At 39.2% G+C, this 128,874-nt stretch overlaps 2 protein-coding genes across 8 annotated transcripts; both read left to right on the forward strand.

The window, feature by feature from the left end:
• The first annotated feature begins 8,358 nt into the window (after window positions 1-8,358).
• dgkb (diacylglycerol kinase, beta) lies at window positions 8,359-96,835 on the forward strand. The gene is made up of 25 exons (XM_085423754.1): window positions 8,359-8,625; window positions 11,028-11,167; window positions 19,658-19,734; window positions 20,127-20,147; window positions 20,643-20,790; window positions 25,157-25,294; window positions 34,216-34,265; window positions 36,237-36,311; window positions 36,443-36,562; window positions 38,154-38,271; window positions 38,708-38,796; window positions 39,169-39,285; window positions 39,567-39,665; window positions 41,452-41,553; window positions 44,110-44,183; window positions 44,803-44,877; window positions 47,085-47,170; window positions 47,858-47,947; window positions 59,123-59,283; window positions 66,456-66,520; window positions 81,813-81,903; window positions 83,194-83,389; window positions 89,572-89,692; window positions 89,909-89,969; window positions 93,842-96,835. Exons 2-25 carry the CDS (start codon window positions 11,098-11,100, stop codon window positions 93,947-93,949), a joined length of 2,352 nt encoding a protein of 783 aa, XP_085279880.1. The 5' UTR covers window positions 8,359-8,625; window positions 11,028-11,097; the 3' UTR covers window positions 93,950-96,835.
• A 5,110-nt stretch (window positions 96,836-101,945) lies between these two features.
• etv1 (ETS variant transcription factor 1) lies at window positions 101,946-125,121 on the forward strand. 7 transcript variants are annotated; one of them, XM_085423755.1, is made up of 13 exons: window positions 101,946-102,083; window positions 102,343-102,452; window positions 102,974-103,061; window positions 103,371-103,418; window positions 107,770-107,823; window positions 113,286-113,415; window positions 114,210-114,398; window positions 115,297-115,544; window positions 118,230-118,301; window positions 118,402-118,470; window positions 118,564-118,733; window positions 120,205-120,306; window positions 123,347-125,121. In XM_085423755.1, exons 2-13 carry the CDS (start codon window positions 102,408-102,410, stop codon window positions 123,566-123,568), a joined length of 1,437 nt encoding a protein of 478 aa, XP_085279881.1. In that variant the 5' UTR covers window positions 101,946-102,083; window positions 102,343-102,407; the 3' UTR covers window positions 123,569-125,121. The 7 variants fall into 7 exon arrangements, with proteins under 7 accessions (XP_085279881.1, XP_085279883.1, XP_085279882.1 ...); XM_085423757.1 differs by having other exon boundaries at window positions 118,233-118,301; XM_085423756.1 differs by having other exon boundaries at window positions 101,946-102,079.
• Window positions 125,122-128,874: the final 3,753 nt, after the last annotated feature.

Here is a 128,874-nt window from a genome sequence, read left to right on the forward strand (position 1 = left end):
GTCATCAAGCCAGGAGGAGAAACATTGTTTGTGAGACCCATTACAGAAATAGTACTTCTTCTGGCTTCAGATGTCTAGGTGTTGAACTGTCATTGACAAAGTGTGGTGGCGTTAATCACGCCAGGCGGGGAGTGTTCTGATATCAAAAGTTTTTAAGGTAGACTGTTTTCTTGGATTTGGTAAATGTTTAAATATGCAATTGTAACTCTCTGGTGCCACCTTAAAACCTGTAGTCTGTAATAGGACATGATGTCATTGGTAAACAGGAAGTAAGTCTGTGAATTAAGGAGAAGGCATGTGCAGCATGGTGGCCTTAGCCAGATAAATCCAGTGGCATCCACATACATCCTATGCCTTTGGTAGCATTGTGGGTATGTATAGACTTGTTTTATATTTTATGTGCATGTATAGACCACTTTCTTTCAAGTAAGTTCATTTTTCTGTAAGTTTAATGATAAAACCAATCTTATGCAGTTTAAGCTAGCAATCGCTTATGGAGCTAGTTAAAGGGGAATGACAAACGTATTGGATGCATTCATTATAGCAAGACTTGTTAAAATCATAATTTGATGTTTGTATTTGACTTAAAAAGGGAAGTAATTCATATGAACATTGCATGTTGACATATTAAAAAACTGGGTTAATATATTTTCATCGTTATATATGTACATGGTGAATAAGTACAGTGATTATGCCTTGTACTGTTTGTTACAGTTTCACCTTTCCCTGTGTCAATAAACCTGTGAACCGGGAATCGTGTCGTCAGAGTCTTGATGTGGGGAAGGAGTTTAGCTGACTGCCCAACCATAGCAGAGGCAGTACAGGGGCCGATGGCGCTTCTGTCAGTCTGCCCCAGGGCAGCTGTTGCTTCCACCAGCGCTATATAAATGCAGTCCATTATTATTATAGGAACATATATTTATAATTAATGAGGCCTAGAGGCTGATGTCAGTATTCTCACTTTTATTTCACAACTTTTAACCTGCAGAATGTATATTTCCCCAGCCATGTACAATAAGCATACCCAAACCCTTTGATCTATGATCTATGAATTGTAGAGCAATGAAAAACACTGCAGTATTAGTCCCTATTAATTTTATGACATTAAATAGACGTTTTAAAGAAAATTCAATTCTCTTTAACGAAAAACGTTTATTTAGTATTGCACACATGTTGTTTGTTTTATATAAATGCTGTATAAATAAATCGATGTCATTCATCAGTTACAATTTTATTTGTCTGTGTGGTTCCCTGTTTTTTCTCCTTTTCCCTCATTACATGGCAGATGGGAAGAGTGAACAAATGTGATTTGCTCCCTCTGAGCCAAGAATGTTCCAGTGACTCATCCTAAGTTAATACTCTATAGTTCAGTGCTCTCCATGGGGACAGATAGAGATCCTACTACACAAACACTGGCATGAATTTGTAATTGTGGGCACATGTAAACACCCCTTAAATTCATACATGTACAGAGGCTCCAACATTTCATGGCTATGCTGTATTTCTGTATTTTCGCGGCGTGTAGTGGATTGCCGTGCCCTGCAGTCACTACTGTCTGAGCCACAGGAAGATGTGGATGATGGGCACAAAAACCACAAATTTCTTAGATTTGTGTCATCTGATACATGAAGAATCTTTTTGTTTGTTTTACTGGTGCTTTAAACCTATAAACTTTGTTCACCCACAAATATTTTTCCACTGAAAAGATTTGCAAATTACACAAGCATAGTTTGTCACAGCTGAACATCTGAAAGATGCTTTTAGCAAACACTGGTGCAAATACCATGACAACAGAGACAAAGATACAACTATGAAACAATGTGTCAGTGGTTATACAGTCTGTGTCCTACTATATTATTATCACTATCACTAATATTATCAGTATTTTAAAAATACATTTGCATAAGACATTTTAAAATGGCTAGTATTTGAAGCTTGATATTCCTAACTTATTTTTATATGTTTTCTACATTATGCTTAAATCTTCTGGATATATTTTAATTCCCATTCACCAAAGATCATCAAAAGATCATTGCTCACATATATAAATATGGTAAATAGACTGATTCTTACATAGTGCTGTTCTACTCTCTGAGTACTCAAATCACTTTTTATACAGCGTGCCTTATTCACCCATTCACACAAGCACTTTCTCCTGTTCTAAAAATAAAATCCATCCATCTTCAAAGAACTGATCAAGCATTTGTTAAGAAAGATAAAATAACCAGCGAGGAAGACAAAATTGTGGCATGTTTACATTTAAATTTGCCACATTGGTTTGATGAAAAGTATCATATGTAAATATCAGATTGTATTAAGATTTTATCTCATATAAATGGTTGGAAGATCTTCAGCTGGAGTCATTTGCTGAACATTAAATCTGAAGAAATATTGCACTACAAGGTAGAGATTTTTTAGATTGAAAACTTAATGGATCTATTTGGACATCTTTAATTTCGTTATGCTTCTAAGTATTGGGAAGTCTAATTGTTATAACAGAGGAGTTACATCTTCTCCAACATGTTCAAAACTGAAATTAGTTGTGCATTTTAGTCTCCCTTCCATAACTTCCTGTACACACGGACACACTTCCTCAAAATGACTGCTGCCTAGTGTTTACACATGAATGTTGCTCTACCTCGTAAAGCTCTTTGGCTTCTGCCTGGGGATGGATACATGGCAAATAAGCCCCAGCTGTCTGTGACCTAGCCAGCATCAATCTGACCAACTCCTCTGGGAAGAAAGACCAAGGGTCAGCCTGTGTAGATGCTCACGACTTATATAATGGTCCCTTTATGATTCTGTCTATCTTCCACATCCAGGCTGTTATTTATAGCACAAAGGAAGAGTGAAGTAGAACTGATATGGGCTTTGGACATTTGTTTGAGAAAGAGGTTTGAGTCATAGAACCTAAAATTGCTTTCATTGCAGTATTGTGTAGAACAAAGGGTGTTTATAGTACTACTTTCTTCATCATTCAGTTAAATTTGGCTTTATAAAAACAAAAAAAATTAATGACTAAATGAATTAAACGTAACCAAAGAGATTTTTTTCCACCCCAGACCAGCTCCGATCCTGTCACTCAGGACAAAACGAAACTAACAGAAAGCTGAGTGTACTGTGTGTGTTTTTGTCTGTGTTTCACTCTATTTTTGGAGACAGAAGGGTGTCATTGAGGCAGAGAGGCTAATTCAACCTGCCTCCATTGTGTCTGCCCCACATGTATATAATGATCTCATAATGATGCAGGTCTGTTGCTCCTGGAGCTTAGTGACATCTGAGGGCTATCTTTTGTGTCATCAGGATCCAGAATGTTCTAAAAAAAAATTTCACAAATAATTCATTTTTTATAAAGAACTGAATTTGACTCGAGCTAAATTGGTGCCACTCTTTAAAATATTTAGGCTCTAAAAATAAAGTGGCTGTGCTGAAAAATCTATATTTGGCATAATGCCAGTAGGCTACAGCTCTACTTGAATTATTTATATTATAAATATTTATTTTTTTACTGTTGCTAAAACAATATTATGCACATCTAAACATTTACTGGAATAACAGTTGCAGTCTGTCACGTCCCTCCACTTTCTTGATGATACAAATATAATTCTGACAAGTCTGCACACATTCAACAAACCTGCCTACTTCCCTGCCTGGTCTATATAATCTAAACATTATTAATCCAGTAGGTCTTATTTAAAGCACATATACATTCATACAGTGTATTAAATACAATATTTTTTCTCTCTCACACACAAGACCTTCAGTCTGTGTTACATATTTATTTATTTTAAAAAATATATTTTAGTTTGAACTACTTTGTAAAATATTTTACTTGGTTAGCCCAACTGGTAATGTTAGGGTAAACGAAACCACCTTTGTAGAGCAGGCCTCACTTGTATTTGTGTGTATTTGTGTTTGGATTCATTAATATTTTGCAGAATCAGTATGACTGGTTTGAGAACAGGCCTTTGTTCATAGATTTTTTTTCTTTTTAATGTTCTGTTTTGGTTCGGTCTGACACGTCCCACTCCCTATAGTCTAATTTGAAACTACACTAAAAATTCTTTGATGAACCTGCCAAGCACCGCAGCAAACTTAGTAATCAGCTAGCTGGTAAACACAGCGGAACGTTTAGCATCTAAATGGCCAGACATTTCACTGAGGAGTTGTTGGATACCAAGCCGGAGGCAGTAAGTACTGACATTTAAAAGCTTGTGTTTGCCTGATATGCAAAGAGGAAGCAGACGCAGCAATGTTGGCCAACATGTTCATCATTACAGCTTTACAAGCTGATAAGAGCAGTGTCTCCTTACAGCTCGCTGCTTAAAGTTTACTTTGTGTAAATAAACTTTAATAGTGACACTTATGTAATTATGTTTTTCCTATAATAGATTTCTTTGTTTTAGAATGAACTTAATTATACTCAAATTATACAGTAAAATCGGCCAGATCCTGGCTGCACATCACTCTGAGAAGCAGATGTCTTGTAGTTAGTCATTGCTAGTCACATGTGAAGGACATGTCAATATTTCAACTGGCTCTGCCACTCTGACACAAATGTAAACGCCCACATGACCTACCCAGATAGCCTGGAGGCGCCACTGCCACACTGCCAATATCTGGGTCATTGTTCAGCAACCTTTTATGAAACTCAATTCATGCTGAGGCTTGTGGGTCGGATTAAATGCTGCTTCCAGTAGGTGGGAGGTTACATTAAAAGGTTTCAATGTACAGGTTATCTAAAGGTGGGCTGGTAACTGAATAGGATATATTAGGTTTGTTCCAAGAAGTGAAATGCTTATTACTCTCAAGTCTTTTTCTCTGCACAACATTGAGTGAAAAGCAGAACTGCAGGGCAAGAACTGTTGCTGAGTCACCTTCATGTCTACTGCAGAAGTGTTTTGTTGTGAACATAGCACAAAACAATTCTGCTGCACACTTAAACACCTGTGTTTATGCGTTTGGCACTTATCTTTTAATCCAGGCCCCAAAATCAAAGTTGGAAGACACCCTTCATCATCTGAAATATCATAAAAAGGAGCAACGTCAAATCTTTATAACTACCACAATTTAAGCTATAGTGAAAAGCCAGCTGTCAGTTGAGCTCAGACTACAAAAGCACTTAGTGTGGCTGAAAGGGTTAAATGTGACTCATTCTTACGATAGACATTTCCTGCATCAAACCAACACTGAAACTTGATTTCGGTTAAATTTGTGCCAATTTGTGTCATTCTGTGCCACTGGGGAGATTTCTTACATTTCATATGTTAGTGGTGTGGCTTTAACCCTCTGACTTCATTACTATTGATTGCTTCAACTGAGGCCAAATTGAGCTAATTTGTATGTGAGCACTCAGCATGCATCTCTTTGAATAGGAGTATCAGCTCAAATGTCTAAAATGTCAATGACTGTGTTTTGAATATTAATGAAGGATGAACACCCATCACCTAAGGAAGCTGTCCCTCTTTTTTAAATACAGCCACAAAAGGAAGCATTATTTTAATCTTAGAAATATGACTGTTTGAAAGCCAAAGCAGTTTATTCCCAGTGAGGCGAAACCTTTATTTTTCTCAGGATAGTTTATCGCTCTCAGGAAAATTCTCCTGTGTGCTGTTATAAGTTGGTATGCCATCCTGTGATGCATCCAGTACACTATGTAGAAAAGTGGTAAAAAATAGCTCACCAAATAGTTCCTAAGTGGCCAGGCAGGCAGGACTGATTAACCATGCAAGATTTCTGTGAATCTTCAAGATAGAAACTGCACCAGTGCTAATGGCACATCCACACATGTGCAATAACACTAAGTGCAATAATCTTTTCTGGCATCGTTGTATTTTTACTCAGTTGTATATAGCATTTGTATTCTATTTTTATCTTATTGTATATTTTATTCTATTTTATTCTACTGTATATAGTATTTTATTTTATTCTATTCTGTACAGTTGTGTACTGTATTTATTCTTATTGTATTCTAATTTTTGCTTCATAACTTTTGCACTGTCCACTTCCTGCTGTGACAAAACAAATTTCCCACGTGTGGGACTAATAAAGGTTATCTTATCTTATCTTAAAACATCTACAGCTCCTCAAATGGCCACTTGACACTCCAAAAGCAAGTCAGACTCCCATGTTAAAGCATCTAGCTTGAGTAAAAATGAAGTTAAAATTTTTGTACAACTAGAAACAAAAGTATGTGGAGCCAATAGCCATTGGCTGTCAAGGCTTGAGTTACTGAACTGGACCTTCTAACTGTGTGGTGGCGTGTTGGTGACTTTTGGAGAATTTCTTATATAACTGTTTCTGGATTGCATCACTTTAAAAAAAAAAAAAAGGTGATGTAATCCAGAAATCGAGAATTCGTGAATTTAAGGTAAAAATTTGCATTGCACTTTTTTAAGCTTTATTACCGCTTGGCAAGTAGTAAGTGAGTGTTTGCAGACATGTCAGTTTTTTTCAATGCAAACTACAGGCAACTGTGACAGTCTGCTCGTGACCAAAGCAAATACAAGGAGGTTTTTGATACAGCAACGTCTTTGCAGACAATTTCAGCAACCCGCAGGAAATACTTGGCAATCGGTCAGGGATTACAGATTTTTCCCTAGCAACTAGTGATTATATCACATCCTGTTTGGCAGACAACTCTTGGGTTATTTGTTTATGACATCACATGAGAAACTTTTATAGGACCATCAGTCTTTTTGTAAGTGCTTTCACCACCAGTTAAGCCTTCAGATAGATTGCTTTTTCTGAATACATTTTCAGACACAGACGTTGTTTACTGTTTATAGCCAGAAACCAGAAGCCGATGTCATGGTGGTTACGACTTTTATACATATATGCAGCTTATACTGGTAACCCACCTATCTACCTTCTTTTAATGTTTAGCAGGGAGAGGTTCTTGCAGTCTGTGATTTCTTTGTTTCATCGATGCTCAGTAACAAATTGAGCTTTTACACCATCCTGGTTTAATCTCTGTAGGCTTTCTAATTCATGTTTAAAGTTAGTCCCAGTGCTATTGTGACATATTCAGTTTTAATGATTGTTTTGTGTTCAGGCTGTGTGGGGAGAAGTGGGCTGCATTTGTACGTAGATGTTCCAGTAAATCTGACTGTGGTGGTGGTAAGACAGGAAATCCTTGATTCACACAAATAGGAAGTTATTGAAACCTATCAGCTAATGCAGAGCTTTAGTCAATACAAAGCATCCTCACATACTATGCCCTCTTCTGTTTAAGATAGGTCAGTGTGACATGGAGAGCCATGGTGATGGCATTCTCTCTGGATCTATAAGCTTTGTAGGCTTACGCTACACAGGGGTAGAGGAAGGGTGGATATGTTCTTTAATGCCAAGCACTTTGACATGATGGGTTTCTGAGCCACTAGTCAGTTAGACATCTGATGCTCATAATATACCTCATCTCATGTTGTTTTTGGTATTGTTGTTAATATTGTTGCTGTGCTTATTGTTGCATATCAACATAACCTATACTGTTTTTTTCTATACATATATTAAAATTACACTGTGGTTGAAGCATCTCGTAACTGTTTTGTGTGTCTATAGCTTCAAATTAATAACTACAAATGGATTTATAACCACCAGTGTTAGGTCCATATATTTATAGATCAGCTACATTTAACAAGCTATTCTAAAAATCACAAATATTCTCATTATTGACTATACTCTTTTGATGGGTACTGAAAATGAGCTTTCATATCTGTTTGATGTTATGTTTGTGTGTCCTCTGTGCAAAAATGGGAGAAGAGAATGGAAAAAATTGCTCACAAAAAGCGTGCCCTCCTCCTCCACCACCTCCTCCACCTCCTGTGCATCATCTCTGTCATTTTCTATTTCCACTCTATTTGTCACCCTTTTTCGTCTTTCATTCTCAACTTGTGCTTCACCCTTCACCCTCTCTCACATCTCTGTCTTCATCTTTCTAGTTTTCCCACCTTTTTTCAGCCCTCTGGAGAGAACATCCTACAGGTTGCTGCACTTACTGCCTGCCGTTTGGAATGCTAATGTGGTCGGCTGATGTGTGACACAGTGACCAGAGTGAAGATAGCTTGAAAGGAGGAGAGAATTGGGGAGTAGTAGGGAGGGAAATGAGAAAGCCAGAGGGAAAGCGAGAGAGCATAGGACCTCCGGGTTTTCAGGGGAGGGAGGGGAAGGTGAATAACAGAGCAGTAGAGGGGAGGGATGGAGGGATGTGACGTGAGCGAGCGGGAGTATGGAAACTGATCATTGCAGGCAGAGCAGCGCTGGATGATTTTACTCTCCCTCATCCTCTCTCTCTCTCGCTCTCTCTCTCTCACCACCCCACATCCCCTGTGATGCTGCTCTGACCAGACTCTGCCTCAGAGAAAAACAAACACTAACCCATCCACATACTCATACACTGACAGGAAGCAGAGAGGGCTGCTGCTGCTCCTTCCTTCCTCTTTTTCTTACACAGATACACACTCTTCCACTCCATCTAATTGCACAACACCCACCTTGCCTTGCAGCTAAGAGAAGATCAAGAGGAGGGCACGGCAGGAATGTGAGTGAGGAGCTGCATCTGAAAACGCCTGCCCAAAAGGACTCCTCCCTCATCTGTCTTGGTGATTAACTCCAGATCTGCAGCAGGTGAGCGAGGCATGTTGAATTCTCATCTGATTCCCTGTGTTGCATGTCGCAGTGGCCACTACCTACTGATTCTCTGTGTCAAAGCATTAGTGGTGTCTGAGCTAAGATCTTCTCCAAGTCGTGTGTAACACATGGTTCTACATGTTATCTCCTCACTGCACTACTAACTGATAATGAAGCTTATCTGATAACATTTGCAGAGCTGGGTTTTGTTCAGAGGATGCCAGCTGAGTGTTTTTGTGGGGATGCACTGCAGTCAGGCAACGCCGAAAAGGAGGATGATTACAGTGCAGTGCGAAGCAGGAACGTACTGCACACACCAGTACTATATTTGAGATTGTATCTCTGTGCTGGAATTACACTCAGTGGAGATCTGATATAAACAACAAGATTTCCCATCAGCTCCTTTTCTTTTTTTTGCTGCCTGTGCAAAACATTAAGAAAGACAGTGCAGAGCGTTTCTAGTTTAAGCTCCAGAGGCAGATCAAAGTTTATGTGAGGGAGGCTGATTCCCACGCACGCAGTGTGTTAAGGCAGCAGCACCGGTGGCTTCATATTGTGTTGCTTTATCTTGGCTATATAGTGCATATAATAATAAAGACACTCAATTAAGTATATAGGCTTGATTTAGCCTATCACCTCTTCAGAGTAACTGTGGCACAAGCTTTCTGAACATTCATTCACATGCGTATTTACACACACACACACACACACACACACACACACACACACACACGCACGCACACACACACACACACACACACACACACACACACACACACGATCTTAGATATGATTTCAAACTAAAGTACACAAATTCATACCTCATACCAAGCACATTATTGTATATTAAATATACACAAGCGTACAAACACACACACACAGTTATTCTCCACATGAATGAACACTTGTTGATCCAGATTTTCAGTTCCCAGTTATTGGGTCAAATGCTTCACAGGCAATGTGAAACACACGCGCACATACACACACCCACACAGATGCCTGAGTGACACCTACAGAAACATCCAACTGCATCCACATTCGTTCCACAAAAATAAAAGGGAAAGCAAGGTCATGTGGATCTGAACAGCAGAGCTGTGATTTTGGCTGAATGTGTTTGCATTGCGTGGCAATTCAGTATTTACTTTAATTAAAGGGCAAAAATCAGCGAGGCATGTTATCCATTCTCTGATACGATATCTAATCCTTAATACTCTCCTGTCAAACCTGAAATTAATGTTTGAACACCTTTGTTTTACATGTGATTGATGTTCTGTGTTTTGCCTTTGCTAAGTGGAGCACAATGCTTTACATCAGCCACAGAGTCTGACACGTTTTGTTTGACATCATGCTTTAAAAGCTGTTATAATGCAGACAAAAGTACTGGTGAAGCACAAACATTGACGCTACTTAATTTACCTCCAGTGAAACCCTGGATGTTGGACTCTGCTCAAAAATGGAAGTACCTGCCTACAAAAACCCATTTAGCCTGAACTTGATCACGTTGTCTTCATAGCAACCGCTCAGGATGATGTTTTGAAGCAGCACCAAGGTGGATCTCTAATCTTTTAATGTCCAAATTAGGATTTTTTTTTTAAATACAAGGATCCCTCCACTTGTTGCAGACATTTCGTGATGTAACCATTTAAGCAAAACAGATGAGCTGACTTTAGATTCAGGGCTTATTTTCTTTCCTGCAGCGCTGCACATACATCACACCCATGGTCGAATTATGTATTTTTATAACTGGCTTTATTTTTTGTAATCTCTTTATTGAAATGCATATTCCAAGTACAAGGACCAAAACCACCAAAGCAACGATAGGCAGGAATATACTGCAATATTTGAGTTGTGACATTATGTATAACACAAATATTACACTTCCTGGGTTGATAGTTTTTAATTTTCATAAATTGAATTGTGAATACATGGGACTAGATATCACTTGTTTGTTTTTTAGTGTTGGGACTTGTTTCTATGTATAAAAAGATCAAATTTTTTAATGATAGTGTATTTTGTACCAACATGTCTTAAACTTTAAATTATTCATCCTGCTCTGGCTAACAAACACGAATCTCAATGCTTGAAACACCAAGATCTAGCAGAGGAAGAGGGACATTTTAGTTGAGATGGCAGCTGCAGAAGGAGGAACAGGCAGGAAGAAAAAATGTGCTCTGATTATCAGAGGAAAAATAATGTATCTATTTCTTTATTGCTTTAAAATGTGCCAGCAAATGTTTGCTTTCTCCAGCTAATTGGAGAATATATGTAATCCTGTTGTGTCTTATTCAGCAACAAAGCTGTTGCGTCTTACCAGCTTTGCTTTTTGTACTGACATTATGTAAAGAAAAGATGTCTGTGGGGGTGAATCGGGCTGATTTTGATGTCTTGTTGTGTTCCAGTGTGAGACTCCCTGCTGTGTGTTGCTGCACGGGGAATGCACGGTGGATATAGAGACGTGGCCTGAACACAATGAGCAGCCAGGACAAATGGGTCACACTGACCCCAGCTGAATTCGCCTTGCTACAGGAATACACTCAGTGTGAGTAGAGGAGGTACTCTCAGTTTGCATCTGACTGTGTTAAGGAAGCTGTGCTTTTTCTTCAGGGACAATAAGAGGTGACATTACACAGTCTGGTTGATATCTGTGTCCTTAAACTGCAGCCTAAAATGTATATTGTATACAAAAGTTGGACTTGCAACTGGTGTCTTCTAGTCTTACTGACCATTCAAAGTACTTTCACAGCGCAAACCACTTTATCTGCCTTACATAAGTGTCCAATTTAGAGTCACCAATCAATCTAACATGCATGTATTTAGAATACCAGGAACAGGGAGAAGTCAAAACTGCACACAGGATTGACCACAGCACAGGAATACAGCTTCAAGGTCTGAAAAGACAAACCAGTGCCTTAAACCTGGAATCTTTCTAATGGCCAGCAGGAAGATGACTCCTCTAGTTCCAAAAAAGAAGCTTGGTCATATGGAAGTCTATAGGACAATGACTGTTTGTCATCCTCGATGCCTCAGTAATTCTGAGCTCAGTCATTAGTTGCATGTGTTAATAAATACAACATGAATTTTGTAAATCCCAGTTAGAGCCAAAAAGGAAGAAAAACATGCAGAGCCCCTCTGTTTGTCAGTCAGATCAACCTTTTACTCATCACATCCAATTTCAACAGCAAAAATGCTCAGCCTTAATGTGTCACGACATGACAGTCTATGACCAGACTTCAGAACCATGGTAACCTCAGAAAATTTGCTTAGATTCTTCTGAAAGGATGAATTTTGTTTCATTATTTTTTTTTCTTTTCATAATCACAGTCAGGTAGCTTGAGAGTCAATTATTACAAAGTATTTGTGATGATTTAACCTAACAGTAGGAGACTGGAACTTCAGTCTCTTGATCAAATGTTGGTAACTTGATATCTACTGTGTACTTTTTCCATGTTTTGTAGTAGAAATACACCAATATGCTTTCTTGGGAATGCTTAAAGCCAGATTCATTGTCTGGTTTGTGTCTGGTTTATTTAGTTCTTTGTCTAACCAGAGAGGGTTATGAGAATTAAACTAAGGGATAGGCAAAGGAGATGGACTTATGTGCAGTCTCACAAACACCGTGTCACCAAACAGTCATTATTATTCCCTCTCACCTTTTCTTCTGTTTTTCTTTAGCAAGCAGATTTGTTTACATCATACTACTCCTTATTAATTTTTTGTCCTGAAAGTATAAAGTTTTGTCTACATTCTGAGTGCAGGATTTAAGGTGAAAATCTATTTGGTGACATCTTAATAAACTGTAGATCACCTACAGGTTTAAGTTATATACACAGATCCATCTTTTAAACTAGTTTGTGTAAACTGTGTTTTCAGCCTACATTCGGACAGAAGTTAAATCAACAAGTTTCTTGATGTTCTGATCCAAACGATAAATAGTTGAAATGTTGAAGTCATGCACGGTGACTCCTCTGTGTGATACTGAGATCTAGAGTTGCCATTAAAACACTTCTCTGTTCAGGTCAGCATGAAACATGCTTCTCTGTAGATACGTCATGTATAATCAGAGGAGGATAGGAATATGAAAATGTTTCATTGCTTTGATTGAAGCTTAATGCTGACCTTGGTCTTTGAGCAGATGAGTGAAAACATTTATTGTGAAGAAGCAGAAAACTGCAATTGACTTTTCATCAGCAGATTTTTTTAAATAAAAGAGATACTTGGGATTAGATAACTGAGCCGGTAAGTATACACGGACATTTCCTGTAATTTCTCATCCCAGCATTCTGGAGAATATTGTTCTCTTACTGGGATCTATACAATAAGACTGGGCCTCATTCTGCACTTTATGCTTAGAAATGTTTTTCCTTACAGACAAAATGGATATGCATGCAAAATTACAGTTTCATGAAATGCATGCACCTCCCAGTTTTGTTTTTACCACCATGTTTGTCTTAGTGAACCAGAATCGTTTTAAATTGAAAAGCCTGCACTCTATATTTGGAATCAGCATGCTGTTACTGCCACATTTCGTTTACCTCAGGGTGTATCACAGGGAGAGCACTGAAACTGAGAAAAGCCCGATCACTCACTAGGCCAGTTTTAGTTATGGACAGAGTTGAGCTAATCCCACCCAAACCATCTTCCTGCACAGCCAATTGAAAAAAAGCACAGAAAACACTTCTGATTGGAAAGACAGATTACAGCCCACCTCCAAAGTCTCCTATTGCACAGCCTTTAAATGCAATCAGTTAACACACAGAGGTGCTCTTCTCCCTTAGTTAACCCACGCACTTTAACATAAGGGTAGATCATCACATCATGTTTTTTTTTCTGCAGTTTGGAAAATGAGTATTTTGCTTCTGCTAAGTCCATAGGAGACTTTTCCATTAGTGCTTCTTTTCTCACAGGCTGCATGGCACTGAGACAGAGCCTACGACTGTGTGACTGCATTTACTTTTCCAGTAGATGTGTGTTGCGCATTTTATTCTTTTTATAAAAGGATATTTTTACTTGTGTACTACCCTGGCAGTGAATGAGCATCATAACAACAAGAAAATAAAAAAATAAATAAAAAAAATAAATAAAACAATCCTGAGAGAGGAGAACCCACCAATTGAACAAGGACTCAAATCAGCATCTACAGGTTACATGTCAGCTGTTATAACATCAGGTCTTTGTGTTGCCCTCCTATTATTTATGACATGGCAGGCTGGAATTGAAAGCAAAGCTTAGTCTGCAATAACTAAGGCAATGAATGTTTTGTTCCCTGAGTGGTTGAGGCCTATAAAGATTAAAAAAAAAAAAAAGAGAAGGAAACCTGCTCTTGAGGAATATCACTTTTGTTGTTTAGAAATAAGGTTCTAATAGTAATTTACTCTACATGCCTTTCATATTCAAGTAAATGTGTTTTGTAATGAATTTAAGTCACTCTTAGTTAGGTTCTAATTGGCAACAGGTCGACATAGTTTTCCTTATATAAAAAAGACGAGAATTTAACCTCTGCAACAACAAAAAAATGGCTATCCTGTTTGCTAACAGGCTGAAACATTAAAGCTGTTAGGATAAACATATCCTAGACTGATCCCTCCACAAAAAAGGAAATAGATGACGTATTCTGCTCGAACTCTCTGCTACAAAAGCAAAACAAATATGTTTAAGTATCTCCTCATTAACTCGTGTCACTGCTTTGTTTATTTAATTTTCTCCAATTCACACGTGAGTTTTGAGTTGAGGCAAGTTTTCACTTCGTCACTGGAAGTTCTTGGAAAGCTGGCAGGATTTCAGCATCATGCCTTCCGTAATCCTCCTCATAAATGGAAGCAAAACCCAGACGTTCCCGTGCACTACGCACAAACACATATTCTCTCCAGTAGCATCAAACCACCACGGTAACAACAACAGTGTGTCTGTTAATGTAAACTGCAGTGCAGTTAGAGTCGCTGTGGTTAACATCAGTTGTTCTAATTATATAATCTTGACGTTGTAATTGCCTGCTCTAACTTGTCTTGCTGATGTAGAAAACTGAAGCTGCTGAAGCGTTTAATCTTTGTGGCGAGCTATGATTGATTCATTTGCAGCCCAACAGTTGGCTTCCCTGCTCACCAGGCTGCGCTCTGGATTCCTGGAGTTTATGTTACGCTCCAACATGTTGACACATTTCATCATTTGAAATGGTACCAGGAATGGAAAATATGATGATACCTGGCATGCTGCAGGACGACGTGCACCACCCACGCATAGTTTTGGACAGACGCTGGAGATACGAACACCAGTCACAGTAAATCGTTTAAAGTGAGACAAATTATGGAACTAGCTGTGGAGAAGAATAGTTGTTACGTATTCAGTGTTTCTACAACCTAAGTGGTGTTTTTGTAGTGTCCTTGTGTAACGTCACAGTAGATGTTTCATATGTCAGTTATTTTCAGTCCCAAACAAGACATCTTTTAGTCATTTGAAACAATTTTTTTTTCATTTGCTCTTAGTTTGAATCTTAATAATTAATGCTTTCCATCTCTTTAGCTCTTGTACCAGCTTCTCACTTGGTTTAAAACAACATTGTTCTTCATTCTGTGAAACGCTCCTCTTCTTTTTGGCACATAGTGCATTATGGTGGGGTTTTTACGTGTTTTGCAAATATTTTGGGTTTGAATCATTCAAAATAGAAGAAAGGGGAGAAGGGAAGAAGTATAATAAAAAAAGAGACACATAGTGGTCATAATGGGCAATTATCTACACATGTGTGGAGGCACATGCACGTGGATGTGTGTGTGTGGAAGACAATTTCTGGATAATTATGTTTCAATGAGCTTGGGGCGATTCTTTGTGCCCTCTGCAGCTACAGGTTATTAAAATATCCCTTTATCTGAGCTATAACAATGGACATCACATCCCCTCGCCTTCCTTTTTAATCTCTACTTTTATCTCCCTTGTACTGCATCTCACCCTTCATTCTCATTAAAGTGAGGAGTTCACACTTTCATAACGATTTAATGGCCGTGTGCTGAGGCAGGCACCTAAGATCTGGCTCACAACAATTAAGAGCTTCTATCCATATAATAGATTTACTAATGCAAGTTATGTGGCAGTGAGCTGTTTAACAGAAGGGCAATTATTTACCAAAGAAGGTAAAAAAAAAATCCTCAGAGTGTTTATGAGCCTCAAAAACATTACATTTCTGTTCTGTTGTTCCTCATTATTGTGTGGCACAGAATGGTTAAATCATTATCCTGATAGAGAAAACACACTGTAATTCAGCTGTGCCTGCTGAATGTAACAGGCAGTGGATACATAATCACTCTGCTCGGTAATGGTTTTGCGTAGTTGGTGTGCTCATAAAGATGGTCAATAATGATGACACACAGTCAGTTCAGTGTGGGTTGTTTATTTCTAGTCTGTATTGGTAAAATGCGTCCTGAGAAAATCAAAGATCCAAAGCTATTAGTGCAGGAGGTGACAAATTGCTGTCGAGAGGGGAAGAGAGCTCAAATGCAAATGCAAATAGAGACAGAATACCTGCTATTATTAGCAATAACACATAGATTTTTGGACATGTCTTTTCTTCAGAATCTGCAGTGTGGTAAATAAGGTCCAAGCTCTTGTATAGTAACTGGTGGCTCTATAGCAGACTACATCTATTTAAGGTCTGATTCTCTGAAATACGTTTTTTTTCTATCAAATTCTTTTTATACAGGTTTATTCTTATTTGCTTTATTTCCCTTCCTTAACTGCAAGGCTAACCTCTCAACAGATCAGATGATTATAAATCTGGGGCATGCTGTTCGGTTTCATAAACAGCAGCATAACCTCAGCTTCCCGGGCTGCTGGATTTACCTCATAGCAGGTTGGGATTTTAGTTCTAGAAACATTTATTCAGCTCAAACACACAAGCAGACAAACATATGTTCACTGGACACTTCAGTTATGCCCTGTTGGAACTGGATTGGAGCCCATTTTACCTTGAGAACTGTTCTAATTATTCATGGTACAGATTCAACAAGGTGCTGGAAACATTCCTCAGACATTGGTGCATATCGGCATGATAACACCACACTATTGCTGCAAATCCTTGATGTAAATCTCCTGTTTCAGCACACCCTGAGCTGCTCTAGTAGATTAAGATCTGCTGACAATGTAGTGAACTCACCGTCAGGTTCCAGAAACCAGATTTTCACTTTGCAACATAGAAATGGTCAGCGCCAATACTCAGGTGGCCTGTGGTGTTTGTTGATGCTCCACTAGTACTAAGGGGCACAACGTGTTTTTACATTATTATTACACAACCACATTATTACATCACTACCACCAGTAACCACTGGTACCATTCATGCTGTCTTATTGTTTGCACCCAATTGTAACCCTACCATTCCAGTGCTGCAACAGAAATCAAGACAAAAAGTGAATTATGTGAATTATAACCGCAGCTTCATGTTTTTAAGCTAACAGAAGTGGCACTCAGTGTGGTCCTCTGCTGCTGTGACCTGCTTCAGTTTTTTTGATATGTTGTGCATCTAGAGATGGTCTTCTGCATTCCTTGGTTGTAACAAGTGGTTTTTTGAGTAAGGATTGCCTTGCTCGAAGCATGTCTGCTGATTCTCCTCTGACTTCTGACATCAACAAACCATTTTTGCACAGAGGGCTGCTATTTACTGGATAATTTCTTCTTTTTGGGCTCTTTATTGTAAACCGTAGGGATGGTTGTGTTGAAAACTCCCAGCAGATCAGCAGTTTCTAAAACACTCAGATCCACCACCTGATGCCAACAATCATGCTGTGCACAAAGTCCCTTAAATCATCTCTAGTCACCATTCTGATACTCAGTTTGAATTTCAGTAGGCCATCTTGACCAATGGCCAGTGCATATTTATCTGTTGGTGACGATGAAAAACAGTAATTAAACAGTAATTACTTATCAACATAAAAAATATCCCTCACAGGCCTTTTTCATTTGTATAAAGAGAGCAGAAAGATACCATACGTGAAGCACAAACTTAAACAAGCTTCTTAATGTAATTTGTAATGTGCACACACCAACTTGTGCTTAGAGAGAAATGTGAGAAAATTAACTTCACTAACATTAGAACCTGGTATCTGTGGTGCAGCAAATTGATTCAGCAGTAGGGCTCATAAACTCTCTGTAGCATGCAGTAATTATCACAGCAAATCTCTGCCTGATGAAGTTATTTTTGTCCAGTGCTGAGTGCTTAAACAGAGAGTGAAAATAATGAGCCACTGTGGTGATTTCAGTCTGTTTTTTAGTCACAGCAGTCTTTGGCATTTTGTCTCTTTCAGGGAAATGACAATAGTTATATCATTTTTGTGTGGTTCAATTCAGATTTTTAACTTTACATAATGTTTACATTTAATATTTACCCATATCGAGTTGTATTATCATGTAATATATGCTACACGCGACTGTGACCACAGTTAAAGTGGGCACACCTTCAGCTGTGTGTGTACGACTGCTTTTAGAGAGATAAATAGAGCAGATATACTGTATTCATATTCACATTTACTACATTCACCCACCTTGTCCCCCAACTGCCTATGCTGAGTCTGACTGTCACACATTAGTCTGCACTGGATGTAACAATACCTGCATGCAGTAGCAGTGGCACATCTGTCACAGAAATGCTGCAGGTTGAATTGGTAGTGGAATTAAAATTATCCAGCAGAAAAAGAGCAGCAGAAGGATGAAATCACAGCTGCAGCTGAGGTCCGAGCAACAACCACACCGAGGCACCGCCTCAATCATCAATGCTAGACAAACATCTGCATCTCAGCCAGTGGGTGTATAGAGATTGGTTATTAATAAGTAATGAGCAGTAAATATTTGCTTAGTTTTCCCTTAACTTGAAAGATACAGTAATTTGGCTATACAAATACACCAGCTGTTCATATGGACTAGAAGGAATACAAAGGTTTTGGTATATTTAAATCCTGTACACTCTACCTCTAACAATAAAATTAGATCATACTGTATATAAAATATTCACACTTGTAGTTTTCTAGCTGTTAATTTGCTACAACTATAAACTGAGTGTTCAGGATTTATTTTTCCATGTCACGACAAAATATAGCGCTTACATCATAAATGAGAAGTATTTTTTTAAAAATGCTAAAGATGTATCTACCAAAAATAAAAAATAAAAATGAAAATTATTCAGGGCTATTTTATTCTTCTGTCTGCCTTAGAAGTAGTACCTTATACAAGTTAAGTGTATTATGTTTGTGTATTATTTTATTTCAAGTGAATACTTTTTCCCAGAACTTGTAATTTACCACATTTTTTACATCTTAGGGGAATTAACCTGATGCATTTTCCTTTATCTAAGTACTAATTCACTTTGCAAGCAGCCTGCATATTTCATTAATGGTCCATCTCTTCCCTGCTGAAAATAGTTATTTGGTATTGTATTTGTTTTAGTATGTTATTGTGACCTTTACATGTGTTCACAATTCTGTTTTATCTAGTTGTTATCCCCGGTTGGTGTTTTCAACTCCTGCCCTGTATTTGAACTTGAGGTACTTTTACAAATGTCTGCCATGCCTGTTTACGTGTCCTGTTAAAGGCCATGGCTGGTTTGTAGTTGTACTAAATGTGGATGATATATTTAATGAAGCCCTGAATAATGGTTAATATAAAAAATGATCTAAAAGATATTAAGTCAGGTTTCATTCATGGTCTGACCTTTACAGTTGGTAGAGCAGAATACATCTTCACAGGTCTGACTCACATATGGAGGTGTGTCTCCCTGTAGGCATCAAAATGCTGCATCCAAGTTAAATCAGCAATACTGAGTGCATGACGTGCATGCCTCTATAGCACTTACAGGTGCATCCACACCTGCATGGGTACAGAAAAAAATGACACCTACTGCAGATAGGGTAACTCCATGAACCCACATTTGTTTTTATAAATTAAAAACCAGAAAATGCAAAGTACTTTGAACTATATAATATAACTGAATTATGTAGATATCAATCATATATAAAACATAACACAAATAAAGCATGTCTGAATGTTTTCTCATAGACTCAACCAAGAAGCTGAAGGATGTGCTGCAGGAGTTCCATGGAGATGGTGTGTTGGCTAAATACAATCCAGAAGAGGTATGTTCAGTTTATACTGGATTATATAACACATAGTTTATAGTCTATTGACTCAGGAAATGCCAACAGCAAGCATATATCACACTTCAGCATTTCTTTCCGAAAACATGAGTAAGTGATTTAGAGAGATTTTAAACATGCATACATTTTAAAGATAAAACAATAATCAAGAACGCAACTAAAAAAAAAAAAATACTCAACTACTAATTGCTGCATCATAACAGTTCACAAATCTCTAATTCAATAACAGATAATCACAACTACATAACTGCATTTTCAAAATGTGTGTAAATATGTGATGTGCTTATTTTGTGCATTTTAAATGACATAACCATGTGATACTTCCATGAATATGTCGCGATTCTTTCTTTCTTCAATGCTGCGGAGTGTAGAAGCAGGAAATTCTCAGCCAGGTATCTGCTGTCTCTTCCTCTTGATTTATTTTTCATTTATTGTCTGTGTTTTTCTAGTTTCTCTAATCACTAAATAATTGAACTCTCTTAAGGATTGTAGAAACTTCTAGAGGCAATGCAACCTATTGCAGGAAAATATTAAACCCTTAAAGTGTTTACCACAATCTGGCAATAACCATGTGCGTGAGCAAAATGACATTAAAAAAATAGGCTCACTGTTGTATCTGTCTGAACACAACTTGCAAATTGATACAGCTAGCAAAACACAACAAAACAAAAACAGTTGTCATCAAAGCTGCATAAAAAGGCATCTGTATGTAGGCCACACATAGTGCAGTAAATAAAAGAAGCTAAAACCCAAAACAATTCAGACATAGCCAAGTACAAAAATGTGCAACATTTTGCAAAATATTGAAAACATGATACTGAAAATCCTCGGCATTTCACTCAAACCTGAATTCAACAACTAGCGCTCTTATTTTTATTTTGTTTTAGGAGATTGACTTCCAGGGCTTTAAGGTCTTTATGCAAACATTCCTGGAGAGTGAACTCCCTGAAGAGTTCTGTCAACACCTTTACATGTCGTTTAGCAACAAAGGACCCAAACCCAGTCCCTCATCTTCTGACAAACCTCGAGTCTCTGGTAAGTGTAGAAAAGAAATTCTTTCCCTAACATGCCCTCAGTTCATAAACACAGCATGTTGGTGTTTTATAGTCAGTGATGTGTATAAGAAAACATCCCCACTTGTGTTGCTAAGGTTCAGCCAATATGTCAGTTATTCTCGTCCTTCACTGCGCTTCTTTTGGGGATTGTTATTGTCATCGTAGAGAATGAATCACTTTACTCTTCCTTTGCTGTGTGAAAAAAAATGGCGCCGTCACTGTTTCTGTTTTGTGCCATTGGACAATTTATTCAATTTAATGCCAAGTCCAGCCCGATGGCACTCAGTGTAAATTGTAGTGTAGAAGCTGCCAATTGACTTGGCAATAGTTTTGTTTGTTTATAGCAATATACTAATGTCTCATTTGTGTGTGGTAATGACTAACTGATATTAAAATAATACTTAACACTTCAGATCAGTCCTCGTTCAGACAGCATCTCCTGCACTGCCACTTGGCTTTGACACCTCCTTGACTGCCTACCAGCTCAGATAATTAATAATAAAGTCTGTCTCGTGTCACTGAGTGCTAAAAAGCAACATGTGTTTTATCTTCAAGTGACCAGGCTCTCTAGCTCTCATTAGATAAGGTTTTTATGAAGTTTCATTGTCCACAGAGGAAGGAGGTTGGGGTGGATGATTTGAATTTTTGAGACAATAAACTCAGAGTAAGTTGGGCAAAACTGTCTTGGTATTGTTTTTATTACACTTCTAATATTGGCGGCCTTTAATAAATCCTCAATAAAAATGTCAAAATACAAAATGTAATCTTAATTTATGGTTTTCATAAACTGAACAATAAACTTGTATAACCATAATGTTCAGTTTATTGTGGTATATTTCTCCAGTGTGATATCATGACACACAAGGTGACTAAGCAGTGAGAACAGTGTGTATGTGAACTAGCTATTGACTATACTGCCAGAGCTTGAGTTGGCTAATCTCCTGGTTCAGCTTTACTTCATGTATAATAGGTCCAAAAGGAAAACTTAAGCAGATCACTCAAGGTTTAAAAATAAATAAAAGAAAATGAGGGAAAAATATTTTCTCTTCCCATAATAAATAAAAAAGGTGTTTAAACATCTGTTTGTCTGCCTTATAAGAACAAATACATGAAACATATATAAACTTAATAGCAATGTTAACAACAATATTAATAATGAACTTTCGTGTGTGTGTGTGTGTGTGTGTGTGTGTGTGTGTGTGTGTGTGTGTGTGTGTGTGTGTGTGTGTGTGTGTGTGTGTGTGTGTGTGAGAATGAATAGATAAATAAATAAAAATAAATACAATAAAATAGATAAAGCCCAAACCCAAGCCCAAATACATTCAACCATTTTTAAGATATAGCTTCTTTTCTTTTTACATGCAGTGAACAAATCTGTCATAAGCACTCTGTTTTTGGAGGATACCTTTTCTGGCATAATGCATAGATGGAAAATCATATCTAAGACATTAGTTGTAAGTGTATATTGTTATTTAAGTGGAGAACTTTTTGGAATAATGGGTTGTCTAACAAAAACATCAGCTTTGTTTCATGAAACAAGACAGCTGCACCATCTGTGTGAAATGTCAGCTTCAGATAAAGTACAACCGGACCTCATTCTAAGTGTCCTAACAATAATTACAAAACAAACTCAGAATTGTCATGACTCCCAGCTTTGGGAAAGATAACCTTGTAGTAGAGCTATTCACAAATTTCTGTTAAAACTATGTAAATAATGTGTAGCAAATGTTTGTGTAGGCTTGATTAAATGTAAAATTTTCATAACTAGGTTTCCTCCAAAAACATTGTATTGTTCCTAATTACTGTGAACTTAAATAACAATAACTAAAAATGATGTGTGATGATGTGTGTGGGCTTTAGTTGTTACATTTGATTTGAAGCACAGTTAAAATAATGGAATTGCCTCCCAGATTTAGACATGTTTCTGCCATTGAACCACAGGAAAAAATGAGTTTATTATAGAAAGGTTATATAAAAAATGTTCTCCAGTTACTAGTCTTATTCTGTGACTGGAAATTGAAAACTTTCCTTGTGGAGATTGAGGAGTACTGGAGTACATTTACAGCAAAACAATGAGGTTTCTATAACTGCCATTCTATAAATTCATTTGTAGCCTTACATAGAGGCATTATTTTTTTCTTGAAAGTAATACTTGGTTAGCTGGTAGTGCATTAGTAAGTAAATTAATAATCATAAAGAGTGAACATAATATCCTAATATAGTTTGAATACACAGCCTGGTAATTGGTTTGATTCAAAGGTTTAAAGAATCTTAACAGGTTACTGTATTTACTCATGTATTAAATGTAAGTTTAACTCAATCAGGACAAAAGCTGTCCACAGAATAAAAAAACTTAGAAAAATAACAAGAAATATAGTTTACCTAAGGCCATTAACTTAGATTATTCATATCATGATCTTTTGCACATGCAGCATTTGATCACATTGTTTGCCCCAATTACGAGGCTGTGTGAAACTGGATCAGTGCAGCCTGTGCGAGTGTTTCAATTCGCCCTTATTGATCCAGCATGCTAGCTATAAGCCCTCCCATCACCCTTTGTGTCCATCTAATGACACAGAATGAAGCAAGTGATATGTTTTAAAGAAGAAACTCAGACATTAATGAGAAACCAAACCCAAATTCCTGTTTTCAGGTCCAGTAAATTTAAAGCTTAGTCTTCACAGTTCATTTGGTAGACGGTTGCCCTAATTTGTGTCATTAATAGCGGACCTTTTCTTGCACTTATAAAGGACATATTTTTCTAATGTATCCGTTTTCTCTTAAACAACAGAACTTCTCTATTTATGGTCACTTAAAAAACCCAGTATTCTCTTCAGTTCATTGTGTGTCATGACCTATGACATTTATCCACCCATGGGATGAATGTGAGGTCGTTATGGAATCATTATTGTTAAAGTTACCCAATCTCGCTACTGCTACTGCCGTCTGAGGAATTTTGCTAAGTATTAACTTTTAATGGCACTCATTTGTCATGATTGATTTTCCCTCTCAGTTAGGCCATTGTAACACTATTTAAACTGGTATCAATCAGAAATCAGTCAGTAAATTAAAAATGCAATAGAAAGACCCCTAAAAATTTGTTTTCAAAGTGACATTAAGATTTTGTTATTACTTTAAAGGCCCTTCATGGCCTGGGAGACAGTAGAATTCATGTCTCAGCACAATCTGACATTTTGTCATTTTACTTCTTTAACTATTACATTTAGTTTAGGTTATTAGGTTATTATTTTGTGCTGTTTTGACTTTGCATTTGAGTCTTGCATGTCTTTATTGATGTGAAAATGGTTTCTAAGATTTAATCTTAGTGTTTAAATGTTTTAGTTTTTTAATCTTTGATTTGATGTTGTGTGTTTTAATTTTGTAAAGCTGGTTTTTCTACATACTCCTACAGAGTAGGAGTACAGATGTTACTCACTCCTGTAGGCTTTATTTTGAGCTTTAGTTTTCCCATAACAAGAGAAACATTATCTATTTATGTTTTCTGTTTGCTTTATTTTATTTTATGTGAGCACAGTGAATTGATAATGTAGCTAACACTACTAAGTGTTTGCCTCTGCCCTACCCTCTCTGCTCACACTGCATTTTAACACTGACAAATTTCGAGTAAATCTGTTCTCATTTGCATATTTTTCTCTTTTTGTTGTCACACTGTGGTACAAACACGGAATATTGAATGAAACACAACCCATTAAGACTAATGTAAAACAGCTGCCCCTTTCAAAACATTTATAACCTGCTTCTCTGCACAGCTAAAATCCCAGTGTTACAGCTTAAAAACAACAAGAAACAAACAAACAAAAGACAAACAAACAAAACAGCTGATTGGGTTTTTCTACATGTTGTACTTGACTGTAATGTACGTGTTATGTACTATATTGTGACGTTTACAGCATTTTCACTGAGCAGCTTAGTTCTCCAATACTCACAAATGAGAGGCTGTCACAGTGGCATTAACCTTTATGTATATAACCACTATAGTCTCATCTTCAGTGGACCAGCTGACCTTTCAAAGGAGAGTGGGACCTTAAAAGGACAAGAGCTAAAGCAGAGTAAACAGCAGAGTTGCAGCAATGTAGAGCATGAAAATATGTGTCAATTTGTTCATTTTATGCCAAATTATGAGGCTGTAAATAATAAGTATATTGATTTGGACCATTAAACACAATGTGATAGGGCTGAAGTATTGTCATCCCTAGACACCATACACATGCAGATTGTTCTGACTATATATGACTGATATCAGACATCCAAACCCAGTAGCTTATTGGGCTAACATTAGAGGTGGCATAAAGGATGTTTTAACCTTTCATGTGTTGGTCCTGCAGGACTAAAGCTGATCAAAGGCAACTCCACCCCTCTGAAGACCCCTACTCTGCCCAGGCCCCTAGATACAGTGCAGCTTAAGGACATTGTGTGTTACCTCTCCTTGCTAGAGGGTGGGCGTCCTGAGGACAAGCTTGAATGTGAGTATCATCCTATGTCACATGTCTGGGGCCTATGTTAATATGCAGTAAACATCAGCAGTAATGTGCAGATAGTGATTGTACTTCTCCTAACACTATGCAATATGCAAAAAACACTGGGAACCTTGAATATACAAATAAAAAGATAAAATGCAGATGCCAAACAACTGAGGTACCAGTAGGCAGAAGAAATGTCACTGGTTGTTAGAGCTCAGTGGGTGAAAAGCAGTTTTTCAGGCCAAATAAGGTCAAACTGAAGCCCAGTGAAAAAGACAAGAGAGTGAGAGGGAGCAAGGCAGTGACTCCTGGCAAAGCGATATCTCTTTGTCTGTGGATGCATGCTCTAGTGTGTGCTTATTAGCAAAATAATAATAAACCACACATGCCTCATATGTACCAACCTTTCTGTTAAGAAACTGTGACTCTTTGGTCAAAAAAATAACTCATGGTCAAAAAATAACCAGTGTTAAAACACATCTCTGTGAACTGAATGAGATCTAGAAAAAGACTCGTAACAGTGTGAAGTGGTTCCTTCTGAATGTGCTTTTTTAAGTGTGGGGACAACCTTAAAAAGAACCTTCAGTAAAGGTTTGAAAAATGTTGACCTTTGTTCTCAAGCTGTGATTGTGCTCTGAAAAGCTCTCGGTCCTTGACTTGCCTATGGATGTTTAGCTCAGCCAGTTTTTCACATTTTCTTTTTCTGTTTGGGCTTTGATGAAAGATTTGTGGAATTCTTAAATCTAAAAATATTTCAGTGGTAGACTTTTTTTAACGAATACCCAAAGAAGATTTTTTTTAATGTAATATATTTCCTGTTGCAATAGTAAATGTTCATATAGACCCATTCATGTTTTGGTGAGGATTCAGTGCAGCTTTATTTTTTTAATTTTTTTGTATCCAGTAGGAGTTTGTCTGTATATAGTCCAATTTCTTTTAAACTACTTTGAAGTATAATTTGAGTGATAAAAACTTTGCTTCATGAGGTAGTCAATTGAAATGGTTTTCCAACAAGATCTCAAATTTGGACTCATCAGACCAAAGCACAGATTTCCACTGGTCGAATGTCCATTCCTTGGGTTTCTTGGCCCAAACAAATCTCTTCAGTTTGTTGCTTTTTCTTAGCAGTAGTTTAATAGCAGCTATTTGACAAAAACGGCCTGATTCACGCAGTCTCCTTTGAACAATTGATGTAGAAACATGCCTGCTACGGGAACTCTGTCTTGCATTTACAATGGCTTGCAAAAGTATTCAGCCCCCTTGAATTTTTCCACATTTTGTCACCTTACAGCCACAAACATGAATCAATTTTATTGGAATTCCCCGTGAAGGACCAACACAAAGTGGTGCACACGTGAGAAGTGGAACGAAAATCATTCATGATTCCAAACATTTTTTACAAATAAATAACTGAAAAGTGGGGTGTGTGCAATTATTCTGCCCCCTGAGGCAATACTTTGTAGAACCACCTTTTGCTGCAGTTACAGCTGCCAGTCTTTTAGGGTACGTCTCTACCAGCTTTGCACACCTACAGACTGAAATTCTTGCCCATTCTTCTTTGCAAAACAGCTCCAGCTCAGTCAGATTAGATGGACAGCGTTTGTGAACAGCAGTTTTCAGATCTTGCCACAGATTCTCGATTGGATTTAGATCTGGACTTTGACTGGGCCATTCTAACACATGGATATGTTTTGTTTTAAGCCATTCCATTGTTGCCCTGGCTTTATGTTTAGGGTCGTTGTCCTGCTGGAAGGTGAACCTCCGCCCCAGTCTCAAGTCTTTTGCAGACTGCAAGAGGTTTTCTTCCAAGGTTGCCCTGTATTTGGCTCCATCCATCTTCCCATCAACTCTGACCAGCTTCCCTGTCCCTGCTGAAGAGAAGCACCCCCAGAGCATGATGCTGCCACCACCATATTTGACAGTGGGGATGGTGTGTTCAGAGTGATGTGCAGTGTTAGTTTTCCTCCACACACAGCGTTTTGCATTTTGGCCAAAAAGTTCCATTTTGGTCTCATCTGACCAGAGCACCTTCTTCCACATGTTTGCTGTGTCCCCACATGGCTTGTGGCAAACTGCAAACGGGACTTCTTATGGGTTTCTGTTAACAATGGCTTTCTTCTTGCCACTCTTCCATAAAGGCCAACTTTGTGCAGTGCACGACTAATAGTTGTCCTATGGACAGATTCCCCCACCTGAGCTGTAGATCTCTGCAGCTCGTCCAGAGTCACCATGGGCCTCTTGGCTGCATTTCTGATCAGCGCTCTCCTTGTTCGGCCTGTGAGTTTACAGTGGGGCAAAAAAGTATTTAGTCAGCCACCGATTGTGCAAGTTCCCCCACTTAAAATGATGACAGAGGTCAGTAATTTGCACCAGAGGTACACTTCAACTGTGAGAGACAGAATGTGAAAAAAAAATCCATGAATTCACATGGTAGGATTTGTAAAGAATTTATTCGTAAATTAGGGTGGAAAATAAGTATTTGGTCACCTCAAACAAGGAAAATCTCTGGCTCTCACAGACCTGTAACGTCTTCTGTAAGAAGCTTTTCTGTTCCCCACTCGTTACCTATATGAATGGCACCTGTTTGAACTCATCATCTGTATAAAAGACACCTGTCCACAGCCTCAAACAGTCAGACTCCAAACTCCACCATGGCCAAGACCAAAGAGCTTTCGAAGGACACCAGGAAAAGTATTGTAGACCTGCACCAGACTGGGAAGAGTGAATCTACAATAGGCAAGCAGCTTGGTGTGAAAAAAATCAACTGTGGGAGCAATCATCAGAAAATGGAAGACATACAAGACCACTGATAATCTCCCTCGATCTGGGGCTCCACACAAGATCTCATCCCGTGGGGTCAAAATGATCATGAGAACGGTGAGCAAAGATCCCAGAACCACACGGGGGGACCTGGTGAATGACCTGCAGAGAGCTGGGACCAAAGTAACAAAGGTCACCATCAGTAACACACTACAACGGCAGGGAATCAAATCCCACAGTGCCAGACGTGTACCGCTGCTGAAGCCAGTGCAGGTCCAGGCCCGTCTGAAGTTTGCCAGAGAGCACATGGATGATACAGCAGAGGATTGGGAGAATGTCATGTGGTCAGATGAAATCAAAGTAGAACTTTTTGGTATAAACTCAACTCGTCGTGTTTGGAGGAAGACGAATACTGAGTTGCATCCCAAGAACACCATACCTACTGTGAAGCATGGGGGTGGAAACATCATGCTATGGGGCTGTTTTTCTGCCAAGGGGACAGGACGACTGATCCGTGTTAAGGACAGAATGAATGGGGCCATGTATCGTGAGATTTTGAGCCAAAACCTCCTTCCATCAGTGAGAACTTTGAAGATGAAACGAGGCTGGGTCTTCCAACATGACAATGATCCAAAACACACCGCCCGGGCAACAAAGGAGTGGCTCCGTAAGAAGCATTTGAAAGTCCTGGAGTGGCCTAGCCAGTCTCCAGACCTCAACCCCATAGAAAATCTGTGGCAGGAGTTGAAAGTCCGTGTTGCTCGGCGACAGCCCCAAAACATCACTGCTCTCGAGAAGATCTGCATGGAGGAATGGGCCAAAATACCAGCTACTGTGTGTGCAAACCTGGTAAAGACCTATAGTAAACGTTTGACCTCTGTTATTGCCAACAAAGGTTATGTTACAAAGTATTGAGTTGTATTTTTGTTATTGACCAAATACTTATTTTCCACCCTGATTTACGAATAAATTCTTTACAAATCCTACCATGTGGATTCATGGATTTTTTTTTTTTCACATTCTGTCTCTCACAGTTGAAGTGTACCTCTGGTGCAAATTACTGACCTCTGTCATCATTTTAGGTGGAGGAATTTGCACAATCGGTGGCTGACTAAATACTTTTTTGCCCCACTGTAGGCTGACGGCCTTGTCTTGGTAGGTTTACAGTTGTGCCATACTCCTTCCATTTCTGAATGATTGCTTGAACAGTGCTCCGTGGGATGTTCAAGGCTTGGGAAATCTTTTTGTAGCCTAAGCCTGCTTTAAATTTCTCAATAATTTTATCCCTGACCTGTCTGGTGTGTTCTTTGGACTTCATGGTGTTGTTGCTCCCAATATTCTCTTAGACAACCTCTGAGGCCGTCACAGAGCAGCTGTATTTGTACTGACATTAGATTACACACAGGTGCACTCTATCTAGTCATTAGCACTCATCAGGCAATGTCTATGGGCAACTGACTGCACTCAGACCAAAGGGGGCTGAATAATTACGCACACCCCACTTTTCAGTTATTTATTTGTAAAAAATGTTTGGAATCATGTATGATTTTCGTTCCACTTCTCACGTGTACACCACTTTGTGTTGGTCTTTCACGGGGAATTCCAATAAAATTGATTCATGTTTGTAGCTGTAATGTGACAAAATGTGGGAAAGTTCAAGGGGGCCGAATACTTTTGCAAGCCACTGTATCTGTGCTCTAATCTGAGGTGCTGTTAACTTGCAATTTCTGGGGATGGTGACTCGGATGAATTTATCCTCTGCAGCAGAGATGATTCTTGATCTTCCTTTCTGGGGGTGGTCCTCATGTGAGCCAGTTTCGTCTTAGCGCTTGATGGTTTTTACGACTCCACTTGGAGACACATTCAAATTTTTAGCAATTTTCCAGACTGACTGACCTTCAGTTCTTAAAGTAATGATGGACTGTCGTTTCTCTTTACTTAGCTGATTGGTTCTTGCCATAATATGAATTCTATCAGTTGTCAAATAGGGCTCTCAGCTGTGTACTAACCTGACTTCTGTACAACACAACTGATGTCAACAAAGCAAAGGGAGACTACTTTGAGGAATCCAAAATATAAAACATATTTAGAGTTATTTATAAAATTTTTCTTGACATAATTTCTTGACATTTTTCTTTACATAATTCCATATAAATTGCTTCATATATCTGATGTCTTCAGTATGTGTCTACAATGTATAAAGTAGTAAAAATAAAGAAAAAACATTAAATGAGAAGCTGTTTCTAAACTTTTTACTCTAATGTATATATAATCTACTAACAGAAACCCACCTGCTGTTCAAACTTTTTGTTTGGTTGGCCGATGACAAGAAAGTTGGGTCGGAAGAAGGAAGAAAGAAGCTAAAACTGGTTCTGTAAGAAATTGGATGGATCGAATCATCCAAAACTCCTTGATTAGAGTCCAAGAATAAAATTATGGAATTGGAAATTAGCAGTTAGTTCCCTTTATTATAAATGATGCTCAACAATTAGTAAAATACTCAACTCAAACTGTCTTGTTGCAGTCAAAATATTTCCTTAATAACTTTGTACCTGCTGGTTTCTTTGTTTGGTTTGCTTTTTTTTCTCAGCATTTTATCTGAGTGAGTCAGACTTTCCTGAGATGTTTTTGGTAATTAAGAAGTGCATTCAACCGAATTTTTTTTCTTATTGCATTATTCTTTACTTAAAACGAATTAAGGTAAAATGTTTCCTCTTGCAGCCAGTCTTATCAGCCATTAACATTTTGGGTTTTCTAAACTCAGAGGTTCTAATCTGGCCACAGCCTAAATGCCTATTTTATTATAAATGTAAAAATCAATCTTTTTTTCTGCATCTCCACTTTCTGTCTTAATGCAGATCACCTTCTTTTAAAGTGATCTTCTGAGCTCCCATAAAGCTTCACCAACAGGTGTTTGATACCTCATTTTGGCAGTCTATTGACACACCTCTTAATTGCAGTCATTGCATATATTATTCACAACGTTTTCTCAATTGGACAGCAGCCGTTTTTTCTGTGTTGCTATAATGCTCATGCTTCTGCTAAATTATCGAGTAATGTTGCTCCCATTAAGCAAAGGGGATTATTAAATAATTCAGCAGATGGTACCTGTGACTGGGAACACATTATGGAATTAACTACGGGGGCTTTAACATGTTATTTCGGTAGAGGATGGCTCCCTCTTCTGGACTGTTTGAAAAGGCACAGCACAGATTTAAAGTGGTTCTTAGACACATATGTGCTGCTTTATTTACATCAGGTTCATTAAAAATTAAAATAGCTTTAAAAAAAATACAAATTGCATGTAAATGTACAAATAAAAATGAGAAAGACAATAAAAATAAATTTAAAAATTCCCACTTTCAGGTATTTTTGCTACAGGCCATTAAAAACTTTAAGAAAACACTTCTTATGATAACAAAATGATTAAAGGTCAAAACTAACAAAAACTTACAATACCGTTTTTTCTTTTTATTGTTGATTTTTAAATAAAAGGTAGTTTATATCATTTAATTATTTATACCTAATATTTATTTCTGAAATAAAATGTGTAGTGAAGGGTTTGTAGTAACATTATTCCACTAATAAACAGGGGGCAGTAGTACACATATACAGCAATGCACCCACACTTTCTACTAAATGTGGATGCAAACTTAATCAAGTTGTGGCTTATTAAAGCTGTTTCTGTGGGGGAAAATTAATTTTGGCAGTTTGTTAAAGGTGAGTAAGTTTTTTATTAATTAACTTTTTAAAAATTATTTATTTATTTTCAATGCAGACCTCCTGGGACACATATCAAGTTTCACTTACAACTGTCACACTGCCGTTATTTATGTTTGATCCCTGTTTACAGTTTTAACTGGCCTCACCAAAGTCCATAAAATGTAGTTCTCATTTTTCTTTTAGATGATAACAATGACCTGAATAGTAATCAGGAAACAGCTGGGTTTGAGTGAAGATACATTTGAACTTATTTGCAGTCACAATTATTTTAAAGATTTGTATGTTTGAAAGAAATTTCTTTTCTTATTTCAGCCCATTTGTACTACATGGTATCATGTCAACACCCTTTTCGCTCTCTTTACTTTTGGGTCCTCTTTGATCACTACAGTCACCCCCTTCTAACACCCTCAACCTCCACCCAACAGCAGACACCAGGATCAGCCACCACCATCACCTCTGTTTCCCTGGAAACTGGCAATTAGCTCCTTGTTAGTGGCCTGACAAGCTGCCATGTGACATCAACTCTTTAGTGATGATGTCAGTAGCCACGATGTGCTGCACCCAAGCCAGGCTGGAGGTGGGGCAGTGTTTTTTTTCTATTTATAGGCATTAGCCTGAAACAGTGTGCACAGCCATTTCCTGTTGATGTTGTTGTCACAGCTCAGCAGGACTTATAGTACTGTGCAAAACCATTCATATCATTATATTTTGCAAGGAACATTAGAAATAGTTTTAGCGGCGAAAAAACTGCAAACACACAGAAATACATGGAAATACCATAGTAAGGCAAAAAAACAGAGTTTGTGCAATTATAACTAGCTTGAAAATAGCCACTCTTGGCTTTGATGTTGGACAAGCTTTTAAGTAGTTCTTCAAACTTCTTGGAGGATATTACAAAAGTCTTTGGGTGATGCTGGCTTTTGTGCTGTTCCCTGTCAAGATGTTCCCCCACTGCTTCAATAAGCAAATAAGGTCTGGGCTCCTTTCAGGTGCAAACACCAAAGACGTCTAGCTAGTATTTTTCCTGGAAAATTAAAAGTAGAGAAGTGCTTAAAACTTTATATAACTCTGCAAGAGATGCACATATGCACATATGCTATGTGTAAGGTGTTTTTGCCTCAAGTTGTGAAACAAGTTTGCGGTTCCCACCTTTGGCTAGAAGTTTTCTTGCATATTTAGCAAAATACTTCACTTTGTTGCAGTTTGATGAAGCATTTTAGGTACTAAATCATCATTGAAGGTTTACATGCAGTTCTGACTCTGTTGCTATTGCAACAACATTGCAATATGACAGTTTTGCATCAGGTAAAAATTTCTAACAGGCAATATGATATGCAGCAGGCCTAATTCCAATGTGAATCATAATCTGCTGATACCTTTCTGTGTTCATAATTTCATTAATTCCGACAATATCCCCAACACCACTGATTGAAATGCAGGCCCCAAACCATGACACAGCCTCCACCATGTTTTACACATGACTGTAGATATTCAAATTTAAATTCGTCACTCCATTAGGCCTGCTGCCACTGATTTTCAGTCCAGTTCTTATGTAATTTGACATACCCCAGGCTTTTCTCACCATTTCCTTTCCTTCTCCCGGGTCCTGTGTCAGGTTTTCAGATACTGTTTATATGCTCATCTGCTGTAAATAGGATTTTAGGCCTGCTACTTTTCTGTCCTCTACTTGCTCAGTTTCCCTACGGTTTTTAAGGACACACTGCACATCGTCTCGAAATACGCGTTCAACTCTTCGGGGATTCAAAAAAACAAAAACACTATTTTGCCTATCAGACTGTGCTATCTTTTAAACTTTTTAAATAGTCAACTAAACAAATTGTAACAGTAGACAGACTACTAGTAACAAAGTTGCAAAATTTTCTGCTATGTGCTCCCCTGGGGGGGTGGGGGGTGGGGGGGTGGTAAGGGGTCTTTTTATGCTTGAATGATCCACAGATCATGGTTCAACTAGTCCAATACATTCCCCTGTAAGGTGCAAAGAACCAGACTGAAAATAAGAGCAAGACTAACCAAAAAATAAAGGTCAGAAATATTATTGGTTTAAATCACAAAAAAAAGACTTGCTTTTTGACGCAAAAATATAAAGAAGTGAGGAATGATTCAAGATTTTGTCACAGCGCCATAAAATTACTGACGTTAAGAGATGATCAATCACATCTGTGATTTAGGAGCTGTCCGTTTCCATGGTGACACTTTTAAATGGTAATTGGGGGACACTTAAAGTTGCAGCTTCAGAGGCTGATGAGACAGCTGCTGAGATAAAGACTTTGGTTTTCCTCTGCGTACACTGACGTGATATTGGCACTGAAGAGTGTAGCCAAAGCTAGAGTGGCACTAAATACTGACCTGAAAGGCGGAGAAACTTTGGAGAATCCAGGATGTTACTACAATAAGCTGACATTTTCTTTTTGTCTCCATAGTCATGTTTCGACTCTACGACACAGATGGAAATGGCTCCTTGGACAGCTCGGTAAATATTTCCCTTTTGGAGTGTTTGTTTTGATTTACAAAATCAGGATCCTACCTCAGAATACTTTAGTTTTTAATGAGCAAAATGGTTTTGTTATTGTTTTTTTATGAGCTTTTATGGCATTGATAATATTATATATGCAACATTATATAAGCTCAAGTTCCACTTGCCAATTAGTATTCTTGACTGACAAATGGCTGACTGGCTACTGTGATTTACCCACATAAGCAGATGAGTTTATAGAGAAAACCCATATGAGAGAAACAGAAAAAAATCCAGCAATTATATGGGGAGAAATGGCTTGTTGATGCCAGAGGTCAGTGGAGAATGGCCGGATTAGTTTGTTGTAATAGGAAGGCAACACTAACTTGGCTAAGAACAGGAATCTGAGGCTGAAATTCACACGGGCTCAACAAAATTAGACCTATCTTCCCATGTGATGTCTGTGCTTTGGATGCATGGTTGGAGGGGTCCTATTTCACTGCAGGTGTAAACTTTGCATGTGACAAATAAAAGTCTCCATCCATCCATTCATCCATCCATCCATCAAACCAAACACTGGGAAAATGTTACCTGGCTTCTTGAACATGACAATGAGTTCACTGTACTTAAATTGCCTCCACAGTCACCAGATCCTATAGAACACCCTTGGAATGTGGTGGAATGGGAAATTCCTATCATGGATTTGCAGCAACTGTATGATACTATCGTGTCAATATGCAGCAAAGTCTCTGAGGGATGTTTCCAGCCCCTTTGTTGGATTTATGACATGAAGAATAAAGTTAATTCTGGAAACAAAAAGTGGTCCAAACTAGTACTAACAAGGAATATCTACTGTCATAAAGTGGTCAGTGAGCATTTAAGCAATCCAGTGGCTTGTCCGATGACATAGATTTTCAGTTTTTCAGGGTTTCTGAGACTTTTTTTCTGTCAGGTAACAGATATCCAGCTCTGTTCACCACTTAGATAACTTTTTAAATAAAAAATTATAATATTTAACAGCTAAACTATCATCAGATGATAGTCGATGGTTTCAAGGGTGGATTCATAATAATAGACTATATGATTTGCAAGCTGTCTTTTGTAAACGTAAGATAACGTTTTTTGCTGATTATCTTTCTAATATCTCTGTATTTTCTTCTTCAGTTCTTCTCCCTTGATCTTTTTTTCTAAATGTTATCAGTTAATCTCCATTTTTTTTAATCATTTCTGTCCATCAGATTCTATTTCTCTGTATGTCTGTTTCTCCATCAACAAAATCATTTAAATAAATTAAGTAAATTAATGGATGAAATGGGAAGAGTAATGGAGAAAAACAGGGATGAGTAAAATCTGTGGATTGGACATAGTTATGAATGAAAGAGCACTGCTCATTATCTGTCCAGAGTGTGTAGGAGGGGGTGGGGGTTTAAATTAAAGGGTTAAAAGGGAGATAGAGAAGGTGGAGTGGGTTTGGTAACATATTCAATTATTAGTCATCTCTCACCCATTATTGGACGGCAGATAGAAAGCATAATAGAAAACAGAGGACTAATGAGAGGGCAGAGAGAATACAAATGTAGGCAGAGATAGCCATTCAGTGGGACCCAACTCATACTCAGAATTTAAGAGAAAATGAAAAAACAGTATGAACTCTTCATTTACACTCATACACTCTAGTTTTTAAAGATATCCTAAGTGCATCATAGTGATTCAGTGTGGTACTAGATAATAACATCACCCGCCTCTGCCCCCAAAAACCAACCATTGTAATTAAACCTTCAGCTTCAGAGTGCTTCCCACACTGCCTTTGTTTTTGCTGTGTGCAACTCTTCTCTGCAGAAGAATGACATTTCCAACCTGCTATTACGAGCTGTTCATCAGTCTATTCATGCCAAAGAAATTTAGTGACATTAACTTAAGGCTGCGACATACAGAAAGGTAAACACAGTGTTTTTGTGCCTATAATGACCGTCTGTGGTGTCGCCGCAGGAGTTAGAGCACATTGTCTCCCAGATGATGCATGTCGCAGAGTACCTGGAATGGGATGTGACTGAGCTGAAACCAGTAAGGAGTATATTCATACCCTATGTTGCTTGAGAAATAGAGTATGCATGAAAATATTGCTTACTAGCCTGAGACAATCATGTGTACTCAACTCAATATGGTTTTTTTTGTTGTTGTTGTTTTTACTGTAGATCCTTCAGGAAATGATGCAGGAGATTGACTACGATCACGATGGTACTGTATCACTGGAAGAGTGGATCCAGGGAGGGATGACCACCATCCCCCTGCTAGTCTTGCTGGGCCTGGAGACAGTGAGTCCACAGAGAGAGTCACATTTGGTGCTAATACTGAGAAGCCCAAAGCTTTCTTAGATGCACAGTGCTATGCTAGTACAGTACTATGCTAAAACTAAAATTCTCCAAGTCTTTAGAAATTGGCTGCTTTTTCACTCATTTCTAGCCCAGACGAACACTTTTTGTTTGATACAGCAAGCTGTACAGTAAGGCACATAACTCGAGGGATGAAGCTAGGCACAGAACCAATTTAAAGTTGACTATTTAAGTTGTAAATGTAAAAACATAGCATAGTTTAATTCCCAAAGAGCTACAGCATTAGCTGGACTTTTCAGTTCACTCATTTTCCACTAGGTGGAAGCATTTGACTACCTTTTAATAAAAACTTACCACGTATCCTTTTTTATGAATGAATATTACTACAAAAGCGTAACAGAAAATCATGCCTTCTGACCTTACTGAATTTAGACTGCTTGACCTAGAATAATATACAAAGAAAATCAAAATGCTTTGTCTTGATGAAATCCCCCCAAAAGTTGATTCTGTTAATCTGAATTCAGTGTTTTCAGTGGGAGAAACGTTTCATCACTCATCAAGTGACTTCTTCAGTCTCAGCTAACTGCATGTTTCCCAAATTTTATAAGCACTACAAATACATAATGACGGAATCTAGCACCATTTCCTAAGAATGAGCCATGAGGGTAGTTTCATGATCATTAATATGCAAATTGTCATCGCCATTGATTTGTGGCCATGAGAACTGTTCACAGAGAGTTGGAGAATGGCTGCAATCAAAGCTGTAAGCGAGTGAACAGCATCCCAGTGGACTGGGAAGCAGAAGAACATCATATCAAAGAAGCCCTGAGTAAATGTGGTTATCCCAGCTGGGCATGGGAAGCTGGGAAGAGGCTTGGAGAACACTCCAGGCAATCCAGGAGAGAAGACGGAAAAATGCTGCCTAAGCAAGAACCATTGGCGATCCGTTATGCATCAGGAGTTTCGGAACAGCCGAGACACATTTTTTCAAAACAGTCTCAATGACTTTTAAAGACCAAAAAACTCCAAAGATTCATCCACCGCAAAGACCCAGTTTCCTACCTGAAACAGAGCGATATGGTGTACACGATGAAGTTCAAGAGGAAACCAAACACAGCGCAACATGGAGGAGCTACCCTGTCAGGCCACTCATTCAGTGATGAAGATGTGCACAGGGAGGAAGGCTGGTTTGAGCATAGAGTCAAGGAGGCCATTTATGTGAAAAGGAAACAACGGTGGCTGAACCGAGGAGGGGGCCTGAGATGGTGAAAGATGGACTCTTATCTCATCTCTTGATTGCAGCTGTTTCACAAATCAGCTGAGACTGAAGAAGTCACTTGGGTAAGTGATGAAATGTTTCTCCCACTGAAAACGCTGCATCCAGAAGAACAAAATCAACTACAAAGTGCTTTTGTACAGAATTCAACTTGCGATAAAAGGAACAAATTTAGTCAATCAGATGATTAACTGGTGATTGTCCAGCCTGAACATGAAGCCATGTGATACAGCGGTGGATTAGTGACTCGTTGACTGTTCCATCAGTTAATGGTTGCACCTGTTTCTGTTGCTGCAGAACGTAAAAGATGACGGGCAGCACGTGTGGAGACTGAAGCACTTCAATAAGCCAGCCTACTGTAACCTGTGTCTCAACATGCTAATTGGACTGGGGAAGCAGGGTCTCTGCTGCTCATGTGAGTAATTCAGTCAGTGTTACAGGTTTGACAGATGCACTTATCTGTTTAAAAAGATGAAATGTAACATTGCAAGATCTGTAAGATCTGCGTGGCCTTTCATGCATGAAAGGTAGTGATAAGGATATTTACATAAAACAACTGACATCAAAAAGTAAATGTCTAATAATTTTGATTTAGTGCCACATGATTGTCTAAAACACAGGACAGGTGGAGATAAAGGAGAAGTAAACAGTTTAACAGAGACTTTTTATTTTAAAAGGATAAGACCTGCACGTGTTTCAGCCTCCTACAGTGCACCCTTTACTGAGTTAGAAAAAGATGAACAAACACATAACTCAAACCCTAGTGTACATACTTTACAACAAAAGAGAAGTTCTTCTTTGTTCTTTTGCTCATTCAAAACAATGTTTTTGTGTTTTGTTTTTTGCTCCAGTCTGCAAGTACACAGTCCACGAGCGCTGTGTGGCTCGCGCTCCGCTGTCTTGCATCAAAACCTATGTCAAGTCCAAGAAAAACACAGAGGTACGTCCAATTGGAGTGTTTACCAGTCGGCACGCTTGGATCAGCAGTGCTCCGTGGAGCTTAGGATAAGGGCTTCTCTTCCTCTCATGGAATTGCAACAACTCAATCTGCTACTAAGCATTTCTAATTACCAGGATAAACCTAGTTTAGAGACGGGGATGCAGACAGCACTGTTTGCTTTGCTTTCTCCTCCTCACTCTCTGTTTTTCCTTCTTGTTTCCTTCTTGTTCCTTCTTGCTTGTTTTTCCCTTCCTCCTTGCTTTCTTTAATTGTTGTGTCACTTGTGCTTTTGTATATATCTTGTTTTTCTGCACCATGTTTCTTTTCTCACTTTTTTCCCTCTCTGTGTGCTATCTCTCCTTTTCTCTGCAGGTAATGCATCATTTCTGGGTGGAAGGGAACTGCCCCACCAAGTGTGACAAGTGTCACAAAACCATTAAGTGTTACCAGGGTCTGACTGGGCTCCACTGTGTTTGGTGTCAAATCACGGTGAGCCGACACCCGAGGAGAGCCAGCCACCTCCTTATTATATTCCCACTGCTTCTTGTTGTTTAGGGTTTCATTTTTGCACCTCTCCTACCTCACAAGTCATCCCACCAATTTACACTCCCAAAACACTTGTTTGCAGTTGCACATTAATAGAAAATAAAATGGAGACAATGACACATGTAATGTAAATTAGTCTGGAGCATATACCTGAAATTGTACACTTAAACATGAACTCTTATTGACACGAGTTGGTTGTTAATAACGGTTGCCACCTCCTCCAGCTCCATAACAAGTGTGCCTCACATGTGAAACCTGAGTGTGACTGTGGACCCCTGAAGGATCACATCCTGCCCCCCAACTCAATCTGCCCCATCGTCCTGGTAAGACTTCACTTCTGATGGGTCAGCAGTCCCGAGGCTCGGTGAACCTGACCTCGTTTGGAACTGTTACCCGAGGATCCAATCATCAGCCTGTGTTCTCCCACTGAGCTCTGAAATGGCACCAAATTATTTTGTAGAAGTTTATTTCCAAAATTGTATGAGTGCGCTTCACGAGGAAGGACTCTTACTTACTCAATAAAAACTCCATTTAAACTTATGTGGGGAAAGTTTGCCAGAAAAGGTCAAAAGCCAACATAAAAAGTTACAACATTAATTTTTTATTAATAACCTCGTTGTTTTGTATTTATGTTTGTAACTTTTTATTTGGTTATGGCAGATTTGTAAGTTGCAATATGAAAAATAAGCTTTTCTTTCAGTGAAATTCTTCAACTAGCAACTGATTAAATGTGAACTTATAGGAAAACTACTGGGAAATTACAGATATATAATATTAAGATTGACAGTTTATATTCTGACTCCTTCTTTCTGCTAAAAGTAAAAAAAAAATGTTAGAGATTACTAAATCTGCAGCCTACACTAAGCTGTTCACGTCATTGTAGTCATAAAACGATAGCAGGTCTCTAGAGACGACTTTACAGTAACAGATACGAGACACACAGTTCACTCCAATTCTGGCAGTAAACCATGTATTTACCTATGCACTATTCTATCCAATAATAATAATAATAATAATAATATCACGGTTCGATATTTTTTCGATACAAAAAAATGTTCATGCCGTTTTAATTTGTCATTTATTAAAATTATAAATATATATTTTAACTCAAAAGTACGGTTTTTAAATGTAATGTTGCTGAAACAACAAAATAATTTAAAAAAAATAATTTGTCTGATCGAGAAATCACTCATCTTTGGAAAAGAGAGTTTATTACAGAGAAATGGCTCTTTCCAAAATAAAAGCTATACTATATGCTTCTTCTGGGCTATATTCTCAGCAGCATATTAAACATATCAGGTCCCCATAAGGAGAATCACGTGCTAACGGCTGTCTAAATGACTCGGGTAAAGTTTGTAGCATGCGTGCTTGTTGTTTTTGTCTGCTTCCACTTGTCTTTGCACTAGGATGATGTCGGCGTAAATGTGCAGTCATATTCGTTGTGTTCCCACTAGTGCTGTCTGCGTTAATCTCGTTAAAATGACGTTAACGCCATAACGCGGCAAATCTCCGTTAACGAGTTACCGCGGATCGCCCCGTGCATGGGGCTGGACGTCAACACGTTAACGAGCTAACTGCGCCAACGCACTAGTTCCCACCCATGTAATTGAGCATTGCGTGGCACATCTGACATACTGTTTTATGGTGGGGAGGTTTAATTTCGGCTACCATTTAGGCAGTTGCCATTTGCAACGACCTTAACTTCTGTCTCGCTAGCTTGTGCTGTGCTCAGTGGATCTGCGCTCGACAGTGCAGCCTAGGCGGAGTAGTTGAATGCAGATCCACTGAGCTCTCAACACAGACAGCATCATCAGAAGAAAAGTTGATAAAATAAATTACAAATTTTGAAATTTTGTATTGTTCGATACATATGCGTACTGAACCGAAAGCACTGTATCGATATGAGTATTGTTGCACCCCTAATGTATATATATATACACATACATATATATATACATATGCATGTGTATATAGAGCATTGTTTTTTTCCCTGCAATTAAATATATATATATATATATATATATATATATATATATATATATATATATATATATTTAATTGCAGGGAAAAAAAACAAAGCTCTTGTAATTGTGTGACCTTTGACCACAGGAAAGACAGTCTACACTGAGGAAGGACTCTCGGTCAAGTCAGTCAGGCAGAGGAAAGATGCAGAGAGCCAATTCTGTCACAGTCGATGGCCAAGGACTGCAGGTTGTACTCGAGACATTTGACAGTTTTGTGCCTTAATATTTTTTTATAGTTTTTATTTACTAATCACAATCCCATACTACAGTGAATGCAGAATTCGTGCTTTGTTGTTTGTTTGTTTGTTTGTATTTTATTTGTTTTTAGATATTTCATTGATAATAAGGTTATGCTTCACAGTTTGAAAAGGCCCACAATGAGGAGAGGGGGTTTGAGAAACCCTTAATTTTCAGATTCATTAATTTATTTTAAAATTACAAAAGTTGAAAAATCTGTTAGTAGTTGGAAAAATCTGTTTTAATCCAGTGAAAGCACAAGTCTTCACTTCACAAACAAGCGAACATACGACAGTCCGATTATTTGGGGTGCAGGTGCAGAATAAGTGGTTATATGACCTGAAACGTTTTGTGGATGCCAAGAAATAGGCTCATTTTGAAATAAATAAAAACAAAGAGTAACTGAAATACATGTTAAAAAGCTTGCTTGCTAAATTCTGCACAGCCATAAATTGGATACAGTCGGATTATTTTAAGGTCCCATCCAGAAATCAAACCGTTTTTCATGAATACTGAGTTTTTAAAATGAAGCTCTGTATGATGGGACTCTGCAGGCCCTGCTGGTAATCAGTATCCCATGGCAGAGCCTTGTCCAGCCTGATGCTCTCTAATATCTGTCAGCCAGCATGTTGGCGATGGAAGCCTGCCGCTGTCTGTGGCGACTGCACGTCTACGCGTGGATGAGAGAGAAATATGATGAATCATATCCCAGGCACATCCATCTATGCTCCTCGCTGGCTAACCAGCGTAATAATCAAGATTATTATTTATAATTACAGGAAGTAATGGATCACTCTGAACTGGACAGGGAGCTCATTAATTCACCCTTGGCCTGCTGGGATAGCAGGCAGGGGGAGTTAAGTGCTTCATCTGTGTCAGGGAGAGCACTGGGCGAGTTGTTGCAGACTAACTGCAGGAAGGGTAATTCAAACGGGGGCCGCTGAGTCAGAGCTTGTTTATGTGGCGCTTTGTGAGATCGGCCTCTGACATCGCAGGCTCTGCCTGTCCACAGATTCACTACCACTCAGAGACACTGGAAAATCCGTTCTCATGTCACTCAAGGCAAACTGTCTGGCTGATTAGAAAGCAGTCGCAAATAAGTACTTGGTATCAGGTTGAGTATTGACTGACTGTAAGATAGAGGACTTCTTGTTTTTTATGTCAGAGCATTCAAAAGTTGAGTTTAATAGTCCCAAACTTTAAAAATAATATTTAAAAGTATTTAAGGATAATGTTGTTGTCAGCTTGACATTTTATTGGTGTCAACAAAACCCCCAAAATAAAACAAAACAAGACAAAAAATATCAAAAAGTGATGCTCAAACATCAAGCAGGATATGGCTTATTTGTCTTTGATGTAGAGGTCTGTTATTGTCAGAATGTTTAAAGAGAACATGAATTAGTTTCTGTAACGTAAGGTGAGTTGTTTCCGTGAGCGATGTGTTTGTGACTTTAATTCACCAATCAGGAGTGGCACTGCCACACTTGTGTTTTGCGTAGTGTAACGACAATAAATGCTTTCTATGCTATTCTATTTATTGCTGCCAAAAACACAGATGCTGTAGTTCATTTTGAGGCAATCCTGATTAATTGTCCTGGACCTGGAGCTTCTAACCACTGTAGTTCACATGTATTAATTACCTACAATGGTGGTGCAATTGCCCACCGGTGGACAGTGAAGATACTGCAAGAAATTGTAATTAAAAATTTTGCAGTGGAATTTTACATTTTCATTCCAATTTTTACTTTAAAAAACATGTAAAACAGAAAACTAGAACCTATGAAACAAACCTACTGGATTTCAAAATGAGATGTTATTCATCATTTTCTGACCTATTCTTGATCATCATCATTAGTGGGGAAAAAGTTCAAATGGAGCGGTTGTTATGAGGTCGTAGTAAAAGTATTAACAGAGATATTGTCTCATGAAGCAAAATGAGGAAAAGATATAAATGAACCAGGGGGAAAAATAATGAAGGACATCCTTTGTCATATGCTCATCTGCTGGTTGAATATCCAATGAAAGATCTGAGTGGGTCGGCGTAAATTTGAGAATGACTTGCCTGCGGTGAAAAACTATATTTACTTGAATTATTTGAGTAAGAATGAATACATGATTTTTTTTGACAATAAAAAAGCAAAACAACGTTTCTTTGAAAAATAAAGGTATCAGTTCCTCAAAAATCAAGGGACCTGTGATAGTGTATAATGTAGTTTCAGAGATACTGGCTAAAATCTCCATCACAGCTCTTCCTTTATAATTAGACATTATAATTAACCCAAGATTAAGTTTTTACTCAGGCGAAGAAACATGAAGCACACACAGACATTATCCCAGCCAGGTAACAGGAAAACTGCAGTATGTAACGAATCAGATGACTGGCATGCCTTGAAAGTGCTGTATATACTTGGCAAAATTTCTGAGGGATATGGCTTGAAAGTGAATTCCTGTGAAGCATCCTGCAGTCTCCAAACACCAACAGTTTGTTTTGACATCTCCCATTCAGATCACAACAATAGAGGGCACTCATCCTCTGCTGGTGTTTGTCAATCCGAAGAGCGGGGGGAAGCAGGGAGAGAGGTAAGTACACAATCTGTCTCAACATGCTACATGAAGCCTCTAAAGCCCCGCTCCTCAGCCGCAGAGGGAAGGCAACAGCGTGGCCTCTGGCCACCAAGTGCTTTAGGCTTGCTCAGTCAAATAAAAACAAAATAACATTTACCTAAAGCACTGGACGCCTCTGCCGTCAGCTCTCTTTTCTTTCTTTCTCACACACACATACACACACACTCTTGCTTCAGACAGCCTTCTCACTGTCATGTCACTGGCTGGTTCCCCTTCTTTAACCCAGGGCTAATTGGGTTATTACTGAAACATATTCATTCACTCCTTATTACTCCGGCCCTCATTTGTTTAAATTATGAGATCAAAATATGACTTCAGCCAGTTGATATAATGAAATTGAAATTAAAATGAATTAGTCTTTCTAATGGTTTCTCCTCAAGGGGACTTTGGGTATGTCCCACCCCACTGCCCAGTCCACTGCCTCGTTACATTGTGATTGGACCCTGGACTGCATTTGCACTTAACAGGCTAAATTCCCTGAAGTGGAAACGAATGTGTGATGTTTGAGAGAGCGACATTTGCATTGCTTCTTAGTTTTTTCCGATGTTATTTTTTTTATTTATTTCTTCTGTAGGATTTACAGAAAGTTCCAGTATCTTCTGAACCCAAGACAAGTCTACAACCTGGCTAAAAATGGACCCATGCCAGGGTACGTTGTTGACCAGATCATCTTTAGTGATATCTCACACATCTGTAGTGTGAGATACCGTTTTAAAAATGTATTATTTCCATGAAAGAAGCTAAATGTCAATATAATATATTTTTTCACAGGTTACTTTTTTTAATGTTTAAAGCATCCAAATTTCACACTCATATGACGATTGAGGTTTGCTTTTTTAAAGTGTTTCAGACACGAGAGGAAAAATCTGCAGCCCTTTTATCAATCTAAGATCTAAACCCTAAAAGCAGGTAGATATTTTCCAAAATGATTTGTGTTTAAAAAAAAAGATTATATTTAAAAACACTGTAGCTTATAACCACAGATAAACACAGAAAGCACATTAGCAGCCTTAACAGAAATGAAAAGGCTGTTTCAGTGTACTCATGAAAATCAGAGTATTGTTTTCTAATGGAATTAAAAAAGTGAACATGACTGCTCTTAGATTATTAAATCCCAAGACAACTGCCATGATACATCTAAAGAACTGGAAAAAATAATAAATAGTAATAATAACGACTATAGTATAAACAAAGCAAGAAAAAAGGAAAAATAAAGATTCACATTAGTTTTATATTTTTTGTTTTATGTGTTAATTTTTCTTTATTAGCTTTATAACTGGCAGCAGTATCTGTAGTAAGTTACTTTGCATTAAGAAAATTGTCTTTTTATATAAATTATTGTGGAAAAATTGAAAGAACTGTTTATAAAAGGAGAAGAAAATATAGGGAAAACACAAAATCTAAAAGCATCCCTTTGTTTGTTACCTCACTAATCAGATCAGCTAATGACCTTCTGTTTACACACCCAGTAGTGTTTTCGGTTGTTGCCCACATATAATAACCACCATCACATGCAAGAGAGGCCTGTAGCATTAAACCTCTCACTCGGTTCCCTCAGACAGAACAGACACAAATGAGGTGAGTTCACACATAACAAATCCTGGAGACGATAGCATCATGCTGACGAGCAGCGACTCCATATGCATAAGGCTGAACGCAGAGCTGGTGACACAAGTGACTGACGGATAGAGAGAGGTGAAACGCTCGCCATACCACATGTGATCGCGCATACAGACAAGCAGCTCACTGCAGGCTGGTGGTGTGGGCAGCTCCAGGTTTCCTATGGTTCACATTTGTGATTAAGAAAATGAATGGATGATTTACATGCACAACGCTCCTCCACTTTGCTGTTTGAGTCCAGCAGCGTTTAAACACACAGGAATGCCTCAGCATCGTGCTGCCACGTTGTTTGGCTTTGATTAGATGTGAAAACAGAATCTTTGTGTCTTATAAAAAATAAATACACAGCAGCACTCACAGGGTAAAAAAAAACCCTCCACGAGGTTTAGACTGGCACAGCTTTCACTGCGCCAACGCAACTCCCAAGTTTTAGGGACTGACCTTGTGGCCACTGTTTGTTTCTCTGTTGATGTGGCTGAAGCGTCACCTGCCTCTCCTCTGCAGTCTGGGGTCGAATCCGTGGCTTCTTCCTAGAGTTGAGAACATTCCAGATGACCTTCTCCTACTCTAACCTTGTTAATATTTTGTCAAGTGTACTCACTGCAGCACACATTAGCAGGGTGAACGGTCACCGTCGGACACTGCAGGCCGAGGCAGCCGCACGCACTGCTGTCAATTAGCTGCCTCAATAATGCAATTACAGCAAATTAAGTGTTTGTTTCTTGGTATTTAAATATCCCCAAAGTTGCCTTTCATGTTTGCGGCCGTCTGTTTTGCGTCTAATATGGTTTGTGGTCCCAGTTGGAGAGTAATTGAGCGAATCATTTACCCGCCATACGAGGCTTGGAGGCTGGCTCATTCAGTTAGGGCTTTGTTATTGTGAAGGAACGGAAGAAGTTGGACTGAACACTGCCTGTCATGATCCAATTAGGCCTCGAACAGGCAGGCTAGCTCACTGAATGAATAATTATCAATGCGACATGTGTTATTTTGTGGGATTAGATGGGGGTTTGCAGTGAAGCAGTGTGCTGTTGCAGTAGGCTCAAAAATATGCTCATAATATGCACACTGTGTCTGTGTCATGTGAATTTTAAACGCAAGAAAGACTGAAAAAAGAGACATTTTAATGCACCTTCACTTTTAAAATCATTTTCAATTATTTTCAGGGAAAACTGAAGATAAAAGATATCTTCTGTAACCAGTGCAAGACATCTAAAAGTAAGACGTTTGTTACAGGTTGAATTTCTTCAGAGATGTTCCTGATTTCAGAGTGTTGGCCTGTGGAGGTGATGGCACTGTGGGCTGGATCCTGGACTTCATTGGTACAGAATATGCTACTTTTCAATTTTTTTTTATTTTGTCACAACTTTGCCAAGAATTTGGTCCTCATGTTCATTCCAAAAAAAAAACAAAAAAAAAAACTGCAAGCCTTCTGAGGTGCTACAGTACATGTGCACATACTGCATTCAGTTACCTGTAAAGTAATAAACATAGTACTGTAGCACTTAAACACCCCATTTCCTTTTTTGGCAAAATTGCCTTTGTTTTTATTATTTTTCAAAGGCTGCAGCACTCTTGTTGTCCAGCCTGAAATGGTAAAGTGTAATAAATGGGTTGTATATGAACACTTTCATTACATCCAAGCCTGTGTATTCAGAGGTGGTAAAATGGGATAATTACGTGAGTTGGAAAACAACATATTAGTCATCATTTGAAGGGAAAAAAAACACCCGGCCTTCTCTGTTTGGTCTTGAAGATGTGTTACTTGTTTGGGCTCTCAAAAATTGCCTCAATTTTTTATCTATCAAAACAAAGAGAGGTAATAACTGTCAGGCAAAATGTGCCTCTTGAAATAGACTGTACAACTGGACATTCATGTTGACTTCTAGTATTACTAGTTGGGCTGAAAAAGGGATTTGATGGTTTCTTTGCAAGTTCTTGCAGTGAGTTTGTTTTCTTGGTTTGGCCTTGTTTCACATCTTGTTGTGATATTTGTCCTGCTGCTCTAGATAAGGCCAACCTGGACAAGAACCCCCCTGTGTGTATACTTCCTCTTGGCACGGGCAACGACCTGGCAAGATGTCTGCGATGGGGAGGAGGTACTGACAGAAAACAGATACATAACAGTCAACAACATGGCCTCACATCCCTTTGCTGTAGTGAAAGGTAGAGGTATAAATGTCCTGCATTAGAAATCCAGTGTTAATATTGGTTGTAACGCTCTAATTATTCTGGAACATCAATGTGGCTAAAACTAATAATTACTTTATTTGGTGCTCTAAAAATAATATGCAAATTAACTGATTAAATAGAGCAAACAGTGGAATGCCCAGAGTGATGTCTACATGTTTTGTACTTTCCAGGCAAATACATAAATATTCAATTGTATAAAACAAAGAAAAAAAATGTTATTTATTTATTTATTTTAAGAGACTGCTTTGAGTTCATGGGCAAGCACTTAGAGACATGCGGAAGGAAAAACTCCCTTTTAACAGGAAAAAAACCTCAAGCAGAACCAGGCTCAGCCATCTGTCATGACCAGCTGAGGTGGATGTATTGGAGAATTGTACAGAGACCAACATCACCTAAATAAAGCACATTCAACAATAAATAAATAACCGTAGCCAAAGCTGCCCACACAGTGTGTTAGTCTGTTTTACTGCTCAGGAATTTATAGATTTGTATTCTATATTTCACAAGCATTAAAAAAATGCTGTCTTGGCCGTTTTTATTCAAAGCCGCTACATCTCTAGAAATACTTATTTATAAATCAAATCAAATCAAATCAAATCAAATCACTTTTATTGTCACATCACATGTGCAGGCACACTGGCACAGCACATGCGAGTGAAATTCTTGTGTGCGAGCCCCACAAGCAACAGAGATGTGCAAACACAACAACACAAACGAGCAAAATACAAGAATGGCCAACCTGAAACTAATAAATATATGTACAATATATAATAGTGTATGCATTTCTGGATGTGTATACTAAATATTTTCCTACGTGTGTGTGTGTGTGTATACACATTTTTACAAATTAAATAGTAAAAAAAATAAAATAAAAAATAAAAATAAATAATAATAATAATAATAATAATAATAATAATAATAATAAAATATATAAAATATACAGAGTTGAATATGTGCAAAACAAGTGGCATTTATATACAGTGTGGAGTGCATAATGTTGAAGTTCCAGTAGTGAAGCTGAGGTGTCTATGACGTGTTCAGCAGTCTGATGGCCTGATGGAAGAAGCTGTCTCTCAGTCTGCTGGTACGGGACCGGATGCTGCAGAACCTCCTTCCTGATGGAAGCAGTCTGAACAGTTTATGGCTGGGGTGACTGGAGTCCTTGATGATCCTCCCCGCTTTCCTCAGGCAGCGCTTCCTGTAGATGTCTTGGAGGGAGGGAAGCTCACCTCCAATTATCCGTTCAGAGCACCGCACTACTCGCTGGAGAGCTTTGCAGTTGTAGGCGGTGCTGTTGCCATACCAGGTGGTGATGCATCCAGTGAGGATGCTCTCAATGGCACAGTGATAGAAGGTCCTGAGGATGCGGGGGCTCATGCCGAATCTTTTCAGTCTCCTGAGAAAGAAGAGGCGCTGCTGCGCCTTCTTCACTGTTTTGTTTGTGTGTACTGACCACGTAAGATCCTCAGCCAGATGTACTCCAAGGAACCGGAAGCTGCTCACTCTCTCCACAGCAGCGCCGTTGATGGTGATGGGGGTGTGTACTTCTCTGCACCTCCGGAAGTCCACTATCAACTCCTTTGTCTTTGCGACGTTGAGGGTGAGATGGTTGTCTTGACACCAGTGGGTCAGGGCGCTGACCTCCTCCCTGTAAGCCGTCTCATCACCGTTGGTGATAAGACCCACCACTGTAGTGTCGTCCGCAAACTTCACAATGATGTTGGAGCTGTTAGTGGCTGTGCAGTCGTAGGTGTAGAGTGAGTACAGGAGAGGGCTCAGTACACACCCCTGTGGAGCACCAGTGTTCAGTGTGATGGGGGATGAGGTGATGCTGCCCAGTCTGACCACCTGGCGTCTGTCAGACAGGAAGCTAAGGATCCAGCTGCAGAGGGAGCTGCTCAGTCCTAGATCCTGCAGTTTCCTGTCCAGCTTCGAGGGAACGATGGTATTGAATGCTGAGCTGTAATTGTCAAGTGTTCTCTGACTGTGAGGTGCCCACACTTGAAAAAGACCAGACTTTGAATTTCACTCAACTTTATTTTGACCAGGTAGATAGGTAAGTAGCAGCAGCAGGTAAAAAACCTTTCAACACAAAAATAAAGAACATGTCATTAACCAGTAACCATTCAGATGAATTACATGCATTACACAGAAGACAGATGAAATAACAAAATACACTTCAGTAAAGCCATTTACCATGTGGTTAACTGTGTTAATTTAACTGTGGTTCTTAAATATACAAAATGTGTCTTCTTTGCATTTAACACTTTTTTTATAAACAATTGTATTTTAAAGTATACATTTTAGAGTTCAAACATTTTACACAAACATTTTAATAGAGACTTTAACTAAGGATTTTCTTTACAAAGAATTATTTTCTTTAAATCAAAACCAAACATTTATTCACTAGTTTTACGATCCACCCAAGGATTTGGGGGTAACTATTTTTAATATTAAGTAACATAAATATGTGGGAACACTAACTGCACAAACAATTTATTCAAACTTAAACATTCTTAACTTAAATGCAGCAACTATTTCCCTAAGCGTAAAACATTTGCACAACTGAACTTCCATAGTTCCAAATATATGTGCAGCGAATGTGAGCTCAAAAGCTTACTGATAGCCCGTCTTGTTCAAAGTCTTCCTCACAGTGGAAAAGTGCTTTGTTTGCCGTCCTCTCAGTATGTTGCTCACGGGTCAAATGACTGCTGCATGCATTTTAAGGTCTACTAGGCACGCCCACCCTTGATTGCTCTAATGTGGCTCACCTGGCAGGGCGGCGCACACCAGGCCGTGCTTAGTTGTTGATTGCACCCAAGGTCTAATCAGCAGCCATGCACAAGCAGCAGCACCGAACAGGTAGTGGGCAGGAGGAGGAAGAGAGGAATAACAGCCACACCTACTAGGTCAGCGCGACACCTCCCACTCGATCTTTGCTCAGCACTGTCTGGAAAGATCGCACTCAGGTGGGCTGGTCCCTTGCTTGATCTTCCACCGGTAAAAGGACCACAAGACGCCGGATGTCCCGATGTAAGATGGTGCCCAGCTCAGGACTTGAGGTAGCAGATTTTGGACTCTTGATCGCAATGCTGGAACTTGGAGTGACCCTCACATGCACATCTCGAACGATCCCTTTGGAATCAGGATTCACGCTGATGACTTTTGCGAGTCTGAACTTCCCTCTAAGGGCATTTTGGTCGCAGAGCCAAACTATGTCTCCAACAGCAATGTTTCTCTCTGAAGTATGCCATTTACTGCGGATGAACAGGTTTGGTCCAGCGAGTTGGCTCCAGGACCTCCAGAAGTTGTTGACTGTGGTTTGTATTTCCTTCAGCCTTTTGAAAGGATAATTTGTGAAGTCGACAGTTTTGAAGTCCCCGCTTTGTGTGGCTCGACCAAGCAACAGATTGTTCGGTGTGATGTAGTCAATGCGATCTTCCCGGCTCTGAATTCTGGCATCAATGGGTCTCTCATTTGCAAGGTTGGCGGCTAGCTGGAGTGCTGTCAGAAACTCACTAAAGGTAAGAGCCTCTGTATTGCCGAGAGTATGGAGGGCTCTCTTGGTAACTCTGACAGCAGCTTCGGCGGCCCCATTTCGGTGAGGTGAGTCAGCGGGAAGAATCTTCCATGCCCAGATGGTCTCATTTTTGGCAGAGTATTCTTCAAGCGACTCCTTGTTTTGTTGTTTCAGGTAAGCATACATTTCTTCCAAGACAGGTTTGGCGCCGACAAAGTTTGTGCCAGGATCTGACCAGATTTTTCGGGGATGGCCTCGGACAGAAGTGAACCTCTGGTAGGCAAGCAGGAAGCTCCCTGTTGATAGTGTGCTCGCTAGTTCGACATGAATGGCTCTGCTTGCCATGCAGCAGAACACAACTCCCCAAACTTTCATGGTCACTCTTCTCTTGACATCATCCCTCACATGATAGGGTCCAAACAGGTCGACAGATGTGAATTTGAATGGTGCAGCAGGATTTGACCTCTCTTCGGGTAAGTCTCCCATTACTTGCTTACAGGTTCTTGCCTTTGCCTTCTTGCAGATGATGCACTGGTCAACGACCTTTTGGGCAATAATTCTTCCTCTGACAACCCAAGCCTTCATTCTCATCCGCAGTAAGGTTCCTGCCACTCCGTCATGTCCCTTGCCGTGTGCTTCTCTGGCAAGGAGGGTGGATAACCAGGCTTGGAATGGTAGAAGGGGAACGGCTCTGCGGTCCTCTTTGAAGGTCTGGATTCTGCCACCACAAACTAGAAGTCCACTTGTTTGGTCTTTGTAAACGACTAGTCTGTCTGTTGTGGTGCTTGGGAAGTTGACGCCCTCTTGTGCTGCTAGGCAAAGGTCTCGAAAAGCATCTCGTCTCTCGCTGACTGTGAGGACACCCAAAGATGGTACTACCTCCCACTTTTCTTGGTCTCTGGTCTTTGATCTCATGAACTTTTTGGCAACCCTCCAGCCCCACGCCACGGTCCCAATCAGCCTTCTCAGGTTGCATGAATCGCCTTTCATCAATTAGCTGTTGGGTTGCTACTCCTGCCAGTGGTCTTCTTGACTCTACGTGTACTAAGTCCTGAGCCGCCTTGACGTGGATTCTGGTAAGGACCGCAACAAAAGTCTTTTTCTGTAGCTTTGTGACCGTTTCCCGAGCTTGGGCAGCGACTTCTCCGGCGGATTTCTTCCGCCACTCATCTTCAGGAAGTTGGAGAAACTTTGGACCCGACTGCCACTCGTAGTCCTCGGTTAGGGCATTCGGACTGGCCCCTCTGGTGAGGATGTCTGCAATGTTTGCTGACCCAGGAATCCACCACCAATCTTGGACATCAGTGCTACTCTGGATTTCACCAACGCGGTTTGCAAAGAAGGTCTGGAAACCGTAGCTCTCACGCTGGATTGCACCCAAGACGGTCTGGCTGTCGACGAGGTGGTACCATTTTTTGACCTGGATTCTGCAGTGTCTCTGGAAGTAGGTCTTCAGACGGGCAGCAAAGACTGCGCCACACATCTCTGCTTTAACAGGATCGCCTTTGTGGTTGAGAGGCGTCAGTTTGGCTTTGGACTCTACTAGTCTCACAATGACACTATGGCTGCAGCTCCAGCGAAGGTACATCACTGCACCATATGCATGTTCACTGCCGTCAGAGAACGTGATGGCACTGGGCTCTGCACAGGGATCTGGTGGAGTCAGGGCTCTAGTGAAATGCAGTTTTTTCAGGTCAGCATACTCTTCCAGAAGCTTTATAGCGTCTTCTCGGAGACCTTCAGACAAGGCTGCGTCCCATGTGTCTTCGAGGCAGTGCTTTACTTTTGCTTCTTGGAAAGCTCTCCTTACCAGGATGGCACCCTTTTGTTTGACGGGAGTCACTAGACCGAGTGGGTCGTATAGGCCGGAGACTTGGCTTAGCAGTTCTCGCCTGGTGAGTGGATCAGGTGTTTGCGCTCTGACTTCTTCTCTGAGCACGTCTTGACCAAGGCGCATTTTCCTCCTTTTCTTTGAGAAGTTCACTGCAACCATGACATGAAGCTTGTCATCATTGATGGTGTAGCCAAGGCCAAGGGCTTTGTTGTCATCTTCCGTCAGCTGGTTCGGCAGGATCATAGTCTTTGGCTCTGATCGAGGCAACTCTTTCTTCGACTCCTCCCTCCCACTTTGACTGGAGTAGACCCAAGGCTTCATGTAGAATCCTCCAGCTCTCAGGATGTGCTCAATGTTGGCTGTTAGGCGTCTCAGATGGTCGAGGTCATTGTGTGATGTCAGGATGTCATCGACATAAGCATCTTCTTCCAGCACATGTTTCTCTTCTGTGAAGTGACTGAATGAAGGTAGGTTTGCGGTTTCTCTCATGGCGACTTGGGCTATGCAACCAGCAGATTTGTCTCCAATGTTGACTCTTGTTATGGCATAGTCTTCTATGTCTGCATCTTCTGTGTCACGCCACAAGAATCTGTGCAAGTGGACTTCTCGATCTTCCAGCCAGACGGAGTTGTACATCTTGCGGATGTCACCAAGGGCGGCGTAGACACCAGCTCGGAACCTCAGCAGGACAGCTCTTATCGGATTCAGGACATCAGGACCTTTGATGAGGATGTCATTCAGGCTGAGGCCTCTGTACTTCTGGCTGCTGTTCCACACCAACCTCACTGGGGTAGAGACAGAGTGTGGATTTGGCGCGATGAGGTGGCTTATATACCATACTGGCCCAGTCCAACTCTGCAGGACTTCTTTGGACAGCTTCACTGCAGCTTTGCGGTTTACCATCTCATGAACTTGTGCAGCATAGGCCTTCTTCCATTCAGGTTCTTTAGATAGCTTCATCTCGGTTCTGATGAATGTTGCTTCTACTGCTTTCCTGTTATTTGGCAAGGTTGCTGGATCTTCTACCCATGGGTATTTGGCATGCCAATGCGGTTCACTGTTGTGGTCATCTCCAGTTGAGTAAGTCAGGCCATTCCTCACGATCTCCATCTCCCTCTCGTCTGCAAGCGTCATTTCTTTACCCCCTGGCTGGCAGCTCCCACAACGACACCCTCCACATCTCGGCTGGCAAGCGGCTCCGATGCTTTTCCACCTCCACCACTTCAGAAAGTCTCTGCTGCTGGTAGCTGTGGTGGATAGAGTCTCAGGGTGATCAGGGTGCTGACAGGAAGCTAGGTCTTTAGTGAACTCTTGGTACTTGAGTGCAGCAGCTCTCATTGATCTTGCGAAGTGAGTTTTGGAGGTGTGGGCCATCAAAGTGACTTCCTCAAAGAGGTCTGGATGTGCGCCCCCAATTGTCTTGCCAAGTGGACCATCCCAGAGAACCAGGTCACCGATGGAACGGATCTTTTGGGGCACCAGCTGGCCTTCTTTATGGCTGATTAGAAGCTGGATCTCTCTGGGTCTGATGAGGTCTTGGAGAGGGATGTCAGGGAAGATCTTTTGTAGCTTCTGAGGTGGAACATGTCTTTCCACTTCAGCAATCTTGTCAAGACCATAGCAGACTAACTGGTGAGGCTTTAAAGTTCCTTTTGAGGTGTTGACACGGATCTTGAGAAGGTAGCGCTTGGTTGCCACAGACACCTTCATACCTCCGATACCCTGGATGACAAGCATGACGTCTTCACTGCGAAGGTTGAGCTTACTTGCAGCTTTATGGGTTATGTAGTTTGTGTCAGATGCTAGATCAATTAGTGTCCCAATTCTCTGCCCATCATTGGCGATGACGTCAAGGAGCATCAGGATCACAGGGTACTCTTTTAGACCAGTCTCCTCCAGTAGACCTCTCTCTGCTGCCATGGAGTTGAAGGCTCGTGATGAGACGTTGCAGAAAGCTTTCCGACACTGCTGCGCTAGCTCTGGCGATAGTTTAGAGATGAACTCTTCTTGAACCTCTGTATACCTCCTCCCCTCAGCTCTCGCCGGACCAGACTTGGGCCTTTGTGATAAGGGTCGTGGCAAGGGACAAAGAAGGTAATGATGCTGGTCTTTGCACTCTGGTTTTCCACACAGGTAAGTAGTCTTTCTGCAGGGTTCATCGTGGATCTCGAGGCATCTCTTGCAGGCTCTAAGTTGCTGCACTGCATCCTCTTTCTCCTGTAACTTTGTGTTGGTTCTAAACCGTCTGCAGATGTAGAGCTTTCTCTTGTGCTTTGGGTCCCCACAGATGATGCAGCCTGCTGGATCAGTACTGGATTTAACTGACTTGGTACGGGCGTACTTCACTGGGAACTTTATTCTCTCCTTGGCAGGGTCGATGTCTCTCAGCTGGTCTAACTGCTCGTAGATGGACTCTTGGGATTGGAGGTATGCGAGCAGCTTGTCAAACCGGTTCTGATGAGTCACAGCATTCTTTGGATCAGCAGCGTGTGTAAGCCAGTCTTTCTTTAGGGACTCAGGCAGCTTGCTTTCAATAGACTTTATTACTAAGAGGTTCTTTATGGCATTTGCTTCATCCAGCTCACTCAAATCATAGAGGGCCTTTTCAACTGCGTGGATAAGCTCTATAATTCTTCTAGGCTGGTTGCTACGAACAGGAGGGATAGCTTGAAGCTCCTCAATGATTTCAATGGCGATGGTAGCTTGATTTCCACAGCGGTTCTCGAGGACTCTGAAGATCTCATCGGCCGAGGTGTATGTGGACAGGCGCAGATCTTTGGGCACTTTATCATCGAGGCTATCAAGAAGTTGGAATTTCTTTACTTCCACGGACCCGGTTGGTTCACCTTGCTTTTGCAGAGCCTCCCATTCCTTCCGCCATCTGTAGAACTCACACTGGCTGCCGGTGAACTTTGGTAAAGCTGTGGCTTTCAATTTTATGGCTGCGACCGGGGCTGCATTGCAGACTGTGACAACTGCTTGGTCGGCATCTCTTTTAATTCTCTCTGCTTTGATAACGGCGGCCTTCCCTGACACCAGCTTTGGAAGGCAGGTTTCGAGCTCCATTAGTCGACGATCACAATCTCGCCTCTCAGCAGGTGGAGCCCAGCGGTTCCATGTCTGGTGTGCCTGCTTAGCTTTCTTCACCAGTTCTTCTAGATGGTGGAGCATAAAATCATATGCCTCCAGGGGTGTATCAGGCTGAGTGGATGTGACGTTCTCACACGCCATTTCTGCTGATTTTAGAGCAAGGGTCAGTTCTCTTTCACCATATGATGTCCACAGTGTCTCTCTGATCAGGTGCTTCACCTCCTTCAACTTCTGCTCACATTCTTTCTCCGTTTTCTCGACGTCTGCTCTCTGTTGGCCCATCAGCTCCGGTGTGCCCTCTGCTTCACACTGCGTGATGTAGGCGGCCTCAAGCTCCTCATTCACGTCAATCACTTTGGAGCCCTCTACTGTGAGTCTCTTGAAGGAATCCTGCAGCTCCTCTACAGACATATCCATGTGGGTCCTTATTATATGGTTGGTGAGTCTGGAAAACAGTCTCTTTGCAGTGGTTCGCTCTATTTTCAGCTCTTCGAGTGACTTGGACTCAGCCATTCTGTTTTCTCGGTTGTTGATTGGACAGGCAAACTGTGTGCGATTTCCTCCAGGCCCCCAGGTGGAGTCTTCTCCGTCTTTGTGGTGAGCTTTTGTGGAGTCTTCACTGGTCAAGGCCGGTTTCTCTACTGGCCAGGCCGGTTTTTTACTGTCAAGTGTTCTCTGACTGTGAGGTGCCCACACTTGAAAAAGACCAGACTTTGAATTTCACTCAACTTTATTTTGACCAGGTAGATAGGTAAGTAGCAGCAGCAGGTAAAAAACCTTTCAACACAAAAATAAAGAACATGTCATTAACCAGTAACCATTCAGATGAATTACATGCATTACACAGAAGACAGATGAAATAACAAAATACACTTCAGTAAAGCCATTTACCATGTGGTTAACTGTGTTAATTTAACTGTGGTTCTTAAATATACAAAATGTGTCTTCTTTGCATTTAACACTTTTTTTATAAACAATTGTATTTTAAAGTATACATTTTAGAGTTCAAACATTTTACACAAACATTTTAATAGAGACTTTAACTAAGGATTTTCTTTACAAAGAATTATTTTCTTTAAATCAAAACCAAACATTTATTCACTAGTTTTACGATCCACCCAAGGATTTGGGGGTAACTATTTTTAATATTAAGTAACATAAATATGTGGGAACACTAACTGCACAAACAATTTATTCAAACTTAAACATTCTTAACTTAAATGCAGCAACTATTTCCCTAAGCGTAAAACATTTGCACAACTGAACTTCCATAGTTCCAAATATATGTGAGCTCAAAAGCTTACCGATAGCCCGTCTTGTTCAAAGTCTTCCTCACAGTGGAAAAGTGCTTTGTTTGCCGTCCTCTCAGTATGTTGCTCACGGGTCAAATGACTGCTGCATGCATTTTAAGGTCTACTAGGCACGCCCACCCTTGATTGCTCTAATGTGGCTCACCTGGCAGGGCGGCGCACACCAGGCCGTGCTTAGTTGTTGATTGCACCCAAGGTCTAATCAGCGGCCATGCACAAGCAGCAGCACCGAACAGGTAGTGGGCAGGAGGAGGAAGAGAGGAATAACAGCCACACCTACTAGGTCAGCGCGACAGTAATCTACAAACAGCATCCTCACATACGTGTCTCTCTTCTCCAGGTGTGACAGGGCAGTGTGTAGTGTCAGGGCTATGGCATCATCAGTGGACCTGTTGTGGCGGTATGCAAACTGTAGAGGGTCCAGTGAGTCGGGTAGTGCAGAGCAGATGAAGTCCCTGACCAGCTTCTCGAAGCATTTGCTTACGATGGGGGTCAGGGCTACAGGTCGCCAGTCGTTCAATGAGGAGATGGTGGAGGATTTGGGTACAGGGACGATGGTGGCCATTTTGAAGCAGGCTGGGACTACAGACAGAGAGAGGGAAAGGTTGAAGATGTGCGTGAACACTCCAGCCAGCTGAGCCGCGCATGACCTGAGGACGCGGCCGGGAATCCCGTCCGGACCAGTAGCTTTGCGTGCGTTCACCTTCCTGAAGCACTTCCGCACATCCTCCTCAGACACAGTGTGCGCACTGACGTCATCCGCGGTGCGCACACTGTCCGGTCTCATGGTGTTCGCTGTGTCGAATCTAGCGTAGAATACGTTTAGATCCTCACACAGAGAGGCCGTGGTCTGCGGTATGGGGATATATGGGGAGTTCACATTTGAAATGAATATAGAAATTAAACTTTGAGACCAGAACTGGGGTTTTTTTCCCAACTAGGCTGTAGACATTTTTTTTCTGCTGTAAGTGAGGCTATTTTTAACTTACTTTGGATCCAGCCTCAAAAGGAAATGCCGTTTTTGGCACTTGTGAACTGACGTAATTTTTTCACCATAGGTCAAAATACCAAATAAAGACCAAACAAAAATGTCCAACACAATATAACCCAAGGATTTTATAATAACAAAATCATTAAGTATAAGTAACAAAATTGAGTAATACTGGAAGTAAATTGTCCATATACATGTATAAAAACTTATTTGGAAACTCACTTGTATTTTCGTGTATTTGCCCATGCACCTGTGTTTGCAAAGTGTCAGTCATGTGGCACGAGATATTCTAGACCCATTTTAACATCTCACTTGTCTCATCTTATTCTTCCTGAGGCTATGAGGGCGAAAGCCTCCTTAAGATCCTGCGGGACATTGAGAACAGTACAGAGGTGATGCTGGATCGCTGGAAGATTGATGTCACACCCACAGACAAGGAAGAGCGAGGGGACCCAGTGCCTTACAGCATTATAAACAACTACTTTTCCATTGGAGTGGTAAGTTGAACACTGAGACAATAAGGTGCAAAGATACCTTTTGTTGGTATTTTATGTTATATGATTTTGATGTAATACCCTTTGTCAGATCTTCTCACTTTGAACAGTATTTAATAGTGTTTAGTGCTGAAGAAAAAAACATGATGTCCACATTAAATACATTTAGATGTAAATAGTCTTTGTATTTGATTTTATGTATAATTGTTTCTGCACACACACAAATGGCAGCTAATTGCATGTTGCTTAGCAATTGCATGATGCCTCTCACTACAAAAACACCTGCTTGTGAAGGGGATTGGGGTAAGTCTCACGTTCTAGGTGTCAGATGTGACGCTCGTGTTGAAACAAACAAAAGAAAAAGCAGTAAACTGTTTAGCATCTGCATATTCTCAGGGATTTTGGTGTTATTTCTTCACACATTTTTAATAATCAAAATCAGCAATGTAAATATTTTGACTGTTTTTGATTGAAACAAAAAAAAAATCTATGAATAAGTAAACTTGCTAAGACTATAAAAACAAAGAACGATGTGTAAAAGAAAAAGGCAATGTGCAAATTAAGATAAAATTAAAGATTTTATGGGTTTAAAAAGTACTTTAGCTTTAGCTGGAAAAAAAACTACAATGAAAACCAAAAATTCAACCTTAGGCTCAATGTGTAAAGTGATGTGTTGAAATATAAATACTACTAATAATACGATTACAATTTTAACTTATATAGATGCTGCATTCCCAGGTTGGGTGTAAAGGCTTTAACACACTTATATCACAATGCAAGACATAATAATAAACAATAAAAACAACCACAATAAAGACTCTCAACGATGAACCAGTTGCAATATAAATTTCCTTGTGGGGCTCGCGTGCTGTCCACTAATCACAGGGTTGATAGTTTGATCCTCACCTTTAGCAAGATACTGAACCTCAAGCTGTTTCTGCTGGGAGGCCAGGGCCATTGCTGTGTGAGCATGTGTAAACAGGTGAATGGGAAGCATTGAAAGTGCTGTGCTGAAATACTGTAAAGGCTCTCTGTAAGTGGAGACAATTTATCACTTGTGCACTGCTGAGAGAATGTGAATATGGCACCTTTTTACGCCTTACACACCAAAGGAAGGTTCAGTCTTTGTAAGAAAGAGTCTCAGACAAAGAATGATACCAGTAGACAATTTAACCTAGAAAAAAAAATAGAAATAGCTGCTAACATGTGGACTCCTGTGCTTAAAATTAAAATTCCTCTCTCAATAATTCTTCTTTCTGACTGTTTTGGAAGGTTGAATACAGAAGGTAGAACAGCGAGTGGAGTACATGCAGTAACAGCCTAATCAGTCAATTTATTTGTTGTGATCACATTGTGGTTAGACCTTTATTGAGATGTGCTCAAACCTCTACCGTCTCTGATCGATAAACAGGGCCTGTTGTGTATTTGCATGAAGTTACGCATCCATTAGCACCTCCCCTGTCCATCAGCACCATAATGACACTGATTTCACGTAGCTCGTGTTAGCCATTACTGATAAATGTCAGGGGGAAATATGGTAATTGACATTTACAGGTGGTAGAGGAGGGAGTCGCTCGGGTTTGTCAGATTTGTAGAGACCATGGCAGGGACATAAGTGATGCATGGCCCTAGAAATGTTAGTTGAATAACACCTCCAGCCCTGGGCTCTTAATGACGATGTTTGAGGATATTAGAGGACGGGTCTTGTTAACATTGTGATAAAGGAGAACAATAGCTGTAATCTGTCTACAGTGATGAACATATGGTGATGTGTTCAGGGGGAAGTGGTAACAGTTTGAAATACATCCCAGAGCATTCATCCAAATGTTCAAATGCATTAATAGCCTAGCATAAATGTCAGACACACAAGTTACTTCATCTGCTGCTTCATTTGGAGAACTTTCAAGTCAGATTTATTGGTGTAGCATTTTCAGAAACAACAAGTAAGTGAACATTCAAAGATCGACTTCTGAAAAAGGCGATCACAAACAAGAAAATAAATGTATTGCTATCAAATTATATAATATCATTTATATATTAGTATTTTTCATCATTATGTTAAAATGGTACATTTTTGTCTACTTGATTGTAATGGAGATTGTTGATGGTAAAAACAACATTCAGCCAAATGCAAATGGGCCTTTTTAAAAAACACAGAATGTACAAAAGATTGTTGTTACTACTGTGAAGCCATCTTTTGTTTTGTGTCCTCTCATAGTAGCTGCAACTGTGCACCATGATCTTTTTTCTTCAAAGTCAGAAGTGACTATGTTTGAATGCGAGGGTAGAGTACTAAGTCAACTAAAGTTAACACTTGCTATCTTTATTAGCAAAGTGTATCAATACCCTATATGCATGCATCATGCAGACATAAGTAGCTGCTAATGTATCAGTAACACAATTTAGTAGCAGAATTCATGTAGCCAGGTGTGTCAACACTGACTTGTTACCTAACAATGCATAACATTAACTCTTAATGCATTTTAAAAAGTGAGTTATACTGCACAAAAATTCACCCCCAAAGAGTTAAGATAAAAAGCTTTTTTTCTTCTTTTTTCCCAAACTGCCAGGCAGACATTTTTATTTCTTGCTTCGAACTTCGAAACTGATGTTAACTCTCTTTTTGGTACCTAAAAGTGGTCATTCAAGAAATTTTTGATACTTCTGCACTGGCAAGACTGTGATTGTTTTAAAGGTACAACATGCAGCTTTGAGCAGTCGTAGAGTTGGGTTTCATTCTTTTTCACTGAACATTTAACTTAAGTGAAATCTTCAGTGTAGTCACCAGGTTACCATTGATTTTTCCTAGTTGCAAGGAGGCTGCCATCCTGTTTTTACGCTTGTGTGACTGAAACATAAAGATGCATAATTTTGCTCAAAATGTGGTGGATTTTAATGTTAGTATGTGCAGTCAACCAAACATGCAGTACTCTAAAAAAAACGTGAAGTTTTAATGCTTTAATGATTGCTTCTTGTTGAAGCAAACATTGAGAGAAAACGTCTTTGGCCTGACATCTTTGGTTCATAAACTCATTATAACCCCTATTGTCTTTGCTCTGTTGGTGGGATTAGTGGGCGCGATGATGACAAATGAAGTTGTTTGTGGGGGATTAAGAAGACTTTGAGGTCTCTATGGATTTGAGTGTGATACAATATTTTGTTTGCATCAAATTTTTTGCTTTCCGTTGAATGAGAGAATTACATTAAAGATTATGCGACAAGTCAAGCTAATAATTACTTCAGAGATTATGCAGATGAAGAGTAGATTGTTTCTGTAATGACACTGTTGAAATCAAAAGATCAGCAATAGCAGCCAACTCGGACGATGACTGTCACTGGCAACATATGCTTGAAAGTCATTTCCATGAGTCCTTTTAAATTTGTATTCATTTTAGGATCCATTTGGAGGATCCTAAAAGCAGAGTGGTTATGGCACATACCAGACAGATTTTGGCCATCATCTCTTTGTGCATTTCCTGTCTTTCTTTCTTATGTCCCCTTGTAATAAAGGCCAGAGGTGTTTAAACTTGACTGACTGCTCTGATACTGGTCAGTCACCAATAATGCGTTATAGTAACCGAAGAACAAAAGAACAATACTTTCTCTGATCTCATTCTTGTCCCACAGCACAGGTATTTCTTCTTCTTTCTTTTTCTTGAATTTTTCCAGCCTAACCTTCTGCCATGGCCCAGTTGGGTTGAGAATTAATGACGCCATCCCTTTGGGAGGATGTGGAAGTGACGTGAAGTGTAATGATCTCAATCAGGGCCAGGGGTGAGAGACAGAACTAATCACTGAGCGCACTCCGCTACCATAATGCAGTCAGTCGCCCTAATGACCCTGGCACTCCTGTCAAAGCCATTACTCTCCACTGTAGTGAAAGGCACATCAAACCGCTGAAGCCCACTCATAATTGGACTAAACTTTGAGCTATGAGAGGACATTACACATGTCCTGTATTAATTTGGGTGCCAGATTTTTACATTGGTAATTATTTGAGGGCAGCTGGGGGTGAGGGGGGGGAGTGAGCTGACGGCGCATCAGACCTGTGAGGGGGTCAGTGCATAAGAATGTGTCATACATGTATTCAAGGTTTGGCCCACTACTCCTGTCATATTGGTGTTTTATTGTGTTGTTTTTACACATAAAGTCAGAAAACTAGTAAAATGTATCCAGTTGGACAAACACAACATCTTAACTAACTAACTTTTTTTTCAACTCAGTTTTGCAGAACAGCTAAAATTACACTCAACCATGAAAAAAGCTCTTTGTAACTTACAACATTTTTTTTTTAAGTTATTTATCAAATTCTGCTTAGATAAACATAATTAGATATTAAACAAACATTTGAAACCCATTGAAATGAAAAGATATTTCTTGATAAGTCGTGTTTGGCGCAAAAAAGAACCCTGAAACAATTTTGTCATTTTATACTACACACATTTTGAGTGTACCCTTGACCAAGATGTGCAGTGCACGCTGGTGTATTAGCATGGTGCATAGTGAATAATTTAAAAAAGAAAACAATGAGCAAGGAAGAAAAAAATAGCTATTCACCTGCTGCTCACTTGTAATTTATTACAAGAATGGAAAGAAAATAATTTTATATTCAGAATATTACAGTATTGTAATTCGCAAATTTCAATTTTATATTTTAGATTGGTCCAAATTGATTTTCACAAAATAATTTAGGAGGTAAAAGAAAACATCAAAAGCACAAAGTGATTTTGTTTCAGAAGCTTTCCAGGTGGGGTTGTTTCTATTTTTGTTTGTGTTTCTGAATAAAAAAAAATTAAATAAAGCTAATATAATAATATTTTTGTTTTTGTTTTGATAGAGGTTTTGCTTTTCTGTGTAAATTTGTATATGACTTTGAACAGTTTTCATGTTTTTATCAAACATTTGTACAGATAAAATTATATTTTGTTATATATACTATATGTGAATACTGTAAATGTTCTGTATTTTGGTTATAGGAGCATTAGAGTGTTTCTTTTTTAAGTTTTTTAATTTAAAGCAAACAAACAGTACAGCAATGTAGAACGACAAAGTGCTTTATCCACTCTGGGTTGCTTGAAATCGCTGTTTACTGTTGCAAAGCCACAGCTCCACTTGTACAGATCTCAGATAATAGACCCCAAACCAAAGGGGAGACAACCTCTCCTGGCTTTTGCTCTCTTGTTTGCAGCTATTGTCCTGTTTGTAAGAAAATCAAGTTACAATCTCTCAGATATATCCATCACCTCACCTTTCTTGCTCACGATGGAAGCGTGAGGCGAGTCTGCGGGGATCTTGAAGAAATCTTTTGGTCTTCTGCTTACAGCGTCTTGAAGAGACATCAAGAGAAACTCCATTGATTTTTCTCTTTTGGCTTCTTCTAAATTTCTGTACAGAGAGCTAGCAGGGGGTCCTCCCTGTAGGTGCTGTTTCAATAGTGCCACTCAAAATGGAGTGGGTCAAAACAGATTGCTTCAGCGGAGGGGGGGCGAGGAACAAGCCCAGAAAGTTTACAGCAACTTTTCCCTCACTCTTTCTTGAGATGTCTTCAGAGCAAGATAAGTTTTCATCAGAGTTTTTCACAAAGGCCAGTACACGTTTTTCTGCTGACACGGACTTGGAAGTGTAAATTAAAGGAAATTTATGTTTTTCCTTCATTAGAGTCAGGCCTCACGCCCTGAGAGGTTTTGTGCATACTTTACGGCATATTTGAGTTCATATGTCATGTTCACCTGCTTACTGGTGTTCCGATTAAATACCCTGTTTAGCATTTTTGCACAAATGCTCTTTGATATTAAAATATCCAATATATTTTAACTCAAACTGCGGTGCTGTGCTCCAGTACATTTAAACAGTTAATGCCCAGGTTAATACAAAGAAAGGATACCACTGTGAAGGGAAATTTATTAGTAGGCAGTAGTCTTTTTTTTCCATTTCAAAAATGAGATTACAGGTAAACTAAAATGAAACACTTCATATACATTTAAATCGTTTATTTAAAAGTACCTTTGACTGCATTGTGGTTTTATGAAAAACTGTGCAATATTCAAAATGTTATTGTTATTAATCAACAAAAACCTTTGTCATGTGAGAGAATGATGAGTGATTATGGGTATTTAGGTTTAGAAGTAGATTGGAGAAAATCTGAACTGCAGAGAGACGAGTGGTGAGGTACATACAGAGAAAGAAAACAACTTGGTTGCTGAGGTTTCAGCAGCTTCCTGTAGGGTGGTTAGGAGCAGTATGTGTTTAATTAATTAGCCCATATGGAAGCAGCATGTTTTCATCAGGGTCTCTGTCAACTTCATCCAAAGCTTAGCAACCTTCTGCGTACTACAGCTCCTGTAATCTTATAGCGATAAACACCATGGACATCCAAGATGTGCCTGCAATGTTTGAGAAGTGTGGAGTAAATATCAGCTGACATAAATTTAAACTTTAACGTAATAAAATTTTGCATGCTATTAATTGTTGTAATGACATGAGTACAAAGGATTATTAGGGCCACATTAAAAAAATATATTAAAGAGAAAAAACTTGAAATGTGGTGATTACAGTTGTTTTTTCAAGACTGTACCCTCTACAAAATGCCTTGTGTGGATGATTTAGTCAAACAAATTGATCTGCCGTTTTGTGATACAACATACATCCTCTTTATTGCACGAGGGTGTAACCATCAATAACCTCGCATCTGTCCATTACCAGTCATTTCATTTCGTACAAATCCACTCTTCCAACTTTGTGTGGTTTTTTTCCATCTGACCATTTGCAGCTTTCTGCACCATCTTTTCAAAGTCCTTACACTTTATCACCGCACTGTGTTTATGTGCTAAAAGGGAAATCATTTCCTTCCTTCTTACTAAAACTGGCAGTTTGTCTTGAAAGAACAACTGTAAGCTCCACCTTTCGACTTTTTTCTCAAAATAGATTTTTGATTTTATTCTCAGAATTTTGACTTTAACCTAAAAATGATAAATACATTTTTTTCTTAATGAGGTCCTAATACTTTGTTGTAGAGAAGAGCTTATTTATTAATTAATTAATTTTTTTACCTAGAGTTCCATACACTAAAGTGTCCAAAACTAGAGGTTGCAAGACTGTAATTCACTTATGATCTGTTGTTAAACTATTACACCAACTTGCTTCAATAAAACATACAATTTTATTGTCTCTTTCAGGATGCCTCAATCGCACATCGTTTCCATGTTATGAGAGAGAAGCACCCTGAGAAGTTTAACAGCAGGTATGTTTCTGTTTTGTTCTTTTGGGCCATTGGAGCTATTGCCATTGGGCGAGAGGCATTGCACATCCTGGACCAGTAAATGGCAGGGCTCACCCGAAGAGACAGACAACCATTCCCCGTCACATCCACATCTATGGTTAAATTCAAATCACCAATCAACTTAACATGCAAAATCCTCAAAGAGGGGCCCTGCTTAAAATCAATATCTCTTAACAAACATATTGATGAGTGGTTCCCCAGTTTTTCAGCTGGACCACTATTTTGTAGATGTACCCAAACAGGCATTGTTTGAAACATCCTTTTGTTGCATTGTTTTTTTGAAAATATTGACTGCAGTTAATACATACAGTTTGTTTTGGACGTTACTAATGGTAGAGATCTATTGTCTGGTTTGGGTTTACCTAGCACTCTCTTCACTAACTTGTCCATACAATCCTAGCACTACGGAAGTTTCATGGCCTCACTGTGCTCCTCCTGTTTCACTATGTGCTAGATTGTCTTGTAATTTATTAAATAGCAATAGTTCTCTAGTCTTTCTAAAGGTCTTTAAAAGGTTTTTAGGGTTTTTGTTTTTAGGAAAGGGTTTTTTGTTTGTTTGTTTGTTTGTTCATTTGTTTTGTTTTTTGTTTGTTTGTTTTTTGGACATTGGCTGATTGTGTCTGACACCTTTTTTCTGCAAAATGAAAACTAGCACCCTCTGAAAGACAGCTTAACAAAGAAGCAACTCTTTAAATTGTATCTTTACACACTTTGCGGTCCTTGTTCCCATTTCTTAAGCTAAGATAAAACAGTTTGACATAATATTAGGCATAATTATTGCACCAATGGGGTGATTCCGAGAGAGTTACTACCTGAAAACTAAAGCATGGACATGCTGAGATATATATCTTGGCATGTGGTGTCCCCCAGTAGTGTCCTCAACTAGAAGGAAATGGAAATGGCAAATTTCAAGGGTAAAAACTATCCACAGTGCAGGAACAGTATCTGAAAGTCAGGACCACAAGACCTGAGATATACATCTATCCTTTCAATTGATCCACCTATTGTTGCATGACAGTAATCCCCAAATCACACAAAAAAGCATCATCGGTCATGGACTGGCCTCCCCAGAGCGCACGCCATGTGGGGTCATCTTGACAAAATGGAATAAAAAGCAGCTGACATCCAAAGAAGACATTTGAATGTCCTTCAAGAAGCCTGGAAAATTGTTCCTGAAGGCTGCTTTAAGAAATTACAAGAAAATTTGTGTTAGAGAGTTCAGACAGTGAAGAATCAAGGTTTTCATACCAAATTGCTACACCCATTTCACACTTTCCTTTTAAATATCAAGAAAGGAAAGGTGACTTAAGACGTTTGCACAGTATTGTTGATCTGTAGCATTGTAATTTGCTAGTGAAGGGAATCAAGGAAAAATCTGTCTCACTTATAACTTGTATTGGACCCCCTGCCTATTTTTGGATGGTACACCATCATTTAATGAGTGTGGCAGTGATTGCAAAAGTACAGGGTTTGTGATTATCTAGTATCTTGTTTATTTCTTTCTTGGAATAAAAGCTATTATGTGACATTGCAAGGTTCAAATTTTTTTCATCTACCACCCATGTCTAACTACAAACTCCTCCACCTTTATTCTTATATTTCTTATATATGTTGGTACAAAAAAGAAGGACATTATGATAGATCATTTCTACCAACAAGCTCAACGTAAATAAATCTCAAGTTCATAAAACATAAAAAGAAAATCTCAGAGAAATCAAATCATGCATTTTTCACAGTCTAAATAAACCTGCAGTGCATTTGCAGAACCTCTGTTTGACCCTTTTTATGACAGCACAACATGTTTCTTCTCAGCAGGATGAATGGACAGGCTACATGTTTAGCATTTGTGATTACCTTGAGGAGATGCGTTCACCTTTGGAGATGAAAAAATGTGGCATCTATGTTTCCATCAATATTTAACATCTCCAATACATCTCCACTAGCGCCAGGGAGTAATTGCAGGCCTAATTGAATTTGCTTGGCTAGTTTGACATCATGGATCAGTCAGACTGATGACACACAGCCTCCTAATAATCCCATTTGTACTCATTATCATATTTTACTCTGGCCGTAGTACAACATTTAGCCAGCTATTCTTCTGCTGCACGAACATGCAGATAAGCCAGTGAAATGGTCCAAGCGGAAGTGAAGGGGGTTTCAAATAAACACGGGCCTGTTAGTCAATGCTGACAATGATTACGACAGATGTGGCAACATGTTGGAAAAGAGCCAGCAAGCAAGAAAGGACTATATCAACTCTGAATTTCCTCATTAAACAAAGAGGGTGTTATGTGGTCATCATCCACTCCAACATGGTGCCACATCCTTTGCAGATGCTGGTAAATTATTTTCCTGTTTATCACACTCCATCACATTGTGCGTCTACATTTTAGGCATACAGACTGCATCACTGTTGTTTTACCCCATCTTAAGTCCTAGTGAAAAATGATTGAGATATTTTAAGAAAATTATTCTGTCTGTTATTTGAATTCAATTAATAATTCACACAGGGGAATGAGTTTAGGATCTCTCTATTACACACTATCCTTGCCAATTCAATAATGCATGATTATAGTTTTTCAAGGTAGCATAGATTTTGTTAGATTTGTCCAAAGGGCTTATGTCCATTGGAAGTATATTGCAACTTATCACTGAGTCATTTTCCTGCAGCTGGAAGCTCTTTTTCAGGAACTTCTATGACAACTGAAGCAAAGGGTTGCATGTCTTGAGGGGAAGATTTCATTCCACTGTTATTAAGTAGGCGTTGGTGCAAAGCGAATTAAAGAAGACTGAGCAAGTACAATGTTTTTAACAGTATTCAAAAATCATGAAACTGATTTAATATATTAATTCACTTTAAGGTTTCACTCAAACATTTGTCACTATACAGAGCTATGTAATGATACTTACAGTTTGCTTTAAAATAAAAAAGTAAAGTGAATATACCTTGTAAGCAATATTTCAATAAAAAGAAAATGGAAGCATTGTTACTACGAAATAAGTTCAGAAAGATCCAATTTTCTTCTTTTTTTTTTTTTGTTGGGTCTCATATAAAATATACACACAAGGTGCACACGATCTTTAGAGCTGAGACGATGCAACATATGGTTTTTATTTCTGTTATAACTGATTAACTCTTAACAGATGATGTTTAAATAAAATTGAAATATTCCTTTTTCGGTGATTAATATGCATGCTACATTTTTTATAGTATAATTATAATTTTCGTGATTCTTAAATTAAAGGAGTTCCTAATTGTCACTAAAATAAGACAACAAATTAACAAATTTACCATGTGTGGGACTAATAAAGGTTATCTTATCCTAAAAAATTATTTATTGTCCTTTCTACTCATTTCATTTTAACCCCCTTGTTTTGCTTTAATTCTTCACAGCAAAGATTCGACAAGGTGCTAGAAACCTTCTTAGAGATTTAGGTCCATATTGACATGATAGTATCACATAGAAGCTGTAAATTTGTCAGCTACACACCCTGTGATGGGAATCTCCCATTCCGTCACATCATAAAGGTCCTAATTGGACTAATATCTGGTGACTGTAGAGGGCATTTGAGTTTAAACCAGTTTAAAATTATTTGAGCTTTGCTCTGACCTCTGATATCAGAAAGTGTTATTTTTACCCAGAGAACTATCATTCACTTCATAGTTTCTTCTTTCTGGACCATTCTCTGTAAACCCTAAACATGGTTGTGTGGGAAATTCCCAGTTGATCAGCAGTTTCTGAAATAGTCAGACTAGCCCATCTGACATTGACATTTGAATCTTTTTTCTTTGCCATTCTAATGCTTTGTTTAAACTTTAGCAGGTTGTTTTGACCATGTCTACATGCCTAAATCCTCTGAATTTATACCATGCTATTGGTTAATTAGATACTTCTGTTGATAAACAGATGAATGTACTTCTCTTTTGATATCACTTTAAGAATACAAGCAAAGTCTGCAGTTTTATAAATCCCCAGTTAATAAACTTCAATGCAAACCTAAGAATGTCGTCTTAATACTGATATTTAAAATGTAGCCATTGTTTATCTGTCATCCTTTTTGATGCTTTGCCTTTGCTCTAGATTTAGTTTCCAGGTCACGATATATAATAAAAAGTAACGTATGAGACATCAGTACAATGTGTGAAGAGAGAAATGTCAAAGCGTGACTGTTTTTATATGACAGCAGTAATAGGTGTTTTATGAACAAAAATCTATATATTTATGTCACCGCTGTGACCTTACAGAAACTACGTGTTTAACCAGCTTTAATTGCCAGAGAAATAACATAATTAATGAACAGCACTAATTATGAAATGAGGGGATTTTGTTCATGAAATGCTGGGGTCATATTCTCTCTCTCCTTCCATTTTTCTCATTCTTTCTATCTCTTGTATTTGCACCTTGGGGTGATTACCAGGGTGAAGGTGTGAAGATTTGACACTCGGCAGATAGATTCATTTACTGCCACTGCCGGACCTGGAGGTGATAATGAGGTCGAGGATTAAAAGCAGACAATCAGTCGGCCCGTGACGAGGGCCGCGCCACCTCCTCCCCCTCATGACACTCCTCCTCGACCGCCTTGTTAAAATATACTGGTCCCTTTCCCCCCATTTTTTGCTGATCTCCCATGTAATTATACACTAATCTCTAACTCTGAGGGGAGAGATGGATGGTGAGAGAAACAAGGAAAGAGAGGTGGAGAAGCAGAGAGTTGAGAAATTAACTTTGATTTTTGTGTACAGTTTCATGTTAACTTTTTTCATGTTCTAACCAGTGCTCAGATTTGGCACAACCCTGGTACAGTTTACACTAATGTCATTTTTTTACACAATGTAACTCATATGAAATAAAGTGACAGCAAATTGAGGGAAAATAACAGTCACAAGAAATATTTTTCTGTCTTTCCTTAAAAATGATTGGTAAAAATGTTCTGGCTTGATAGTTGTACATTTCCTAAACAATCATCTCAGCTTTTTTGTTTTCTTTGTTATCAGTTTGTAATTATTTTTCCAGTGTTTAGCGCATTTTACTTATAACAATACTTATTTGAATTTCCCTACAGCTTACAAATTCTTGTAGAAATTACCTACCAAATTGATATAAGCTGCTCTAAGACTTAATTGCAATGTGTAACACCAGAAAAAACAGTGCACAATAGAACCCAGTGTAATCACATGCGGTGTGATAGTCTTGAACCATTGTTCTACCACAACTATATAACAATGCACAGTACTAAACAGAACAATGTATTTATTGTAGTCTTGTTTCAAGCCTCATTTTATATAGAATCCACACATTGTGGCTATAGCATGGTTACATCTAAGAAAAGATGGCCATATAAACTGGATGTTAACAATGGGCATGTTAAAGTGTCCCTGTATAAGATACTAAACGGGAATCAGAATGTCAGTTATCAAATAAACTTCTATATTAATGTGCGTGTGGATGTTTGGATGAGGCTTGTCAAATAGAAGTGTTCTGAATTCTCAGTAAGCTCTTTTTCAGGAACTTGGATAAAAAGAGAATGGTTGGATGGATAAATGGCAGTTTGTTGTTCTCTAGCTTTCAGGTGTGTGTTAACTCAATGCTGCAGTCTTCCCAGGAGTAGGTATTTCATCAAAATTCAGCCCAGGGTTAGACCATGTAATGCTGAAAAAAAGACAGCTACATCTCAGGCCCTCAGGCAGCGTGTTAAATGTTAAGGTTCATGACAGTACTATTAGAGAAAGGCTAATATGGCCAGGGAGAAAGCCTCTTCTCTATGAATAAAACTAACAAAAAAAAACATTGCAGTGCAGCTTAGGTTTGCAAAGTTGCATCTGAACAAACCACAACATTTCCGCGACGAATGAGACCAAAGTAGAGCTTTCTGGTGATCATGCACAGTCCCACGTTTGCAGAAGATTTATCACAGCATATCGGCACAAGCACTTCCTGCTCGTTGTCAGTTATTTGGGCTTGTTTTGCAACCACAGTGCACTTGGCAGTCACTGAGTTGACCATGAACTCTTTAATATACCAAAGTATCCTAGAGTCATATTTTGAGATAATCTGTTCTAAAAACTAAAGCCTGGTGGAAATTGAGTCAGCAAATCTGTGACAGAATGGTTGAAAAAGAAAAGGAACAAGGTGTTGCAATGGTCCAGTCACGTCCAGATCTCAACCCAATTGAAATGCCATGGAGGGACTTTAAGGGAGCTGGAAATAAATAAATGCTGCAAACCTCGATGAACTGAAGCAATGTTGGAAAGAAGAATGGGAAAAAATACAGAAAGCAATTACTTCATGTTGTTGCTGCTAAAGGTAGTTCTTCACATTGCTGAATCATGGGGTGAAACCAAGATTGCTGTGAAAACGTTCTTATTCATATAACTGTTTGTTAAATATGATTTACATTCCGTTTTTTCCCATTGGCATCGCTTTTCACTAGAACAATGATAACATGATAAAAACAATGAAGTCTCTGTGCAGCATTTTCCACGTTAATCAGATGATTTTAGATCAGTGAGGGAAAACATCTGATTTGGGACCTTTCGGTGTGAAAACTGCTCTGGCTGCAATGTTTGTTTGTTATGTGGCATCCGTCGTGGCACCTTGATGTTCCGATGATATTTGCTCTGCTTACCCAGATCTATTTTCGGTCCTGAGACATCTAACACCGTCAGCACACTCCTCCAGAGCCTCTCTGCCCCTGTGTGCCCACAGGTTCTTGCTGTGCTGTGTAACCATCCTGAGTTAACCTTTCCTGAAGGCACAGGGAAGCCCAGGCATGAAGCACTCTTTAGCATAATGAGTATGTTCATCAAAGCACTTCGTTGTGCTGGATGGGGCTGCTGGATTCACCAACGCACACACACCAGACAGCCCATGTTAATGTGTGTGTATGCATGTAGGTGTGTATGCGTTTCCTGCTGAGCTGGAAGCAGTGCCACAGGTGATGGCACTATTACACACACTCAATTACACACACACACAAGCATGGTGGACCTCAGCGGAGGCTGCCCTCATTTGAGGATGAAATCATTTCTGCGACCAAAGTGTCATCTATAATTAATGACCATTTGTGTGTAATTTAGAGGGATCTCACCTGTGGCCCTGTCCTCAGCTCAGTGGGAGCACAAACAGACCCATACGCAGCAAAAAAGGTATAAACTGAACCAAACGCACAGGCAAAAATGTGCACATAGGTAGCAACCTTTAGGAACGTAAAAAAATAAATAAACAATTAAGTGATGAAACTTTAACCTGTTCAAATTGATACTTATACATTAAGCTAAATCACATGCCCACCTAACTGAAACAAACAGCTCCCTGCTGATGTGCTGCTGATGTGTAGACCGTAGATAAATGTGTTACTAAAGTGCCTGAAGTCGTATAAATAATATAAAATCATTAATAACAGTATTGCTGTGTTAAGTTTATTTAAGGTGTATAAAAACCCTAGAATCTCTTTTATTTCATCTGTTAAATAGACATTTATTTACTCAACGATTTTTTTTTTATTAATGCACAAAATAAAATATTTAACTCAACCTACGAACACAACATAACCCAAAGCACTACCGCTGTTAACTTTGCTCATCTAAGTAACGTTATCTCGATTCAATTAGGGTTTTACGGGTTGGAGCATGTAGACGTCTGGACAGATACATTTTAAGGAAGCGAGTCACAGTGATGAAGCAACTGGAGATGATAGAAAGTCAAAAAGATTCAGCATCCTCAACCGGCGGGAAAAATGCTAGTAGTACCAAATGGGCAGGTTCCGAGTTAAACTTTTCTCAACATTGAGGCAAGTGACTGAAATGACTGCCAATAACCACAAACACCTGGACAAAAGTACTGGGCCACACCTCTGAATCTTTGAATTCAGGTGTTTTTAATACCATTAGCCCAGGTGTATAGCATGACCTAGCCATGCAGACTGTCTTTACAAACATTTGTGAGTTCACTGAAGTTGAGTGTGCTATATTACTGCATGAAGCAAATCTGACAAATTGCTTCTTGATATTCTTTAATCAACTGTAAGTGGAAGCATTTGAAACCACCATGGCATACAGACCTCGAACGCTCTGCTGACTCTGCTGGCTTTACAATCAGCACAGCTGTACACCAGCAGCTTTTTGGCTTGGGTTTCCATGGCCCAACAGCTCCTGTATGTGTAATGTATAGGTGGCCAAATACTTTGGCTGTATAGTATATATTTGAGGCTTTCAAAAGCAACCAGTGCTCGTAAAGTCCACTCCAGCAGCCGGTAGTGACAAAGTGATGCATGATGAGCAATCACTTCCTGCATCACTTCCTGTGTGTGCACATGAGTTTAATTTAACAATGAGAATTTTAAAGACATTGTGTTAGCGAGGCCTGTCTTTGGCACACAATTAATTTGCTTTTGTTTATTAACTTATTTGGTTTTTTGGATTCCAAGTGAAAATTTACATCTATCTATCTATCTATTAGAGATATTTCTATATCTACATAGACTCAGAAGCGTATGTTAGCAAAAGGACACCTATTGCTTCTGCTTCAACAATTTCATTTAAAATAAGTTTATGTCAGTTTACAATTGTCAGCATTCATTGATAAGTTAAGTACAGGAGTAGAACCACATCATGTGTACAGCTGCAACAACATAGCTTTATTGTTTCATATTCATGTGGCCACTGAAATGGTGAAGCGCGCAGCTCTGCTTGCGTAACTATTTTCTGTGTTAACCAAAGAGATTTAGGATGTCTGGCTTATCATTTCACTCACAGCAATGCAAGATTTTATACATCAGTTTTATCACTTGTTTTTTGTTAAGAAAAACACACACACACCCTTGAATCCATTGCAGTGCAGCAGAATACCTTTTTCAAGCTGCTTGCTACATCTCTGAAGGCAAGAAGCTGCACCATGGGTCATTTCTCAAACTGCCATTCGGAGTTGGAGCACTCCAGGCAGTGTCATGTTAAACAAAACAGTGCATTGATGCAATGCACAAAGAGTTGGTTATGTCAATGTGATATTTATCACCTCTGATCAAGAAGAAATTAGTGTGAAAATAAGGTCGTAGATCATTGTGGGTTAGATTAAGTGTCAGAGGGGGGGCAAAAAAAAAATCAATGACCATGAGCTTCATGTTCAGTGTGGCCAGTCAAAAGTGCATCTAAAGGTGCTGTGGCCTCAGGACAGCAATGCTACACTGAAGCTCATCACCTATGACATCCTTTATTTGTAACCAAGCAGCGGCAGTTTTATAAACATTGTTCAGATTCAGGCTGTTTTGTTGCTTTCTCCTTTTTTTCCCCTTTTTTTTCCCTTTTAGCTTGTAATGTTTTTCTAAAGCTCTTTTCTTTTTTCCTCTTAGTCACACAGTTTGTGTTTTCCCTCCCTCTTTCAGTTTGGTTTTGTGATTTGTCTGTGCAAATAAACCACACTTCAGTCACTCTGGAAACCTGAGCCACTGTTTTCTTTTGGCCTGCCAGCTGTACGTACTACAGCTGATCTGACATGTACACCGCTAAAGTTATTACTGCAGTGCATTTTGCATTGATACACTGCAGCTACAATCACAACAGAGGTGCTGCAGCTACTCGGAGAACTGCAAACCTGCTGCAGATGTTATTATTGCTGATGTTTGGGGTTTTTTTTTCATCCTTAAAATGCAAATTGCTCTCACCAGCAATATAATTTACTTCAAAGATGACTGCAAGGGTTCGACAGCATAACATCAGCCAACATTTAAGTAAATGGGTACTTTATGTTTGCTTTTATTACACTTAACATAATCCTCCTTACAAGCATCGTCTTATTCAAATGGTCTCCCTACTCTGGTCTCTCTATTGAAGATACTCCTCATAGTCAGTCTGTCAGATGAATCCAGCGTTTGGCATCGGGTAGCAGATAACAAATGACAGGACGATGTAGCCAATGAGATTCTCCTAATTATCTAATGACCAGGGACATGAGGTGATTTGTTGCCCCAATGAGCTTGTTAGGTTAAGTGGTGGGCATCGACAGGGCGGTCAGATGTTGTCTCTTGCTGTATCTCTTATTAGTGTGTTTTGCTTAACTGCATTTGACTGTAGTTTTTCGGGGTCACTTGCTATGAAAACCAAGAAATATTTTCCCTTTCATCATACTCATGATACAATACTCTTGGGATGTGATCCGTTATACACACGATATGTTCCAGAATGATCATCTATGGAAAATCCCAGTATTTGTGTAACTGAAGATTAAAAATTACCCCCGAATAGGACTCACGTGGTCTGCTTTCCAGCTATATTATCTTATATAAGTTAATCAACTTTCAGTTACTTTAGGTTATGCAGCAGTACCTTTTGTTATGCTAATGTTATCATTTGTTTTTTCCATCTCCTACTCACCTTATTTACTTTTTTAAACTGCCATAGAAGTCCATATCCATATTTCGTCATAGGCCATAATACCAGAAGGAACATGAGATACTGTTTCCTCAACATTTTGCTCACGACGAAACTGTACAATAATAATGGATTGCATTATTCCACTATTCATTCACTCTTACATTCACACACTGGTGGAGGCAGCTACAGTTGTAGCCACAGCTGCCCAGGGGCAGACTGACAGAGGCGAGGCTGCCATATCGCGCCATCGGCCCCTCTGGCCATCACCAGTAGGCGGTAGGCTGAAGTGTCTTGCCCAAGGACACAACGACCGAGACTGTCTGAGCCGGGGCTCAAACCGGCAACCTTCCGGTTACAAGACGAACTGCCAACTCTTTGAGCCACGATCGCCCCCCCCCCCCCCCCCCCCCCAATGCATATTTCAGTTTCTGTGCTTTTATACTACTACTAATTTTGCCCCTCCCCCTAAAAAAAATTATCCATTTTTTTATCTGTCAAAAATGAACCAAAGATATCATGTTTGTTTGTTTCTGGCTGTCTTACTGTGTGGGGTACAAGTTAGCTACAAGTAACTAATAGTTATGATAAGGAGTAGGATACAAAGCACTCTGAAAGCACTTTCTTAACCCTGAAACAATTAACACAATCACAGTGATTCATCAGATTTTACGCTGATCCCTCTGGAGTTAGAAACTTGTTACAACTTCTGTTTCATTACTTAGTAATTGTCCCCAGAAAGCAGATTTTGGTTTCTTGGTGCATCTTCTCATTACGATGTGTTCACATTGAATATTAAACAAAGTTTATTTATTTGGTTAGTTTTAAACTTTGGGTTTTATTCCTTTATGTCACAATATTCATATGCAACACTTCCCTGTGTTACTATGTCACAACCAAGCTGGTGAATTTAAATGAGGAGTGATGTGAGGAACAATCCTGTGTTTGACAGCTAAGATGCTGATTGCAAAATGTAACAGTTGTATTTGTTATTCCACTTTGTTTTCTCACCGTTTTCGTCATGCCTCCATATGTTCTACATTTGCACATTTTGGAATAAGTGCAAGGTTATATCTCCAGTTAAAAATATACATTTATAGAAAATCTCCAGCTAAGTTTATGGCACTTTGACACAATCTGTGTCTGTTAACTCTCATTTTGTCAGTGAATGCAGTTGTTGTCTTCAAAACTCTTAATTTGCATTACTTCTAAATATGCCTAAATATGCCTTCAGCTACATCTGTCTCTCGCTCTGGTTTTGCTGTGTTATATATATATATATATATATATATATATATATATATATATATATATATATATATATATATATATATATATATATATATTAGGGGTGAAACGATACACAAAATTCACGGTTCGGTTCGGTTCGATACTTTGGTTTCACGGTTCGATATTTTTTCGATACAAAAAAAATGTTCATGCCTTTTTAATTTGTCATTTATTAAAATTATAAATATATATTTTAACTCAAAAGTACAGTTTTTAAATTTAACCCTAACCCTTGTGCGCGTTTTTTATTTTGACAGCGAATGCGCACCTGCGGACCACTTATGTGCAGCCCTGGTTATTTAGCTCGTCATATTGCAGCCACAGAAATTCTTTTGTCCATGAAACCATAAAGCTGCACTTTCTTTTTGCCTTATAGTCTCATTTGTCATAACTTCTCCGTTTTGTGGTAAGCTTTTCTTTGGCTGTCACTTCTTCACCCCGACCTGTCTTATTTGGCTCAGCAGAACTAAAATATATATACTGCTACTTTTACACACGGACTCACATAAGCTCAGCGATTCTCTGCGCGATCAACCTCTCACATGTTTAAGCTGCGGGAGATTTCACTTGTCATGTTTGCATAGTAAGCTAACGATTAATAAGACGATGTCAGAGGAATTGGTGCACAAATTATCATCACTCACAGATCAGTGCTGTCGCTCTCTATACACAGTTCGCACGATTGCAAAGTGAAAGCAAAAAAACAAGCGCAAATTCAAACGCGATTTCAATATGTCACATATTGACAGTGGCTCACCGATGCCAATGACATAATTACCCAGCTACATTTCTGAAAGAATGCAAAAGCATTGACATATATTTTTCCTTCCTACAATAGCCCGACGGGCAGGGTAGCCCGTCTGAAAAAAGGAGAATCATGTGCTAACAGCTGTCTAAATGACTCGGCTAAAGTTAGTAGCATGCTTGTTGTTTTTGTCTTTGCACTAGGATGATGTCGGCGTAAATGTGCAGTCATATTCGTTGTGTTCCCACTAGTGCTTTCAGGTTAATCTCGTTGAAATGACCTTAACGCCACAACACGGCAAATCTCCGTTAACGAGCTACCGCCGATCGCCCCGTGCATGGGGCTAGACGGCCAACACGTTAACGAGCTAACTGCGCTAACACACTAGTTCCCACCCATGTAATTAAGCATTGCGTGGCACATCCAACATACTGTTTTACTTTAGTCCATGACTCGCTTACCTTCAGGGTCATACGTCACATGAAAACCAAAATAATTCCAAACGCCAGATCTGAATGAGAGTGGGGGAGGTCCATCTTGCAAGGAGAGCTTAACTTCTGTCTTGCTAGCTTGCCCTGCGCTCTTCCTTCTGACTATGCTGTCTGTGTTGAGCGCTCAGTGGATCTGCGCTCGACAGTGCAGCCTAGGCGGAGTAGTCGAACGCAGATTCACTGAGCGCTCAACACAGACAGCATCGTCAGAGGGAAAGTTGATAAAATAAATTACAAATGTTGTATTGTTCGATACATATGCGTACCGAACCGAAAGCACTGTATCGAACGGTTCAATATCGATACGAATATCGTTGCACCCCTAATATATATATATATATATATATATATATATACACAGCAAAACCAGTTTCAGTACAACAGCAGTAAGAATGGAAGGTCCAAAACATTGCATGTAGTGTATCTGGGTCCATTCTCTGCATTAACCACAAGATTTGATTACGCTTTTCAGAGTAGCCACCTTCATTTGTTTATTTGCAAATTTGCACAGATTTTGTTTATGTGTTCTCCTGGGCTTTCCCTCTCGTCTGGCCAGTTTACAGACTCATGATGACAATGGTGGTGTGGTGGTGGTGGAGGAGACGTAGGAATGTGTTATGTAAATTCTCCCAGCATGGCCCTGGTCGTCCTTATACCTCTTACCACCTTCCTCTGCTTTCTTCCCTCTGCTATTGACCATGTTGCACATTATAAATCAAGTGTACCTTGCTAGTACTCTAATGAAAGCTCATTTATAAAGTGGCTAAATGGTCCTGACAAAAGTCCTAATGAGGAAATCAATAATTCAGTGATTGTTGCTGTGCTTATACTAATACGTTCCTCTTGTAGTGCTTTGATCCCAGCTAGGAGAGTAACATTTGTTACTGTATTCAGTTCTGCTTGTCAGCATTGTTGTAGTTTTTTTTCTTTCCTTGAATCTTTGAGATAAACGATGTCCCGTTAGAAACATCAAAAGCTGTCTCACATGTTCTTCAATATCCAATAAACTTCTTTTTGATGAGGAAAGAGTGAAGAAATGTAAAAAATATTTTCTCTTGAATTGTTAATATGAAACATTACTCTGGTATTTGCTCGGCACAAATCACTGTGATTAATGAGAGGTTTGATGTTTTTATTGAATTGCTTGCAATGACCATTTTTTCTCCACCATCCCACCATCTACTGCACTGAAGTACTTTTCACTGAAGTCGCCAGCAGGAGGTTTGGTTATTTGCCAAAAAAAAAGAGAAAGTTGAGAAGAAACATGTTGAGTAATTTACCTCATAGCATGGTGAAAAAAGTTAGTGTTGACTTATTGTAAAGCAGTAAACAGAGCTGAATGTAAAAAATCTATGACCTAATTCACTGTATTTGTTTCACAGTGTCATAACCTGTTAAGCAGTTATTTTTATTAGTATCACACTCACATTAGCAGTGCAGTGTTTTACAAGTTTTCCATGACTGTCTTAAAATAACCGCTTCTTTTACTCCATCCACATTGCCCCATAAATACAGTCATTGTGAAGCTGCTGACCTGATCTAACAAGTTTGGCTTAAAGAAAATAAGTTCAAAGATCCAGCCTCCTCTAATTGCATGAAACCGAGCTAGTGATCAGTAATAGTTCTTTCAAGTCTTGTTTAAAGCAAAGTTGATGAATTCTTCTTGTTCAGGGGTTTAAATTATTAAAGAAATAAAATAAATAATGCAGTATTCAAATTATCCTTGACATGCAGTTTTACTTTCACCTGTTTTACACAAAGATGCACATATTAATGTTACTTTATTAATGAAAATCAAATTACAATTACAGTTTTATTTTATTTGTGTACCTGAGAGAAAATACAATACAGTATAGCAGTGTTTGGACAGATGGTGACTCACCCCTGCAAGGTCATTGATCATCAGCCTTAGGGACTGGAGTGTACACTGTAGGAAGCCTGGGGAGCAGCACCCTAGTCCTCTGTTAATTGCCAGGGCAGGTAGATTACCCTCTTATGCCCCTCCCTGCTCCTTAATGTTGGGCACAGCCACCCGAAGTGCTCCCTCAGATGCCTCCTTAACTAGCTTTGAATTCAGTGATTAATGAAACACATTATACTTCTTTTGGATTAATGGCTGTGTGGTTTTAGCAAGCTGTAAATGGTAAAAGTACATTTCCTGTGTAGATTAAAAGATTCTTTTTCAAACACGATTCAAGCACAAATCCACCTTTATGGAGTGGTCTTCTATTTTTTTATATAATCCAGTATAGGAGACTAAAGACAGAGAGCACAAGCTTCAGATTTTGATGTGGGGAAAACACTTCCATGTTTCCTTTTTTCTCGGTCCCTTTGCAGTTCCTGTTGTTTTGTTTTTTTCAGAACAAAGAATAAGCTGTGGTACTTTGAGTTCGGCACGTCGGAGACCTTTTCGGCCACATGTAAGAAGCTCCACGACTTTCTGGAGGTTGAGGTAACTCAAACCATGTATTTTGTTTTTGGAGACTTTTCCAAGAAAAGAAACAAAAGCAAAAGCATATATTTTGAAATTTGTTGCTTTGTAACTTATTCTTCTTTATCTCAGCTCTTAGATACGAAGCAATCATGTATTCTTTATTATTAAGGGTATTTCACTAGCAGTCAGGTAAGAATATTGATGTCATTTAAGATATTCTCATCTTCTGCTGCTCCATAAATAGCACTAATGTATACTAGTTTCAGATTCACCCAGACAAAGTGTGGATGTGTGAAGGCTATCTGTGCACCTCCCCACCCACTTCTCACATAACCTTAGTGTAACACACAGGTAATTAGCCCTACACGACCCTGCTGTGTGTGATATTGAGTGATAATGAAGATGGTGTCTATACAATTCATCTTCCCTCTTCTCAGAGCTATCCACACAGTGCAGAGGTCTTCATTAATTAGGGCTGAGTAGTGCTTACATTACTGAAGAAGGACAGGTAGGGAGATGATGAGACATCCCTGAGTCATAAAATGCACCATTTAGAGTAATATATAATACAATATTTCTGGGTTAACACAGAATAACTATAAGGACACTTGCCCCTTCATGCTGGGCTCTTTTAAGCATAATTAAAATGAGTGCAGGATGGGTCAAGCAGTTAGTACAAAGTGTACTTGTGTTTTAAAGTTAAAACAACCAGCTGCTCTGGTTCTCTCCCATCTTTCTAAAATTCTGATTCCTAGATCTCTACTTAATAAGATTAAGCATATATTAGCTATGTGCCTAAATTAAACCAAATAGTGGAGAGTAAGCAGAAACTAAAACTTGTCTTACCTTAAGAACACTTTAGAAATAAAGATTTGATTTTAGGTTATAAGAGTAATATTTGAACATCTGGGTTGTAATTGAGCTTATTTCAACTCTATTTTTCTAATAAAGTAGTTTTTATACTTTGCTGAACAGTAACTGAAAACAGAACTACACAAAGTGGACTTCCAGTTCATGGATTGAAAAATTTATATCTTACCTTCTCTTTCAAAGATGACCTCCCTGTGCTTACTAATATTTTTAAGAGCCATGTCACGTTATGGCACAACAGCAGCATTGACACTCTGGGGTGAGAACTGGTTAAGGTTCGTCTTACTTAGACAAAGCAATATATTCTGGTTTAGACATTGGGGAAAAACACTGTTTAGGGTTCATCATCTTATAGATTATTTCAGTATCAAACTGTAGTACAAAGCTTGTGATGAAACGGATTGTATCTGTCCTTCTCTTTCTGTGTTCTTTTAAAAGTGTGATGGTGTTACTCTGGACCTTAGCAGTATTTCCTTGGAAGGCATTGCCATTCTCAACATTCCCAGCATGCATGGTGGCTCCAACCTTTGGGGTGAAAGCAAGAAGAGGAGGGGCTACCGCAAGGGAGGAAAGAAGGGTCAAGACAAAAGGACACCTGTGCTCGACCCCAAAGAACTCATGTTTGCGGTTCAAGGTAGCTCTGACACCCGAGTTTTACGGTTGTTTACATAAATGCTGAAATCATTGTGGTTAGAAAGCTTAATTACATTACAAATCTAAACTCACAGAGAAAATGTGTTATTGCTAAATAAAATGCTTCAATAACCTGTGTTATACTTGGCTATGTGGCTACAAAGCCACATTTAGCAACATAGCTTGAAGGAGCATGTTGTAGCCTATTGATTTTTTGGTAAGTGGCCACTTTGGTGTAGTATATATTCCGGCTCTAAAGTTCAGGCTCTAGCTGCTGGGCTGGGGTCTGCACACACTCAGCTTTAGCATCACTCTGGGGGTTTTCATAATCTTTGTGTTAGCATGTTTTCTGTGCACATGCTTCCAGAGTGCCAACGTAGTGTTAACAGAATAATGTGGCTGTGTCTGTCTGTGAAGCATTTCGTATTTGCATTCGTCCTTTCATTCAGTCAAAATAAAAGTAAGGTTCATATCCCTATTCCTCAAAGCTGTAGACCACTCCAGCATTTTCCTCCTCCTGCACACAAACTTAAATCAGCTGACAGTTTTGGAGGGTTTTTGTTGTCAACCTTGTGTCCAGATATATGAAGAAGATGTATGAAGTAACACGAGTAACAAAATAACTGACTGAAAAATGTAATGTGATTACTATAACACACTATTTGGGAGTGGTTACGCCCACTATTTTTTCAATAGCTGAACATTTCTGGCTAAATCTGTCGGCATGTTGTAACGTAATTGGTGAGTCATCAACAGCAGTCAAACCTCTGCATGCTACATACCATGGTTGGTTTGCTCTGTTAAACAATAATAGTGCAAGTTAAACAGCTTTGACAGTGTAGGAGGTTCTTCTCCCTGAAGCCCACATCAGACACTAACAGTCTGTGTCCTTGCTCCTATCAGACAGATCAAAGACTAAACTTTGGGCCAAACTTTTCCTGAGCACATTAATATTTCACTGATGACAAGGTGAATCACAGCCAGCAGGTTTTGTTTGCAAAGAAGAGGTACAATCATGTCACAGTTTGGAACTGTCACTTGTGTATTAATGGTCTGTGTGGGCACCAGTGGACAGGCTCTGTTAATAGGAGCTGACTGAGTGGGGTGTTGGGCATACCCCTGAATCCATTTACGTCAAAAGGAAGCCCATCAATGGGAATATATGAATGAACGAAACACAATGAGTCAGCTGCTCTGTGGAAACTGGTGAAATTGTGTGAGCCGCTTTAGGGAGTTAATAGCAAAGGGTAGAAAATATCCAGAAAGCAGAATATTCTAGTACTGCAGTGAAAAATTACAGACAATATAATTTTTCCTTCAAATACATAGTAAGAACTATATATATGTGGCTTAATATATCATCACTGCACAAGTGTTTTCAGTTATTGTAGTCCTGTTGAAAGGGAATACAATTTAGTTTTACTTTTTGTTAAGCTTTCATATCAATATGCCCCAATTTTATCCATGTTTATAACATAGCTTGAATGACAGCTAATCTGTTCTTTATTGAAATAATTTTATTACTAATAATTGCTGTTGAGTCTTTCTAAATTCTTTTGTAGACTCACAGCCGTGAATTCTGGATTTACTTGGCTTTTGTATTTTATTTCTATCATGTCTAACTGTGCCTGTTCAGGTGATGCACAGTATGTTTTTTAGGTTTCCTGCTGAGATGGTGTGTTTGTACCTGGGGATGAAGTGGATGTTACAATCAGTGTCTGGCTTTGAGACATGACGAGCCAGCAAAGATCTCCAGACATGGCTGCCAGTGATCCCTTATGAGACTTCACTGGCCATAGCACAATTTCTGGAAAATAAAAAGCCCTCTGTGAAGCACACTATGGAGCATTCATTCCTTTTAGTTGTGATTCAATTTTCTGTTTCCTTTGGTGCTGTTTTGCCTTTAAAGATGGTTAAAGGTGGCACATTTTAAATTGGACTCTTTTTCACAGTCACAGCATTTATTGTGCAAAATGAATCTGTTTTATGTTGTTTAAAAAACTGAGAAAACAAGTGAGAGACAGTGAGGAAGTAGACAAGGAAACACAACTCAGTCCGACAATAAATAACCCATAAAAAAGTCATTCTCCAGTACATTAACATCACCTTTTTGATGCTTCGAGCTGAGCATTTCCGTCTGTAGGCTTGCCCTGTAACATACTCTGCTGTGTCATCTTGGATATCAAACATGACCATCATTTAGAAAAGAAATGCAGTGTTGTATTTAATAAGACTTCTAATTTGCAACCAGGACCATAAGATTATCATGGACATGTTCACCGATGGCAGTTTTCTCACTGACTTCCATACAACCAGACTTCTTTTTTTGGACGACCCCCTGCTGACAGTTAGAAAAACCGAGGTTTAAGGATTTCAGTAGACTTCAGGTTAAACCAATGCAAAATCATAATAAAAAGGAACCATGTGGCACATGTGCACTGTGAGGGACACATTTGATCAATGCAAAGCCCAGCTTTGCTATGATGAACACTCCATTTATCCCTGAAAAAAAATCAATCACTTCTGTGTTTGTATTTAAAAAAAAAAAATAGAGGCCACAGTCTAAACCTGGAAAGGCACTTAGTGTGAGTGTGGAGTATTTCCCTTTGTTTATGTGTGTCCATACCCATTTGAGCCTGTGTATTGATGCGGGTGGGTGTGTTTGTGTTGTCCACCTGTACTGTATATCTTAGAATAGATGCCCTTGTGGAAGGTGCCCTCAAGGTGAGCAGCCAAACTTGTTAGATCAAGAGAACAGCGTATTTAGAGGTAAACACACAGGAGTGCATTAGCCCAGAGGGGCAGAGGGTGACGCACATGACTGTTGGCAGAGATCATTTTTTGTCAAGTTGTATGTGTAGTTGCATCTGTGTGTGGATGGGTGGGCTGGTGGGTGGCTAGGGGATAAAAAAAAAAAAACCCTGACCTTTCGGGAGCTGTTAAATCGTCCCGCTGGTGACGCCAGGAGACAAGCCCCTCAGGTGGAAGGGAATGGCTGCAGAGTGAATTATTTAGAATAGGGGCTTCATGTGTGGGTGGAGGGGTTGATGTTTGGGACTGATCCCCCGTGACAAGCCCCATGAAGCTTTCATTGGAGGATCGGCCTCCACATGCCCTCCCTCCTTGTTCCGCCATTCCTCTTTAGTTTTACTTTCAGCAGATCGGCTGCTGGTCCTGCTCTGCTCCGTCACTGTCTGTCTTTTATTCCTCTGCTCTCACCCTGTCGCTCCACATGTGTCAGTGCAGCCACTGGCCTGGACAGGTAGTTGTGTGACAGTGACAAGGACGTTGTTTCTATTCTCTCTCTCTGATGGGAAGATGTGGCTAAGATTAAAGTCGCAGTGTGCTGCTTTTTCATGTCCCATACGGACACTGGTTCATATCATTGTTTCATTCACTATCACTTGTAGTGTTTATCAATTTGAAATCCTGATTTCTTGACCTACGTAAGGGACATTGATTCGAGATTAGATAAATAAGATGATTTGGTTTATATTTGGCCATAGACTGCTTATCATGACTTTTTATAAATTGGCCTTTCTAATCGGTTAGGTGATTCAGTTTTTCTCCCAGTTTATCTCTGAGAACATGTTGGTTTTTTACTATATTTAGGCGAGTGTGCTTTGTATTGTAGATCCAGGTGAATCATTTGAACTTCCCGTAAATGGAATAATTGATGGTGATTCAAGAAAAGAAAAATGGAAATTCACAAAAAAAAAACCCACTCGAGATAAAATATGATTTCAGTCCATTAAGACCCTTATTGAAGTCGTGTGTCCTCATTTCTTAGAAAGAGATGAAAATATGTCTAATTTTAAGTTTTGCCTGAAGGCCATTTCTCCTCCAAGACTAGTGCTTTTGTACTATTTTGCCATATTTCATGACATTTCATGGAGAGGTGGAACATGGACAGATTAGAAAAGATTCTGATCAGAATCAATTTCCTTACAATTCTGAGACAGAGGATAGCTTCTGTAATTTTTTTATCATTTTGAAAACTATTTTTTTCAACTCTTAATTTGAAAGAACAATTTTTACCTGAAGGTTCATTTCAGGCTTTTGTAAAAATGAGACCGAATGCTCCTATCAGGAAATACAATACAATTTAATTTGTAAGGGTACGGGTGTGTTGAGTTTTAAACAGTTTCATTATTCTGTTTAGTTGTGCCAATGGACATATTTTAATTTCTTTGGACTGTAGATCCAGGCAAGGTATCAGCATCAATGCAAATAAGTGTACACTGCAAGGCACTGGAGTGTAAGAAAGTCGGTAAACTCATTTTCAGAAAAGAAAATAAACTTAAGTTACAGTATGTCAAGTTGTATATTGCGGGTGAACAATATACAACTTGATACATAACTAACATTAATGATTTGTCACAACCTTAATATACTGCATCAGCATCTTTACTTTTAAATTAAATATACTTGATATACTCTGGTGTAGCTGACTTTAGAGTAAATAAACTTAGAAAATGTAATTTTGGAAACTTATTTGGACCTTTAAATAAAAGTACTTATATGGGAGACAGATGTTGTACAACATCAGAAATGTAGCTCAGCTCTAACCACACTACTCTTCTAGAGTACCGTGCAAAAGATTTGAGCCACATCGCATTTCTTTACATTTTACTAGGACACGCCCTCGGCTGTGTTTTACAGATGGCTGTAGACATTCACTATTGTACCTCTCATCTTACCTCCTCCATACATTTGGATTCATCTCATTTCTAATGGGGAGTCAGTGAAGAGCAGATAGATAAACTGAAGGCCTATATCAGGTCTTTATTGGCTTTCAGATGCTGTTCACCTGTAGATAGTTGGAGTGCTACTTCTCCTTTTGTCCTCTATTTTACACACAAGAAGGCCTGAAAGCTCTAAAAACAAAACAAATTATAAAGAAATGAGTGATATACAGGACTGTATGTCACTGCAGCAACACGATTTACAAGAATTCACAAAATAATAGGCTCGTTTTTTTCATCAGGGTTGGTCTTTAATTCTTTGAGACATCGTAAAAGTTGTAACTAAAAGCAAATTTGTGTCTGTGAGTGTGTTTTAGTGTGTGTGTGTGTGTGTGTGTGTTGGCTGCACAGGGTCCTCCTGCCCTTCTTAAACCAGCACAGCTACAGCCTTTGCATTCTTTCCCAAGCTAAGAGCTCTAGAGTATAATAGATCTTTGTAGCTCGGGGCAAACAGGAATCCCTATCGCTTTGGTGATGCTGTCCATCATATATGTCACCATGGGCCTGCATGAGCCGTTCACATCAACGTGAGAAGTCACGTGACGGGGGGAGCAACTTTAAAGCTCAGTGTCAGGGAGGTCAACCTGCTTTGGATTGTATGTGTACACACTCTTCCACTCCGACCCTGGAAAGTGCTGCACTCAAAGTCCAGCGTTGAGATAGGGGCAGACGCATGTCCATCACCATGGTGACAGCTGGACACCACAGCTCGGCGGCGGCAACAACATCTCACCGCAACAGCAACATTGCCCACGACACTCCTTCAGGAAACCAACACGACTCACGTACACACGGCATTGCGGGGCTAACACGCTCACACACACCGAGTGCCTAAAAATGGGTCTTAGTTTCAATTAGTGTCTGTATACTACCAACAGCGAGGCAGCAGCTTCTTAATTTGTGGAGGGATGAGTTGATGGAGAGTCGGAGGCAGAGCGGGCCTCCGAAACAGATGGGCCCTGCGTGACACTGGGCTTCCAGCAGGGGCAAAATCAATGCTCATAACTGAAAAACAGAAGAGAAATTAATAATTATATTATCACAAGATTGCTTTGCATTGCCGGTGCAATCTAATTAATAGCTGTTTTGTTTGTAGCTTGTTGCCTTTTTTCTATCTTTTTTTTTAAACAGTGAATATTAAATATTTCAGCAACAGAAGGCAAACTCTGAAGTGAGGAACATCACATGTCATGTTCTTTTATTCTTCCTCACCTCCTTCTCACTTTCCTCTTCCCCTCCTCGCTTTTGTACTTTGTTTCATGTGTCTTCTCACTCCTAGTACGAGTTTTTTGCATTGTTTACCTCTCATGTGAATGGTAGCTACATTCAAAAGCAGCAGTGATACTATAACATAATGAGGACAAAACTTGGCTGGACTTTGCATGGTTAAAAAAGTGTTTTTTCTTTGCTTTGTTGCTTTTGTTTGCTTTTGTCTCAGACCTGTCTGACCAGCTCTTGGAGGTTGTGGGACTCGAAGGAGCCATGGAGATGGGTCAGATCTACACTGGCCTGAAGAGCGCTGGACGACGCTTGGCACAGTGCTCCTCTGTGACTATCAGGTCAGTCTTTAACAATGTTTTGTGCCTGTTTCTTCCAATTATTATATTGTTTTTAGTTTATTATGGTAGCAAATGCTATGGCATATAAGAAAAAGCATAAAAATGCTACGAGTATAAATTAAGGTGATGATTTTTAAGCATCCTGGTGCAGAATGCTTTTATTTGGTTTTATTGTGAAGATTTGTTACAGCATGTTTTCTCGTTCTTCACTTACAGAACCAGTAAATCCCTTCCAATGCAGATTGATGGTGAACCTTGGATGCAGACTCCGTGCACTGTAAGTTGAACTGCATTTCCACAAATGGTTCATCCAAACTAAAGACAGTTATATGCCAATATAAAGTAAATTGTAAGGGCAGTGAAAGAAGAATCGAGCAAAGTATTTTGTAATCTCCATTTACAAAAAAAAGATTTGCAAATGAAAAAATATTAATACGTTTTACATATGGAATCTGCAGTCTGACAGTCATATTGATGCTTGAGAATTTTTCCAACATGTGGCAATGAGCATCCATGACTCATTCTGTAAATTCAAGTTTTCAAAAAGTTCTTTGTTTGTTTTTTATTCTGAGCTTAAAGAGTAACATCAGACTGTTTGAGGAACCTCTGAGGAAACACATAGTTACTGTTGTGTGGGAGATCTTGAGTTCTACTATGAAAATGCCCCACACGGGCATCATGAAGATAAAAAACAAAAGTGAAAAGTTAAATGCTTGTTAGGTGAAAAACAATGGTTTTGAAACCACATCAGCTATTTAACTGTATGCTAACAAAGCCTGCTCTATTGCAACTGCATTATAAAACCAAAACAGAAAACTTATCCCTTGTCTATGCATCTGCATATTCATAAGAAGGTATTGGTTTATAGACATTATGGTCTAAGATGTTAAGATGTCCAGGAGTCATTAATGCGACCCACCTTAGTGACTGATTAAATCTTCTTTCAATGACTTCTCCCATATGGAAAAGAAATAGTAAAAACTTATATGATTTACTCCTGAAAGTGGCCACTTTCTCATTACTTTCATATATTGTTTTAGTAAGTATCCAACACATACAAGTTTTATTATAGAATTTTTCAAGGGATCTTATATCTGTTTTCACTCTTGTATGCTTTTCATACAAGTTTCACACAAGACAGATACAAACTTTAAAAGATTTATATATATCTTATATATAGCTTTCTGACAAACAAACCAAAAGCTGATACATGTTTAAAAAAATATCAAATATATATGCTTTAATATTAAGATTAATATAACAGTTCAGCTGTTGCTGCTTTATATTCTAGTGCATTAATTTATGATAACAAATTCTTAATGATTCAAGTCTTATTTCTTCTAATTTGCTCATCGTCTAGATCGCAAACGTGTACCTCGATAAGTGTTTTCTCTCTGTCCAAGTTGCTCGTTTTTCAAAAGGAAACTCCTGAGTTTGCGTTGATTACGGTTGTGTTTAGCTTTAATTAGAACACCACTGCAGATGAAGTGCTGCCGAGATTTACATATAGATCGCCCAGCCATGACAAAACAAGTGGCCTGCAAGTGCTCTTGTATCTGCTGGCACAACTACACAGAGCAAAGTTGGGCTCTGACGATACATAATTGTGCTGCAATGATTTCCAAGGAAAGTTTTTCATTCTGTATGTCTGAACTGCATCTGAATCACTTAACACGTTAAATGCCTACAAAAACATCACACTTCAAATTGGATGTTGTTCCACTAATTATTAACAACAGCAGCTATGCAAATGCATATCAGTCTCTGCATGCATACCATGTTTAACACCATAACCATTTAAGATTTTAAGCTAAATGCAGCATGTGTCACTCTGATGAGTAGATCTAAAATAACTGGCACCATATTTCCAAATTTGATTCTGGTACAATGCACCTTCATTAGGGTCTAAGTAAAATCCCCCCTCGGTTTTCTTAATTTGGATGATTAATTGTGACCTGATAGCTCATTACATCCATGCTTCATTTGAGCAAATTATTTTATTTTCTGTCTAAAAGCCATATTGTTCCATGGGCCCTTGAACCACATAAATACTTAATCCTGCATTTTAAAGAAACAGAGCTTGATTACCATCCAAATTTATTTCAGGTATCACTTTAGATCTTTTTTTCTTTTTTGGCCACTGTCTTGTCAGAATCAGAATCAGAATCAGAAACTTTATTGTCATTGTCATGAGAACAACGAAATTAAGAATGGTCCCCGATCATTGCAGTCTGTAAAGACTATCATGTTTATGGCAAAGTACTTGATAAACATTAACTTCAATCATGTTTAATGATGGCAGAAAGCCCACAAAAGCTAAGTAATTGCTCCAGCGTCAGAGTGCAAGCACAATAAATGGCATCTTTCCTTTGAAGTGAATGTGGTCCTTTGAATGCAGATGGTAGCATTTCCCCTCCCCATTACTGCGTTTAGACTCTTAGTGCAACTCTATAATGATGTGCTTAATATGACAACCCTTGATGGTTGATATTTGGGGTTCCATCGATCTACAGTTGCAACTCCTAAAAGAAATTGCATCATTGCAGGCAAACAGGATATTGTCAGATAATATAAAATTCAGTCTTTACAGTAATCCACAATAATATGTTATCGGAGTCACTAACCCCAGGGATTCTCAAAGTTTGTTGTAGTCAGGACGTTCAAATATGCATTCATAAGCCACTTGACAAGAACCCATTTGGATGCAACATCCATATGGAGGATTTTTTTTTAAATTGTTAATGCATTGCTGAATTTGCTTCTGTGGGGATAAAGTGCTGGGTATAATGAACAGTGGATAGAGACCTTATTATTTCATGGGGATAACCTTCTGAGATTTAAAAGAAAGGTAAACATAATTCAAAAAAGTCATTTGTTGATTATGGAGGCACTTTCATTTTATAGGTAAAAGTCTTCTGTAAATGAGCTGTGAAAACTAAATAATAGTTTAAATACCATTGTTTTTGTTGTGTTTGTGTTTATTGTTGTTGATTGTGGCATCACATCAATATATATATGAAGTATAGCTGCTGTAAAATTATCGAATTATGTTTATCTGAAAACAAGAAATGTCGTACAAAAAACCCCCCAAAAAACAGACCAAACAAAAAAAACATAGTTTCACAGTATCAGGAGCTGTTTCAAAAACATGTGTGACATGGATTGTGCACTAAAACAATTAAATACAATAATAACAAAAATAATTAATACAGAAAGAAAATTCAAATTTTCAAATTTCAAATTTTTCAAATTCAAATTTTTCAAATTCAAATTTCAAATTTGTGCTTAAATCAAAAGATAAGTAGACTATATTATGTGTTAAGTGTTATGTGTCAGTATTTTAGCTTACAGTCACGTCTGGCATATATATTTCAGTGGTTTAAATCTAAATCAGGGGTGTCAAACATGAGGCACGTGGGCCAGAATCGGCCCATCAAAGACTTCAGTCTGGTCCGCTGGATGACTTTGGAAAAAGTCAAGGAGAACAGAAATTTTGTACTTTAATTGTTTTTTCATAGGTTTACAAAGGAGTCTAAACCTTTTCAGACTGACTGATCCTAAAGAGTTTCTTTTTCATCTGTTTTGTGTTTTATCTTTAGCCAACTGCACTTATATTATACGCAGGTTCTATTTAAGTCATTTCTTGATTCAGAATATCATAGGGCCTGGGTGTGGTTAGTATTTTTTTGGTTAATAAATGAAGTCATCATTTTACAAACACAGTTTTGTGTTTACTTGGGTTGATTTTGTCAAATGTTAAAATTAGTTTGATAGTGTGAGCGATGCAATTATGACACATATGCAAAAAACTAAGAAATAAGGAAGGGAACAAATACTTTTTCACAGCACTGTACATAGCAGGCGTGCTGGAGTAAACAAATAATAAGAGTGGGTGAATATGGCTTACAACACTTGGCAAAGCAGAAAGACAAATTGACAAGACATCAGTTTTTTTCATCGTGGATTAAAGAGTGAATGCTCCCTATAAGCCAGGCAGCATTGGGAAAACTCCCTTTATAGTCTACTGTATAGTAAGCACTGAGTGATTTCATAATGCTACTGAAAAATGCTATGTGAAGATGTTAACAGACAGCTTAAAACACATTTCCTTTCTGAGCTAAATCTCAGCTCTCTCTTTTCTTATACCAGATTGAGATCGTTCACAAGAACCAAGCTCCCATGCTAATGGGACCACCACAAGGTCGAAGCTTCTTCTCTTCACTGATCAGACGAACTCGCACTGAGAGCAAAGACTGAACCTTCAAGACCTCCGAGTGCTCACACACACCTGCAGGGCAGTAGTCACCGGTTGATCTTAGCTGGGCCTGTTTGTAAAGGAGCCCTTTGTCTGATTGATAGCCCAGCATACAGTAGCAAAGTGTAGGATCAGGATGTGTCGCCTGCAGCATGGAGATGTCACTGAGAAGCCCACATTGAATCCAAAGCGAGGCGAGTTTAGGACTGACACTTTCTTCTACAGTCTGTGGTGTAATTTCGCTCCAAAAATATTGAAGCTATTTATGGAAGTTCACTTCTGTTCTTCTATTTTCTAAACTTCTGTTTTTATTTTTGCTGTTGTGCTCTGTGCCATGTGTAACAAACCCACCGCTGAATGTGTTTTGTGAGATGTATTTATTTATTTATTTATTTATTTATTCATATTTAACTGCTATTGATGTTTTCTAATGTTTTATTTTTGTATTTGCATACCCCTGATGCATGATGGACAGTGAAAGAGGCTGGTGCTGTTGGAGATGACATATCTGGAGTTTGCATCTGATTTTTCCCAAAGTGTTTAGTAAAAAGTGAAGTGTCTCTACCCGACATCTCTTCTACGCTTCAGTCATGAATGGCTTCAAATAGTGCAAAGACAGAGAATCTGCTTTCGTTTCATGTTTCCTGCAAGTCATCCTTGTCATGTTTTGATTGGCTGTTTTGCTTCTCCGTCAGTGGAAAGATTAGGAATGATTATTGATTGCTCATAAAAAATGCATGACACTCTTTGTTTTACGTTGCACGAGAGATTTCGAGACAGTTTTACCAGATCTGTGCACACTTTCTGTTGCATGAGTGACCATGATCTCTTTTGACACTTATGGAAATTGATCATTTTTGAATCTGCATCTACAGCACAGCTCTGTTTCAACCACATCATCATTTATCTGCATTTTTATGGGATCCTGTGCTTTCTTAACAGGTACTCAGGCATAATAGAATGAAAATCTTTGAAAAGCCACAGAAAACAACAATATTTATCTTGTATAGTACAAGCACTTGTATAGTTATGTTCACAAGAAGCAGCTTGACCTTCTATGGTAACTCATTTTTTTCTGATGTTTGTTGATGAGGGTTTACAGTCCGCTGCACAAGTAAGCGTCCATTAAACAGTGAAAGATCTGCAAACTTACTATTGACATTCATGTATATACATTGCTGTGCAAATTCCTCATTTCTTTATATTTTGCTTCTAAGTATCCAGACTGTCTTACAGGCTTTCAAAGTTTTCCTTTGGATATTGGCTGTTTTTACACTCGTTTTCAGTCCGGTCCAATTTTAAGAGGATTTTTTGTTTGTTTGTTTCTTAAGCTACTTAACACAGATTTTTAAATCACTCAGTGTTGTCTACGTAACAGACAAGTTAGCAAAAAGACAGTTTTAATTTTTAACTTTAGCACCTTGTTAATAGCATGATCCCATTTCTTTAGTTGAATATCCCCCCAAAAAAGTTAATGCCAAAGATAACTTAGTTTACTGGCATAAAATAGTGTTTTGGACCAACAAGGGGATTATTAGCCAAAAATCTGGCTTATTTTAGCATGTCGTGCACTATGTCCTTAAAACAGCATATGGAAGTCGTGTCCTTCAGAAACAGCAAAAACACCTGAGTCAGGTCTCTTTGTCAATACAGACTTGACCCAGAGACCGGAAAGATGCATCTGGCCTTTCAATTGATCCATCTCCTTTCGGCAAAGCCCCATCATAAATGTTCTCAGTATGAAGGTGGCTATGAAGAAGCCATTCTTAAAGAAGGGAAACAGGGAAAGAAATCACAAAAAAAAGTCTATAAATCAGCAGTAACAGGTCTTGTGGAGTTGATCCAAATGTTACATTTTGAGTTAAAATATGTTTGGAGCAGGTCAGGAGAGAGCAACCACAGTGAGTGTCTACAGGCATCTGTAATACACAGTGGAGGCTCTGTCATGGTTCTGGGCAGCATTTCAACCAGTGGTGTTGGGGATTTTGCCAAAATTGGAATTATGACCGTGCAAAACTACCAGCTGATTTTAATCCACCATGATGTACCATCTGGAAAGCATTGGATTGGCAAAAGCTTAATTCTTCAGCGTGACAATGATCCCAAACTCACTGCCAATGCAGTAAAAGTATACGTGGATAGAAAAGCACAAAACAAGACACTAAGTAATGGCTTGGCCTCCATAGAGCTTAAGATAATTGCAGCACTGGGGGATCATCTCCACAGAGAAGAGACCAAAAGGAAGCCAACGTCCAAAGTAGAGCTTTGAATGTCATTCAAGGAGCCTGGAGAACTATTCCTAAAGAAATATCTAGAACGCTGCCCAAGAGAGTTCAGAAATTCAACATGTTGGTAACAACCTTTTAAAGAATCAATACTGAAAATCAGTCACATTTTATAACAGTCACTAACATATGCACAGTTGCCATTTATAGATAGTAATTTCCTATGAGTATCCTCCTTAATACAGAGCATTAAGTGGCTGGATGGTATTGGTCTTATTCAGTGCTTTTCTGCACTAATTTCATTCAGGCTGACCAAAGACTAAAAGTACTCACTTATTCATATTCTGGGGACATTATGTTACAGACCTACCAGCGAGACACACTTGATAAATGCATTTGTTTTTATAGAACTTCACATTTGCATGTTTTGGGAAGAATTTTAGGCTTGACTGTTTCGGTCTTTATAAGTGCCATATGCCGGCGGAGACGATAGCCAAGGAGTCTCCCATGTCTTTTTGCTTTGTATTGTGTAGCGTTTATACAGTGAGGTTGTATTTTTGTACACAGTATTATTTATTTTTCTGCTTTTTGCTTCACTCTAGAACTCACACCATTTTGTTGTTGTCTAAAAAGAAATTATGCCTGCCAGTGTTGACTGAGAAAAGTGATGGAAACAATAAAAAAGCTTGTTGTTTGGCATTGTGTTCAGGAATTTTTTTTAACCTTTTACTCCTTAATGATGCATAGTAGTCACATATTAGTCAAAAGATTGTTGGTATAACAGATTCAAATTCTACGGGCGTCACAGTTAGCACTGTTGCCTCAAAGAAAGAAGCTTTGAGGCAACAGCACGATTTGAATCAGTGCAGTCTTTATGTCCTCTCTGGTCCTGTGTTTCCTCAGGTGCTCCATCCTCCTCCAGAGACATGCATGCTAGATTAATTGATAATTATATGTATGACACAAATATGAGGTAGGTGCTTTAATTGCAATTATAATATTGTGTTTTCTGTATGAACAAAATTGACAAAAGGGCGACATAAATGCAAGGCTGTTATCGGTCAGGATATTGTCTCCATTGCTGTTTATCAAATTTAGCATAGCAGTGTATCAGCAACGGTCTACTGCTTGCTTTCACACTACTAGAAATGTTTAAGTAGAAGTTAATGATTAGAGTAGAATTAGCTAAATTACCAGCTCTGTTTCCACAGAGGCACAATGGGACATCATGCAGTCTTTGTACTAGAAAAGTAGCATTTTATAGAACACTGATGGCCAGTGTGACTAAGTTGGGTAATTTCTTTGTCACATGCAGTCCAACTCTGGGCAATACAGTTAGGTCTATAACTTTTGGGGCAGTTACACCACTTTTTGCAATGTGCCTCTGTACACCACCGCAAGGTTTGTGGCCCTCTCTCCATTCAGTTTTGTATTTAATAATTAAAAAGCATGTTCTACTGGGTTGAAATAATAATAATAATGGATACTTTATTGATCCCCATGGGGAAATTACTTGTTTTTCTCTGCATTTGACCCATTCACTCAGTGAAGCAGTGGGCAGCCCACTAAGCAGGCGCCCGGGGAGCAGTGTGTAGGGACGGTACCTTGCTCAGGGGTACCTCAGGGTAGTCGTTAAGTGGATTCGAACCGCCGACCTTCCGATCATGGGGCGACCGATCATGGGGCGACCACTTTACCTACTGAGCTATCCCTGCCCCTTCGCCAAATGAGGTAACTGCCTTGGCCATCGAAGAATAGGGTTAGGATCCCATCTCTTTGTCTTGAGAAACTCTTTTGCAATATGCTTTGGTTCATTATCCACTACACAATATAATAACACTGCCAACACTAATAGCCCAGTTCCACTGGCAGCTATACATGCCCAATGCCATAACATTGTCTCCACCATGTTTGACAGATGATGTCGTATTAATTGAGTCATGAGCTGCCTCTTTCCTTCTAGATGCCTTTTTCCTTCCCATTATTTCAGTACCAGCTAATCTTGGTCATCATCTGTCCAAAGTCTAATCTTTCCTTCCTGTTCTTCGGTGTAAGTTGTGGTTTTGACCTTGTTGCATTTTTAACATTCATGAAGGGATTTCATGATTGCAGACCTTGACAATGATACTCCCCCCTCATTGAGTGTTCTTGACTGGGCTTTCTCTATCCAGTCTTCTGTGGTCTTTGGGGATGTTTGGTTTTGCTGAACTGGCCAATTCCTCCATGTTTTATAAGAATGTAACAGATTCTTGACTTGGACACCACTAAAGTTTTTGCAATCTTTCTGATAGTTTTATTTTGGTCCCCCCCCCCCCCAAATCTAATGATTCTAAGGCGTCCTTAACTTGCAACAGTATCTCATGGGACTTCATACTATGCAATAAAAAATACCAAATGCAAGTTTGACCCAAGTCCAGATCTTTAATCTGCTTAATTTGTCATGGGACAATGAGGGAACAGCTCTCAATTGTCCAATGATTCTGTGCCTATGAAAATGGGGCACAGATATAAAACATCTGTAATAACATTTGTCAAACCCCTTGAATTAAAGCTGCAAGTCTATACTTCAATCTAATTATGATCATTTAAAGTCAAAGTTCAATGAGGTGGTTTACAGAGGCAAAATTACAAAACTTTTGCTGCTAGCCAAAAACCTATGGACCTAACTGATTCTCTGAGACAATGGCTTTAGTTTCATTTTTGTGCCACTAGTTTGCAGCCATTTGTTTCTAAGCAAACCCAGATAGTACATGGTTTTTCATCTCTTTTCACCAACAGGGAGATATTGACTTGGAATTTGAATCTACATAACTCTAATCTCTGTATTATTGTAGAGTCTTTGCTTACAGCACCTGGAGACTGCTATACTATAGCAATCACTATTGCTATACTACATAAATAAAATCGAATTAAACTGAATAACTACTCATTTGTTAGTATAACTTGCCAAGATTAATGCTCATTCCCATTAAATATATTCTGTTCATGTTAGTTTAACACCCTGTGAATTCCTGATCTTCAACATTTGTTTTTCATCTTGCATCCTAGAGGAGATAGCTCTATTTCTCTCTCTCTCTCTCTCTCTCTCTCTCTCTCTCTCTCTCTCTCTCTCTCTCACTCCCATGTGAGTGATAGTGAAATTACTAGAATGTAAAAATGTTTGGCAATAAGCTTTCACTTGCCACTAATTTTTCTTCTTCTTCTTTTTTAATAGTACAAAAGAATGCAAGTAATGTTTCAATAAATGCTCAAAGAGGATAAGCAGCAAATGAAGTGGTTAACTGTCTTTATAATGATTATTCTTGTCCCCTATTTTTAGTCACCTCAATTTTGGCTAAATAAGTACAAGTGAAACACAGTGTAGTAATCTGGAGTAACTTCAGTGTCTTGAGTTTTATTTTTGAAAATAAAACAGATGGGGAAAACCCCAATTATATTCTTTTGGAGTGGCACTTGGTTTAGGGTATTGGCTGTCTCAGTGTCAGATGGGTAGACTCCTGCACTTGACCTGCGTTTCTCCATCCTCAGGGTGTTCAGCAGGAGTGACACAGTACTTCACTTCACATCCACTTCACCTGCCTGGTAATGGAACCCTGCCTGGATCCAAGATGGCACCAGCGTGACCACCACTGACTTCCGATATGCCCGTCTTTCAGTCAAGTGTTTGATGCACTGGTAAAGTTCTCTTTCAGGGTTTTATCCTAGATCTGTTCTGTATCCTGGCAAGCAAATCTATGTTGATTGTTATGCACCCAACACACATTTTTACAAATTACAACTTAGCTGCAACAGCGACAAAAAAGCATTCCTGACAGTGGTAATGATTTTTTTTTTGCCCATGACCTTCTTTCAAAAATAACGCCTGTAAGCTTTAAATATAGGTGTGCAACCAGGAAACTGCAGACATCCTACAACAGTCAGACCAAACAGAAAAAGAGATCTAAGGGGAGAAACTTATCAGATTCACAAAACAAAGTAGTATTTTATTCTAAAAAGTCTGATTCTTTAAATCTCGCAGAATATTTCTTGACATGTACAACACGTTCAAGTTTATTTATTGTTGTGATGTACATGCTGTTCTATTTAACTCAAAGCCACGGTGTCAAACTTCTTTAGTTCATAGACCACATACAGACAAATTTTCATCTTAAGACCAGTAAAATCATTTCATACACACTTAGAAAAAAATTCTAAGAATAAAGAAGTACATTCTGAAATTGTTCATCAGAGCTGTAGCCAAGATTTTTAAAAAGCTGAAACCATAAACCTAAGAAAGACATTCGCCATCCAAATCCCTTAAAAATGTGCCAGACAACAGAAGGCATTATTTTTTATTAATTTTGTTGTCATGTAATGAGTGATCCATTTATAGAACAGATGAAAAACAGCCTGAGATGCATGAGGAAAAATTAGAAATTCCAAAACTATATCTCAATGTTATGATTCAAAGATTCTGTTAAAAAACATATAAAACCATGTAACTTTCCTAATACTTTCACTCCAGGCTAGAATAATTCCAAAAAACAAAAAGATTTTTCTGTCACTGTATTGTTGTATTTATTGGCAGTTTTGGTCCTCGGGGCTGTATGTTTGACATCCCTGCCCTTAACTACTTTGGCATTGAAAATAATAGTTAAATTAAGATTTTGTTATGATAAATAACACTTGCTGGATGTCACATACTTAATATTTTTAGAGTTTATTCGGGCTCTGAGAAGAATTCATGGTAAATTGCGAAAGCGTGTTCATGCGAATAACAAATAAGTACCCATATGTCCAATACAAAATCTTGTTTTGAGTATTGACACCAGTGTCATCAGTTTAAGGCCTAAAAAGAGAAACATAAGCACATCGATATTCTCCGAAATGCTGGTGTTTGGTTATTTCACACAACTAACATTTTCTATGTATTGTTTAAACTGAAGAAAAGAAATGTACAGAACAGACGTAACCTGTTATTAGTATACATTATCACAGTGGCTTTTTGAAGTCATGCCATATTTTTTTCTATTGAAAGAATAAAGTGCATTTGCAACTTTTAATGTTTTAATATAGGTGTTAACTGCTAGTAACTGTACTGGCGAACCTTGGTACTGGTATTACATAATATTAAATGTAAAGCAAATGTTATGCTTTAGCTGTAAAACTGCACGATTAAAACTTTCCATGACATTCAGGTTTGGGATCTGGACTTCCCTCTTAATTTAAAATGGTTTGAGCGGTTCAGTGGGATTTCTTTTTTTTTTTTTTTTGTAGGATTTTTTTTCCTGCCCGCTGCTCCTGGACTTTACTTCCAGGTCAGTGCCTTCTGCAGGTCTCAACAAAGTATCCCTTTACAGGAGAGGGAAGAGCTGGCGCTTCAGCAAGTCCCCCTGGAGGCTCTTCAAAACACCGTTACCATGGACACAAACTTGACCGGGAGAAGAGTGAGTGGTGTGTTTGTGTGTCTCACACTGTATGCGATTGCGAAAAAAACGAGAAGGAGAGGGGGTGAAGACGTGCGCGAGAGGGCGGGGGTGTGCAGGTGCAGTTTGCATGTGTTTCAGTGTAAATACAAAATAGTGACACCAAGTTGTCATGAAGTTTGGTGGCTAGTTTCGGCTTAAAAACGCAAAACTCCAAACTTAAACAAAGCGAGATGAGCGCACGACAATGTTGTCATTGACTTCGCCCGCGCTTACCGCCTGCAGCCGTGCGTGATTGACTGCCAGCAATCTGATCCAGTGAAAGACATTGACAACCAATAGGAAACGGAGTGCGGCTTGTTTCCATGGGAGGCCCCGGGAGGCGATGCCAAGCCGCTAGAAAGCAACACAGTGAGCGGGGAGAGGCGCAGGCAGCAGCCGGGACTGTGGAGATCCTGCAGCCGCTCTGTAGCTCTCAGCAAATGAAAGCGGCGCGAAGTTGGTAGGTAAGTACCTGCAGTTTTACACACTTCCTCTCATTTCTAAGTTTATTACAGAGCGAAAAACATTTTGGTGCGCCCTCTAGCTCAGCGCGCTGCTCGTTTACGCACCAACTTAACTGTACCGCATGATCGCCGGAGGTGCCGTCGGTCATTCCGGGCTCAGAATAATATCAGAGGGTTCATACACTGAATAAAACAGAGATTTAAACCCGAAGTTCTTCTCCTCCTTATTCCTGCTTCCTATTTATCTGCCTGTTTGAAGGGTGGCCGGACAGGAGACTGGAGACTTTGCAGATTGCTCGCCCGTTAAAGCCACAACAGTGCAGAATGGATGGATTTCACGATCAGCAAGTGCCTTACTATAACTCCAGAGTGAGTGATCACTGCCTCAAAAGAAGAAAAGTTGAAATGAAATCAGTTTCACTCATCCTTCTCTTCTTCCAGCTCCCACCCCATTAAGGAAAATACTTCATCTTGATTTTTTTCTGCCTTTTGTACTGTGGATGGCTGTTCTCTCTAATGCATTCTATTTGTTCTGATCTCACCTCTGTCTTTCTCTCTGCTGCTGCCAACACTCATTTTTCCCTTAGGGACCATTTAAGTTTCATCTAATCATCAAAGATAAACAGCCAAACAAGGTGCCCATTACTTTACCCTGTGTTATTGGTTATGCACCATGTAACAACTTGTTAATTATGCCTGATAAGTGAAGCACAGACCCCTTTGCATGGGTCAAGCTTTAGAAGTGTGTGAGGCATTAATCAGAGGCTCATTGAGGCTCTTTCATTTGCTATTTCAGTTGCACATGTGATGCAGCCAACAACAGAATTACTGCTCCAGCAAGAAGAAGAAAAATTGATGAGTGTGTGTGTGTTTTCTTTCTTTCCCAAAAGCTGCAAGAAAAGACAACGAGCTGCGAGAGGCCAGCAAATGACAGAAAGAGAAAATTCATTAAGTCCGACCTGGCTCTGGACACTGAAGGTAGGACAGAGGGAGAAGTTAATTTCACGGTTTCTAAACATTTAGCAAAATTCAATTGGTTTGTGGCCACCTGTGCTGCTAACTACAGAATCTCAATTACAGCACAGCGGCCTGTGATGATTCTCACAAGCCTCTTTTCAGTGGTCAGAAACACAAATTGACTTGTTATTAGCTGCACACATGCCCAGTGAGCTCCAATGGCATATCAGCCAGTAATAGTGAATGCACTTGTTTCTGATACTTCTCTTGAGCTTTGACTGTTTTTCAACTGCCTTCAAACCTTGATCTCTGCCTCGGTTTCCCTTTCAGAGCTCTTCCAGGACCTCAGTCAGCTGCAGGAGACTTGGCTAGCAGAAGGTGAGTGTTTTAAATCTTGAGCAAAAAAAGGAGGAGAGATGGGTAAAAATGAATAGGTTGTGAGTGTTGGGGGGGGGGGGGGGGGGGGGGGGGAGGCTGCTGCCTGGAGTTACATGCCTAGCGTCGCAGTCCAATTAAAAGCCTGTGTGGAAGAGGCACCTTGTGTGTCATGCATACATTAGAGACTGTGAGCGAGGGGTCTTGAGGGAGACCGAGGAGGCTCTACCCAGAGAGTGTCATCACAAATTACCAGGAGAAGGCTCTCCGACGCTCACTGTCTCTTCTGCTTTTGGCAGGAGCTAACGCGCTGCACGCCAGCCGCCACTACCTCCACCTCCACCAGAGCTCTGCTGTAGCCTACCAGCTCTCTTACTCTCACTCACTCTGTCATCTCCTCTCTCTCCCCTTTCTCTCTCTCTCTCTTTCCCTCTCTCTCTTTGCTTCCTCTCAGCACACCTCTCTATCTTGTACAGCTGTACCTTCACCTTGTCTTCTTCAATTTCATTTCTTGGTGGCAAAAAAAGAGAGAATGGATCTATGAGAAATTTTTTTTCTCCGCAAACTTCCAAAACAGCAGCCAGCTCTCAAAGCGACAATTGATTTTTTTTTTTTTTAATATTACAATTTTCTTGCTTTTTAAATTTTTTTTCTCTAATGGCAAGACTTGCTCATTGTGGTCTAACTGAGACGTGATGCTTCAGGATTTAAGTGCGAGCGTCCTCTTTCCTCCGTGTCTGCAGCACCGAAGTTTTGGTTAGTGGTGAATATTGTTCACTTTTGCTGTATTTCTTTGTGCATGCATGTTGGACTTTTTTGTCGACATCTCAGAAAGATGTAACGTACCTTAATATTGCATGTAATCTCAAAGTTTATATCCAAGTAAAAAAATATTTTTACAGTAAGAAGTATAATTTGAGATATATGTGAAGTGTTTGCTTTGCTTGCAAACAGATGGTGTAAAGTTGTACAGTGTGAGAGAACACAACTGTTTTATAAAGTTGGATTTTGAAGTATTTTTTGCAAATATATATAAACCAGAACAATTAAAACAAATTCTAGTGTTTTGTCTGCAAAATGTCCAAAGCACAGGGTTAAAATGAAGTTTGTAAGTCACTTGATTACAATTGCCCCTATTATTGTACTAGACTATTATTATACTAGACTAATTCTAGACTTTGCTTTACTATAGCTCATTGGCTAATGTATAAAGTGCTATATGTGTTAGAAACTCACTGATTTATGTGCATTTTTCATATAGTTTTAAATTAAGGTTTGATAATGAAATATTAAAATTGAAAATTTCGTAGAAGTGTATAAAACTGGAGTTGGAGTTATTATATTGTAATGCTAAAATGTTCTGCTTCATAATTTGGTTCATTTAAATACATTAACACCAAAAAGCATTTAGTCTAATGAGACGCTGATGTTAGTTTTACTGTACTGTCTTGTTTCATTTAAGTCAATCAAGTCATCTGCAGTTTGTGAATTTAGAATTTTTGTGTTCTGTTACCCGTTTGCAGCAATAAAAGGCTGCCTTCTTTTTTTCTAACAGTTCACACGTCGTAAAGCAATAATTCTAGTTGTCGTAGAATAACGTGTGCAATATAATTAAATAAACTTTAATACTTTTTTTAACCATAGGATAGAGTCGTAAAACATTTACTGGAAGAGTGTCGAGATGAATTTTTCGCTTGCTCCCTTTACGCAGCCAAAGAAGACTCAATCATTTATTCGCTCCATCTATTCTTTAACACATGTAAAAACGCTCGCAGTGCAATCCAAAGCTTTTAAAAAATGAGAAGTATTCTTTAAAACAGATATTGGAAGAGTTGAGCCGACTCGGAGCGGCAGCGAGGTGAGATGAGGCGTCGCGGCTCGCACCGCAGGGTGTGTAAAAGAATAAGACACGATTTTAATATTTCAGTATCCAAAGTGGGAAAAGAGACAGCGGCTGATAAGAGGTATTACTGTTAAAGATTACAGTTCTGCCTGTCATGGATCAATGTGATGATGTGCGCCTCAAGATTGTAGATTTAATGAATGACTTCCTGTCCATTAAGATGAAAAGGAATACCTTCCCATTTCTGAGATTTATTAGTTCAGGTAATTGGAACGAGAGGAGAAATTATGAGCGACAGACTGAATTTCCGACTCCCGAGACCCAAGATGTTGAAGGTTGATCGTTGACATGCGAATCTGTGACCTCCCCCCCCAAAACTACATCTACCTTCTTTCTTCCATACAGTATTTTAAACTCATTTTATTTATTTTTTTTGTCAAAACAACAACAAAAAATGTATTGTACTTCTCAGATTTTTTGCTTTAAGATTGTTTTTCCTTTTTCCTTTGTTCACGCACTGGTGTCTCTGCAAAATTTTTGTGCTGATAGCGTCATTTGTCTTGAAAATCGTCACAGGCAGAATGATAAATTTGTTTAAAACTCAGCCCTGCTTACTGCTGTTGCAGGTTTAGACAACCATTCAAATAGTCTCAGGCCTCGTGTTTACAACCTTCCTCTTCTTTACCTTCGCTCCTGTTTTCCTTCTGTCCCTCTCCCTCCTTTTTTTGGTTTTGTGAATGGCGGCAGATTTCCAACTCTGCCGTTCTCCCCAGGAGTTTGTTGCAGAGATCAGCTGGCTCATTCACAGACTGAGGCCAGTGACTCATCCATCCTGTACTTCCTTTTGGTCACAGAGAGACTGCCACCTTCTTTGTGTTTAATTTATTAATTTATTTTTATTGTTTCTCCTCTGTGTCCGCTGAAGTTTCGAGAGATGTTGTGGTGCTTCAGCTGATTAAGAACTTGGTTTTTTATTAGGAAAAATTTGATTTCTTTATAAGGTTTGAGTAAGTGTTTTCCTAACACTGTATCTGTTACATATTATTACATTTTCTTTAATTTATTACAAAAGTAGCCCTGTGTAAAATCTCCTGTTATGTCTTAATTGTTTCCCACCAACTTAATTCCAAAAGGCCAAAATAGAGAGCTGGTAGCTCTACTACACAAACATATGGAGTGAAGTTGCTTGTGCATATTTATTTTCTGGCGTCTGCACCCGCTTGACATTTTTAGAAAATAAGGAGCAATATCTCCTCTTCATCTGTTAATTGTTTACCCTCCTCAATTCTCACTTCTGGGAAGAGAAATAAACCCACGCTTGACCACATCAAGAGTGACAAAAAAGGAATATCAGTCATTTAAAAAAAAAAATAGGATCTCCAGACATGTCAAGGCATGCTGCACATACTGTGATAATGAGGATCCAGCTCATTTTGTTTATAAATAGATGTGCTAATGACACATTTAAATCTCTTTTTGCCTATCACCAGAGAGACTGAAACTTAAGGGACATGAAGAACTGTCACTGAGTGTAAATATGTGTTATATAAATATGTACATGCCTAATTGGAGCCCGAGTGGAGCAGGGCTTCATTATTTTAGCATTAGCCTGAGTGCAGGGGTGTTTGAAGCGCAGGTGAAGCTTTGGAGGGTTTGGAACAGACCTAACTCGGTAGGTACAGGTGGATTCACCAGTAGGGAAGAAGCCAATTAGATACTGTTAACAATGGGTGTTTGGCTGCTAGCAAGGAGCGAGAGCCGAGGCTGCAGAGCAGTCAATGGACAAGTCGACCTCAGGAAGTGAAAGTAGACGGTCAAAATATTATCTGTCAGGTATGAGTTTGTTGGAAAATATGACTCAACTGCTTTAGTAAATATCAGGGAATGTGTTAGTCACAGCAGTTCAAGGTTATTTAGTCTTTTGATTGCATCAGAATTGTCGTCTTGGGGACTTTTTGTCCCTTTTCAAGCCGTGAAAGTCAGATTTTATTTTCAGAAAGAAAAAAAAATTAAATTAAGCTCTTTTTCTACAACAAATCAAAAGTGTTTTTGCTGTTTTGTTTTCTCTCTCTCTTTTTTAAGGGAATGATATAGATATAAAATTGAAAAGAAGTGCATAGAAAATGGACATTTGAACAACTGGGCTATATTTGGATAACAAATGCGTAAAACGACTGAAAGTTTAAGAATGGATAAAAAAAATCTTTATTAAGATGTGTTTTTTTTAATTCATTAATTGATTTTAATTTGCATGATTATTTCTATGACTCTGAAGATTTACAGCATATTGAAATCTTCTGCACATTTAAAATGATAAACACATTAAAAACACTTTTTTAGGCTTCTTTTCTTTTTTTTTTTAACTGACAACAGAAGCAGGCAGTGCTGGGATTGGCCAAACTAACATCCCAGAGGACTGTTTGCCAGAGGACAAAGCTGTGATCAGTGCTGCGGTGTCCATCAACATCAGAAACAATCAATCCCTTTCTTCTTCTCTGCTCGTGTCTTTAGCTCAAGTTCCCGACAATGATGAGCAGTTCGTTCCAGATTTCCAGACTGAAAACTGTGAGTAAGAAACCATGTCGCTTTTCTCTGTGTCTCTTTGTCTGTGCATGTGTTATGTTTATGTGTGTGTGTGAACATCTGTGGCGTTTTTCTTTTTTTTTCACTCATCTTCACTGGTGTGTTTGTACTGGCGTAAAAAGCAAGTGACTGTGTGTGTTTTTCCATGTCTCTCAGTGCCCTCACCTTTGCTTGCACAAGTGCTCTCAGGAGAGCTGCAGCAATCGTGCAGGTCTACAGGTGCATGGTTTGGGTTGGGGGGTTATCTGTGTGTGTGTGTGTGTGTGTGTGTGTGTGTGTGTGTGTGTGTGTGTGTGTGTGTGTTTTCCCTTGTTGTTCTTGGGACCGCTACTGAGATATTATTGCACTGTGACTTATTTGCATAAGAGAACATCAAAATATTGTGGCTAACTTTTTTTTAGGTAGTTGAAGTGGTATTTTTAACTCCAGGTAGTCCAAACTGCTGTCAGTTGATGTCTGTTTTGAATTTTCTTTTTTAATAAAATCTTAAAAATATGCTCCTCCTTGACCTTTCCCCAAACTCCTTTTTTGTGCAAACCATGGAGTGTGGTTATATTTTCTAAATCAGGCGGTGTAATATTAAGTACTCCTGCATTTACTTGGAGGTTGGCTGGCCTTCTTTTACACTCCCTATCCTTCACTGGAGATTTTAAAGCATGAAAGCAAGTATGATCTGTTTTTTTGTGCTTTTTTCCTCCTTGCTCTACATATTTTATCCAACAAAAGGACAAATTCTGTTTCTAAGAATACTTCCTAAAAGTTTTAAAACATTTTCCAATGTCTGACAAGAGTTCATTTTTCACTCACAGTGATGAGGATAAGCTAGTTGGTCGTACTTCACCTGGCTGTATACGGTGGTTGCACACGGTGACTGGTTACTTGGCACGGCCCATTTCTGGAGGAAGTAGTGCCAAGGTGGGGACAGAAATTGAGTGAGTGGAACTCAGTGGGACCCAGATAGAGCACATGTCTTTCATTTGAGCCAAAATGCACATTAAACTGTGAGAAAAAATACAAAACCTCCCGGTGTCCTCAACACCCTTTAACCTGCAAATGAAAGTTGAACAAAAGGCAGAAGTTAGAGTTTTGAACAAGAACAAAGAGAGAAGGTCACATCTGACATTTAGTTTGGCAACTTTAATTGCATTTCAAGATTTAGTGGTCACAGATAACAGTTTGGTAAAATGAAGCTGTAAGAGATTTGGCATCAAGCGAGATCACAGGCCTTTTAACTCCATGTGACTCAGATCACAGCCTGAGATTATCGAGAAGGTTCCCGTTGGTGGGCTAGATTAGAAACCCGAGAATGGTTTTTCTTTCTTCTCACTTTATTTTGCCACGAGTACTCCTGCTCTCTGGAAATGACAAATCTGAGGGGATTTGCCTGGCTACAGGCACTTGACTTTAGATGTCCTAATCTGATTTGGCTTTTAATTTAACTTATGATTTAAGTTGCTCCAAAAGTGAATAAATGCGCCTTAAATCTAAACACATAAAACTGCATTAAACTAGTTATAATAGTCTAAAAAATCCATTAAATGTCTGCACTTTATTTGATTCGTTTCATTAATTTTACTTTTTATAATTGTTCAGAACGCTACAACACTAAAGACAACTGCTGTGTTAAAGGCAAAACATTTAAACTATGGGTGTGACTTAGCCTTGCCTAAAACCCAACATGGACTAGTGTGGTGTACAGTAGATAACCAGAGGTCACCAAGACTGTCCTGATGCCCTTCAGAGGTAGCCAGGGTGGGTGGCCATAGTGGCAGGAGACTGCTGACCATCTGAATTGTCCTGTTGGCAAACCTGCAGCAGGCTGGAGAGGCACTAACAGATGGCAGGAGGGTGAGGGCACCGTGGTTGGGCGCATGAGCAGGCATCCCAGCCGGCAGCTCTCCCATATGGGTTTTCACCAAGCCGAGAGATGGAGAGGCAAACGGTGAGACAGGGAGAAAGAAAGGTGAAGGTGAGGAGAGATAAAGCTGGAAGTTAACCCTAAAGAAAAGGCAGTGAGAAGATAGGGGCCGTTATGAAAATGGCAATATTAAATACTTTTAATGTCACCGAATCTAGTGAGAAATCCAAAGCTAACAGACAACTGACTCCACACAAATCAGTTACAGCAGCTTTTTCGTCTGTGAGCTCCATTGTTGCTCCAAAAACACTGAAGTGACTCACACTGTTGCACTGGGTAACATCTCCCTTTGTTACGATCAACGTGGGCACTCTCTGTTTTGTGTAAATCCCACATACTACCTCCTTGCTCCAAAAATACTCAGTACTGCCCATGTATGTGTTGTATATGTGTATTAATCTGAAAAAGACTGAGTCTGAAAAAGTGTTTGAGCCAAATTTGTAAAGGTTACAGTGCTTAGCCCTTTAAATAATTTTCATCCTATCTTCAATAGCGTGGTGAAAATAGAAAAACAATACATTATTTACTCAGATTTAAAAAACTAAAAATTGAATTTTACATTAAAATAATTCACAACAGATATTAATATGACAGTTGTGAATTATTAATGAACTTATCAAATTTGATTTAAATCAAACGTAAAACAAGCTAACAGTTAGCACAGTTAGCATTAGCCAAGATGTCCTATTTAGTTTGCTATCGATGTAAGCTAACTGCTACAATTAACAAGAAACATCTTATTTTATTGAGATGAATGTTTTCAAAGAAAATAAATGTTACCCCTAAATTTTTGTTCCTGTACTGCTGAAATAAAATTGGCAACAATAGTGAAATAGCTGTGATTTTATATTCCTAACAGAATAATAATAAAAAATCTGAAAAGAATAGGAAAGACATTTATTTTGAAGGCTTAAATATTGCAGCACATAAGCTGGTGTGTTCTGTATTTTCATGGCCAGACTCATCTTTCCTCATGAGAAGCTGTTGCAGCTTCTCTCAATGTCAACTTTGCACTCTGCGTCTATGCGACACAGAACCAGCATGTGAGCGGCCTCGAAGCGAAAGTGTCCTCAGGCTGAAGGAGGAGAGGAGAAATTTCTTTGTCTCAAACTCCAACACAGATGCTTACCATTAGCATAACTTAGCAGGGAATGGAGGAGTAGAGGAGGTGTAAAATGAGGCCACACGTTACCAGCAGATCTGAGCCTCCATCATTTAACAGCAAAGGCGAGCACCTACAGTAGGTGAAAATGGAATGGAAGGTTTTTCGCTGTTGCCAAAAGACCTGTATTTTTTTATGAATGGACTAGAGAAATATCTGCCAAACGTAGGCTCCCGTTCTGCCAAAACGCACAATTTGTACCTTCAAAGTTGACAACAGCCGGAGCCAACAGTTATCTGATAGTGTACTGAAAGGACTGGCAAACAAACGGCTGCTAAAATAAAAATATTCGAATTAAGTGTTGTTGGAAAATGCAAAAAAAGGTTTTTTTTATTTGCATGTGCCACGATGTTTAAAGGAAATATTTCTGTTTAATCTGTACTGCAAAGGCTAAAGCAAATTGCCCAATGTTTAAGTCAGTGGTACAACGAAGAAAAGAACATTTGCATTCAAAATAGACCCAGTAATTGTTCTAACTGCCTCTTCTTTAAAACTGCCTACCATCTTAGTTAATCAATATGTAGATAATGAGAGCAATCAAGCAGTGATGGGCATGACATTCTGGACTAAAAGGGAAGTCTCTGTTTTAGTCAGAGGCAATGCCCTCGCTATTGATTTGTGTACCTTGGCACCCCGCTGACAAAATCTATTGTGACATTTCCATTTCTAATTTAATGCCCTGTGCTGCAGCACACATGAAGCCATTGTTTAGAGCTGATGTGGCGCTTACGTTTAACGGCAGCATTTTTATAGACGTTGTTTTAATGTCATTTATTGTTAAATAAAGAAAGAAATTATGGTTCAGCTTCAGGTGAGCTGTAAACAAGAAGCCGGTGGAGTCGGCTCTTAAACTAAACAAATTCATGTGTGTTTAGTGTAAACTGTAATTAGCCTGACACTGATTGTGATCTTGACAGCCAAAGCTGAGGTATTGTTTTGAGTCCATAATCTCTTATCAAGGCTTTGCGATGCCAGCGTCAACAAAGGTCTCCCCTCAGGAAATGTCTCTTTGACCTCCGATCGATGACCCAGAAAAGGTCAGGCCCCCAGCGAGGGCTGCAAACAACCCCTGAGCTTTGTCATGCCGGGCCCGTGTGGCCCATCACCCAGGGGGCTCGACTGTGCGTCAGATGGGGTGTTGGCAGATCGACCCCTGCTCGTACAGCAGCTGTCTGTCAGCCGTGAGAAAACTCCTCAAAACATCCTTCTCTCTCAACTCCTTGTAGCCTCAGAGACCTTCTTGTATTTAAAAGAAAAACAGTCCTTAGCCACATATTTAAGTTTCTCTAGTACTCAAATATCTAAATGTTTGCACTTGAGTTGGACCAAGAGTTGATGGACTTTCTCCATTCATAATTCCTGGTTATAAAAGGAGAGGGCCATCTCTCAGTCTAAAACATCAATCAAAAATAATCGTCTTCAACCGCGGCTGGTCCTCTGTTGTGTTTGATAGAGCGCTGTGGGATGGCTTCGCTGTTGCTCTGTGAGCCGTCGCGGTGAGACGCGATTGGCGAGGCAACCTGAGCCTGACTTCATTCTGACTGACTGGCTTTTTCTTCAGAAGCACAGTCAATTGGATTAGCGTTGATCATGACTCTAGATGATGGGATGTTAATCAGGACTGATCAGGCACTTAACAGCCTCTCAGATGCACCGGGCTCACTGTGGGGCCATAGGTAGAGATCGCAGGCCCCCATTCAGATCAATGAGACTTGTTGTTGTCGTCTGGAACTTATTGACAGCCAGCTGAAAGCAGATAAAGCATTTATCGGAGCTCACCGCACACCCTGTTTCATGATTGTCATATTTCACTACCAGAGTCCCCGTCAGGAAAGGCTGAATAAATGGGATTTGAAGTGAGTTGTTTGTGTAAGTGATGGCCTCAGATGTCATATCCTTTGGCAGATGGATGCTTAGAAAAGCAAGTGTTTTTAATATATCCATCACGAGTTCTCTTAATTAGTGATGGCTTGGCACATTCATGCCTGCTTGTATCTGCACTGTAACATGACTTTTTCCATTGTGGGTAAAGCTGCTGTGTGCAGTTCTGAAATTTAATTGTATTTTAAGTTTTGAAATTGAATCTGCTGTACTTAAATAAAACAAGCAGTATTTTTTTTCCAGACTGTGATCATCTCATTTAATTTTTGTGAATGATCTGTCAGATGTAAATGAAGACAGCGGTTTTAGTTTTCATTCATTTATTTTTTCCGTCCTGTGATTGTACGAATTCTGTCTCAGGTACTTACAAGCCAATCCAGAAACAGTCTGCTGCTAAATGAAGAAAAAATAGTCACAACCTTAAAAAATGTTACAGTTTGACAGAGTGTAAATGTTAATTGTTCTTCCTCCTTCCCATCGTAGTGGCGTTCCACGGACTGCAGCTGAAGATCAAGAGGGAGCTGCACAGCCCGTGTTCAGAGCTGAGCTCCAACTGTAGCCAGGAGCGGCCCTTCAAACTCCAGTATGGAGAGAAGTGCCCGTACAGCATCAGGTGGGCTCCCCCCCACCGACACTTAAAACATCTTTTACAAATTATTTAAATGCTTTTGTACATGATACCTTTTTCAGATTTGTAAAGAAAACACAGAAAATAACATTTGGTTCCACATTCCTCACTTTAACAGAGGAATAAATGCAGGTGTGAAGGTTTATTGTAGGACAGTGATGACTAAATACTCACTTTAGCTTATCGTCAGTTTACTCTTGGTGAAGAATCTTTATGCTTTCTATACATTTGACACTTTTTTGGCTTTTTCATTCTGCATTGTAATTTTTATTTAACTGGAAATGACTTGCTAATCATTCCAAACTGCAAATCAAAGGACATCGAGATATGTACAGCTTTGGGTGGTGACTCTGAAGACATTAACGAGATATTTCCAATCAGAGGTATTTATGTGAGATTATGGCAGTCATGTTAGTTTTAATTGTCTGTTATAACTGAACTGAATCAGAGGGTTTCTGGAACCGCTGATTATGGAGTGGTTTAAAATGCCATTGATTCTAACTGCAGTCTGACATAAATGCCCTGAGGTAGTTTGTGATGCATTTCTTCACTTTGTGACATCTGCTCACAAGGCTTCATAATTTATACAGTAAATCAAATCGGTTTAGAAAACAGTGAAAGGATAGTTGAGTGGGTAGGGCATTTGTTCCAAACTACCCTAAATACAGACATCTTAAGACGAAGCTATCAGTTAAATAATCCTTAATTAAAAAGAGTTTAAATCGTGTAACGTACACTGGCAGTAACACAGGCATCTTTGACTCTTGCTATTACCCCAGTGCCTATGAGCAGAAGCAGCCCACAGGAATGAAGCCCTCCAGCCCAGTGACACCCCCCTGTAGCACCCCTGTGTCCCCACTTCATCATGGCTCACCCACGACGGCCCCAACGCCCAAACCAGACAGGACCTACACCCACATACCGCCCTCGCAGGCTCTCCCTGATAACGCCTACACTATGGACCACAGGTACTGCAGCCTGCAGCCTCTTACATTTACATCTGGTGATCTTAGCTGGCAGTTGTACCAAGGATAGATTACAATAAGGTCACAGCAGCAGATGCACATCTGAGTTTCTGTTTTTCATTGAGTGAATCCTCAGTGGGCGGGGCCTGCAAACGACAACTTTCCCAACCATCGAATGCCATGTGGTCATCACTTGACTTTAGTGCTTTGAAATAGAGCTCATTCAATAAATCAATAGCAGAATGGAAAAAACAAAACAACAAACAGACCTACTAAGTTAATTATTTCAAGCAAAAGATTTTTTTAGGTGTGAATTTTCCAGTTTAGGAGTAAAAATGTCAGATTTCTCTTATAATGTAATATAATGGATTTAAATGACACTTCCCTTGTGATTCTCAAATTCTTAAAGGAGAATAGAGTTAGCTAACATTAACATCCCTCTGCACAGTAACACAGTTGGCGGATGTGCACTGTATATAGAAAATACTTTATACATGAAACTTTTCAAAACAAGTTTTGTGGATTTTTAGAGTAATCAGGACACAAGAGGCATTTTACTTCTGAGTTACTCCCATGAGCACCACAAGCCAAGTGCCATAGGATAAACATGTATATTTGATTTTGGTTTGAGATTCTTTAATTCAATTTTCAGACAAATATTCCAAACCTTTCCTTTATTTTTTGCTTTTTTTGGTCACCTGTAGGCATAAACATAGGGGAAACAAAAAGGCAAGCACTTGAAAACATCATTACGGATTTCAGAATTTTCACTTCTATTATTGATTCATTGATTAGTAAAACAAAATGTACATGTTCTTGATTTATCTCCTTTTTGTCTCATCAAGTCGTTCACAATCAGGAGTCAGTGTCATGAATCCACTGAATTTGTCGTCTGTCTCAGATTTCGACGTCAGCTCTCAGAGCCTTGCCACTCGTTTCCCTCCCCGCCGACAATGGCTCGGGACGGCCGGCCCATCTACCACAGGCAGATGTCGGAGCCCAACATCCCTTTCCCTCCTCAAGGCTTCAAACAGGAGTACCCCGACCCCCTCTTCGAACACCCGGCCATGATGGGGGCCCCTATTCCCCACACATACCCAGCCGGCATGATGATCAAGCAGGAGCCGAGGGACTTCACCTATGACTCAGGTGAGCGATTTGAAAAGATTTCTGTTGTTTGTGCTCCTTCAAACTCCTCTGGTAAGTGAAAGAGCAGAGAAGTGATAGCTGCCAGAGCATTATCATTTCAGGAATGAGAGAAGACATGGCGGGAGGGGGCGGTTTTATTGAGTTTGCCCATTATTAGGGCAGGGGATCTGGTTGGGCTGGGTGTCTGTGCTGTTCGCCATTTCCTGTGGTGCTCTAATAGAAAAAAAGGAGGGGGCTGAGCCTGGTCACAATCCAGAATCTGCCCTCCCACGCTTGTCCGCTCCCTTCGGTTAGAGAGTAAAGGGACCTAATCATCAGCCAGAGGCTCTGTGGAGCCTCTGTGGAGCCTGAGGCTACCTCAGGACATGAATGAACATTCGCCGGACTGCCGGGTTCATTCAGAAGGCGACAGAGTGGACCCAGGAGAGGAAGAGCTGGAGGAGAGTGTGTGTGACCAGTCAGGGGGAAAAAGCAACCTCCAAACACCAAAACATGTGGTGCCTCATTCACATCTCTTTAAGTTACACCTGGTTTTCCTAACAGCAGCTCTGCAGTTTTTGTCATTGAGGAGTCAGGCAGCTGTGATTTTTGGTGTTTTCTCGCTTTTCCAGTGGCAACGTTACTTTGCAATAGATGTGTTTACCGAGTTTCACAACTATGTGGCTTCTAAATGCCAATTAGCACAACTGAAAAATGTATCAAAAAGAGAAAAAAAAAAATAGAAAAGAAAAGAAAAACAAGGTTCGCTCCAAAATAACCCTGTTTTTTCACAGTTTCTTGGGTTTCTTCTGGCCTATTTGCAGCAATGTTATTTGCATCAACCATTATTCTCTTGTTTTATTCCGGTTTTTTGTTCGCAAATTTGGCCAAATACAGGCAAAAATTACAGAGCCCAAAATGACACTGGCAGCTTGATTTTCTCTTTAGTAATAACAGTCAATTCTTACATTTCACCGGGCGAAGCAAAGTGTTTTTTCATAGATAAATGAAATGGCTTTAACAATTAGAAGAATTGTTATTGATACAAGTAAACTGTCTACAAAGAATTGTGTGCACTCATAAAGCAAAAGTGGTGAAATATATTCGATCAACTGTTAAAATACCAAAAGGTCTTCCTTGTGTTGTGTCCACTACTTGGACCAAGATGTCCAAGAAGGAGCATCAGAGTGAATTTATTAGCAGCCACAGTGGGGCATGTTGACTGGAGCTGGACTGTTGAGAAGGATGGGAGGGGATCTGGTAATTTCATTAGCAGCAATTTCCTCTACAAGTCCATTACTTTGATGAAGCTCAGAGAAATGTTTATGGGTCTAAATGAAGGGCTTCAGTCTGTTTATTGAACATTCACTTTGCAGCCCATTTGGCTGTTTTTTTGATCGCAGCATCTCATCTGTGTTGTGGGAGGTTTGGACATATACAGTAAATGGAAGAGTCGATTGGACAATGTAGTAAATCCAACCGGTAAATGAAGGAAGAGAATTATGTAGTGGGGCATTTCTATCTTAACCATTTAAACCTACGGTTTAAAAAACTGCTTATGTCTATATAAAATTACATTTTTGGTTTAAGAATTATTCAAACCACAAGTCTTTATTTGATCTCTTCTTATAGCCATGATATTGATAAACCACGAGTGAGAACTTTTAAAGGTGCAGTTCACTCAAAAATCTATTTTAGTTGGTTGGTAGATCTTATAAGGAAAAGAGGTGCTTTGAAATCAACAAGGTGGGTGCGATTTAGGAAAAGGCAGATATTTCTAGAGCTGATATCTTTAAACCTGGCAAATTTGCATTAAAACGATCTAAACTTGGAAAAAAACAGAACCAGAGGAAGTGTGTTGGGGGGGTGAATTGTTCCTTTTTGACCCCAGAAAAGTGACCGTCTGCATTTTGCGCAGTTTATTTTAACATCAGCTGAAATGTTGCTCAAACATCAGGACTCAATGTTAAATATGTATAAAGTATAGAATCAGCGAGTATTTATCACCACTGAAGAACTGAGCTGATCTGTCTCCTCAGGCCAGTGTGGGCGTGGCCTGATGAACAGCGAAAAGCATCATAAACAACATCAAAAAGTGTTTGTTCACGTTTTGAATGTATTGGTAGTATATCTTGACTGTTTTACAAAAGCATGTGTTCATTTCAAACAAGTGAAGAACTCGTGAAGAAAAATAAAATGTGAAACAAAGCAAACAGCTTTGGCAGAAAACTGTATACTCACACTGGATGCAGTCAGTCATAATAAGAAGCTGATTGAGAAGATACACGTCAACCGTTTTAGCTAAACGTGCTGCAGCTGCACAGCGAAAACGTCAAAGAAACTAACACCTGCAGGTCCGTTTAGTTTTGATCTCAGAACGTGTGTAAAATAATCATCATGAGCCCTCGTATTATGAAAAAACTTACATCGTGTCAGCTCCTGTTTTCACACGAGCGCTGTGTTTTATTCAGTTGTAAATCTTCCTCTGAGTGGAGATGCTCGGGGCTCGTATCGGCAGTGTGATATAGTGAGCTCGCCCGTGGCTGGAAGCCATCGCAGCGCTGATGCTGAAGGGCATTTTCTTTAATCAGAGCCAGTGGTGCATTGAGTGAACAGGCTTTGACTGCTCTCAGATAACTGAGATAGTGTTCTTAATGCTGCCTTCGGGCCCTTTAACACCCACTCTCATTCTTGCCTGGGTTTCAGCAGAAGTGCCTAGCTGCCATTCTGTCTACTTACGGCAAGACGGCTATCTGGCTCACACTAACAGGACTGAAGGTACCAACGATGTTACGTGTGGATGTTGTGGTGGTGCACGTATAGGTTTTTGCTTCATGTGATATCAAACTATCTTTTTTTTTCCGATCTTGTTTTCCAGGTTGTATGTTTGACAAAGTGGCGAGGCACTTCTACGACGATACCTGCGTGGTGCCTGAAAAGGTGGAAGGTGAGTCCTGCAGTGACTCTTAAAATGAAAAGTATGCCACGTACCAACGATTCTGCCCATCATACAATAACCATTTTGCCCCGTTTTCTGTAGGCGACATCAAACAGGAGTCGGGCTTGTACCGTGAGGGCCCGTCGTACCAGCGCAGAGGCTCGCTGCAGCTCTGGCAGTTCCTGGTGGCTTTACTGGATGACCCGTCCAACTCCCACTTCATTGCCTGGACTGGCCGTGGCATGGAGTTTAAACTCATTGAGCCAGAAGAGGTAAGAGACAAACAAAAGGCACTGTCACAAAAAATCGTATTTTTCTATATTGTAATCCTCCTTTAAAAAATCAGTTTTTATTTTTCATGGCTTTTATACTTAAGCTTTTTGGACAGTCTTAGGTAAATGTTGCATTGTATTTCACTACATATATTGTTCAATAAAATCTTTAAGAGGTTTACCTACTTTCAGCTACTCAGAAGTAAATATTTGCTGCTTTGGACCGTTTTATGTAATTACAACTTAAATATATTTGGTTCGTAGACTTTTGGTTAAAAAAATGAAGTGATTAAGCAGTGAAAGAAGGTAAGAAGGTAAGGTAAATCACTGCAAAACCAAATGAGGTCAGAGGTCAACGTGTGAATCAGTAATATTTTCTGCTCTCAAAATGCAGTAGACTTCTTTAAAAAATAGTTCTTACCGATCAGAAGACAAAGAGAGGAATCATTCTAACTGACAGGGAGCAAAAACGTCTTACATTTAAAAATATATATATTATTGCTTTTCTTTAACACACAGGTTGGGGTAAGGGTTTGGAGTTAGGATTGGGATCATCACAGACGATGACTTGGACCTCAGAGGGTTATATATTCTACAGTCCACACTAAAGCCAACCAAGTGACCCTGATGACCTGCTCCTGTTAAATATTTCACAGGACATATTCCTAAAAATATAACCCATGTTGGCGGTTGGGCCTTTTGAAATGGAAACAGAGGCAGGGTTTGTGTATGGCCACATCACACACAGTGGGGCTCAGTCACTGCTGGAGGATGAAGGAGGATGCAGGGTGCAGGCAGGGGGTGAAAGTGTAGAATGGAGGAGATAGATGAGTACCGGGCAGTGGTCCACGCAGCCCGATGGTGTCTAGAAGCACGAGCCAGCTGCACCTAACAGGGGGCCCCATTCATGCCATCAGGTGACCAAACGCATTTGCTTTGAGGCGCCGCAGACAAATGTTAGGTAGCGGTTTCTGCATTTGCAGCATGTCAGCGGTTGTGGGGACAAGAAAAAATGTGAAAAAGAAAAAGCAGAAAAAACACAGTTGCATTGATCGGGGAAGGTATTATAGGAGATAAACTGTGAGAAACAAACAAAAATGAAAGTAAAAAGCAGAGTTTAAAAAAAGCAAGCAGCTAAGAGAATGCCGTGGGGCTGTGGGTTTGGACCGTGAGGCCGGGTGGCGGGTGGTCTGGTAGACAGGTGCTGTAACATCTGCTGCCTCCTCCGCTGGGTGTGTGACAAGCTCCTAATGAACACATCCCTGGTCAGGTCTGCACAAGCTGGACGTGCTCTAATTACTGTTATTAGGAAAATATGGATCGCTAAGTTTGTTTAACATTTTAGCTGCTGCAGCGTTCCTGTCTGGAAATCAGGGCAACCGTGCTCGTTTGTGTTAGATAAGTTTGCTTTCTGATAATGCTCTGTTTACTGACTGTCTTTATTGTCTTCATGTTCGTGTGTGTGATAAAGGTGGCACGTCGGTGGGGGATACAGAAGAACCGGCCAGCGATGAATTACGACAAACTCAGCAGATCATTGCGCTACTACTACGAGAAGGGAATCATGCAGAAGGTAAAAAAAAAAAAAAAATACAAAAATTGTATCAACCAATTATAGTTCATCTGTTACACTGAAAGGGATCCAAAACTGTTCACCTTTTTTCTAAAAGATTTTTTTGATGTAAACATAGTATGAAAACTACTCATTTGGCTGCTATACCTGGCCTGTGTTAAAGGTGCTCCCATTCCCCCAGGTGCCTTATATAAGGAAAAGAGTGTCTCAAAAATGGTGAAACAGCTAAAAAAGTTCATTTACACTTTATAGCTGAGAAATTGTAATTGTAAAGCTTTTTTCTGTATTGTGTGCAAAAATCAGTTTTTGCCAGGCTTGCGGCTCGTGTCCGCTTTACTAAAGTGAAACCCAGATATGTATGTTAATTTATCAAGTTATTCTTTGAATTAATCTTCATTATAGTGCATGTAGTATTTATGTAGTATATGTAGTAATGCCAAAAACAGATGTTTATAAACAGCAAACAAATGAGTAATAAATACATATATTTCTTCTTCTTTGCAAGCTACATATTCATTATATAAGGGAAAGTAATCAGTTACATCATCACCATCAAACATCACTGTTTGATGAACCAGCTACGTCAAAGTGTCCCTGCAGTAAAACAATTGTTCAGCAAAATATTTACAAAAACAATAGATGTGCAAATAATGACCATTCTTTTTGAGATCAGCTACCACGCATGTATAATTTGTAAGGATTTGAGTGTTATACAAATAATTTCCATAAGCTGTATAGATGTTGATTAACTTGGTACTGGACTAAGTTTCTTTCAGATCAATTAGTGCGTTTAGAGTTAGGACCTACACTGCATATGCTGTGATCATTGTCATAAGATTATTTATGCAAAAATACTTCAGATCAAGAGTAATGATTTTTTTTTAACAGAATACTGGATAAACACACTTTTCTGTCAGGTTTTTTGTTTCCTGAGGTATTAGTTTGACAGTTAGAAGCATCTCCAGAAAGCATTCATTAATAGGCCGGTCAGAAGAGGTTGAGCACTTTTAGGTGGAATTATACTTTGCTGGTTGGAGGTCAAGAACTGCTGGCCAAGTTTAAATAAAATAAGGAAGAAACAGCAAAGAAAACATAAATCTGCTCCTGAGATCACTTTTACCTCTGAGAAGCGATGAACAGTTTATAGCTCCTTTATTTTCTACCAAATCCACGTGTGACATAAGACGTTTAACCCTTTAAGACCTACCATAGAACCAAGTTCGCCAGAGCTTATATTATATTTTTACATGCTGTGGAGCCATTTTTGGGAGCATTTCAAGTTGCTATACATCAATACAACCATTATAGCCCAAACTTTAATAATATGTCTGCATTAGGTGCATAGTAATTACATAAATTGCAAAAAAGTGCAATAAACTACAAAAAAATTGAAAATCGTTTTTGTTTTTTTAACATATATTTCTAGTTAGAGAAATTTAAGAGGCTTATCCCTCAAAACTGTAAATACAAAAAAGTTACACAAACTAGTTTCCCACCACAGGAAATTTATTTTGAGTGTCTTCATAGTTTTATTTTTGAAATACACCAATTTTTATATACTGCAGGAAAAACGAAAATAAATATTATAGTGCAAATTTGCAAAATAACAGCATGTGCATCAAAATAAACTATTTCCAGCAGTGCAATATGAGTCTTAAGCATCCCAGAAACGACACAGAAAGTCATAAAGTCAAACATAACTTTTTAAAACACATAACAAGTAAAACACAAGCTCATAAGGCCCCGATCGTAAAAAACTACATTTCCGCAAAATGACGTCACTTCCGGTTTCGGGCAGGTCACGCGGTCATGTGATAGTTCGCGCTGATGGACGTAGGAAGTGTTACAAACAGCTGATGGATCGGCGAAGCGTGTTTCTGGAATATCATGTTTTTGTTGCTGCAAGTGATTTTTATGCAGTTTTTGCAAAGCTATATGTGGAAGGAAACTGTGACCAGGACAAGCTGATGGCATAAGATGTAAGTACAACTCCTCCAGTTTCATATGCAAAAAAAATTATTGCGCTAGCTTACTTGGTTTCAGAGCTACCGGGATTTAAAAATAGTTACGCAAAACAGAGCGTGCCCGCTCCGATCGGCTGTAAAGGGTTAAAAAAGCAATCAGTGTCTCAAAGATAATTTTAGAAAACTTAGTAAAACCACTCTATATAATTTATTCTGGTGTTTTAAAATAACTCTTTTAATGGATAAGCTGTTTTCGCTTAGGTTGGGGATAGTTCATTTGTTTGAAGTGGGTTTGTATAAAACACTGATCCACAAAAAAAACAAACAAAAAAAAACAATACATGGTGGTTAGGATGCCCCAAAGCAACAAAGGGTACCAGCACAGAAGCTAAAGCCACGTGCTGCTGTGCTCTAGATCAGGAGCACGAAGCATTTTAGTCACCTAAAAGTAGTTTTTGTGCACTTTTTAAAATATTTGACTATTTAACGATTGGAGAATTGTCAAGTCATTGTATCCACATCAAAGCCAGCAGATACTATTTACGAGTTACTGGACTATTGTTGTCTCGTTTGGTTGGTTGGTATGTGTTAATGTGTGATGCTAGTGTTTTAATGGCTTAATTTAGATCAGATTCGATGTGTGAAAACGCAAAAGTCACACGGCATTAGAACGGCCATTTTTTTTTTTTTATTGTGAGTGGGGGCGGGGCTCCATGAGTCAGAGAGTATAATGAGAGAGCAGAGATGCAAATACTGCAGATTTTAATGAAGCTTTTTGTAAACAAACATCAAATGATATGGATACAAATGCTATTAACTAATCCTGTATCTTGTTTGAAAACACTTAAAGCTCAAAGCACCTCTTCTTTAGTGCAGTGTGGAGGCCAAAGCAGAATGTTGATGACATTTGGAGATCAGCTTTAAAAGTTTAAAAAATGTTTTTTTTTTGTTTTTTTTTAAAGATATTTAATCTTTTTTTTCCATCTGGTGGATTAAAGTGAAAGATTACACTCAGTCACTGTAGAATATGCTGTGGAAAAATGGTTTAAAAACAAGACCTCTCCGTCTTTCTCCAGGTGGCCGGCGAGAGATATGTCTACAAGTTCGTGTGTGACCCCGAGGCCTTGTTCTCCATGGCGTTTCCTGACAATCAGCGGCCGGTGCTGAAAACTGACATGGAGCGGCAGATCAACGAGGAGGACACGGTGCCGCTGTCGCACTTTGACGAAAACATGGCATACGTACAGGAGGGACCCTACTGCCAGCCGCACCCCTACAGCGAGGGCTACGTTTATTAACGTCAGCCCCACAAAACCCACACCTCCACCCTACCCTCCTCCCAGCTGCCTCCATCCGTACACATGAGACTGTCGTGTCCTCTAACTCGCAGCCGCTCGGGGAATTAGACTGAACACACACATGCAGCGGCGCTTCCCTTCCCCTCTGTCTCAAACACGTACACGTCCTTTTGCTCTTGTCTTTCTGACCGCACAGCAAGATGGAGAGTGCACTTTATGGACCGGAATGGCACGATGTTAGCCTGCCGGGGGCTAGCTATGTGATTGGCTTTTTACTCATTTATGTTTGTACATTAATGTGGGAATCATTCCGTTTGTTTGGTTGTTTTTTGAAGTCCTTATGATTTTGAGCATGTGCCGCCCTAACGAGACTGGACTAATTTACGGTCACTTTGATCTCCTGCTAAAGAAACCGTCTCATCTACACTCACAAAAGATGGCCATTTGTTTGACTGTCTTTCTTTTTGTCTTCATCCTGTACTGGAAACGTGTTAACGATACTTTTATGGTGAAGTGACATGATTATAGACTTGAAAAAGTAATGTGATTATAAAAGAGACATTTAGCTATCAGTGAGAACTGCCCCGCCACCGGTCTGAACACCGCACCTCTGTCCGTCAAGGCCCGTCGTCCAATCAGACTGTAGATTTCATCATGTAGGTGTTGTAATGACATAAACTCCACTGGATCCTCAGCAGCTCAACAACCTTGTGGGTCAGTAAAGATGAGACTTTCACTTACAAGGACGCACTCCGGGAAAAAAAAATGTCTGGATGACAAAAAAAATACTTTCTCTGCGTCACACGTGAATGGCCTGTGTTTAGGATCGAAGACAAAGCTACAGGCTGCTGTAAAATAAGTCATTCACTGTAAACAGCAGTGTAATGCGTCAGAGCAGGAGTCACTCATTCGTCCTTCAGGTGTTCAGTTTTTCAATGGATAACAGGTGAAAAGTGTATGTACAGTCGAAGTGGTTACAGCAGCCAGTCAGTTCATATTCAGGATAATGTTTGCATCCCCAGCTAAAAAACAAAAAACATCTGATTTCATTGGCACAGACAATAAAAAGGAAAAAAAAAGATATAAAATCGAATTTCTCCCTTGAATTGTTTTCGGTTTTGTTCCAGGTGAACGAGAGGTGTATATTTTGCTTAAAAACTGTTGCTTTGCCATTAATAGGTTGCTTTTTGGTTAAAAAAAAAAAAAACAACGTAAAAGAAATATTTAGAGTTTTATAATGTGATGAATAAAAATCATGGTATATTAAATTGTTCCATTGTATAATCAGGTAAATGCACATTTTGTTGCTGCTTCAAATTATAAGTGTATTTTCTAGTCTCGAGAAAATGACAACAGGGGGGAAAAAAGAAAAAAAAAAACAGTGCAGCAGCTATGGCCTGCTATTCTGGATTTCTCTTTATTTTTTGTCTCTTTTTTTTCCGTCAATTTCAGCATTAAAAAAATTACTCTGAATTTTGTTCTCAAGATTCACGTGTGTGGGATGGGATTGGCAATAGGAAAAATTCTGTAATAAAATAGTTCTGAAAAACAAAGTGATGAGCACTTCTCAAATGTTTTAATTGATCATAATATAAAGAAAAGTTTAAGAGCTTCAGTGTTTCTTCTCTTGGCAGTTTTATGTATTCCTTACATATGATAAATCTTTTTTTTTTTCAATCAAGCTGAATATTTATCATGTCTGTCCCGACAAGGTCATAAATTTACAAAGTGGAAGTGGGAAAAGAAAACACCATAGCAGGTGTGTGTGTGTATGTGTGTGTAGACTAGCAGATTATAGACTCTTGTCAATTTCCAAGTTGGAAAGAAAACTCCCAATCACAAAGTGACACCTGAGGAAAAATCAATGGCTAATTTAAGACCTCGCTTTTTCATGTAGGTGAATTGTTTCTGTCCTTTTGTGTCTGGTGCTGGCAGTAATGGAAAAAAAAAACAGCAACAAAAAAAGCAGCAACACTCCCTTAAAGTTATCATTTCCTTTTGTAAGGTGTCACTATTGCTAAAAATCAATGACTAATTTAAGGAAGCATTGTTTAATTGGTTCCACTGATTTGAAAAATGAAAACGGATGTGTAAGTAATGAAAAAACACCACTTGCCTTAATTTGTCAGAGCAGGTTACAAGCCGAGCCTATTACAGTCCCCACGCTTAGGTTTTTCTTTTTTATTGATTGTCTGTAGGGAAGGGAATTGCCCTTAACTTTAAACACCTGATTGCTTCCCCGAGGATATTTAACAACATCTAATCCGACATATACAAAAGTAAAAACAGCAGTGCGGCTTTTAATATGATGAATGACGCTTCTATTTTGGGTTTTCCTCTTAAAATGGCACTAAACTGGAGTAAAGAGTGCTTGTTCAGTATTGAAAAAGTAGGTCAATGAGGTGAAGACGGGGCTACCTTTTTAGATAATTAGTTATATCCTGTGTATTTACTGTCTGAGCACTATAATCAAATGTAAATATTTTTATCAAAAATATTTCAGCACCACACTTCTGTTCTTAAGAAGAAAATGCACATAAGAAAATATAATCCAACATTTAATTTAAGCAGATTATTGGAACATGTAGACATTATCATTGGTGGTGGAGGAAAGAAATTAAGTGCATTTATTCAAGTATAATTCTTTGTACTTTGTATTTGTACTTTTTTTTTAGCTCTTTACCTTCTACATGTATTTACAGTCCTATCTATATTTAAAGATAACAGATTCCAAGTTGTTTATGCCTTATAGATGTAAAACACTATATGCTATACAGTGGTTTACAGTAACATATAAAACCCAGCAGTTTATGTGCAGGCCTGCTACTTTAACAGCAGGACTTTAACTGAGTGCATTTCACTAATTCAAAGATGGGTTTAAAGTATCTTGACATTCTTTCACTTAAAGGATTTCCAAGAGGTAAGATTCCTTCTGTAAAGTGCCGGACTACATAGGCGGACTATCCCTGAGCAGCTCTGTGCAAGGAGAACCAGTTTTTGCGTCAGAGGCTGTATGTGGTTTGACTGTTCAAATGAACTTCACGGTTACAGACCGAACACAAATGACTGTGGTTTATTCAAAGTCCCATCATTGAAATCCAATGCAAACACTTTGGTGCTTTAAATATGTGGTGAATTTTCCATGTGAGCGGTGAGCTGCTGGTGGGACAACAGCACTGCAGCATTTTCCACCTGTATGTCGTGAATAGTGTGAAGGTCACTTGCAGGATTAGTTGTCTTACACCTTTTAAAGGCATTCTGTCGCCGAGGCTGAAAATCGCCATGCAAATCCTGTTATCTGGCCCCAACTCAGGGAATCAGGGCCTCAGCTATCAACATATTTACCATTTATGGACATATGCTTTACATCCTGTGCCACCAGCCAAATCCTCCCCTCCTCTGCTGCACTACCGGCTAATATTCTGTGTATCTGAACTGTGAATTGTGGTCCTCCCCCACTGTAACAAACAGATGGCCGCTCGATCTTGAGTCATCACAAACCCATTACCAGAGTGACTTGTCCTCAGCCAGGCTGCCTTGATTCGTGCCCGATGGCTCTCGCCAGTGTTTGCTCAGGCTCTTAAGTCATCCTCAGGCTTCACAGCGCACTGTGTTTGCTCAGGTTAAATGGCTTGTGCTGCCCCTGGAGTCTCCTGATTGGCTGTGACACTGCAGTGTTTGACAAGTGAAATGACACCGAGTGGCCCCCGTCGCAGCAAATGTGTTTGGCTGTTTGAAACAAGTTGGCTTTTAATACAGCGTGTTTGCACACCAAAAAGCCCTAAGTGTGTTTCTATCTGTGTTGCCAGGGTCTATCAGTGGCCAGACCAGTGAGCATAAATCATTCAGAGGTAATTCAGAGGAACAACAGAGGCTCTAAGAGGAAAAAGCAGGGAAATTATAAAGCCTCTATAATGGAGGCCCCTATTACAGCTGCTGGTCCAGTTTAAGATGGCCTTATAAATGGTTTTATTATCTAGGAGGCTCTATTTTGGCTACATCTGTTCAGAATCACCATTTCTGAGTATAATTCTGAGCAGTAATCAAAAAGTTTTTGAAACACCTTCATTTTCTTCAGAGGTCGTGATTCCTAAATTCAAAGTACAGTCAACTCTTTACTCTTGCATTTCTTTTTTTTAATCAATTAGAGAGCACTCTGCAGTGTGCTGCAGGACACAAACACACACACACACACAAACCTGGGTCATAATTTCTTTCAGTCACCGGGGCCGGCGTGCGGATCAAAGGTCTTGGAGAAGCTGCTGACTGCTGAAACAAGCGTGGTTGTTGTCTAATTTAACAAGGATCCTGTGTTTTTGGGAGGTTTCAGGCAACACCACAGGTCCCTCACTCATTACGCTTTTTTCTCTCTTGTTGATCGTCTTCCTGCTTCGAAACAGATGAAACACAAAAGCTAACTCCCCACCCCTTCCACCCCCCAACACAAAGACTGTGACAGTAATAAATAGCCTGTGTGATCCAGGTTTAGAAAGCTGTGAAATTGGATATTGAGATGCTCTCCGGAGCTGCGGGTCGGGAGTAGTTTCAGACTAGACTGTGGGAATCGTCTAATCCGATCACCCGGAATGTAAGACGGGCTAATCGCCTAACAGGCCGGGCCTCTTGTGCCCACGGGGCATTGGTGGTGGGGAATTGATGCCTTTCTCTTTTTAAAATGGGATTTATCAACTCTTTAGTTTCACTGAGAATCATAGAAACACTTTTAAATCTTTTGTTTGCCAGAATGTTGGCATATTTCAGGAGTAATTAACTGTTACTGTGCAACGGAGTACATTCTGTTCATGTTTTACAGTAGCGAAAACACTCCAAAAAAGGATTTTTTTTTTTTACTTAGTCATTTTCTTGAGTCCATGAAAAGCTTTTCTTCCATTTAAAAAGCTCCTCATAAATTCCATTCAAGAAATGATAATGCTGTAAACAAAATAAGTGAAACTACTTTGGTATAACGAAACAGATCCTTAAACCTAAACTAAATACCATTCTGTCAGTTGTAAAAGTTAGCAAAAACTCACAGTAGACCATTATCAGTACCCATTGAATAGAACATACTGCTCTACAGTCAATGTGTTTGTGCAAAAAAAATCATTCCATCCAAGTGAAGTAGCCACATGTTATGTTCTCATTTCGGAGACTCTATGAAGACACCAGCGTTTGTGCAAACAGCTTTGATCAGAGTCTGATGAAACCTAATGAAAGCTGTTTGCTGTAATGTTGGTGTCTTAATAAACATGAGAACACAGCGTGTGGCTACTTCATCTCAATGAAAAACTGGATATTGGACACTC

The sequence above is a fragment of the Rhamphochromis longiceps genome, linkage group LG11 (assembly GCF_057381845.1).
Source record: "Rhamphochromis longiceps isolate RC_006_pf linkage group LG11, R_longiceps_female_GT1.1, whole genome shotgun sequence".
NCBI lineage: Eukaryota > Metazoa > Chordata > Actinopteri > Cichliformes > Cichlidae > Rhamphochromis > Rhamphochromis longiceps.

What these genes read in the sequence shown, in the direction of transcription:
- dgkb (XM_085423754.1), top strand. Translation starts at nt 11,098, where the DNA reads ATGAGCAGCCAGGACAAATGGGTCACACTGACCCCAGCTGAATTCGCC. An exon ending in AGCAGGAAATTCTCAGCCAG is followed by an intron (nt 20,148 to 20,642) that starts GTATCTGCTGTC and finishes ATTTTGTTTTAG; the next exon opens with GAGATTGACTTCCAGGGCTT. An exon ending in ACGACTTTCTGGAGGTTGAG is followed by an intron (nt 81,904 to 83,193) that starts GTAACTCAAACC and finishes TTCTTTTAAAAG; the next exon opens with TGTGATGGTGTTACTCTGGA.
- etv1 (XM_085423755.1), top strand. Translation starts at nt 102,408, where the DNA reads ATGGATGGATTTCACGATCAGCAAGTGCCTTACTATAACTCCAGA. An exon ending in AGATTTCCAGACTGAAAACT is followed by an intron (nt 107,824 to 113,285) that starts GTGAGTAAGAAA and finishes TTCCCATCGTAG; the next exon opens with TGGCGTTCCACGGACTGCAG. An exon ending in GGTGCCTGAAAAGGTGGAAG is followed by an intron (nt 118,471 to 118,563) that starts GTGAGTCCTGCA and finishes CGTTTTCTGTAG; the next exon opens with GCGACATCAAACAGGAGTCG.